We start from the raw sequence: 144,179 nt of genomic DNA on the forward strand, positions 1-144,179 counted from the left end.
CGGCGGCAGGCAGAGGGGGTTCCGGCCGGGCCGGGGCCGCCGAGCGCGTGTGTGCTCGCTCACCTGCTGGTCCCCCGGCCGGGGCCCCGGAATGGGCGGCTGAGGCTCGGCGCGGACTCGGCTCGGCGCGGGGCTCAGGGCACTGGGCGCAGGCTCAGCGGCCCCGGGGGCGCGATCCCCGCATCCCACGGGCGCCGCCGCCGTCGTCACCGCTCCGCGGCTGGACTCGGGCGCCTGGGCTCCGCAGGCGGCGCGGGCTCGTGCTGGGGGCGGGGTCGGGGGCGGGCCCCGCCTGGGCTCGGCCTGGGGCTTGGGGCCCCGGGCTGGCTCCGCCCCAGAGCAACGCGCCCGGGGCTCCGCACGTGGCGCTCCGCCCATTCTGAGGGTGAAGCCCTGGGCACCCGCTGGGGCGCACACCCCCGGCGCTGACCCGGGGGCGCCCCGCCACAGAAAGCGGCCCACGCGGACACGGACAGACGCGCGCAGACCCGGCACACGCAGGGGTACACACACAGCGACCTGGCGACGCTTCGCTACAGTTAGCCGCCTACGGCCGACGAGGACAGGCACACACCCCGGCACACGCGGAGTGCGCACGCACACATCCTCACTGACTTGGTGACCTTACCCAAGCCACCCACCCCTGTGGACACAGACATACACTGACACTCGGAGACACCTGCTGTCACTGACACACACAGACTCCCACACGGGCACAAGCAGACACATCATTGACACACACCGACACTGAGGCAGGCATACTCTGACAAACTCAGGGACACCTGCATGACTCAGAGACACACATCCACTGACACACTGACACAGAGACACACACATAGAACCACAGTCAACTAGAGACACACAGAGCACACAAGTCTGCACAATGGTAGACACTTATACTGATATATAGGCACTGACAGAAACACACACCCCCCAGACCAGAAACAACCAACACCCAGACCAGAAACAACCAACAGACACACCCACACTGAAACACATGCACTCACTTCACCCTGTTGAGCTACAGAAAACCTACACCTTGACACACACGGAGGCACTTACATGCTGACAATGAGATAGACTGTCTCTCATACATGGATGCAGAGACCCGTACACTGACAAGCACAGTCGCTCACACATGCAGGCTGACCCACAGGGAGATATACCCAGGAACACACATCCTTGTTTAAAAGAAACAGGCCACCAGGTTTTGCCCACAGGCCAGTAACATCATTGGAAGGGACCGGCTATTGCCCAGAGTCAACACAGGAGTACACACGTAAATACACATACACACACACACACACACACACACAGCGTTTGTCTTCTTCCCCAGCAGCCTTCTAATCTCTCCTGACACACTTTCAAGGCTCCTAAATCGTTCTCAGAGGGCACCCAGGTGCTGTGTTTGGGAGTTCAAAGGCTATGACCTTCCTCTCCAGTTTTGGGATCTTGGAGAGGTCACCAGGGGGCCATCCTCCTTTTGGGACTTGGGAGAGGGGCTCCTGGGGTCACTGGGTGCCTTATGTATATGCTGAGGAGCTACCGGTTCCTGCAGGAGGGGGCGGGTCAGCCAGCCCAGAGTGCGGGAATCAGTAAGAAAGCCAGTCTACAGAAAAGATCCGGACACAGGACCCTTTCTGGCCCTCGGTCTGGTAGGGTGGCTGGCGACGGACAGATAAACCACGTTCTGGCCACCTGCTTCTAGCCCCATGGTGGGCCTCAGGTTGGCCAGCATCTCCCACTAGCGGCCAGAGAGGGAAGTGCAGACAATGTCAATTTTTCAGTCCAGTGTGGCACCATCTGAACCCACCCCTCCTAGGTGGGCGGAGCGGGCAGCAGACTGAGAGAGAACGGAAACTGCTGGGGGTGGGCTTAGAGAGACCCACTGCTTCATCTACCTCTAGCAGAGGTGGGGTTCTCACATTCCTCCTTGGTGCTGGGCACTTGGATGTTGCCCGCCGGAGAGGCACGCACCCCGGATTTAAGCGAGGGGAGAGAAGCTCATGAGAAGGAGGAAATAGAACTCTGATTCGGTTCTAATTTGGAGATTCAGCCAACGTATCTGGTGGCCTGAGAGTGGCGGCAGAGGGCAGGAGAGGTCAACGGGCCAGAGACAGGGCACCTCCTACAAGGAGCGCTTGCCAAGATCTTGGAGACTCCCTTCTCTTCACCAGACCCCATTTAATTAAAGAAGAAACATGCAGTCGGCAGTCAGAAAACAGTCCAAGGTTTTTAAAACTCCTATTGCTTTCATTCCGCCCTTCCCCTTAGCTCAGGTTCAAAGCTGGGTTAAGCACTTTGTTGTTGTGCATCCACACAGGATTCCTCTCTGGTATCACTTCCTTTTATTTCTGCTCCCTGCTACTACTGTCATCTACTCCCTCCCTGTCCTCTCTCTCCCCACACAGGCACCCATTCTTATAGCTAGATCTTTAAATATGTACACATCTTTGTAAAATATGCAGTATTGTTGTTTGTGTCTATGGATTTTCTTATGCGTTTTTACTGCCCCAGGCTTTTCTTTTTTATTTTTTTGCGGTACGCGGGCCTCTCACCGCTGTGGCCTCTCCCGCTGCGGAGCACAGGCTCCAGACGCGCAGGCCCAGCGGCCACGGCTCACGGGCCCAGCCGCTCCGCGGCACGTGGGTTCCTCCCGGACCGGGCCACGAACCCGTGTCCCCTGCATCGGCAGGTGGACTCTCAACCACTGTGCCACCAGGGAAGCCCCAGGCTTTTCTTCTTATGTTTCACTTCTATTGAACCTGCATATAGAAATGTGCACAAACCCGAAGGCTCAGCGCGAGAGGTGTCGCTAGTTGAACCCATCCCTGTAACCAGCACACAGGTCAAGAAACTAAACAGTACCAGCACCCCAGACATCCCCTTCCTGCCCTCTTCCTGTTACCACCACTTTGTCCCCAGGGTTAATTACTACATTCACATTGAATTCCCTAAGTTAGTTTTGCCCACTTCTTATATTTATTTAAATAGCGTCATACAGTACAGACTCTTGTATCTGATTCTTTTGATTAGCTTTGGGTTTGAGAGCTTCATCCCTGCTGCTGCTTGTAGTCGTATATATAGTTTGTTTGTTCTCATTGAATAGAATTCCACTGTGTGAATATCCCACACTTTATTTATCCACTCTTCGGCTGATGGGCGTTTGGTGGTTCTAGCTGGGGTTACTATGAATAGCACTGCTATGAACATTCTAGGGTGTGAATTTTGGTGACCGTCTGTGTGCATTTCTGCCAGGTGCCTGCCTGGGAGTGGCATTGCTGGGCCATGGGAGGGAGTATGCTTGCTTTTAGGAGACACAGCCAAACAGTTTTCCAAAGTGGTTCTACCAACACACACTCTATCAGCAGTGAATGTTAGAGAATTCTGGTTCATCTGCATCCTCTAGCACTTGGTATTTTTATCTTTTTCATTTTAGCCACTTGAGTGGGTGTGAAGAGGTTTCATATTGTGGCTTTAATTGGCATTTCCCTGATGAGTAATGAAACGGAACACTTTTTCACGGTTTATTGGCCATTCGTGTGTATGTGCTTTCCATTTATATAAATGCGCATTGTTCTAACTTTCATCCTTTTTCTTATGTTTCTCCCTCAACACTTTGCTTTTGAGCTCTATCCATGTTTTGGTGTGGGCAGCTAATTCTTTGCTTCTGATAGCTGCAGAGTGTTCTGCGTTATGCACCCACCGAATTTTATTTATCCATTCCCCTAGAGATGGATGCTAGGTAGGATTGAAGATGGAAGAGTAGTAACTGGCTTGTGTTTCTGTTAGCTTCACTCTGCTGATGCCTGAGGCAGGGGTAGGTGAAGGAGCAAGCTGCTTAGGGGTTCAGAACCCATAAGCACTCAGGACTAGGCATCATAGAAGGTGGAGGTGCAAGTTGGGGGCTAAAATCAGGACGCGTGGTGGAAAGCTCACACCAAAGCCCGTAGACCCAGAGACGCCTCCTCCCTATGCCCTAAGACAGAGGCTGGTCGTCCCCCATCCAGCCGACTAACTCTGGCTCTGGGAGGGGGCATCTGGCAGGAGTGAGGAGCTTTCCTGAGACTAAGGGGATCTAGTGAGATCCCTGGTTCCCTCTGCTAGGTGCCACAACTCTGGCAAAGGATTGGGGAATTCCACATTGAGAAAATGACCAGCCCAAGAGAGAAGACCTCTGATCGTGGGCACCCACCCAATCTCCCCCACTGGAAGCCCTACTGTCCGGGAGCTCTGCTTGCTCCACATTCATTCCCATCTTATTTCTCCTTGCCTGTCTCTCCTATGAAGGCTGGACAAGCTAAGTATTTGCCTGTCCAATTTTTCCTGTACTCGGTGCTGGTCACGTGACTCTACAACGGCCTCGAGCCATAAGCAAAGCTTGGCTGGGGAACGGTGGTTTCTGGGAAAGCATTCCCCCTCCTGATAAAAGAGGACAGGAGCACTGGAATGAGCTGTCTTCCCTCTTCCCCTTCCTCCTGCCTTGAACAAGGGCACAGTGCTCAGAGCTGACGAAGCCATCACACAACCACGGAGGTAAGGCCAGGAGATTTGCAGCTGTTGGCACCAATGACAGTGAACCGCAGAGCCCACACCTTCATATTTTCTTTGAATCTTTGTGTAAACAAATGAGACTGAATTCTCTGCGATTTGCAGCCAGATTGTGTTGGGTGGGGAGGGATCTGGAAGCTCAGGTGCTCTCAATACTGTTCTCCAGCTCTCTTATTTTTGGTTCCAGCCCCCTCCCCACTTCCAGAGGTACCCAGTGTCTGAGTCCCAGAAATGTCGCAGGGTTTCGAGGCGGAGGGGTCCTTTGCTCTCCTTGGCACCCCTCCCTCCGAGGGCTCTTTGAATTCAGCCTTCCCCTCTCTGCTAAGTCAGTTACCATTCAAACTTCCAAAAAGTTGTTGTCGCATCCACTGTTACTTCCGCTTCCGGGCTTTCTGCCTTGTAGCGTTTATGCCTTTTAAAATTATTTCACTATAATTTTAGTGGAATTTTAAGAGATGTCTTCAATCCACTATATTTTGAAGAAAGTCCTCCATTTCAGTGTCTACCCCAGATAAGTTTAAGTAGTAATAAGATGGTACCCTTGTGGGTGGTCAGCATTCTCCTTGGAAGAGACTTTGCTCACGGTCAAGGGCAAGAACATGACTTGTTTCCAAAGGATTGGTGACCTGATGCCCCCTTTATACCTAGATGATGGGCAGGCTAACGCTTTTATTGAGGGACTATTGCCAGGTGGGATCTGCTGTGTCCTACATCTACCTTCTGCCCTAGTCAGACACCCACCCCCTTACTCTGCCAGGTCTCCACCAGCCCAAATGATGCTGGCCTTCGAATGGTCCCCTTCCTCCAGACAGTCGACTGCCATCTGCTGGAGAGCTGAGAGAAAATAGACGTAAATCTCTGATGTCTAGGAATGCGCATTTTGCCCCCAAAATGTGTGAAGCACAACTGTACATGGCAGCCTGCTCCTGCCTCCACCTAGCCCATCTCCTCCTTGTAAAAGGCTGTCCCTCACCCATCAGCTCTGGCCAGTGTAGTGAACTAGAGAGCAGGGCTTGGAGGGTCAGAAGTTCAGATCAGATCAATTACTATTGTCCATGTGACCTTGGATTACACATATAACCTTTCCAGACCTTACTTTACTCATATACAAAATGGAATAATCATATACCCACCTGATTGAGTTATTGAGAGAATCAAATGAAATAACGTGTGAGAAACAGAATAAATATTTTACAGGCTGAACTCGGCATTCATACTTACTAAAGCCTATTCACTCTTTGCCTTCAGTTGGGTTCCCTGGAAACACTCTGAGATGGAGATTTGCGTGCAGGAGGTTTCTAGGGAGCGCACCGGGGAAAACATCTGTAAGGATGTGAGGGAGACAGGGTTAGGCAGAGGGAGACATTGATCTCCAATGCAGCTGCAACAAAGGCTTCAGCCAAAGGCCACGGGAAGCTCTGGAGCTGGGTGACCCCCGTGGAGTTGTCCCCAGTTGAGACCAGAGGAGAGGGAGCAAGCTTTTCTACCTGCACTTCAATCAATCATTGGTGGTGGGCCGGCAAGGCAGCTCCCGCAAGGTAAGGGCAGTGCTCAGAAGGGGGTGCAGCTGCGAGCTGTCAGCAGCCACACTCCTGGCAGCTGGAGGGACAATAATACCTCAGCCTTAAAAGGCGCTCTGGGCAGCTTGCCGCAGCATCCCCCTACCCTGTGTCATATATGTGGGGTGGTGGGTTGGTCTCGGTGGATGCGATATGGCAGGTATCAGAAAAGAGCCAAAGATTGATTCTGTGCACAGAAGAACCTTCCTGGATTTGGTTTTGTGGAGTAAGAAGCACTAGACTTCTGTGGCCAGGGTGGGGTCTCCATTCAGCTGCCCTTTTCCCCGGCGCAAAGCATATTCCACAGAAGCATCCCAAGTCCACATAGGGCAACCTACGTCCTGTTCCATCGCATTCCACAGAGGACACGTGGTCACCCTGAGTCCTGCCACCTTCATAACGGTGATGTCGTTGCCCTGTGTCATAGTTTGCATCAACGCAATGGTGGATTTGAGGAAGAGGTTCAATGTGAGAGATTCAGAGGCTGTGAACCAGAGTCCGGGCACCTGAGTGCAGCCCACAGATGTGTTTTTCAGGGGCGAGGGTGTTGGGGAGGCAGCTACAGTGTACCTAACAGTTTATAGTGTTACAAATATCTTTAGGGAGGACATACACTGTCCTGTTCTCTTTGGTTCCCACCATTTCTTGTTGTATTATGTTTATTAACATTACCTGCATGGCCCTGCAAGCGTTTGAGTTTTTCTTTCCTGGATGAGGGCCCAGCAGCCCCATGAGGACTCCGGAGCACCCCATGTGGTCACGTGAACGAGGATCAGAAGTAGATGGGTGCTGATGGGAGGGCTAGGAACTCCAGGTTCTGGGTAGGCTGTGCGTTTGTGGGAGCCGGCAGTTCAGGGCAGGAATGGAATTGAGGCTGATGGAGGATGACGCTGGTTACAGGGGAGCTGGGGAGCCGTGCTCAGAGCTGGACACCCCCGCCAGAGGGGCACTGTGCTTGGGCACGGAGTTACCACCACAGTTTTATTTTTCTACCTTTACAAAGCATTCTTACTGATACACATAACATGGATGAATCTCAAATGTGTTATGCTGGGTGAAGGAAGCCAGCCTCAAGAGGTTACATGTATCGGAAGACTCCATTTATACCACGTTCCAGAGAAGGCAAAATTAAAGGAACAGGAAACAGATCAGTGATTGCCAGGGGTTGGGGGTGGAGGGAGGTGTGGGATTGGAGGGGCAGCCTGAGGGAGGGAACGTTTTAAGATCTGGATTGTGACCGTGGTGGTGGTTACATGACTCTGCACTTGACAAAACTCACAGAACTGTACACTAAAAACGATGAATTTGCCTGAATGTAAATTAAAATATAAATGGAAAAATAAAAAAGGAGGCACCTTTACCTTTTTGAACAGAAGTAGTACTTCCTTCAGCAATGTGTGAGCATGCGGGTGTGTGTGTGGAAGAGAAAGAACAGGTGTGTGTGGTTCTCGAAGAGACCATGGTCAGAGCCACTATTCTGAGCCCCAGAGAGCTGGAACGGGGTCTCTGGGCTTCAGGTATTTGATCTCACTGCTCTGTACATGAGCTTGAACTGAAGGCTCTGGTTGCCCAGAAACAGGGGTTGTGGACTTTGAAACGAAAGACTGGATTTTTTTTTTCTCTTTTGTCATACATTTCCTCCCCAGTGCTGCCATGGTAGAGAATAGGGGAGCGAGCCAGCCAGTGAGTCCCTGTCCCACACCTAGGGAACGTCTGAGCCTCCCCAGCTCCTGCCCCTGTCCGGCATCCACAACTTCCTAAAAATAAAATCATCACAGATACAGAAAGAGGATGTGGGGTCAGCAGCGCCCATCGACTCAAGCCCCAGCGCTGTGCAAACCAACTACCAGACTCCTCTGGGCCTCAGTTTTCCCATCTCTAAGAGGAAAGCAAGGGGATTATGAAATCCCCTAACATTCCGCAAGAATGGAAGCCCACAAGCCCACAGGTCCACAGGTACCCAAGGAGGGACTCTGTCCAAACGCTGACATGAGTCCAGGGGCGCCGCAGCTGGCAGAGCACCCGGCACCCCAGCCCCACCCCCAGCCCTGCCACCTCCACACTCCCGAGAGAAGAGGGTGAGCCGAGGGGCCCAGGCCTGACGAGAGACTTCGGAAAACTTCGTAGAGAAACGGGTTTTTTCACTGGCAGCCAATGCTTTGGACCAGAAATGCTCCGAACTGGCAGCGGCTGACAAAAGCTGCCTCCAGTCTGTGAGTGTATCAGCTTTTGAACAGATAGGAGGCAGGGATGGAGCGCAGTCTTCTCAAGTGAAGGCTGACAGGAGAACAAAAGAGCTGCCTCCCACTCTCACGGCTCGGCTCAGCGTCCGGGGCCGCCGGGGCGGGGACATCAGCTGCGCCATCCCCTCACTGTTTCACCGTAGGAGACGGGCCCGGGACAAGGAGAGACCTGCCTTGGACCTGGAAGTGGCAGTGGCTGTTGCTGGGGTCCCTGGGGGTGAGTCCGGGGCCCTGGTATCTTGAGCGTGCGCCGTGGGAGAGTGGAGCTGCTCCGGACTCAGGCAGCCTTATAATTTCTGAGAGGTGAGGAGAACAGGAGCCCTGCAGCCCCCATACTGGAAAGGAGTGTTGGGGACCAGATCAGCTGCACTTCCCAGGGAGCTTGGCTTCAGCCTGGGCCAATACCCAGGCCTCAGGACCTTCACAGGGGACAGTGAGACCACTGGCATGCCTTTTGTTCTTTCAGAAGTCCCTACTGAGTAGCTCTCACCATCTCCAGAGTCCAGACCTCAGCTGTAAGTCCTTTATCTATAACTCTAGGGCCCCAGCTGGGATGCCTCTCCCAGGCAAACAAATATCCAATAGGAATGCCTTCTCCTAGGGTTGTATCCAGGCCTCTGGGAGTGGGCAGCACCTCCATCCACCTCTAGCTCACATGCATGGTCCATACCTGTTGGACCACACCAAGGAGCAAAATAGAGCTGTTGATGCTTCTGACTCCATTCAGTCCCTGCTGTGATGGACACAGTGGGTCAGGCACTCAGCTGCCACTTAATATCTTCTAGTGTGCCTTTCTGTACCCAAGCCAGAAGGTTGGTGACTAGATTTCTCAGGCTCCTTTGTAGATAGGGTTCTGAATTTGAATTTAGGTTCCACCAGTTAGATGTGCTGGCATGACATTTGGATAACAGAAACCACCTTCCTAGTGCTTTGGACGTAACTACTGGCAAGCATGGTCAGGGAGATGTTGGGCTTTTCTAGATCAGCATCCCAGTGAACCTGGGACTATATTTATGGATATAAAGAGGCAGTCTGCAGCCATTGCAGTGGCTCCCGCCTATGGTGGATTAAAATGGCTGTAAATTCTTTGTGAAATCCTATCATGAGATTGAGTATGCGTTACTTCCTCCACAGTATGGGTTGTCCTGTGACTTGCTTTAACCTATAGAATGTAGCAAAAGTGATGCTGTGTAACTTCTGAGGTTTCACCTTAAGAGGTCTGCAGCTTCTCCCTTCATTTTTTGGAGCACTCTCTTGGAAGCCAAACACCATGTACAAAGTCTGACCATCATGCGATGAGGAAGTCCAAGGTTGCCAAGTGGTGAGAAATAGTCCATGAAAAGGAGCACTAAGATGCCAACATGTGAGTAAAGGCTTCTTGCATTTTCCAGTTCACCCCAACCACCAGCTGAATGTAGCAGAGTGAATCTCCCCACCAATGGCTCATGGAACAAAAGAACCACTCAGCTGAGCCCTGCCCAGATTCCTCATACACATACTTAAGAGCAAACTAGATGGTAATTGTTTTAAGCCCATAAGTTTTGGAGTAGGTTGTTACATATCAGTAGACAACCAAAACACTGATCCTTGGATCACAGCTTGTGATGAGCTCTGTTTTTTAAAATAAGATATATAAAAAATAATACGATATAATTTATATCGAGTAAAATTTAAAGCGTAAAATTTGATAAGTTTTGACATATGGATACATCCATGAAAATATTACCACAATCAACATAGTGAATATATCCATTACCTTCAAAAATTTCTTTGTGCCCCTTTTCAATCCTTCCTTCTTGTCCTTTCCTACACCCACCCCCCTGTCACAGGCGATCACTGATCTGCTGCTTTCTGCCATGACAGATTAGTTTGCATCTTTCTAGAGTTTTATAAAAATTCCCTACGGGGCCTGTCTATCTCCAGATACTGAGTTAGTTGTTTGCCCTATAACCTCAGTTCTCTCAGGGATTTAACAAAAGTGATTAATTTCCAACTTTTCTCTTGTAAGGAGGAAAGCAGTGCTTTCTTTAGTTTTCTGCATCTCCAAGCTGAAGTTAGAAGTCCCCATCACTTATTTAGATAGAGGGAATTTAATATAAAGAATTGTTAATGAGGTTGTAAGCTGTTAACTAGGTAACGGAAAAGGTAGAAAGAGAACCCTTTCCATTGTGGATGGTGTGCCATTTCCTGAGGGTGCAACAAAAGCTGGTCTCCTGTGCTGAATTGTTACAATGGAGGACCAGAACTAGAAGGGATTGTGTTCTTGTTAGAACTTAGTTATGTGGCAACACCTAGCCATGAGGAGGGATATGAGAAAAGAAATATGGGCAACTTCCAATCATGCCTTTAGAAAGAGAGAAAGTGCCCTCCCCTTTCCCACTTCCCATTGGCTGGAATGTGGGTATAACTGTAGGAGCCAGGGCAGCCCTCTTGGACCAGGAGACAAAAGCTTCATGATGAAGATGTCAGAGCAGCATGATAGAAGGCTGGTTCTGGAGCTGCTTTTCAGTCCTAGACTTCTCATCTGGACTTGTATGTGACAGAGCAATGAACCTCTCACTGTTCATTCATTAAGCCTCTGTTATTTTGGGTCTCTCTGTTATAGCAGCCAAGGCTATATTCTGACTAACACAGACCTATACCTCATATACCAAAGAATAAAATTCCAGGTGAACTAAAGACTGAAACATAGAAACACAGTAAACACAGAGAATTTTAAATCTTTAGAAGAATTATGGAATAATATCTTTATATTCTCTAATACATAAGGAATGATTTCTTAGATAAATTAAAAAAGGGAAAAGATTGAAAAATATGACTATATTTGTATTAAAATCCTCTTTTTATAAAAATCATCAAAAGTAAAGAAATAGTAACTAACATATATGGTGAGGGCTTACTCTTTGCAAGTGATGGCTCTAAATTTCTTTTCAGTAGTTATATATTTATAGTAAAAAAAAATGCTCTGAGGTCTGTGCTCTTACTATCTCCATGTTGCCAACAATTAAATGAAAGGCACAGAGAAGTTATATCATTTACGCAAGGTCACAGGCTTAGTAAGTATCAGAAGTGGGGCTTAAACCTTGGCAGTCATGTGCCAGAGGCCACACACATGCCCACCACATTTTACTGCCATCAACTGATTTCTAAATGGACCAGAAAGAGAGGGGATAGGCTGGAAGAAGACATATTTAATCCATGTAGCAGATAAAGAATTTATATTTGAAATATGTAAAGAACTCTTAGAATTTATAAGAAAAAGACAATGCAATAGACAAGTGGACAAAAAATACGGGCAGACCATAGAAGAGGTAATCCAAATGGGCAAAAAAAATTTCTAAATGAATCGTATTTACACACTCTTCCAGAAAGTGGAAAAAGGGAGAATGCGTCCCGACTCAATTTATGAATCTAGCATTACCTCAATACCAAAATCAGACAAAGACAGCACAAAAAAAGGCTAATATCACTCATGATCTTAGACACAAAAATCCTCAACAAAATATGAATAAATTTAATTCAACAATGTATAAAAATCATTATTCACCACAACCAAGTGGGATTTACTCCAGATATTCAAGGATGGTTTGAAAATAATTTGAGTCTTTGAAAATCAATTAATGTAATCACCCTATTAACAGACTAAAAAAGAAAAATGATATGACCATATTTTCTGAAACCAAAAAAAGCATTTGACAAAACCCAACACCTGTTCATGATAAAAACTCTCACTCAGGAATAGAAGGAAACTTCCTCAACTTGATAAAGAGCATCTACAAAAAACCTACAGCTAACATCATATTTAATGGTGAAAAACTGAATGCTTTTCCTCTAAGAGTGGGAAACAAAGCAAGGATGGCCATTTTCATCAGTCTTATTCACCATAGTAGTGGAAGTTCTGGCCAGTGCAATAAGGCAAGAAAAAGAAGTAAAAGCATACATATTAGAAAGAAAGAAAACCCCCTATTTGCAGGTAACATTATTACTAATTAGAAAATCCCAAGGAATCTACAAAAACAAACTCCTATAACTAACCAATGAGTTAAGCAAGATCACAGGATACAAGATCAACACACAAAATACAATCACATTTCTATATATTAACAATGAGCACATGGAAATCAAAATTAAAACAAAATTATCATTATAATTACTCCAAAGGAAATGAAATACTTATATGTAAATCTAGTAAAACATGTATAGGATCTATATGCTGAAAATTACAAAATGTGAATTTAAAAATATTCAAGAAGACCTAAATAAATGGAGATACATACCATATTAATGAATTGTAAGACTCAATATAGTAAAGATGTCAATTCCCCCCAAATTAACCTATAGATTCACAGCAATTCCTCAAAATCTCAGCAATAGTTTTTGTAGACATTGACAAGTTTATTCTAAATTCTACATGGAAAGACCCAGGATTTACAATAGCTAAAATAATTTTGAAAAATAAATGGGAGGAACCACTCTCCTCAATGTTCAGGCTTACTACATAGCCATATTAATCAAGACAGTGTAGCACTGGTGAAGGGGTAAGCAAAAATATCCCTGGAATGGAATACAGAACTGTCCAACTGATTTTTGACAAAGGTGCAAAAGCAATTCAATGGCCTTTTGAATAAATGGTGTTGGAGCAATTGGACATCTGCAGGCAAAAATATGAACCTAAGCCGAATCTTCAAAATTAACTCAAAATAGATCACACACTTAAATGTAAATGTAAGACTAAAAAACTTTTAGAAAAATATGTAAGTGAAAAATTTCAGGACTTAGACTTGGCATCAAAAATATGATCCATAAAAGGAAAACTTGGTAAATTGCATCTCATCAAAATTAAAAACTTGTGCTCTGCAAAAGACACTGTTAAGAGGATGAAAAGACAAGCTACAGTCAAGGACAAAATACTTGCAGCCCACATACCTGACAAAGGACTCCTATCTAGAATATATACAAAATTCTCTAATCTCAACAGTAACACTAACCCAGACAATCAAATTGAAAAATGGACAAAAGACATGAACAGATGTTTCACTGCAGAAGATTTACACATGGCAAATAAGGACATGAAAAGATGTTCAATACCATCAACCATTAGATAATGGGTAAATGAGAAGTGTTTGTGGAATTATCATTTGTACTTTTCTCTCTATATATTTTTTGACTTTTATTTCATTTATTTTTTATACAGCAGGTTCGTATTAGTTATCTATTTTATATATATTAGTGTATATATGTCAATATTAATTTCCCAATTATTACCACCACCACCACCACCCCCGCCACTTTCCCCCATTGGTGTTCATACATTTGTTCTCTACATCTGTGTCTCTATTTCTGCCCTGCAAACCGGTTCATCTGTACCATTTTTCTAGGTTCCACATATATGCGTTAATATACGATATTTGTTTTTCTCTTTCTTACTTCACTCTGTATGACAGTCTCTAGATCCAACCACGTCTCTACAAATGACCCAGTTTCGTTCCTTTTAATGGCTGAGTGATATTCCATTGTATATATGTACCACACTTTCTTTATGCATTCGTCTGTTGATGGGCATTTAGGTGCTTCCATGACCTGGCTCTTATAAATAGTGCTGCAATGAACATTGGAGTGCATGTGTCTTTTTGAATTACAGTTTTCTCTGTGATTGCTTGGTCATATGGTAATTGTATTTTTAGTTTTTTAAGGAACCTCTATACTGTTCTCCATAGTGGCTCTAACAATTTACATTCCCACCAACAGTGCAAGAGGGTTCCCTTTTCTCCACACCCTCTCCAGCATTTGTTGTTTGTAGATTTTCTGATGATGCCCATTCTGGTGTGAGGTGATACCTCATTGTAGTTTTGATTTGCACTTCTCTAATAATTAGTGATGTTGAGCAGCTTTTCATGTGCTTCTTGGCCATCTGTATGTCTTCTTTGGAGAAATGTCTATTTACGTCTTCTGCCCATTTTGGGATTGGGTTGTTTGTTTTTTTAATATTGAGCTGCTTGGGCTGTTTATATATTTTGGAGATTAATTCTTTGTCTGTTGATTCATTTGCAAATATTTTCTCCCATTCTGAGGGTTGTCTTTTGGTCTTGTTTGTAGTTACCTTTGCTTGCAAACGCTTTTAGATTTCATTAGGTCCCATTTGTTTATTTTTGTTTTTATTTCCATTACTCTAGGAGGTGGATCAAAAAAGATCTTGCTGTGATTTATGTCAAAGAGTGTTCTTCCTATGCTTTCCTCTAAGAGTTTTATAGTGTCCGGTCTTACATTTCAGTCCCTAATCCATTTTGAGTTTATTTTTGTGTATGGCGTTAGGGAGTGTTCTAATTTCATTCTTTCACATGTAGCTGTCCAGTTTTCCCAGCACCACTTATTGAAGAGACTGTCTTTTCTCCATCATATATCCTTCCTTCCTTTGTCATAGATTAGATGACCATTGGTGCATGGGTTTATCTCTGGGCTTTCTATCTTGTTCCATTGATCTATATTTCTGTTTTTGTGCCAGTACCATATTGTCTTGATTACTGTAGCTTTGTAGTATAGTCTGAAGTCAGGGAGTCTGATTCCTCCAGCTCCATTTTTTTCCCTCAAGACTGACTTGGTTATTCGGGGTCTTTTGTGTCTCCATACAAATTTTAAGATTTTTTCTTCTAGTTCTGTAAAAAATGCCACTGGTAATTTGATAGTGATTGCATTGAATCTGTAGATTGCTTTGGGTAGTATAGTCATTTTCACAATATTGATTCTTCCAATCCAAGAACATGGTATATCTCTCCATCGGTTTGTGTCATCTTTGATTTCTTTCATCAGTGTCTTATAGTTTTCTGAGTACAGGTCTTTTATCTCCTTAGGTAGGTTTATTCCTAGGTATTTTATTCTTTTTGTTGCAATGGTGAATGGGACTGTTTCCTTAATTTCTCTTTCTGATCTTTGGTTGTTAGTGTATACGAATGCAAGAGATTTCTGTGCATTAATTTTGTAACCTGCAGCTTTACCAAATTCATTGGTTAGCTCTAGTAGTTTTCTGGTGGCATTTTTAGGATTCTATATGTATAATATCATGTCATCTGCAAACAGTGACAGTTTTACTTCTTTTTCCAATTTGTATACCTTTTATTTCTTTTTCTTCTCTGACTTCCAAAACTCTGTTGAATAACAGTGGTGAGAGTGGACATCCTTGTCTTGTTCCTGATCTTAGAGGAAATGCTTTCAGTTTTTCACCATTGAGAATGATGTTGGCTGTGGGTTTGTCATATATGGCTTTTACTATGTTGAGGTAGTTTCCCTCTATGTCCACTTTCTGGAGAGTTTTTATCATAAATGGGTGTTGAATTTTGTCTAAAGCTTTTTCTGCATCTATTGAGATGATCATATGGTTTTTCTTCTTCAGTTTGTTAATATGGTGTATCACATTGATTGATTTGCATATATTGAAGAATCCTTGCATCCTTGGGATAAATCCCACTTGATCATGGTGTATGATCCTTTTTATGTGTTGCTGGTTTCTGTTTGCTAGTATTTTGTTGAGGATTTTTGCATCATATTCATCAGTGATATTGGTCTGTAATTTTCTTTTTTGTAGTATCTTTGTCTGGTTTTGGTATCAGGGTGATGGTGGCCTCATAGAATGAGTTTGGGAGTGCTCCTCTGCAATTTTTTGGAAGAGTTTGAGAAGGATGGGTGTTAGCACTTCTCTAAATGTCTGATAGAATTCACCTGTGAAGCCATCTGGTCCTGGACTTTTGTTTATTGGAAGCTTTTTAATCACAGTTTCAATTTCATTACCTGTGATTGGTCTGTTCATATTTTCTATTTCTTCCTGGTTCAGTCTTGGAAGGTTATATCTTTCTAAGAATTTGTCCATTTCTTCCAGGTTGTCCATTTTATTGGCATAAGTTGCTTGTAGTAGTCTCTTAGGATGCTTTGTATTTCTGCAGTGTCCATTGTAACTTCTCCTTTTTCATTTCTAACTTTATTGATTTGAGTCCTCTCCCTGTTTTTCTTGATGAGTGGCTAAAGGCTTATCAATTTTGTTTATCTTCTCAAAGAACCAGCTTTTTTTAAATTGACCTTTGCTATTGTTTTCTATGTTTCTATTTCATTTATTTCTGCTCTGATCTTTATGATTTCTTTCGTTCTACTAACTTTGAGTTTTGTTTGTTCTTCTTTCTCTAGTTCCTTTAGGGGTAAGGTTAGATTGTGTATTTGAGATTTTTCTTGTTTCTTGGGGTAGGCTTGTATTGCTATAAACTTCCCTCTTACAACTTTTTTGCTGCATCCCTTAGGTTTTGGATCATCATGTTTTCATTGTAATTTGTCTCTAGGTATTTTTTGATTTCCTCTTTGATTTCTTCAGTGATCTATTTGTTATTTAGTAACGTACTGTTTAGCCTCCATGTGTTTGTGTTTTTTACATTTTTTCCCTGTAATTGATTTCTAATCTCATAGAGTTGTGGTCGGAAAAGATGCTTGATATGATTTCAATTTTCTTAAATTTACTGAGGCTTGACTTGTGACCCAAGATGTGATCTATCCTGGAGAATGTTCTGTGTGCACTTGAAAAGAAAGTGTAATTTGCTGTTCTTGGATGGCATGTCTTATAAATATCAATTAAATCTATATGGTCTATTGTGTCATTTAAAGCTTGTGTTTCCTTATTAATTTTCAGTCTGGATGATCTGTCCATTGGTGTAAGTGAGGTGTTAAATTCCCCACTTTTATTGTGTCACTGTCAATTTCCTCTTTTATAGCTGTTAGCAGTTTCTTTATGTATTGAGGTGCTCCTATGTTGGGTGCATATACATTTATAATTGTTATATCTTCTTCTTGGATTGACCCCTTGATCATTATATAGTGTCCTTCCTTGTCTCTTGTAACATTCTTTATTTTAAAGTCGATTTTATCTGATATGAGTATTGCTACTCCAGCTTTCTTTTGATTGCCATTTTCATGGAATATCTTTTTCCATCCCCTCACTTTCAGTCTGTATGTGTCGCTAGGTCTGAAGTGGGTCTCTTGTAGACAGCATATATATGGGTCTTGTTTTTGTATCCATTCAGCGAGCCTGTGTCTTTTGGTTGGAGCATTTGATCCATTCACATTTAAGGCAATTATCAATATGTATGTTCCTATTACCATTTTCTTAATTGTTATGGGTTTGTTTTTTTTAACATCTTTATTGGAGTATAATTGCTTTACAATGGTGTGTTAGTTTCTGCTTTATAACAAAGTGAATCAGTTATACATATACATATTTTCCCATATCTCTTCCCTCAGCCATAAAAAGAAATGAAATTGAGTTATTTGTAGTGAGGTGGATGGACCTAGAGTCTGTCACACAGAGTGAAGTAAGTCAGAAAGAGAAAAACAAATACCATATGCTAACACATATATATGGAATCTAAGGAAAAAAAAAGTCATGAAGAACCTAGGGGTAAGGTGGGAATAAAGACACAGACCTACTAGAGCATGGACTTGAGGATATGGGGAGGGGGAAGGGTAAGCTATGGGTTTGTTTTTGTAGGTCCTTTTCTTCTCTTGTGTTTCCCACTTAGAGAAGTTCCTTTAGCATTTGTTGTAGAGCTGATTTGGCAGTGCTGAATTCTCTTAGCTTTTGCTTGTCTGTAAAGCTTTTGATTTCTCCATCAAATCTGAATGAGATCCTCGCTGGGTAGAGTAATCTCGGTTGTAGGTACTTCCCTTTCATCACTTTAAATATATCGTGCCACTCCCTTCTGGCATGTAGAGTTTCTGCTGAGAAATCAGCTGTTAACCTTATGGGAGTTCCCTTGTAGGTTATTTGTCATTTTTCCCTTGCTGCTTTCAATAATTTTTCTGTCTTTAATTTTGGTCAGTTTGATTACTATTTGTCTTGGCATTTTTCTCTTTGGGTTTATCCTGCCTGGGACTCTCTGTGCTTCCTGGACTTGGGTAGCTATTTCCTTTCCTATGTTAGGGAAGTTTTCAACTATAATCTCTGCAAATATTTTCTTTGGTCTTTTCTCTCCCTCTTCTCCTTCTGGGACCCCTATAATGTGAAGGTTGTTGTGTTTAATGTTGTCCCAGAGGTCTCTTAGGCTGTCTTCATTTCTTTTCATTCTTTTTTCTTTGTTCTGTTCCACAGCAGCGAATTCCACCACTGTGTCTTCCAGGTCACTTATCCGTTCTTCTGCCTCAGTTATTCTGCTATTGATTCCTTCTAGTGTAGTTTTCATTTCAGTTATTGTATTGTTCATCTCTGTTTGTTTGTTCTTTAATTCCTCCAGGTGTCTGTTCTTTAATTCTTCTAGGTCTTTGTTAAACATTTCTTGCATCTTCTCGATCTTTGCCTCCATTGTTTTTCTGAGGTCCTGGATCATCCTCACTATCATTATTCTGAATTATTTTTCTTGAAGTTTGCCTATCTCCACTTCATATAGTTGTTTTTCTGGGGTTTTATCTTGTTCCTTCATCTGTACAAAGTCCTCTGCCTTTTCATTTTGTCTATCTTTCTGTGAGTGTGGTTTTCCTTCCACAGGCTGCAGAATTGTAGTTCTTCTTGCTTCTGCTGTCTGCCCTCTGGTTGTTGAGGCTATCTACTTTTCTCTATATTTTAAAGTTAGAATAAGAATCAGAAAGAAAGAAATTCTACTCCAACCAAACAAACCAACAAATAAGAGTTAAGTGAGTGGAGAGAGTGAGTCTAAATCACTGTTCAGTCAAGTTTTGCTGTGAAGGAGAGCAGTGAGATGGGACGGGAGTGAGATGTGGGGAGAAGGGGGAAGGGAGTATGTGTGTTTTAAGATGAGGGACACAGAACCTATTTGAAGGATGGTGGGAATGATGACATTGATGATGAAGGAAGAGGGATAACTATAGGGTGGATGAGGATGTTATATGATCCAGGGCACAGACTGACTTTCGATTTGAGCAGAAACTCTTTTTCCATTTTAGGAGGAGGAACACAGAGAAAATGCTTATAGAGGCAGGTGGATTCATCTATTTGCTTGTGGGAAGATGTCTGATCATTTTATTCCTTCAATGAAGTGTAACAGGATGTTAAATTGTAAGTGTTGATTGAGACACCAAAATATAATAAATCTGACGTGCTAAAGTGAGGTGCTAGACCAAGATACAAATTTTTGAAGAAGTAGTTATATGACTCTTAAACTCCACCTGCATTGAGGGATAAATGAGTCAGGCTGTCTGGAGAAAGGTGGAAGAATTTTTCAAGGTCCAGGTGAGGAAGGGCCACCTGAGTCCTGCCTGAGAATCTTCTGGGGTTCTTTGGAACTAGAGGAATCCTAAAACCATGGATCACCTATATACGCTGTGAGACGTGCTTTAGATGTTATATTTTTTTTCTGGAAGTCCTGCAACTACCCTAAAAATTGAATGTATTGTTGAACAGACCTATGCCAACACTTTAGAGATGGCAGAAGACAAGATGGCAGAGTAGAAGGATTTGAGCTTACCTTCTCTCACGAAAATACCCAAATCACAACTAACTGCTGAACAACCATCGACAAAAAAGACTCAGACCTACCAAAAAAGATATTCTACACCGAAAGACAAAGCAGAAGCCATAATGAGATGATAGGAGAGGTGCTTTCGATATATAATCAAATCCCATACCCACCATTTCCCACACACTGGTAAATAATTCTGTCGCAGAGGTTCTCCCACAGGAGTGAGAGTTCTGAGCCCCACTTCAGGCTCCCCAGCTTGGGGGTCTGGCATCGGAAGGAGGAGCCCCTGGGGCATTTGGCTTTGAAGGCCAGTGGGGCTTGAGTGGAGCTGCACATGACTGGGGGAAAAAGAGATTCCACTCTTGGAGGGTGCACATGAGGTATCATGTGCACTGGGACCCAGGGCAAAGCAGTGACTCTGTAGGAGCCTAGGCCAGACCTACCTGTGGGTCTTGGAGGATCTCTTGGGGAGGCAGGGGGTGGCTGTGGCTCTCTGTGGGGGCAAGAACACTGGTGGTGGAAGCCAGTGAATATTCTTCACTGTGGGCTCTCCCAGAGGCTGCCATTTTGGAGGCAAGACTTGGTCCCACCCAACAGCCTGCAGGATCCAGTGCTGGGACCCCTCAGGCCAAACAACCAACAAGGCGGGAACACAGGCCCACCCATCAGCAAACAGGCTGCCAAAAGTCATCCTGACCCCACAGCTGCCTCTAAACAAACACACACCTTGACACAGCCCTGCCCAGCAGAGGGACAAGACACAGCTCCACCCTCCAGTGGACAGGCACCCACCCCTCCCACCAGGAAGGCTGCACCAGCCTCTGGACCAACCCCACCTACCAGGACGCAGACACCAGAAGCAAGAGGAGCTACAATCCTGCAGCTTGTAGAACAGAGACCACAAATATAGAAAGTTAGACAACATGAGATGGCAGAGAAATATATTCCAGATGAAGGAACAAGAGAAAACCCCAGAAAAACAACTAAATGAAATGGAGATAGGCAATCTGCCTGAAGGTGGAAGGATTTTTGAGGATTGTTCTTTGATGGGAGGGGTTAGAGTGGGCTGAGACAGTGTACAGAGACCCATCCCCACCTCCACTGGAGATGTATTGTGGGTTGGGTGCCTGCCTTTTATCTGAACCCTGTGAGGAGGATTTCAAGAGGCCAAATCTGGGACCCCTGCAACTGGGAGATGCACTGGCTGGTGTTTGACTCCTGCCTGGGACATTAAACAGCTAAAAATGGGCTGCTCTAGCTGTTGGTAGGGATGCTGAAGGAGAGGTGACTCTATTGTGACAGAGAGGCCCTCCCAGAATTTGTCAGAGTATTTGTCAGACCCGCAACTGTTCGCATACATCAGATGTGGGTTATGAGAGAGAGAGAAAGAGAGCGAGTTTATGAATCTATCAGGGCCTCTCAGCAGACAGAACCTGGAGGTGGACCACCTCAGGGTTTCTCAGGGCTGTGGAAGGAAGTGAGTAGGCAGATGAGCTGGAGGAGAGCATATTATTCCAGACAAAGGAACTGCAGGTGAGAGATCTCCAGGAACCAGAGCTTTTAGCTGAATTCATAAAAGCTCCCAGGGAGTCATAGTTAAATGTTGGCCAGGCTCAGAAAGCAGGAGAATTTTCCAGTTCCCTTCTCTCTCCAGCCCCCAAACCCTGTTGGAGTCAGAGACAGCATCCAGGAAGCAGGAGCAGGCAAATGAGTGAGAAAGCAATCAACTCCCCTTCCCGGCAGCTGGCAGCCTGCTGCAGCCTGCCTCAGCTGAGGGAGGGGGAGGAGCAAAAATCTGAATGAAGTTGTAAACTGTGGCTGTTACACAGGACTGACATGCTAAATATCACATCAACTGTGTTTTGGAACTTAAAGTGACCAACGGATTTCTTATTACATGAGTAGTCAGAAAAGTTCTGGGACAATCCAAGATTTCATTCAGAAGTGTTACAACTTCTGTCCCAAGGAGGAAATGCAGATGGCTAACAGGCACATGAAAAGATGTTCAACATTGCTAATCATCAAGGAACAGCTGTCATCAAAAAGAACACAAATAAAAAACATTGGCGAGGATGTGGAGAAAAGGGTACCCTCGTCCGTTGTTGGTGGGAATGTAAACTGTTGCAGCCACTGTGGAAAACAATATGGAGGTTTCTCAGAAAACTAAAAACAGAACTACCATATGACCCAGCAATTCTACTCCTAGGTATATATCTGAAATAAACAAAAACACAAGTTCAAAAACATACATGTACTCAATGTTCATAGCAACATTACAAACGGAAGATATGGAAGCAACCTAAGTGTCCATCAACAGATGAATGGATAAAGAAGCTGTGGTATATACATATATGCATATGGTTGGCCAAAAAGTTTGTTCAGGTTTTTCTGTAAGATCTTACACAATGGAATACTACTCAGCCATAAAAAAGGAATGAAATTTTGTCATTTGCAGCAACATGGATGGTCTTGGAGGATATTATGCTATGTGAAATAAGTAAGACAGAGAAAGACAAATACTGTATAATATCACTTATATGTTGAGTCTAAGAATTACAACAAACTAGTGAATATAACAAAAAGGAAGCAGACTCACAGATATAGAGAACAAACTAGTGGTTACCAGTGGGGAGAGGGAAGGGGGGAGGGGCAATATGAGGGTGGGGGATTAAGAGGTACAAACTACTATGTATAAAATAAACTATAGAAGGCGGAAGATGGCGGAAGAGTAAGATGCGGAGATCACCTTCCTCCCCACAGATACACCAGAAATACATCTACACGTGGAACAACTCCTACAGAACACCTACTGAAGGCTGGCAGAAGACCTCAGACCTCCCAAAAGGCAAGAAACTCCCCACGTACATGGGTAGGGCAAAAGAAAAAACAGAGACAAAAGAATAGGGACGGCACCTGCACCAGTGGGAGGGAGCTGTGAAGGAGGAAAAGTTTCTACACACTAGGAAGCCCCTTCGCGGGCGGAGACTGCGGGAGGCGGAGGGGGGAGCTTCGAAGCTGCGGAGGACTGCACAGCAACGGGTGCGGAGGGCAAAGCGGGGAGATTCCCGCACAGAGGATCGGTGCCGACCGGCACTCACCAGCCCGAGAGGCTTGTCTGCTCACCCGCCGGGGCGGGCGGGGCTGCGAGCTGAGGCCGGAGCGCAGGGAGAGGACTGGGGTTGGCGGCTTGAACATAGCCTGAAGGGGTTAGTGCACCACAGCTAGCCGGGAGGGAGTCCGGGGAAAAGCCCGCACTTGCCGAAGAGGCAGGAGACTTTTCCTTCCCTCTTTGTTTCCTGGGGCGTGAGGAGAGGGGTTTAAGAACGCTGCTTAAAGGAACTCCAGAGACGGGCGCGAGCCGCGGCTAAAAGCGCGGACCCCAGAGACGGGCGCGAGCCGCGGCTGAAAGCGCGGAATCCAGAGACGGGCGCGAGCCGCGGCTGAAAGCGCGGAATCCAGAAACGGGCGCAAGCCGCGGCTAAAAGCGCGGACCCCAGAGGCGGGCGGGAGACGTTAAGGCTGCTGCTGCCGCCACCGAGGGGCCTGTGTGCGAGCACAGGTCACTCTCCACACCCCTCTTCCGCGGAGCCTGTGCAGCCCGCCACTGCCAGGTTCCCGGGATCCAGGGACAACTTCCCCGGGACAGCGCACAGCGCGCCTCAGGCTGGTGCAAAGTCACGCCGGCCTTTGCCACCGCAGGCCCGCCCCGCACTCTGTGCCCCTCCGTCCCCGCCGGCCTGAGTGCGCCAGAGCCCCCAATCAGCGGCTCTTTTAACCCCATCCTGTCTGAGCAAAAAACAGACGCCCTCCAGCGATCTACACGCAGTGGCAGGGCCAAATCCAAAGCTGAGCCCTGAGAGCTGTGAGAACAAAGAAGAGAAAGGGAAATCTCTCCCAGCAGCCTCAGAAGCAATGAATTAAAGCTCCACAATCAACTTGATATACCCTGCATCTATGGAATACCTGAATAGACAACCAATCATCCCAAATTAAGGAAGTGGACTTTAGGAGCAAGATCTATGATTTTTTCCCCTTTCCTCTTTTTGTGAATGTGAATGTGTATGCTTCTGTGTGAGATCTTGTCTGTATATTCTTGCTTCCACCATTTGTCCTAGGGTTCTATCCGTCCATGTTTTTTTTAAATTTTTTTTCTTAATAATTAATTTTAATAACAATATTATACTTTACCTTCGTTCTTTCTTTCTTTCTTTCCGTCCTTCCTTCCCTCCTTTAGACAACGAATCATCCCAAATTGAAGAGGTGGTCTCTGACAGCAAGATTTAGGATTTTTCCCCATTTACCTCTTTTAGTGAGGGTGTATGTGTATGCTTCTGTGTAAGATTTTGTCTGTATAGCTTTGCTTCCAACATTTGTCCTAAGGTTCTTTCCGTCCCCCCCCCCCTTTTTTTTTCTAAATAAGAATTTTTTAATTCAATAACTTTATTATACTTTATTTTATTTTTACTGTATCTTCTTTCTTTCTGTCTTTTTTCCTTCTTTCCCTCCTTCCTTCCTTCCTCTCTCCCTCCCTCCCTCCTTTCTTTCCTTCTTTGCTTCTTTCTTTCTTTCTTCCTTCCTTCCTACCCTCCTTTCCTTCTTTCTTTCCTCATACTTCTACTAATTCCCTCTACTTTTTCTCCCTTTTATCCTGAGCCGTGTGGATGAAAAGCTTTTGGTGCTCCAGCCAGGAGGCAGGGCTCTGCCTCTGAGGTAGGAGAGCCAACTTCAGGACACTGATCAACAAGAGACCTCCCAGCTCCACATAATATCAAACGGCGAAAATCTCCCAGAGATCTCCATCTTAACATCAGCACCCAGCTTCACTCAACGACCAGCAAGCCACAGTGCCGGAAAACCTATGCCAAACAACTAGCAAAACAGGAACACAACCCCACCCATTAGCAGAGAGGCTGCCTAAAATCATAATAAGGCCACAGACACCCCCAAACACACCACCAGACGTGAACCTGCCCACTAGAGAGACAAGATCCAGCCTCATCCACCACAACACAGGCACTAGTCCCCTCCACCAGGAAGCCTACACAACCCACTGAACCAACCTTAGCCACTGGAGACAGACATCAAAAACAGGAGGAACTACGAACCTGCAGCCTGCAAAAAGGAGACCCCAAACACAGTAAGATAAGCAAAATGAGAAGACAGAAAAACACACAGCAGATAAAGGAGCAAGATAAAAATGCACCAGACCTAACAAATGAAGAGGAAATAGGCAGTCTACCTGAAAGAGAATTCAGAATAATGATAGTAAGGTTGATCCGAAATCTTGGAGATAGAATGGACAATAGATTGGACAAAATGCAAGAATCAGTTAACAAGGACCTAGAAGAACTAAAGATGAAACAAGCAATGATGAACAACACAATAAATGAAATTAAAAGTACTCTAGATGGGATCAATAGCAGAATAACTGAGGCAGAAGAACGGATAAGTGACCTGGAAGATAAAATAGTGGAAATAACTACTGCAGAGCAGAATAAAGAAAAAAGAATGAAAAGAACTGAGGACAGTCTCAGAGACCTCTGGGACAACATTAAACACACCAACATTCGAATTATAGGGGTTCCAGAAGAAGAAGAGAAAAAGAAAGGGACTGAGAAAATATTTGAAGAGATTATAGTTGAAAACTTCCCTAACATGGGAAAGGAAATAGTTAATCAAGTCCAGGAAGCACAGAGAGTCCCATACAAGATAAATACAAGGAGAAATACGCCAAGACACATATTAATCAAACTGTCAAAAATTAAATACAAAGAAAGCATATTAAAAGCAGCAAGGGAAAAACAACAAATAACACATAAGGGAATCCCCATAAGGTTAACAGCTGATCTCTCAGCAGAAACCCTACAAGCCAGAAGGGAGTGGCAGGACATACTGAAAGTGATGAAGGAGAAAAACATGCAGCCAAGACTACTCTACCCAGCAAGGATCTCATTCAGATTTGATGGAGAAATTAAAACCTTTACAGACAAGCAAAAGCTGAGAGAGTTCAGCACCACCAAACCAGCTTTACAACAAATGCTAAAGGATCTTTTCTAGGCAAGAAACACAAGAGAAGGAAAAGACCTATAATAACGAACCCAAAACAATTTAGAAAATGGGAATAGGAACATACATATCGATAATTACCTTAAATGTAAATGGACTAAATGCTCCCACCAAAAGACACAGATTAGCTGAATGGATACAAAAACAAGACCCTTATATATGCTGTCTACAAGAGACCCACTTCAGACCTAGAGACACATACAGACTGAAAGTAAGGGGATGGAAAAAGATATTCCATGCAAATGGAAGCCAAAAGAAAGCTGGAGTAGCAATTCTCATATCAGACAAAATAGACTTTAAAATAAGGACTATTAAAAGAGACAAAGAAGGACACTACATAATGATCAAGGGATCGATCCAAGAAGAAGATATAACAATTGTAAATATTTATGCACCCAACATAGGAGCACCTCAATACATAAGGCAAATACTAACAGCCATAAAAGGGGAAATCGACAGTAACACATTCATAGTAGGGGACTTAAACACCCCACTTTCACCCATGGACAGATCATCCAAAATGAAAATAAATAAGGAAACACAAGCTTTAAATGATACATTAAACAAGATGGACTTAATTGATATTTATAGGACACTCCATCCAAAAACAACAGAATACACATTTTTCTCAAGTGCTCATGGAACATTCTCCAGAATAGATCATATCTTAGGTCACAAATCAAGCCTTGGTAAATTTAAGAAAATTGAAATTGTATCAAGTATCTTTTCTGACCACAACGCCATGAGACTAGATATCAATTACAGGAAAAGATCTGTAAAAAATACAAACACATGGAGGCTAAACAATACACTACTTAATAATGAAGATATCACTGAAGAAATCAAAGAGGAAATCAAAAAATACCTAGAAACAAATGACAATGGAGACACAACGACCCAAAACCTGTGGGATGCAGCAAAAGCAGTTCTAAGGGGGAAGTTTATAGCAATACAAGCCCACCTTAAGAAGCAGGAAACATCTCAAATAAACAACCTAACCTTGCACCTCAAGCAATTAGAGAAAGAAGAACAAAAAAACCCCAAAGCTAGCAGAAGGAAAGAAATCATAAAAATCAGATCAGAAATAAATGAAAAAGAAATGAAGGAAACAATAGCAAAGATCAATAAAACTAAAAGCTGGTTCTTTGAGAAGATAAACAAAATAGATAAACCACTAGCCAGACTCATCAAGAAAAAAAGGGAGAAGACTCAAATCAATAGAATTAGAAATGAAAAAGGAGAGGTAACAACTGACACTGCAGAGATAAAAGAGATCATGAGAGATTACTACAAGCAACTCTATGCCAATAAAATGGACAATCTGGAAGAAATGGACAAATTCTTAGAAATGCACAACCTGCCAAGACTGAATCAGGAAGAAATAGAAAATATGAACAGACCAATCACAAGCACTGAAATTGAAACTGTGATTAAAAACCTTCCAACAAAGAAAAGCCCAGGACCAGATGGCTTCACAGGCGAATTCTATCAAACATTTAGAGAGGAGCTAACACCTATCCTTCTCAAACTCTTCCAAAATATAGCAGAGGGAGGACCACTCCCAAACTCCTTCTACGAGGCCACCATCACCTTGATACCAAAACCAGACAAGGATGTCACAAAGAAAGAAAACTACAGGCCAATATCACTGATGAACATAGATGCAAAAATCCTCAACAAAATACTAGCAAACAGAATCCAACAGCACATTAAAAGGATCATACACCATGATCAAGTGGGGTTTATTCCAGGAATGCAAGGATTCTTCAATATACGCAAATCTATCAATGTGATAAACCATATTAACAAATTGAAGGAGAAAAACCATATGATCATCTCAATAGATGCAGAGAAAGCTTTTGACAAAATTCAACACCCATTTATGATAAAAACCCTGCAGAAAGTAGGCATAGAGGGAACTTTCCTCAACATAATAAAGGCCATATATGACAAGCCCACAGCAAACATCATCCTCAATGGTGAAAAACTGAAAGCATTTCCACTAAGATCAGGAACAAGACAAGGTTGCCCACTCTCACCACTATTATTCAACATTGTTTTGGAAGTTTTAGCCACAGCAATCAGAGAAGAAAAGGAAATAAAAGGAATCCAAATCGGAAAAGAAGAAGTAAAGCTGTCACTGTTTGCAGATGACATGATCCTATACATAGAGAACCCTAAAGATGCTACCAGAAAACTACTAGAGCTAATCAATGAATTTGGTAAAGTGGCAGGATACAAAATTAATGCACAGAAATCTCTGGCATTCCTATATACTAATGATGAAAAATCTGAAAGTGAAATCAAGAAAACACTCCCATTTACCATTGCAACAAAAAGAATAAAATATCTAGGAATAAACCTACCTAAGGAGACAAAAGACCTGTATGCAGAAAATTATAAGACACTGATGAAAGAAATTAAAGATGATACAAATAGATGGAGAGATATACCATGTTCTTGGATTGGAAGAATCAACATTGTGAAAATGACTCTACTACCCAAAGCAATCTATAGATTCAATGCAATCCCTATCAAACTACCACTGGCATTTTTCACAGAACTAGAACAAAAAATTTCACAATTTGTATGGTAACACAAAAGACCCCGAATAGCCAAAGCAATCTCGAGAACGAAAGAAGGAACTGGAGGAATCAGGCTCCCTGACTTCAGACTATACTACAAAGCTACAGTTATCAAGACGGTATGGTACTGGCACAAAAACAGAAAGATAGATCAATGGAACAGGATAGAAAGCCCAGAGATAAACCCATGCACATATGGACACCTTATCTTTGATAAAGGTGGCAGGAATGTACAGTGGAGAAAGGACAGCTCTTCAATAAGTGGTGCTGGGAAAACTGGACAGGTACATGTAAAAGTATGAGATTAGATCACTCCCTAACACCATACACAAAAATAAGCTCAAAATGGTTTAAAGACCTAAATGTAAGGCCAGAAACTATCAAACTCTTAGAGGAAAACATAAGCAGAACACTCTATGACATAAATCACAGCAAGATCCTTTCTGACCCACCTCCTAGAGTAATGGAAATAAAAACAAAAATAAACAAATGGGACCTAATGAAACTTCAAAGCTTTTGCACAGCAAAGGAAACCATAAACAGGACCAAAAGCCAACCCTCAGAATGGGAGAAAATATTTGCAAATGAAGCAACCGACAAAGGATTAATCTCCAAAATTTATAAGCAGCTCAATAACAAAAAAACAAACAACCCAATCCAAAAATGGGCAGAAGACCTAAATAGACACTTCTCCAAAGAAGATATACAGACTGCCAACAAACACATGAAAGAATGCTCAACGTCATTAATCATTAGAGAAATGCAAATCAAAACTACAATGAGATATCATCTCACACCAGTCAGAATGGCCATCATCAAAAAATCTAGAAACAATAAATGCTGGAGAGGGTGTGGAGAAAAGGGAACACTCTTGCACTGCTGGTGGGAATGTGAATTGGTTCAGCCACTATGGAGAACAGTACGGAGGTTCCTTAAAAAACTACAAATAGAACTACCATATGACCCAGCAATCCCACTACTGGGCATATACCCTGAGAAAACCAAAATTCAAAAAGAGTCATGTACCAAAATGTTCATTGCAGCTCTATTTACAATAGCCCGGAGATGGAAACAACCTAAGTGCCCGTCATCGGATGAATGGATAAAGAAGATGTGGCACATATATACAATGGAATATTACTCAGCCATAAAAAGAAATGAAATTGAGCTATTTGTAATGAGGTGGATAGACCTAGAGTCTGTCATACAGAGTGAAGCAAGTCAGAAAGAAAAAGACAAATACTGTATGGTAACACATAAATATGGAATCTAAGGGGAAAAAAATGTCATGAAGAACCTAGGGGTAAAGCAGGAATAAAGACGCAGACCTCCTAGAGAACGGACTTGAGGTTATGGGGAGGGGGAAGGGTGAGCTGTGACAGGGCGAGAGAGAGTCATGGGCATATACACACTAACAAACGTAGTAAGGTAGATAGCTAGTGGGAAGCAGCCGCATGGCACAGGGATATTGACTCGGTGCTTTGTGACAGCCTGGAGGGGTGGGATAGGGAGGGTGGGAGGGAGGGAGACGCAACAGGGAAGACATATGGGAACATATGTTTATGTATGACTGATTCACTTTGTTATAAAGCAGAAACTAACACACCATTGTAAAACAATTATACCCCAATAAAGATGTTAAAAAAAAAAAACTATAAGGATATATTATACAACACAGGGGATATAGCCAAAATTTTATAATAACTATAAATGGAGTATAACCTTTAAATTTTTTGAATCACTATAGTGTACACCTGTTATTTATAATTAACATATAATTATATATTATATGTTATATATAATATTGTGCATCAACTATACTTCAATAAAAAAATAAAATAATTTAAGGAATGGTGAATGACAAAAATGAAGTTTCATCATTGAATAGAGAAGTAAGAATTGGGAGCATCGACTGAGAATGAAGGAGGGGGAGAAGTCAGGGGTTAGGAGGGTTGGAGGTTTGAGAAGAGAGAAGGAGGCACAAAATATCATTTTGGTGGGTAGGAAAATGAACTTTCTAGGGAAATACAATAGGATCATTGGACAGTATTTAGAGTCCATCTAAGGTTTGTGGTTATGAAACTGAAGTGAGACTAGCAACTCTCTGGAGCAGGATCAGAGGTGGTAGAAATTTGGGTTTAACTGGAGTAGTTAAGGTTTCACTGGACAAGTAGGATGCAGGAGAAAGTGACAAAAGATTTGAAAGTGTTCGGAAGCATGTGATTATCAAGGTAGACCATGACATCAGAGTGGGTAAGGAGAGAATGGGAGTGATGGAAAGGCAAAGGATGGAAGACCTACAGCATTTGAAGAATTATTTTGGTGGAGCTAATAAGGTAAGCGTACTGGAGAGGGGATAGTTGGCAAAATTATATGACTGGTGTTGCTGATAGTGATGACAAGGTTCGGGATATGACCACCGAGTAGGTAGCGAATGTAGGGTGGAGGATATGATCATTGGATCTGAGAAACCTGTGTATTGGACAAACCATTCTGGAACTGAGGACAGGAATAGGGTTGGGGACAGTGAGCCAGTAGCCGTCACATTGATGAATGGTGGAGAATATCCTCAGGCTGTTACTGCTGATGAGACTTCAGAGATCAGTAGGTAGGTTAGAAGCAGCAGTCATGGGGTGAACCAGGATGAGGCAAAAATGTGTCAACGTGCAAAATTTAATTCTCAGGTTTATGCAAGTGCAAGATCAGCACTTGAGAATGAGCACTTTCCCTAAATTTTGTGCCCAGGGCACCTTGCTTGCCTCACTCGAGTTCCCACCCTGGTGAACAGTACTAGAAGAGAAGGCACCGTCCCTGCAAGAGGGGAGCAGGTAAGCCTACTTCTCTGTACTGATCTGGAAAAATATCAGAATTATTGTGTGGGGGCTTCTTGAATGGCGCCTCTGCTTCAGGGCAATCCATGATGACTGTGGGCACTCAGGGAGGAGGTGTTGCTAGATCTAAACAGAAAACATCTTTTCTAGTCCAAGAGGCCTCAGGATTCTCAGAAAATATATTCTGAGTATCTGCTCTGGTGACCTCCAACTGTGGCACCTTCAGGATCTACTGTAACATTTATGCAGAAGCTGTGTTCTCCCTGTGCTGCTCCCATCCATGACTAAAGATGGTGGGGGAACAAGAGCTGAGCCATTCTTGCCTAACAAAGAACACTTCACTGGGCAGTCTTTTTTCTGGGACTGCCCACCAACTTGGCTGTGACTTTCTCAGAGGTGCACTGTAGTCTGAGGTTCTTCCTGTCTCATCTTCCTTCCTTCCCTCTCTCCTTTCACAGTGGCAGACCTGCATCGCAGTCTGAGGCTCTCTCTGCCGACTCTTGCTCCTTTCCTTTTATTCTTTATAAATGTTTCTCCTGGTAAATCTCTTGCACATGTAGTTCTGACCTGACATCAGCTCTTGGAGGACCAGGATGGACACAGCAGTCCTCTCCACACCATGGCAGGGTGTTGTGGGAGAAGTTTGTCTTAGTCTATAGATTCTCTTTGGGAGAGATCCAAGGAGGGATTTTGAGAACTGGTTGCTGCAGGAAATGTTTCAACTGGCAGGATAAGGACATCTAGAAGTGCTCGGTATTGTCCTCAAAGAGATCCCTATCCAGAGAGATTTAGAACAATGTAAAACATGGTGCAGGCTCTGTCCAAAGAAGGGACAGTGGGTGACTTAGGTGGCATCACAGTCCACACATAATGATGCCACTGGAATGAAGCCACCAGTTTGACCCCTTATTTTTCAGTGGTCAGGAGAGAGCTTTGGCTGCTCATTGATTTCTTTTATGGGGTGGACACCAAGGAGGGAGCCGGGGAGTTTCTCCCATAGTCCTCTGCTGCTCTGAGTGGCACAAGCCAAGCTCCTTGTTAACCAATAGTCACGTAGTATTGGGTTGACCAAAAAGTTCGTTCGGTTTTAAGTAAAACTAAAAGACACATTTTGCATTTTCACCAAGAATTTGATTGAATAATGTATTCACTAACCGAACAAACTTTTTGGCCAACCCAATATAATGCTGTGTGCCAGAAAAAGGCACCATGACAACTTCTGGGTAAAGGCCCAGTTTGGAGAGTCTTGTTGCAAGTTGTAGAACGTCAAAGTAGCCCAATACAATAAACTGATGGAAAAGGGGGCCATAAGAGGTTGTGGACTTGTCAAGAATCTTGTCAGTTTACAAGACGTGGTGACAAACTGAAACTCAAGCTTGTAATTAAACTTTTATTCATCGTAGAACAGTTTTGACGGGGAGGCAAGGATCTACTTGTTCCCAAGGCAGTTATCACCAAAATCAAATCTTCAGTAGTGCTTGAAAAGGTGGGGAGAGGAGCCTTAACTGTCTCATCAGTCAGAAGCAGGTGGGTGATGGGTAGGGAGCTAGGAGGAGAGATGACAGTATCACTTCTGGGTGGGACCCTTTGCACACCCCGTGTAATCTAGGGGAAGTGATTCCTTTCCTGCAGACCTTTGTCCAGGAGCCATATACAGCAAGCCTGCGGATGGGATGATGGATGTGTGGATGGCATGAGAAAACAGTTTCCTAATACTGAGCAGGGGACTATCTTGGAGTTTGTCTTAATTTGTCTTCCCTCAAATCAGGAGCTGAGACAAGGATTTGGGGGCAGGTTTATTTCAGAGGTGATTCCAGGAGGCAAAAGTGAAGAAGCAGAGAGAGAATTAGCTAAGGAAGGGAGAAACTTCCCCCAAAAATGGTTAGTGCTGTGAGCAACTGGGCAGGGCAGGGGTAGGGTGAGCCTAGAGAGTTAAAAGTTAAGGGGGCACTTACTCTCAGGATTGTGAAAGACTGGCCCTACAACGAGGGCTCAGACTTTCTATGGATTCTCTGAGAAACTTGACTCAGAATTGTTCCTCCCTGGTATGGGAGGCTAGGATATTAATTTATCTTCCAACTCTTGTCTTGCATTGGTTAAGGACTGTCCTCAAGGTTGTCAACATCTCCCCTTCACCCTGCACTTCTGGGCTGCGATGCCTGTGTGGGGAAAAGCCCAGTGGCTTTGGAGAAAGCCCTGAGACAAAAAGTTGCATAGTTCTGTTCAAAATCAGACGAGGCAAGGAATGTGGTGTGGGGCACCAATAGTACCTGCTACAGAGTCAAAACAGTAGGATCCAAACATGGCTTCCCATAGTGGATTTTGGAGGAGCTACTTTCTATCCTGACCACCAACATGCTGGTTTTGTCCAGGGAGGACCCTGTGTGTGGTTAGATGTTCCTTTGCATGTGAAGCACAGTGTTTCCCACCCAACACCCCTATACATACTCAGTGGGGGAGGGGTGCAGCATTGCCCTATGTGAGGACCACCCTGGGACACAATGTGGCAGGATGGGCTCTCTTATTTCTCCCCCTTTATCTTTCTGCTTCTTTCAGTGGGCAGAGAAGGCATTTTTTATCTCCATTAAACCTCCTTGGTGAGTTCAGCGTGGCAGGAATCTTTATTCCCATCGTATAGATAAAGAAGGTTTTCAGAGAAGTTGTGACATGTGAGCAAGAGAAGGTCTGGAATCAAAGTGGGACTTTCTGCCCTCATCCAGAGCTTGGTCCAGAGCACCAAATTGCTTAGCCGATGAGTTGAGTATTTCTGTATGGGTCATTTGCAGACATCTTCAGCTTCCAAGTGGTTCTGGGCTCACTGTTCTAACTACAAGAAGCATCAATATTCGACAGGCACACACACACACATATCTTTATATTACTTTGTAATATGATTAAATCTGTAAGCAAGAGCAGCCACATTTCTAATAATCAATTAACTCAGTTCTGCTCAGGAAAAAAAAAAAAGAGTCCTCTTCACGCATACCCCTTTAGAATTTGTTATCTTTGTACAATGAACCATGTTGACCAAGTTTTGTTGTGGTTGTTGGTTCTACGGTCAGAACTGGTGTTTTAAAGGGTCAACAGTAGACACAAACTTTCTTGGTATAGATTTGATGCCCACAGGCAAATCTGGGCTTTCTCTGCCTGAACTCACTTGGATGATGATTCATCTGGGGCTTCTCAGGAGAACACACCTCAAACATATTTCCACTTCAGGCAGTATATGAGTGATTTTCCAGAGCCAGAGTACATGACTGATATTTGGGTCCTAGGGAGCATTTATTTGGAGGAAAAGGGCTTGGACCTGTCACCAGAGGTGAAGATGGAAGCTGGCACCCCTGTCCATGCTGTGGGGCTTCTATCTGAGCAGACTTGGTGACTTTTAGTCAATGTGCATGAGAAACTCAAAAATCCATTTGGCATACCCCCTCCTTAATCTCTCTGCTTCCAACTTCAACTTCTCTGTAATTTGTCACTGTTGCCAGAGTGATCTTTACAAAACATGAATTTAACTCGAAGTTTGTAACGCTCATCAGGCATTTTTGTCTGCCTAGCCTCCTTCTTCCATTTGGTAACAGTGCCTTAACGTTTTTTGGGGGAAGGTGGGCATAAGGGGTGGGAAGAGATAATTGACTGCAGTCTTGCTGGAGCTGTCAATCAAAATGCCCCTCCCTTTTCTTGCTGGAGCTGGGCCAATCAGATGTTCTCTCCTTGGAATCTGAATCCTATCTGGACACTGGCGGCAGGGGTGTGGGGTGGGGGGGGGGAAGTAGGAACTGATTGGTCCTGGCTCCATGAAGAGATTGTCTATTGGTGCCTAATACCCAGAAACCTGACCAGCCTTTGCTGCTGTACTTGCTGAGTGTTCAGTGTTTAGTTTCTTTCTGAACTTCCCCATAGCCTTCCAGTACATTTCTTGTTTTTTTTCTAAATAAATTTATTTATTTATTATTCATTTTTGGCTGCGTTGGGTCTTTGTTGCTGCACGAGGGCTTTCTCTAGTTGCAGCGAGAGGGGGCTTCTCTTGCTGCGGAGCACGGGCTCTAGGCGCACGGGCTTCATTAGTTGTGGCACGCAGGCTCAGTATTTGTGGCTCACGGGATCTAGAGCGCAGGCTCAGTAGTTGTGGCACACAGGCTTAGTTGCTCCGCGGCATGTGGGATCTTCCTGGACCAGGGCTCAAACCCATGTCCCTGCACTGGCAGGCAGATTCTTAACCACTTTGCCACCAGGGAATTCCCAGTACATTTCTTTTATGCTAGAATGGGTTGTTGCTTGTAACCAAATAACTCTTACCAACACAGAAATTGATACAGGGAAACTGGTTAATTAATATTAATAGACCTTAAAGTGCGACACTGGCCAAGATGAAATGGGGTGGGACACTGGAAATTTCTATTATGCTTTTTAGCTGTAGCTTGTTATATCTGGAGATTCAGACCACCTACCTCTCACAGGAGGAGTTGAAGGACCTTGATAGAAAAATCTACAGAATTTGGAAAGGTGTGGGCTACTTCTTGCAGGCTTAGTAAAGGCACACAAAAAAAGAGTTGTCAAAACTGGCTCATATGAAAGCGGAAAGAGAGGCCTTTTCTAACTGTGGCCAGCAACCCAAGATCTTATAATCATGCCTTGGACAGTAGAAGAAACAGGTTTCTGTCCCAAGCTAATAATGGTGGAGGAAAAGCAGGGAGGTTGGAAACTGGTGTGCTGGAGCCAGCTTATACTGACCCAGGTCGACATCTCTTCCCAAATCTGCCTTCAGGGATGTCACATCGGTAGCTTGACATGGGCCATGGTGGGAGTATTTACATCAGATAAATCAGAATATGCTACAAATAAGGGATTTCTTTTTTCTTGTGAAGAGCTAAATGTTAAACAATTTACCAGCACACTGATGGTTGGAAGTACAGCGATAGAGGTAAGCATGGGAGCTGGGAGAAGCCTGACACTCTCCCCTCCTCCCACACTCCCTCAAGGGATCCTGTCCCTGTACTCTTACAGGGCAAACGAGATATTACTCCAATTTAAAGAGCTGTCCAGTGGAATACAGACTGGGTAGGGGCAGGTAAGCTGTGCCTCTACACCCAAGCCAATTCTTTTTTTTTTTAAACAATATTTCTGTATGGTGGCTGCCTGAGGCCAGGATGCAGGCAATTCAGCTGAGGGGTGAAGGAGGGCAAATCATCTATTGCTAAAAGGCAGTAATATCCAGTCCCGATTCTAGATTGAAGGACCATAACCTGACAAGCTCTAATGAGTTGGTAAAATGCAAGAGACAGAAATCATACTAGTGTTTCAAGGGAGTTGTATTGCCACAGAAACTTCAGTCCAGGGAAATAACAGCCCAAGATTGCTCAAACCTGAAAACAGTTTCCAGGGCTCACTGGTAACCAACAGAAAGTACAATAAGCTGTTGTAAGAAGAAATAAGAAGAAATTGTTTCCCAGTGCTCCTGTCTCATGAGGGAGTCAGACAGTGGATGAGGAATGCTCCCAGAAGCAGGACCAAGAAATCCTTCCACTGTCAAGGCCAGCAGTACATACTCCCAGGTATACTGTGGACTGGCACTTCTGGATGTGGTTTCTCTTTTTCTAAATGTTTTTGTTGTTTTGGCTGTGCCACGCAGCTTGCGGGATTTTAATTCCCTGACCAGGGATTGAACCCAGGCCCTTGGTAGTGAGAGCTCAGAGTCCTAACCACTAGACTGACAGGAATTCCTCTTTTTCTAAATAGAGATTTTTATTGAACTTAACATGTTTATCCTATGCTATTGTCTATGGTATGGCTGGCCTTTGGGTACTGGGCCATGAGGAGCTAACTTTGGACAGATTAAGAAGAAAAAATTAGCCAAATATCGTGAATTTACTTTGACATTGTTTTGGTGCTGGGGGTACATCCGTGAGCAAGTAGAGTCCATGCTCTCGCAGGGCTTACATTCTAGTGGGGAAGACAGGCAATGAGAAAGTACATATATAACATATCAGAGCGCGGTAAGCGCTGGATGGGGCTGGTAATTAGATAGGTTGGTAAGGGAAGAACTGAAGAAAATGTGGGAGTGACCTATGTGGATATAATGGCTGAAGGAAAAGCAAGTTCCAAGGGCCTTTGCCCTGAGGCAAGAGCATGCCTGGTGTGTGTAAGGAACAGCAAGGAAGACAGTGTGGCTGAAGCACAGAGAGTTGGGGTGAAGATGAGGTCAGAGAGGAGTAAGGGCTAAATTATGTAAAACCACGGTAATAACGTCTACTTGGAGTACATAGAAGCCACGGTGGATTTTGAGCTCTGGCTGCTGTTTGAGAACAGACTGCTGGGGACAAGAGTAGAAATGGGGGCAAGCTGTAAGGCTACTGAAATAATACTTGTGAGAGATGATGGTTATTGAATAAGGTTGATAGTCGAAAGTTCCCTTTCTCTAGAATTTCCTTTTCTGTTATCTACGATAGAACTCCTAATCCTTTTACAACTCAGCTCAGATAATCCAAGTCCAAGACAGAAACACCACAATTCAAAGCAGCAGATAGTGACTACTTCTGTGAAGAGGGAGGAGAATCTAACCTAAGCTATTCAAAAAATTTAACTTGTGAGCTATAACACACACACAGAAAACTGCAATTAGATATATATGCTTAGCTTAACACATGGTTATAAAGACAGCACTTATAAAGAGAACCACCTAGGGGGGAAATTAGAACATTGCCAGACATCTAGTCACAATGCCTCCTTCCACCTATTACTAACCTCTACACTGCCTTTAATGGACAAATCCCTGCTTTTCTTTATGCATCCCTAAACAGTATATTTAATTTTGCCTGATTTTGAACCTCATAAAATCATATAGTATATATAGTTTGGTGACTGGCTTCTTTCACTCAATATTATGTTTTTAAGATTCATCCATAAACTTGTACAAGGCTATATCTCATTCTCATTACCACATAAAATTACATTTTAAAAATGTACCACAATTTATTAATTTATTCTACTGCTGATGGACATTAGGTTGTTTCTAATTTGGGTCTATTATGAACAATGATAATAAGAAATCTTGTTCATGTCTCCTAGAGCATGTGTGCATGGATTTCTCTAGGTTTCATACCTACCGGTGGAAAACCCAAGTCACGAGTATATGTAAAAAGTTTAAGTTAAACTGTTTTGCAAAATGGTTGTACCAATTTACATGCTCCAGCAGTGCATTAAACTTCCTGTTGCTCTACGTCTTTGCCAGCAGTTGATATTTGTTAGATTCTAAAACTTTTATAAATCTGATAGGTGTGTAGTGATATTTCACTATGGTTTTAATTTGAATTTCCCTGATTACTAATTAGGATTGTGTGCTCTTTCATATGCTTATTGATTATTCAGGTTTCCTCCTTTGTGATGTGCCTTTTCAAATCTCTTGCCATTTTTCCTACTGTGTTGTCTATTTTGTATTGATTTATAGATGTTAATAAAAATCTCTGAATATTAGACTTTTGTTGGATGTGTTTTATTTATTTTATCCACTTGACAGCTTGCCTTTTCATTCTTTTTAATGATCTATTTTCATGAATTTATGTTCTAAATTTTAATGTAGTCAAGTTTATCAGCCTTTTTAAAATTTTATGGTCACATAGATAGTTTCCTATATTATCTTCTAAAACGTTTATAGATTTGCCTTTCAAATATAGATACACCTGGAACTGATTTTAAGTACAAATAAGGTCAGATTCCTAGGTACCATACAGTCTTAGGTAGGGGTCCTTATCTTTTGCGGGGGACACAATTCAACTCACAACCTGGGACAAAATATGTAACAAGAATATATTTGAGAATAATATCATCTACTTAATAAAACTAGTCTGATGGTTGGGTACATTTAAGTCTTCCACAAAACATTGTAAAAGTAAGCCACTCCCTAAGCTCTCTGTCCACCCAGCTGTCTTATAAACACTTGGGCAAGCATCCTCTCCGAGGGCATTTTCATTGGCTGCATGAGATTTAGCTGTTGAAGTAGCTGCACAGTGAATATGTGTGCTCTCTGGTCCAGTGCCATTTGGTTGAACTCATCTTTTAGATACAAACCAAGCATCCAGAGAACAGCTGATCTGTACTGGGTCAGCCTGTGCCCTCAGCTATTCCATCATCATCTTATTAACCTGCTTCTGTGGGTGCTTGCAAACCCCAATAAGCATTTCGAAAGCCTCTTTGGCCTCTGCTGGGCCAACTGTGATAGAGAAAGGATAGATTTTTCTGTGCGGCCCCAGAAAAATCTGTGTCCATGAAGCCTGTCAGGGGGACCAGTCTTTAGTCTTTGTAATTGAATAAACGGGAAATCTTATGAAGCGATAAAATACTTATCAATGAATTGACCTGAGCCTTGTCATCATGGCAAGGAATGTCCCAAGAGTTAATAGACGATCATGGCTCTCATTAAGACCCTTTATGTCTTATGCTATCACACGAACTTCTTAATCTCTTTCATCTCAAGACCTGCCATGTGACTTTGGCCTGAATATCATCCCTTGGCAACCCTTCCACCATTCAATGCATAAATCCAGTGAATCTTTTGGGGCTTAACTCTCATTACGTCTTGTGCTTAGAGCAGTGCCTGTCATATAATAGGTACTTAAAAACATTTGTAGGATGAGTTAAAGAAAGTATTGGCCTTACCTTTTGTCTCCCAGATCATCTTTCTCAAAATGTTCCTTTATTTTTGATTATACTAATTATGGAGTCCTGGTCCGAGGGGAATGTGAAAACCTCCATCCTTAAGTCTATGAGATGTGAAACAGCCTCTAGAATATATTCAAAAGCTGTCTTTTGGCCATACAGCAGAAAGGTCTGGCCATTGCTGCTTCAGGGGAGAGTATTTTCGTCGTCTGAATTGGGACAGGGCATCATTGAGTTCTACAACATCAAATGCAAAGGCTGCAAAGACTGTCCATTCTGCCCCCCGCCACCATGGGGAAGTGGTTCAGAGGGGAATGAGTTTGGCTCAGGTCAGCCAGGCAAGCACTGGGAGAGTTAGTTAGGATGAGAACAGGCTCCCAGGACAATGCTCCTTCCTGCCTACCCAGCCTGAACCCAAACTGCAAAATATCAGGAACCCTGAAAGTGAAGGAGACGTGATTTATGACATGTCAGTGTCACATAATTTTTTAAAATGATGCTTAAGATATAACATTGGTTTTGACATACCTTTAAAAATATTAATTTTAATGGGTATCTCAGAGGCCTTTCATGACATAGGCCACAGGTATTACCCTGGGCTGGAGCAGCTGTCTGGCAGCTCTCAGCATGCAGTCATGCAAAATCCTAAATAACACTGCCAGTCTCTAAGTGGTGTTTCACAGAGGATGACCTTGGACCTTTAGCAACATCCTTGCCATGTATCTTTGGAAATTCTGGTCCTGAGGTGTTTGTCTTGGTAAATATAAGCTCTGGTCACCATCAAAATAAAATGTTCCAGGGACATTTTCTGGAAAGTAAGGGAACCCATCATCTGATATTGAAAATTAAAAGGGAAGTCACAGCGGAAATGCCCTTGGCTTCTGACTCTTGTTAGTGTGTGAGGGTTTCTCCAAAGGTGGGTACCAACTGTATTCCCTGCCCCATTCTGACATTGTGACCAGTGGCATGCGTTGGTGAGGCGGTGGTGGTAAGTTGTCACAGAGCAGAAGGATACATCAGAGCTGGACATGCCCATGCTGGAGGGTCCTCACTAGGGCCCAGTGCCTTCCTTAGTGGCAGCCTCCCCTTCGTTTTGTATCGAGCTAGATGTGCTTAAGTTGACTTGATCACTAAGGCCTCTAGTGACACTGTCGTAGGATGGTGGGAAAGATGTGGCAGAGGCAGTTTCAGATTTGTCTGGGAGCACACAGTTTTCATTTGCCACGAATGCAACAAAGCCTTCATCTGGAAGTGGCACAGCCTCCTCCTCAGCCCTGGGCACAGGCGGGGGATTGGCGATCATCATGGAGCGGTGCAGCACGTAGCTGCGATAGGCCTTTTGGATGACAGTGGCTGAAATGTCTTCTTGCTTCCACCGGAGGGTGGTTGCTATTGGTTCATAGGATGCTTTTGAAAGATTAGTTGCCATAAATTTCTCCTCCATATTTGCCTTCAGAGAATCCAACTCCCCAGATTCTCCCAGAACATTCTTGGTGAAGGTAAACAGGATGTCCAAACAGTGGATCTTATCTCCAGGGACCAAGGGCAAGTCCATCTGGATTAATATATTCCCATTGGGTTTTGGGATCCGCAGGGGGCCAGAGAGCGTGTCTGCAAAGTCTGAGAGGGCAGAGAAGGTAATGAACTGGGTGGCCTCCGGGTCGAACTTTTCCCAAGTCTCGTAGAACATGTCAAAGTCATCCTCACTCAGCGGCTCCGTACTCTCCTTCGTGGCCACGTTGAAGTTTTCCAGAATCACCGCAATGTACATGTTGACCACGATGAGGAAGGAGATAATGATGTAGGTGGTGAAGAAGAGGATGCCCACGATGGGGTTCCCACAGTCCCCTCTAGTGCCGTTGCTATTGGGCAGGTTGGGGTCGCAGTAGGGAGGCCCCGTGTTGAGGATGGGGCTGAGGAGCCCGTCCCAGCCTGCCGACGTGGTGATCTGGAAGAGGCACAGCATGCTGTTGGCGAAGGTCTGGAAGTTGAACATGTCATCAATGCCAGCCTCCCACTTGACGTAGGCAAAGTTGGCCATGCCGAAGATGGAGTAGATGAACATGACCAGGAAGAGCAGCAGCCCAATATTGAAGAGGGCGGGCAGGGACATCATGAGCGCGAAGAGCAGCGTGCGGATGCCCTTGGCCCCGCGGATCAGCCTGAGGATGCGGCCGATCCGGGCCAGGCGGATGACTCGGAAGAGCGTTGGGGAGAATAAATTTCCAAGTGATGTAAGAATTGCAGAAAACACCAGGCCTTTAAAAGTGAGGGGAAATGATCTAATTAGTACTTCCAACCACGAGCCCTGACAAAGTTGACTGGATCACACCCCCTCTTCTCTGCCTGGTATGGACCTCCAAGTGAGCACCCATATTCAGGGACTCTGGACCCTCTGAGCCTGGCACAGTGGATGGCATAAAGTAGGGGCTCAGTAAGTGTCCATTGCATAAATCCTGTCTCCCTCGAGTAAGTCTCACCTTTCCCACCATGTTCTTATCTTTCCCTCCATCCAGATACATTCTTAGTCAACCTACATGGTCAAAACCCAATTTCTGCAGCCTAGTTCAGCTGAAAGTGATTGCACCCTGTTCCACATGCTCACAGTCCTTTGTCTGTTTCCGTCTGTAACATAGACCCGGCTCTTTCCTGAGAATTCAGCCTTTGGGTCATGCCTTTACTTCCACCCTGGTCCTGTGCTCTGTGAAGGCTGGGACCCACTGTGATTCATCTCCCTATCTCCTACTGCGAAGATTGACTCAGTTCCTGGCACATGGTCCTGTGGATAATTGTACAGAGCCTAGTATTAATTATAAGGGGCCTGAGGACTTGGGCAACTTGCTGACAGCTAAAACAGAATGGTTTTGAATGGCCAGCTGTCTTCATAATAGATTTTATTTGTTTCTTTCATTTACAGCTGTGTTTGAACTCTGTGTTAGGGCCTAGAGATGGGCTAGTTTAAGGTCATTTATAGCCCCCTAACCCGAACTATGAACAAGAGTGTGTATATCTCCCTATGTGATATCTAACTTGAAGATTTGTGAAACTTGGTCTTGGGGACCTGTGGAGGCCTGTTAAGACCACCAAAGATTAGGCAAGGCCTTTAGGTCAAACAGGATTCAAAACCTCTCAGGAGAAATGGTGAGGGGTATGATAGAAGCTCTCTCTCCTTGCCAGGGTGCCCTTGATCCCATTCTCCTACTCGCCTTTTGTCCTGTGAATATGGGTGGTCACAGTATTGTGTTGGAAGGAGGAAGGAAATGGAGGAGAATTGGGATAATTATAATTTTGTATTATGAAATCTTTATGAAAGCCCCTCTCTTAAAGTCCAGTTTAACTGGGGCATTTTCCCATAGTGTGAGATACATATGTGTTTTTATAATCTACTAAGATTCTGCCAGCCAACTAGCCTACTTTTACAAGGGAGAATGAGTCTTCATACTTGTAACAATTAGACAATCAATACATGTCTTACAGGTGGAAAGGAAGAAGGGGAGAGGGAGGGAGAGTGGAAGAATGGCTAGTGGGTTCTTGCACTTGTTTTCGAGCTGTCGTTATGAGTGATTTCTGTCCAGTGACGGGTGTTGCTGTGTAGGTCATAGGAACTGGTAGTTAAGGTGTCCCCATAATAGAATGGAGTACTCTGAGTATATTTTATTTCTATAGTACTGATATGGGAAGTCACATAAGCAAGCTCCCTTCTCTAATATAAAATAAAAAATGGCCTTTAGAGTCTCTCACTTTGGAAGGCAAACAAAACAAACCTCCACCCCCCCCCCCCCCAGCCCCTGGAAAACCCAGCAGCAATAGGAAAATAAAACAAAACAAAAAACAAAAATAAATTTAAACTCCCCAAACAAACACAACCCAAGGCTGTGTTTCAGCACCAGGATAGAGAGATTAAGTGCCGCCTTTGTTGTATTCAGATGCTATTAGCTCTTGATAGTAAATCAATGGAAAATAAAATCTACAGCTATGCCCTGACATGAAAAGTAAGGAGGTCATGATATAATAGGTCAGGATATATTTACAAAGCAAAGTAAACCTGGTGTGCTGGGATTTGGCCTTTATAGGATCCAACTTTGGCTAAACCACACGAAGGCCAGGGACGGTATCTTGGTCTTTGGCAGGAGGCTGTTAGTTTATTAAAAAGAATATTAGCATGGTCTAAATTCAGCTCCACCCTTTACAAACTATATGACCTTGCATAACTTTCTTAATCTCTGAGGCTCCACATTAAATGTATAAAATGGGTATAGTAACACTCCTTCCCAGGGCTGCTGTGGAGATCCGTGGATCCCAGCCCAGTGCTCAGAACTCAGCAAGCACTCAATTATGGTGGCTCCAATCCCCATTTTAACCTCTGACTCCATTCATTTTCTCTGAACACCGTTGGCCCCCAAATACTGAGCCTGTCATTCAACAACACCCAGACTAGGTCATAATAGCATTGATCTCTTGGCATTGGTCCCTTGACTTTACTGTCACTCATATTCCCTAAGTGGACAGTTATACAGAGATTTAATTCCAGACCCTTGACTTAAGAATCTCCTTTGAACAATCTCCTCCTGGTCTTTCCTCACTCTTCTGGCAACCACCTCCTTTTCCAGAAAGTATTTTATGACTCACCTCACACCACAGCACCCACTCTCTGCTTTGAAGGCCATAAAGATAAGACCCATTGGAAACTCCATCATCTTAGGTTTTCTTGTGCGTGATTGTTCCCTATCGGCTCCCAAATTTCTGGCGATGGCTGCACACACAGTAGGTGCCTGAATACCCTTCACGGCAGCATGGAGAAGGCTAGCGGAACCTCTGCATTTCACTGAGAGGCCTGGGGGCATTTTAAATCTGCTGCTCTTGCAAAGCAGCAAATACTGGGCTCCTCTAACATACAACGTAGGTTTTTAAAAGTTTGTTAGCTGTCCCCTTGGTTTTGAAAGAGCAGCCAAAACAAGACCAAGTAGAGGCTGGGTGTCCCCACCACATGCGATGCCCACTTACTTCCAATGGAGAGGACCACGACAATTAAGTCAAATACATTCCAGCCACTGGTGAAGTAGTAATGCCTCAAGGCAAACATCTTCATGACACACTCGCCCATGAAGACGGCCACAAAGAACTGGTTGATTTTGTTTAGGATTTTTGTCTTTTCTTCACTCTGCTCATCAGTCTCCACCATCATGGTGATCATGTTGAGGCAGATGAGGACCATGATGATGATGTCGAAAGTCTGCCTGGTCACGATGTCAAAGACAAAGCCCTGGTACTTGTTCTGAGAAAACAAGAGATGGTACATCAGGCCTTTTAGCAACATAAACCAGGCATCTGCACAGGCTGTGTTCTTCACAGATGGGTTTTTAAAGTCTGTGTCTTTTGTCTCCCTCACACTCCACATCCCAACAGAAGCAGAATCCTAACCCTCCAAAATCTCACTCTTAGTTGTTTCTACCTCATTGCCTCTCTTGGCCCCACGAAGTCACTAGGCACTTTGTCCTTGCCCATGCTCTTCCCTCCACTTGCAGTGCCCCTCCAGTCCTTTCTCTGGGCCACCTAAATCCCCATAGCCTTGAAGCTGCTGCATATCACAGGAAGATAAGCTCAGTGCTTTGTGATGACCTAGAGGGGTGGTATAGGGAGGATGGGAGGGAGGCTCAAGATGGAGGGGATATGGGGATATATGCATACATATAGCTGATTCACTTTGTGCAGATGTCTAAGCAGGTCTTGGTTGTTTGCATTCTTGGAGAGAGGCAGAGTGGTCTGGACAACCAAGAGATCATTTTTAGGGGGCTATTTTTATGGTGTTTAAAAAATTTTTCCTGGTGTGGCCCTCTAGAATTTCCTGTGCTGTTAACATCTTACTGGTCTGTGAGCTCTTGATTCCAACCTCATCCTCCACCCTCACCTTCTCAGACACTTCTGAGCTCTGTGGAACTCACCTGCCTTGATCTGCAAACTTCTCCTCCTACTCAGTGGCTGCTCACTCTCCTCATGCCATGGACCCTAGGGCTGGGGGCAGAGCTGAGGTCCCTCTTGCTCCCCATTGTCACTCCCAGACCTTTGCTCCTCCGGTGTCTTGTAAAACCCTTCCTCCTCTGATGCCTGTGTCTTCAAGTTAGCCTTCCTTTGCCCCCTCTTCATCGCTACCACTTACTGACCTCCTGGTCCCTCTGCTTCATTACTGATGAGTGAGACTCTTGGCCACACTTGGTCACTCTTGGCTATTAGCTCTCGGTTCCTTACCTAAATCTCTAATGACCTAGTTTTTCCTAACTTAGAGAAAAATCTTCCCGAATCTCAGATCTCTCTCCAGCTACCAGCCTACTTCTCTCTTCACTTCACAGTTAAATTTCTTGAAGGAGTTGTGTGCAATCACTGTTTCCCATTCACGCCTCAGCCTACTCCAACATAGCTTTTGTTCCCATCCTGCCATTGAAATGGTGCTTGTTAAGATCACTCGTAACGTCCAACATACTGGTTTGGCATCGCTTACCTCCCCCTCTGCCTTGAAACTCTCTTTTCTTGGTTCCCAGAGGGCTTACTTCCCTGGTTCTCTTCTTGCCTTTCTGTCTGCTCTTTTTAGAGTCTTCTTTACTCAACCTTTAGATATTAGAGTTCCTCAAGGCTTAGTCCTATGTACCCTTTGCTCTTCACGCCATTCTTTCTCCCTTGGCAATTTCTCCAGCCTGTGAATTAATATGTGTGTGATTTTTACTAATTGGTTTCCTGTGTCACTGGACTGTCATCTCTGTGAGGGCAGGAACATCTCTCACTGCCCTATCCCCAGGGTCTGCATAGTATCTGGAATGCAACAGATGATCAATAGGCAGATGAATGAATGGATGACAGAACGGACAGCTCTGAATTACACACACTTCAAACAGAATTATAAAGCCACTCCACTAGGTTGATTACATTTAATTCTGTACAAAAGGCACTCCTGAATGTGTACTGTGTACAGGGCTCTACGTGAGCGGCTGTGAGGGAGAAAGGAACCTGTCATGAGTCTCACCAGGGAGCTCCCAGGAGCCACAAAGGGGAGAAGGGCTGTGACAGGGCTGGTTCCTGCTTTCTGCTTCATGGTGGGGATGGGTTGCTATCCTGCAGGGTTTGAGCAAAGAATCAGAGTGGGTCTGGCTCCAGGTATAGCTGCTGGCTTATGTCTTTTCTGGGATGCTGAGCCACTAATAGCTTTCATTTCATCACTGAAAATGGCAGAAAAAAAAAAAAAAGAGGCCCATTCATGACTTCTAACTAAACAGAGCAGGCAACATTACTAAGTTCTGGGCATCAAGTTTGCCCTGGATATTCAGCTGCTGGGGAGTGGAGCGGCTCTCTAGCTGCTCTTGGCTTAGCTTGTGGGCAGGGATCACTTCTTTGCAACCCTCGGGGCTCCCAGAGATGATGAAGTGGGTGACTGATGATGTGATATTCTGGAGCCTATTATTTTCCTATAAAGTGGAGTATGTGAAACCTGATTTTAGTGATTTCTATAGTAGGGAACATTATAGAATAAAATTTCCCAGTCTTGTGGAAGCCTTAGGCTCTGCTATGGATGAAGCATAAGATTTAGAACTTGGGATTCACGTGTGGCAAGGAGTAGTATGTACATGCCCGTGTTGGAGGTCCCTATGTCATCCGAGGCTGGCCCTGCCATGAACTGGCACCCATGCACCTGTGGAGCAGAGTCCTGTGCCAATGCTCAGCTTACCTGACCAGCTCAACCTGTTGGGACCCCCTCAGGGAAGAAGATGGCCTTTCCAGTGCCAATAATCTAGTGAGGAGGAAACTGGAGCTGGGAAGGTGAGTCTTAGGTGGGAGTGGGCATTTCTCTTATTGCTTGGGCTTCTTTCTTGGCTCTGGACTTTGTGGAGGGCAGATGATCAGCCTGGTCCCACTGTGGGGTGGGTGCCAAGACGTTGCCTGCCATATGGATGCTGGCCAGGAGCTAGGATGGGCCAAGGCTCGTGGGCCCTGGAGAGCAGCCAGATGCAATTGCTGCCTGGGCCCTGATCTGCTAGTTTCCCTTTTGGTATCCCTAAACCTCAAAGTCTTGTTTAAATGTTCCAGCCTTGCCTCAGCTATGCTAAAGGGAACAAAGGAAATAATGTTTGCCGTGCCTGGACCAGAATATTAAGGAGACAGCCATGTTCCTCCACTAAAGCTATTATAGTGTGGATAGTTAGTTAGTTAGTAATATACACCCCCTCCCATTCAAAGGGATGGCTAATGTCAGGAACACAGCCGGGCTATGAGGTCTCACTTTGCTTATCCGTATGGAAGACCTCCTCCCGTGCCAACCTTGGAGGACCTTGGGGATGGCTTGATTAGGAGACGTGATGATTTTGTTGTAGGTCTTCCTGCCCAACCACTGACTTCCACTCCTACTGCAGTGCCTGGAATTTCAGCATTAGGTTCCTACCTTTATATTAAGATAGTGTCCTTTCCAGGGTCCCTTTTGGAAATGCAGCTCACCCTGTCCCAAGGAAATTGTCTTCCTTGAGAGGAGGAAGCTATGGTGGCCTGTGGGATTGGCTGATGAGAGGGGAGAAGCTGAGATGTTATAGAGAGATGGAGCAAGTATGTAGGGAAGGGTACCCAAAACTGTCATGATTTTGCCAAGGGTTGACCCCAGCACAGAACACCTTGGTGTCTGTTCAAATGTGGATTCAACATCAGTCCAGCCACCAGAAAAGGTCAGCAGGGACCTAACTGCTCGCTTCTCATTAGGTCTTAGGATCCTTCTCCCGTAACCCCTGCTTGACTCTGATTGGCTGGGCTCAGCCTTTCACCTACATCTTCTAATTTTGAGCCTGTTCCTGCCCACTGGACATTGGAGGGATACTCCCTGAGCCTTAGGGACTCTCCCTCAGGCTAACTCAACCCCAGTTATCTTGATCTTATGAGGTATTTGGAAGGACACCTCTGCCCCTACAGAGGTCTGAACGTCTTATCACTCCCCATTGTAACACTTCTTATCAGAATGGAGAATAGTAATACATTTGTGACCGCTGTTTCCAAGTAAAGCATGTGAAAGGTCATAGCATTTTCTTTTCCTCCTGTAAATGTTTTTAAGACTTTGTGCTCATGAAGTTTTTAGTATCTTATGCAAACCCCATGCCTTGATTTAGAAATTATAATGTCTTGGCCAACAGAATGTATGTCTCCCTGGTTCATTTAGGGAAAGGCCTGTACCTTTGCTGAAGGTCCTTAGGTTTTGCCCTTGTGTGGGGAAGGGCTAATGGGACTGTGCCGTGGATCTTTTTGAATAAAGGAATCACAGGGGAGTATGCCTCTAAGTTTTGGTCAGTCTTTAAACACTAGAGTAGGATAATTTTTGGTTCCTATTGTGTCACCTGACCATGACCATGACTGGGCCCAGGATCCCAGGGTGGTTGGGTTTGGCTATTTCCTCTCTGTCTTCCTGTAGGCATGGGGTAGAATGTGGGGTGAGGCTGGCAATCCGTTGCAACCTACATCAAAATGCATAACCACAAATGTTTCATCTCAGGGCTCTAACCATCCTTACTATCATTTAGCCTAATCTGTTCCTGATCTGGTGCTGGAAACTTAAGCCTGTTGGGCAACTCAAGTACTTCCCTAAACAGGTCTATCTGGAACACCTGCAGGAGTATGTTCACTCCAGAAGATCAGAGTTGCTTCTTGCAGACTTTTCTTCCTTGGGCCTGGGAACTCTCATTACCTCATCCTCAAAATCAACCCAGATCGCCTTCTCCACAGAGAGCATTGGCCAGACGCCTACCAGCACAGGCATCGGCTGTCAGGTTGGATTTCCAGACACTTTCTGCTAGAGAGGCGAGCTCTGGGGCTCACCAGGGGCCGTGGGATGGGCTTCTGGGGCTTCTTGGAGCCCAATTTCTTCATGGCATTGTAGTACTTCTTCTGCTCCTCTGTCATAAAGATGTCCTGGCCCCCTAAGTGCAGAGAGATAGGATAACACACACCACTGTTATTGCCCCCAGATGACAGCCTTCAGTCCTTTCTGGGCCCAGACCCCAGACAGGGTGAAGCCTGCAATCAGGGGGCAAAGGTCGGTGTTGGTGCTAAAAGCCAAGATTGGGCTCCTGGTCAGGCATGGGGGCTGTGACTAGTGTTGCTTCAGTCACGAGGCCCGGGGATCGACGGTAAGTCTAAGACTCATCACTACCACAGAAACACCTAAGCCCCACTTATCTTTTTTTTCTGTTGGTTGAAGTTGTCAATGATGACCCCAACGAAGAGATTGAGTGTGAAGAAGCTGCCAAAAATGATGAAGATGATGAAGTACAAGTACATGTACACGTTGTCCTCCCACTTGGGCTGCATGTTCACCTGTGAGCAGACAAGTGGGGGCATGGGGACGAGGGGCATCTTAGCTTGTGTTTACCCCAAAGAACCCTGAGACAAGGACCTGGCTGCAGGTGGCTTATTTGCGAGGTGATCCCAGGAAGCAGAAGTGAGAGAGGGGGAGGCAGGAACAGGATAAAGGCAGCACCACTACCATGGGCAACAGGCACTCCATGCTCTAAGGACTGTAGAACACACTTCAGATTTGTACCTCCAAGGGACAGGGAAGTGAGGGCTTTTATCTACAGACTCCCAGAGCTTATTTGTGAGGGTTGCCCCTGTAGACTTGAAGTCCTCTGCCCTTGGGGGAAGAGCTGCTGAGCCAGCTCTGAGGCACTGAAGAAAATCAAATCTCAGACAGAATAAGAAACAAAGGATGAGAGTGAACTTAGAGGTGGGTTGAGGGGATATGGGGCAGGGCATCAGCGGTGTCTTGTGCCCCAGCAGGGAAGGGTCCTTCCCCAACAGCACCCATCTCCTCCACCTGGCTGCCGTTACAGTACCTGAAATTCCACTGTTCTAGCTAGCCACTGCCCTTGCCCCTGCCTCTGCCCAGGGAGCGCCCTCATGCACAGTCCTTTAGAGGTTATCTGATAATTTCCTCAATGGTGAACAGAGGAAGAACTTGAGAAGCCTAGGAGACTAGGTCAGCTTAAATATCCAACAGAAGGCCAGCTGGACACTGCTCCAGGGGGGGATAGTGCCAGACTGCTGGGTGATTGCCTTTTCCAGTACCAAGGCCACCTTCACCCCATTTCAAATAGACTAATGTGGGCGGGAGGCACAGAGCGGGAGGCGGTAGTCACCACGGGCTGAGACTCACTTCCCGGGAATCGACAGCTGCGTACATGATGTCCATCCAGCCTTTAAAGGTTGCCTGGAAACAAGGAACAGAGGCCACTCAGTGTCTGCCCATCCATCTACATCGGCCTCTGTTTTGATTCACTTATTTGTCTGTTTTTCTCATAGAGCGTTGGCCCCCCTGGAGCCAGTTCTGACACAACTCTGATTTCAGTGCCTAGCACACCATAGCTACTCAGGGACTTGTTGTTGAACGAATGCATGAACAAAGGGTGGAGTGCAGGAAGCTGTGGGTAACTGCATGACAAATGTATAAGCAATTGCATTAACACTGAATGAACAAGTGGATGAAGGCAAAGGATGAATGAATGAATGGAAGCATGAATGTTATTGACTGTCATCATCACAAGCATTATCTATCATTACAATAGACTGGAACATAATTTATTACCCTCTAGGAGACGATCTGCAATAGAAGACTGTTCAGTCTGTGTGGCTATACCAGGTCTATTTTGTACAAGTAGTGAATTCTAAGTCATCACCTGATATAGCCCCATGGCAGGCCTATCCCTTTATTCTATTCTATTAGCCCAAATTGGTCTAATTGCACTACTGGGAGAGCACACTCATTGGTAGGGCCCTCTAGCTTCATGGTGCAGTCTGTAGGAACAGGGAATAATCTCACTTCACACTGAGTGCTACCCCTTGCAAAGTCTCCACATAGCATCTTCTGGGAGACCCCAGGCCCTCCACTTTATAGAGCAGCCAAAGGAAGAGACACGGTTGATCTCAGGACTCACCACCTGCAGAAGTGCGAGGTAGCCCATTGCAACATTATCAAAGTTGACCTTCACATTGACCCAAAAGAAGCTTCCAGTGTGGTTTTGACGTTCACAGTCAGACATGTTATTCACAGTAGTCCAAGGCACAAGAAGAAAGCCTTCACTGGTCTTGTTGATGCATTTCTGAAACTTCCCTGCGAAGAGGTTCACACCCATGATGCTGAAGATGAGCCAGAAGATGAGGCAGACGAGGAGGACGTTCATGATGGAGGGGATGGCGCCCACCAGGGCATCTACCACCACCTGGGGGGAAAGGCAGAAAGATCTGGAACCCCACCGATGCCACACCCTTCTTGCCCGATCCCAGTTCTTTCTACCCTCACTCGGGCTGCTTCATGAGCCAGTGGAAGCAAGAGAAGTGGGTTAATTAGAGCCATAATTCAGACTCAGAAGACAGAGACACTGGGCAGTGAGGATGGGTTTATACATTCTCTCTAAAGTTCATTCAGGGCAGGTTTCAGTGTCTCTCCTTAGGATTGAGGACATGGACACACTTACAAGCACATACATACTCATTTAGGGGTGCCAGTGTGTGTTTTGTACTTGCACATACAGACTTCTAGAACTTTGCTTTATTTTATAAACTATATGTTTATAAAATACAGTTTATAGTGTGCTTTGGTCAAGAATCAGTGAAAACCCAAATCCATATTCACAAACTTGTTTATTTGTAAATTAGCAACCTGGAGATAAAATAAAATAAACATCAAAGTACTTCAATCATAAGCTTCTAGCGTTTGTAAAGATACAAGTTAATTTTAAAAGTCCACTTTTGTTTTGAAGGTACGATGTCTTCTTTGAGGCAGTGGTGGAGGAAGAAAGCAAACCTTGCTTTCTGTATCAGAAGACTTTCATAATTATGTGGAAGGGGAGGGGAGAAAATGAGCAGTCCCTCATCCTCCATAAGACAAGGGCCAGACTTGTGAGCATTCCATCCTGAGGAAGACAGTGAGGGCGAGGTGGCGGCTGAAAGCCTTGGATGAGGAGAGGGATGGATGAAAGGAGAGAATCCATAGGACCCAATGACTGTGCTGGGTTGGAGAGAAGATGCATTCCAGTGGGTGGTGACTGAGCTGCTGAGCCGCTGATGTCACTGCATTTAAATGGAGTGTCAGAGGCAAGGCTCATTTGTCATGGAAAGATGAAGAGCTTGGGGTGTTCTGGAGATTTTGGCAATAAGGACAAAAGGCAGGGTGGGGAGACTGAGGTAAGAGATGCTTGTGACGCTGTGAAGCAGGATTGCCTCACTAAGAGCAGGAGAGAGTGAGGTCTGAGTCCTGGTAGATGTGATGTTTGAGGTGAGAAGGGAAGCGGGCTTACAGAGGGACTTGAAGGAGAACTAGGAGAGTTAGGATACTGCAGCACCACCAACGTAACAGCAGAAAGTGGGGACCCCTGAGCTGACCTGTGGGGGTAGGGCCTGGAGCTCAGGGTCAGTAGTATGGAGGGCGTAAAGGGGGAATGGGTACCAAGTGCTGCAGACCAGAGTAGTTAGGAGATAGGTCTTACCCGCATGCCTTCAAATCGAGACAGGGCCCGCAGTGGCCGCAGGGCACGGAGGGTCCGAAGGGCTTTGATGGATGCCATATCAGAATACTGCAGCACCTTCGCTATAAGGCTTGTCAGTGAGATCTGAGTGCAGGCAGAGAGCAAAAGCATCACCCTAGGGTTCCAGAAAGTTGACCCTGGTGGATGGAGACAGGAAATCCCTCCCACTCCCTACTCTGTCAGAGCCATCATCCTGGCTCCCACCTTATTCTGAACTCCAACGAGAGGTACAGTGAGAGTCCAATCTCTTCTCTTTCATTAAAAATTTCATTCATCATTTATCTGAACTTTTGGCCAAGAAAATCTCAGTCTCCCACATTGCCACCCCCTTGTATGTAGGTGACCAAGCTCCCAGTGTAGTAAATCAGCCTTCCCTTTCCTCTCTAGAGGCACCAGCCAGTTCCCAACAGCCTTTAAAATTTGACTGACTTTCAGAGACTTGGAGAGATGCTGGCCCTTCATCGGGGTTATGCAGAAAGTCTATCTTGAGGAATATAAAGTGAGGCTCGATTGTACGTGCTGAGAAAAGTGGGGAAGAAAGAGTCCTGGGCTGGGTGGGGTCTAGTTCCCTCTCAACCCTGATATTTTTGTGACCTTGGGTCAGTGCCTTGTTAGTGCAGGTTGTACTTTCAACCTTTGTAAAATGAGGAATCAGACTAAGAGAACTCCGAGGCCCTCACAGCTCTGCAGTTTTCCAGGAAGAGTGACTGGCATGGGGCCAGGAGATTCAGCTTTGACAGATAGCTGAGATATAATGACTGAGTTGTGAGTCCCTGTTGGTTGGTCAGTTTTGCATTTTTTAAAGTGTTGGACCAAGGACTGCAAAGGCACAAACTTACATGGAAAAATGGTCACACCTTCCAGGAACTTTGAAGGTGCCAGGGAGATACCCTATGCATTGGCTTGAGCTTGCCAGAGACTGTGACCCAATCCTGGGAGACCCCCAACTGCACCACGACTGGTGGGCTGAATTCAGGCTCAGCTTATCTTGACAGCTAGGAGGGGATGTCAGAAAGGGAAGGGTTTACACTTGGGTGCTAGAGCCCCAAACAATGCCTGTTCTCTGAATGGTGGCTTATTCCACCAGGACAGAAAACTGGAATGGAAACAACCCCCTTCCTCCAACCAGGCAAGGCTCCAGACACCAGCAGGTGGCACCCAGCTGCCTGGCTAAGTGAGAGCAGGAGGTTTGGGGCCAGTTCCATGCTGGACCCTGTTCAGTCTTTTGCTCAGCCCCTGGGAAGGCTGCCTCATGTGCAAAATCTGCAGTTGGGGCAATTAGGAGCTGGGGCCTCTCCAGCAAAGCCCACCCATCCAAGCCCAGCTCCGTTCCCACTGCTCAAGCCACAAGCCTCCCAACTGGTCTCTAGGCTCCCGTATTGCATCCATCCCATCCATTCTCCTCCGCAAATTTGATTATGATCATGTTTCTCTCTTACTCCCAACCTTCACTGATGCTTTATCATCTCAGGATAAGTTCCAGACTCCTTAGCCTGTATTATATGGCCACAGCCTGCTTTTCCAGTCATATTTCACCCACGTATCCTACCCAAATCAAGTTGTTCCCTAAATATACCTGTGTCTGTGCCTTTGCCCAGGGTCCTTCTTTAATTAAGATTGACCACCCCCAGTCCTTTTTGCACCTTGTTGCTCCTGCTCATTTTAAGCCTTATATCTAATGCCACCTCCTATATGAAGCCTGCCCAGCAACCCCACCCCCAGAGTGGAAGCAGGTTCATGTCTCTGTGTCCCTAAGACACTAACTATTTCCAGCAGTGCTCACCACATCCTCCCTCATCATATGTTTATTTCTCTCTGTTGTCCTACCTGCTGGAAGAGTAAAATATAAACTCCTGGAGATAGGGAATTTTTATTTCTTGGCTTCTATCCCCCCCAGAGCACTTCATAAAACAATCCTATATGCAGTAGTTATTGATATAAATAAGCATTTGATAAATTGAAAAAATAGAGAGAGGCATGTTGGGATGGATGGATGGAAGGAAGGAAAGAAAGAAGGAAGAAATCTTGATGGAAAGTTGAATGATGGTTGGATAGAAGAATGGACTAAATGATACAAAGATGGATATGAAAGTTGAAAGGAAGAATGGAAGAAAGAAAGCAAAGAAGAAAGATAAAATATAAAATCATGGATAGTGGATGAATGGGATGGATGAATTGGGGAAGGATGGATGGCTGGATAAATGATGGACGAATGAAAAGATAGAGAGATGGGTAGAGGAATGGAAGAGATTAGAGAATGATGGAAGGTTGACTGGATGGAAGAATGGGTGGGTGGATGGATGAATGGAAGAAAAAGAGGTGAGTGGACAGATGGGTGGAAGAAAGGAAGGATAGATTGATGAAGTAAAGGAAGAATAGAAAGATGGAAAATGTGTGAACAGAAGGAAAATTGGATGGAAGGTGCTTGAATGAGTGAATAGAAGGTTAGATGACTGGATAGTTCAATAGAAAGACAAGTCAAAAGATAGAAAGATAGAAGGGTTAAGGACAAATTGATAGAGGGATGGAAGGAAGGTTAGGATGAATAGATGGGCAGAAGGGAGGAGGGAAAGAAGAGTGAGAATAGTTGGATGGAAGGAGAGGACTGACAGGATAAACAGAAGAAGTAAACATGAATGGATGTTTGGAAGGAAGGAAAAAGGAAGGGTGAATGGCTGGATAGACGGAAGGAGGGATGGATGGTCAGAAGGAAGAATTAGTAGGCAGATGGATGGATGGATGAGTGGGTGACCACATCAGGGGATCAGGACTGAAACTAGTGAGGCCTACTTAGGAGTGACTGCCCCTAACAAGAGTGGGTAGCTGGAATAAAATTTTCCTTTCATTTATGAATAATTATATGATATGCACAAAATTATCACCTGTGACTCAGATTGCAGGCCTCACAGCTAATTCCTGTGGTACAGTGGCCTGATGCTGCTAGCGCACTGGTATCAGGAAAGAAGAGAATTAGGTGCACAGACCTGCTGTGGAGGACCTGCCAACACAGGAGGCTGGACAGAATGTTCTGAACTGGACCCCATCCAGCTTCAGGAGGCAAGCACCAAATACAGACACATTTCCTAACACCTCTGATGTGCAGACCTTGGCACCAGTGGCTGTGGGAGTGTGGGAAGCAGAGGCAAACATAGCACGTGCCTCCCCCACCTGCAGGGACCCTCAGACGTGCAGCAGTGAACAAATAGCTCAGGCAGCCATCCTGAAATGCCAAGACTACAAGGGCCTGGATAGATAGAGGACTGTATGGTTAAGAGGAGGAGGAGCTCACTCCAGGCTTTGGGGGCTAGGAGAGCTCTTAGGAGACTTTATTGAGGATGGTCTCCTCACACCTTTGAGGAATCTCAAGTTTAATGTATGGGAGGCACTTGGTAAATCCCCTAATGCAGGGCTAGTGGCCACAGGTTCATCTGAACACATGAGCTCCAGCCCATCTCCTCTCCAAAGGGACTCTTTGCCCCTTTTAGTGCCACTGGGGAGACACCAGTGGTTTAAGCTCAGTGGTTCTCAATCCTGTCTACACATTGGACATGCCCAGGGGCTTTTACAAAATACTGATGCATGGACTCCACCCAGGACCAGTAAGACCCCAGTCTCTGGGAAGAGTAGTGTTTGTTCACTCTGTTCTTAAGAGCTTCCCAAGTGATTCTAAAGTGCAGCCAGGGCTGGGGATCATTGAGTCAGTGGGAGGGCAGGTTCTCTGTGCCAGGAAGTCCCCAGCATCCCTAGGTCTAGAAGCCCTGACAATGGATGCAAGGTCATGTGCCATCTTGCTTTGGATGTAAAATACAGAGGTAGTAAGTGGTCTTTCTGGATGGAGACCTAGGAACTGAAGACTCACCTGAGTGTCGCTGTTGTGTTGGAATCATGTACTGCCTGGATCTTACCTGGATCACAGGTATGCAGGGTTATTCTCAGACCCCTTGCTAAGACTTCTCTTTGGAGTCACCCTTGAAGGCCAGGCCTCCAAGCTTCCTTTGCGTTAGTTGCAGCCATCAGCCAGGGGAAAGGACCCCAAAGCCCACAAGTGCCCACTGAGACACTCACGTTCACGATGAGGAAGTCCAGCCAGCACCAGGCATTGGTGAAGTAACTTTTAAAGCCATAGGCCACCCATTTGAGCAGCATCTCAAACACAAAGATAAACGTGAACACCCTGTCGGTGTACTCCAGCAAGGCCTTCACCGTGGGCTTCTGGTCAAGGTAAAAATCTTCAAAGGCCTGGAAGGAAAGGAGCAAAATGGTAGGCGGCCTAGACCCACAGCACTGGGGCCCAGGGACAGGGAAGGACCCAGTCAGCCCCTGAGAGAGCTTTGGTACCCAGTTTGCCTGCATCATTTTTTTTCCTCTGCTCTGGGAGGTAGGGTGGGGTAGTGGAGGAGGCCCTGCGAGATACAAATGAGGACTTCCTCGGAGCCAACAAGGACACACAGCCCTGCTTATACTTTGCAGGGGAGCTGAACACAAGTGAGAAAGGAAACCTTCTCTAATTGGATTTTGGAAGTGAACCAAAGGGACTGCTAACAGTGACTTAGTTTAAAAATAAAAGCAACAAAGGATGTTCGCGAAAGTGAAAGTAAGACTCACCAGTGAACTCTGAAAAAGAATGCTGCATTTCATTGGTAATCAAGGAAATTCAAATGAAGAGAAGATGCCATTTTTCTTTTATCAGATTGATGAAGAGGAAAGGGCATGGGTGGGAGTGGATGGTGCGGGGGAACCCCGCAGTCAGTTTGGCTGTGGGGAATCAGCTACTCTCATATACAGCTGGGCGGAGTGAAAACTGGTTCAGTTTTTGGGACCCCAACTTGGTAATATGACTCAAAGCTTTTAGAAATCCAGCAATTCTGCCTTAAAGAATGTATCCTAAGGACACTAGATGTTGTTGGTGTCCCACCTAGATCCTGTTTAAGGAGCCAGTATGACCATCCCCAGCTGCTGTGAATGTTGGTTGCTAAAGGCTGGTGAATGTCCCTGTTGCCTGAGGACACGTCCCTGGGCTGAAGGGAAGTGCCTCCGCCTTAGGAGACTATATCACCCCTCTGGGGGCAGCCGCAGCCAGTGTCTGACCATCCCCTTGCCTCAAGGTGGGACTGTCCCGTGAGGCCCTTTATGCTTCAGAGTTCCTGTGGGATCAGGCTGAGGCTGGGCTTCATGGGAACCCATGTCTTTTCCCAGCTCCATTCCCTGTTCTGTCCTACTTCCTTCACATGCTCCAGCTCAAAGCACACCCTCCACAAACTGCACAAGAATTCCTGCTTCTGGTTCTACTTCTAAAGCTAGACCTAAGATGGGAAACAAGCCAACGTTTCCAAAGGAGTGAGCATAGGATATTCAATGCTTATTAGGAGTGAGCTTGGGGGTTAGTTACACTGCAGCCATTTAATGAGGTAGGAGGACCATATTACTGAGAAAATTTACTGAGAAATTACAGAATGCACAAATGTGGTTTCCGTTTTGTAATATTTATGTGTTACATGCATAAGAAAGATGGGAAGGAAATGCACCAAAATGTTTTCAAAGTGAGATTCTCTTTGAGTGATAGGAAAATGGGTGATATTTTTTCTTTGCATTTCCCCATAATTTCCAAGTATTTTTTTTCCCTTTACTTTGTCAGATAAAAACTCATGTTATTTTTTTTTAAACGTACTCAAAGTAAAAGCATAAGGAAGACTAAATTTGGTGCCAGCCAGTTCAGTCCCTTGGGGAAGGAGATGGAGAGGGGAGGGAGAACACTGGGGTGGGGCCAGCAGCTGGTTAAGGATGTGAGCTCCCTGCCGGGAGGGGAGGGCAGGGGAGCAGCAGGGGTGTGTCGAGGAGGGAAGTAGAGGGCCAAGGGAAGGAGGTGATGAAGAAAGCACTTAGTCCTCATCAAATGATTGAGGTTATCATTTGCAGGACAGAGGGAAGGGCAGGTGTGGAGAATGCACTGCCCAGCCTCCCTCTGCCCCGCAGTGTGGCCTCTGCACTCAGGACTGTGCTGAGACTGCTATTCTAGGGGGGCCGTCACCACCCTGTGCCAGGGCAGTGGGCACCATCAGACGCTGCCACCCCCCCTCCAAGATGGCAGCCCAGCCTGCTCTGTGAGACTCCTCTCTCTCAGCTTTGTGCCCTTGCTGGCCTAGCTTTCCTTCCACCTCTCAGATCAAACCTTCTCACCTACCTTTGCTCCTCCCTAAGGCTGAGACAACACCCTGAGCAGTTTGGGCTCCCTTCCTGGGAAATATGGCATTTAAGTGGGTGCCCAGATGTTCAGCAGATTGTTTTCAGGGAGTAAATGGCACACAGGGAGCAAAAGGCAAGTGGAAACACTGGAAACCGTGAATCAAGAGAGTGGGATGCTAGTCCTCCCTTTAACTAATGAGCTGGGAGCCTGGGCAGGTACCTCCGTGTCTCTAGGCTGTGACGTCCTCATCCATAAAATGTGGACAGCCAAGGATGAGTCCCTTCCTGTGTCTACGTCTACCTTGGTTCATTGGGAAAATTAGTTGAGACTGTGTAGTGAGCCTACGCCATGGTGCAGAGAGAACATCCTTCCTTGTCCTACAAAGCTCAACACCCAGCAAGGGGCTTAGGAAGTGTCTCTTAACTCAGAATCTAGAGGACTGTAAGGCCTTGTTATTCAAAGTGTGGCCTGTGGACCAGTGTCAGCATCACGTGGGAGCTTGTTGGAAATGCAAATTCTCAGGCCCCATCCCAGATCTACTGAATCAGAATGTGCATTTTAACAAGTTCCCCGGGTGATTAAATTTTGAGAAGTGCCGTTGTAATGATTTGCCATGCACTTTGAGTGAGTGATAGCAGTACTTGCAAGCGGCTTGATAGGGCAGGGAAGGATGGTCCTTTTCGTACTGGGCCCTCAGAAAAGGGCAGTGTGTTGGGAGGTCAGAAGGTGGAAAATCAGGGGCTTTGGGATCAAATGAAGGCAAAGTTAGGTTTTCCTACTGACAAGCTGGGTAATCTTGGACAAGTCCCATAAACCCTTTGAGTGTCAGTTTTCCCAACAATAAAGTGGGATGTATACACTCACTGCTTGAAATCCAAGCAGTCAGGTGTAACAGGCCATGACACGGGCCCCTCAAGCACCTACCATGCCCTCCTGCTAAGAGGAGTCCTCGTGCTGGGCTGCAGCTCGCCTTCCAGCCACACATTGGGGACTTTCAGCCCAGGAATCAGGGGAACCCACTGCTGCAGCTCCAGGGCCTTTGGATGGTGGAGACCCCACCTGGAGGGCTTTGTGGCATGGAACCCCTACCTCCGCTTACCAGTGCTCCACTGCTGAGCAGGATCATGAAGATGATAAAGCTCTCGAACCAGCTGTGCTCCACAATGACATAGCAGGTCTTGCGCACCTGCCAGCCCATGGCCCATGGAAACTTGGAGCTGTTCACTTTGCAGCAGGGACAGTGGCGAATGCAGCCTGTGGGGAGAGGGGACTGATGGTAAGCGATGTCCCACTAGTAAAGGAGGCATGTTTTGACTCCAGCCCTGAAGGGAAACCACCCTGCAGGGAAACCCACTTGCCGCTATTTTGGAAAAGAATTCTTTCCTGGAATATGAGAGAAGTGGGGTCACTTTCAGGCGGTCTCTCCATCGTGCCCTTCAGGTGTCCCTCTCCACCACTGGTCTTGCACACTCTCACCTCCTCCCAAGCATCTTCCTCCCTACAGATGATAGCATAGCCCTTATCCTTATCCCTTAGGGATAAGGGATATCCTTATCCCTTTCTGGAGCTTTGACAAGACATGGGGCCTGAGCCTGGGGGTGTCTGAGGGGCTATGCCTTGAGCCTGTGCTGAACTGGGGGGTCTCCACATGGCTGGAATGGGGCCTGGGGGCAGCCCAGCTCAGGGTCACGTGAAAGTGGAAACTCAATTAAGTGGATTCTTTGTTTAATTATTTAGGCCACACTTACTTTCATAGCATGAACTATATGTTTATTCACTTATTGCACAAATATCTATTGAGAATATAACAGGCTTCACTGTTCTAAACATTGAGGAAAAAGAAGAGTAAGATGCAGGTTCTGCCTTTAAGGGTCACAGAGGAGATGCAGGGACACAGGTGCATCATGGCCCTCCTCTGGGTCCTTTTATGTCCCAAGTCAAGAGTTTATGGTGGTGGCTACCTTTTCCCTTTCAACCTCAAGAGGGCTGGTTTATAACTCAGTGAGGTGTTTTCGAGGGTGATGAGGAAGGCAGAGCATCTGTTTGCCATGTCTGATGTGGCATGAGATGCAGATCCCACCAGTCAGCTCCTGCGAGTCTGGTATCTGTGTTTGATGCTGGGCTCTCAAGCTTGGGAGTGAGGAGCAAGGGGGCACTGCTTGCCTGTCTCCCCTGGACCCCAGGCCAGAACCCTGGACACAGAGGTGACCAGATGAGTACTTGTTGCGCTGGATTCTGGCCCTAATGAATGTCAAGTGGAGGAGGTCTGTGGCTGCCACTCTACCTTCTGTGAAGCAGTCATCTGGCTCATCGAGGTCATCCGCCAGCTCAGGGATCTTCCTCAGGATCTCCCCAAGATCCAGGCAGTCCACAGTGCTGCCTTCTGAGGAGCTCGTGTCGTCCACTCCCTGCAGGGCAGAAGCCCCGGCAGTGAACCCAGCTCTCTGAGGGGCCCAGTGAATCTGCACACTGTCACCACAGGTCCGACTGGCTCAGAGCTCCGAGATGCAGAGAGAGCCCCTCAGGGCTGGACCCACCACGGCGTCCCTTCTGTTTCGGTGCCTTGCCAGCTGAGCCCCAGAACAGTCATGCTCTCTGAAGAGCCCCAGAGGTTCAGCTGTGTGAGGCTTTAAACCTCCAGGCCCCTGATGGAGGGCTGGCGATGACCTGAGACGCAGTAATTACACCCATAAAGACTCTCAGCCTTCACTGGGCTTGAATATTTAATCATGGAGCAATGCTGCAGGGGCCCTGTTGCCCTCCTGGCAGCTTCAGCCCTATAATGTCTCCAGATGAATTCAATTAGGAGCTGAAGCTGCTCTCATATTAGTAAACCTGATCGCTTGACTAATGGACCCAAATGGTGGGGTGGGTCCCCATCTGTCACCCTCCCCACCCTCCCTGCCTGGCTAGGGTCATGGACAAAATCAAAACAAAAACAAAAACAACCCACAGCGGTAGTGTACTGAAAACACCGAGTAGAGAAAACCAGCCAGGGGAGTCCTTAGAATGCTCAGTAGAAACATGTTCTCCACGTGTAGAAGATGGCAACCCTCACCCAACTGGAACCAAGAGGCTGGTGTTCACCCAGAGCCCTCAAATCCCTTCTCATCCCACCCTCTTCTCTCACCCCGCTGGGTCAGCCTTGCCCAGAGGCACACAGCCAGTGGCTGGCACTCCTCAAGCTGATGGGCTTGATAAATTTGGGATGAATTATGTCTTCCTTATCTTTGCTTACCCGGTGCCTGTCACCATCGGCACTCAGTGGCTAGGTGTCAAGTTAACTTCTTGCATTTAATACAGTGCTATTACAGATGCTAAATCTTTAGAGATACCTCTTTCAATGTAGCTTGTTTTCTTTAAAGATTTGTAATGAAAACACCAAGTTTATTTTTACCTCTTATAAGATCTTCTTCCTGCTCAGTCTATGTAAGTCTGTCAGTACAGCACTCAGTACAGATAGCCTCTCCCCGGCACCAGTCTGCTTTTGGCCCGAGAAGACAGTGTGGACAACAGAAAGCGGGGGTGGGAGGTGGGAGATGGTCACAGGGAAGACTTCCTCACCCACAGCAACTCCGACTTTTATCTGCTGGCTCTGAAAGATACTTAACTTTCTCTGTGCACTGTCTTTTGTTTCCTTTTTTCTTGGCTGTCATTTTCTGGGCACTTACTCCATTTCAGGCAGGAGCTAAACATTTGACAAGCAGCATCTCATTGAAGCTTCAAAAGAATCCTACCAAGTAGCCATTACCACTTAGCTTCCCAGATGGAGACACGGAGGCTCAGAGAGGTTGAGGAACAGGTCCTCGGTCCCCCAGTCTATGGAACCTCATTCTTCCCGGTGAAATCATGCTGATTAGCCCACAGGTTTGGAAGGACTTTAAAAATTCCCAAGATGAGACATGAGCCTCCACAGTTGAGCGTAGTCTGGAATACCCCACGCCCAGCCCTATCCTCCAGTCCCCTCCATCCCACTGGTCATTGTCCGGCAGGCTGTTTAACCTCTCCAGGAAGCTCACATACCTACCTCTGTAGGGCCCTGAGCAGGAGCCTCGTCTTTCAACTTCTCACCTAGGTGTGGAGCCAGGTCCTCAGAGGACATTCCAGAACCTGAGCTCCTGGGTGGCAGGTGGTCCTCATATCTCCCGACTTGTTGCCGCTGCTCCTGCTAGTGAGAGAAAGCCCCAACTTGGGTACCTGTGCCCACCCTCAGCTAAGCAATTCTAACTTTGAAGAGTCATCTGCCAGAGCCAAGGACCTAATATATGCAACGAACATACATACATACAGCCAGATAGATCTGTGTGTAATATCTGGTGTCATTACTTACAAGTTGTGTGACACTAGGCAAGTTATTTAACCTCTCTTATTTTCATTTTTCCCATCTGAAAACTTGAGAAGGCAAGATCTACTTCATTTGGTTATTTTGATGACTAAATATGTTCATACTTGTGAAGCACTTCGCAAGCAGTGCTTGGCTCCATAGATGTTAGCCATGATCATTATCACTTGTCCAGGGGTCAGAGTGGTACTGAACTTTGCCCTCTGGAGACCCCAAGAACCCCCAAAGTAATTGAAAATGACTCTGAGTGGAGACAGCGTCACAGAGTTTATGTCCTTTACTCTGGGGATGGTGACACCTTGCCCTCGGCTGTCACCCAGACAAAGGCATGTAAAATATGGCAGCTGATAACAGCAGCTGCTGGAACACAAGAGCAGTGACAGCTGCGAGGCACGGAGGCTAGGGAAGAGCTACAGACTCAAAGCACAGCTGTCTGAGGCCACTTAGTGGCCTGGCCAGCAGCGCTCTGTCCCTGGGTCCCAGAGGGACCCCTGCCTTCCTACATTGTGGAGACGTGCATGCCCTGAGTCGTTGAGAAGAGGTTAACGAGGGTTGATTTATCAGCTTAAGGTAGAAAGGAACTATGCAAAGCATTTAAAAATATATATATATTACCCAAAAATATGCTTCAAATTCTTTGGTGCCAAAGGAACAAGTGTCATTTCCCTGTGACAGCCCCTGTCGGGAAAAGCTGGATGAATGAGTCACATAATGATCAGGACTTTTTAGTCTGCTGGCGAAGATGAGACGAGACTTGCTCTTGGACAACATCCTGTTCTTAGAGCAATCTTATTAGCACCTCCTGCACAGAGACTGGGTTGGGTGGAGCAAATGGGGCAGCTATATGAAAGACAATTTCAAGCAACTCCAAGTGGCCTGGGGCTCAAGCAATGCCCCTGCTCCCTGCTTGCCTGGTGAATTCTGACCCTTTCTTCCAGGCTCTGATTAAATGTCACCTCCTCCAGAAAGCTTGGCATGGCCTGTGCTTCCTATGTGAAGGGGTCTCATGCCGGGCTTGCCTGGGGCTCTTCAAGGCTGCGCCAGCCCTGAGGTTGGAAAACCTCTTCATCAAAATTTCCCTACTGCCCCTTGTCACTCCAGCCCTAAGTCCCCACCCTGCTTCCTGTGGCTGTCCCGTGGGAGAACTCTCACCTGCCCTTGGGGGATCACTTCCTGCTGGGTGCTCTGAGCATCCTCCTCACCATCATCCTCCAAGTCATCGAGGTCAGACTCGCCCTCGGCAATGGGCACAGAGACCCATATGTTAGGATTGGTGATGAAGTCACTGTGGTCATCCCTGGGGCCTCCGGGAGCCAGGAGCCCTCGAGGGCTCCCCGCAGCCGTGTCAGCAGTAATGTGGTTCTCAGCTTTGGAGGTGGAGAGTGGGAGTTTCACCACCAGCTGGGGCTCTGCCTTGGGCCGGGGGAGCAAGAAGGGCCAGTTGAGGAAGCTGCAAAGGGCCTTCTTGATGCGCCGGCCTAACACCTGGATCCTCGCTAGGGCCACCTGCAGGTTGTTCACCTCCCCGTCGTCCTCTGGGGCTGTGAGGTTGTCGGTGCTGAAGGAGTTCAGCAGCAGGGCAATGAACAGGTTAAGCACCTGGAGAGAAGGAAAGGAAGATCACTCATTCGATGAGCTGACCCCCTCCGTGGCCCACCAGGTCAGCAGCTGGGTGGCACGACAGGCACCCTGGGGCCTCTCCCTGCCCACCCAAGATGCTTTCCTTCTTGGGGGAACAGATATTCTGACAGCAACTGAGAGGAGCCTCAGGGATGCCCCAAGCAACTTGCTTCACGTGGACAAGGCTTGGAAGTACATTCCCCACCATAGAGGAGGGTCACCCCTGCTGAGCAAAGGGACATTCAGGGACAACAGAGAGGAGCAGGCATGGGCCTGCCCAGGACCACCCTCATCAGCCATACCGTGGTTTCTATTGCTCACTCTGGAATCCTGGGCACATCTCCTCTCTGCTTCCAACTTCGTGTCCTTCGGGACCCCCTACCCGTCAGAGTGGTTGTGAAGAGGAAATGGCACGAGGATATAAAAGTGCTCGGAAAGGCAAACTTCCTGCCTCAGGGTCAGGGGCCTCTGTGACACTGCAGGGATGGGGAACTCAGCCTGGAAGAAAGGAGTTTTGTCCAGCCCCCTACTCGGGAGAGCAGGCAGAAGGCACCTCTGGCTCAGGGACCCTGTTGTGAAAGACTTTGAAGAGTCTGGATTTGTTTTTTCATCCTCTTTCTTGGTTTAGCTTTCTCTTATCTGTAAAACTCTTATGGGAATAGAATTCAAGTTGGTTGACTTCCAAGGCAATAAGAAAGGGGCTCCTGCAAGACATGGAAGCAACCCAAGTGCCCATCAAGAGACGACTGGCTTAAGAAGATGTGGTCTATATATACAATGGAATATTACTCAGCCATAAAAAAGAATGAAATACTGCCATTTGCAACAACATGGATGGACCTAGAGAATATAATGCTTAGTGAAATGAGTCAGACAGAGAAAGAAAATTACTATATGATATCACTTATGTGTGGAATCTAAAAAATAATACAAATGAATTTATATATAAAACAGAAACAGACTCACAGACATAGAAAACAAACTTATGGTTACCAAAGGGGAAAGGTAGGGGAGAGGGATAAATTAGGAGTATGAGATTAACAGATACAAACTACTATACATAAAATAGATAAGCAACAAAGATTTACAGTATAGCACATGGAATTATACTCAACATCTTGTAATCATCTATAATGGAAAAAAACCAAATCGCTATTCTGTACATCTGAAACTAACACAATATGGTAAATCAACTATACTTCAATTAAAAAAAAAAGGGGGTTCCTAAAAATAACACCCTCCCCTCACCCTGGTCAAGGCTGGGAGAGCAAAGGCACCCAGAACTTGAGGGAGTGGAGACAACTGAGGACAAGGAGCCAGACTGGGCCAGAGAAGGGGTGCTGGGGCCAATTGGGAGAAAGGCCTCCAGAGGGGCTCCCCGCAAACCTGAGAGTGGATTTTGTTATTGTCATGGCATTGGATGTTGTCCAGGATCCAGCTCCTCTCCTTCCTCTTGTCCCATTGTGCCTCCCCTCCTGCTCCTAGCTAGAACCTATGTAACTCTACTCCCCCCCACCCCCAACAGAAATACCCTCTGAGAACCCCAGAATGGGGAAGGGAAATTTTCCTTCAACAACTAACAGCTACCATTTATTGACTTCCTGCCTTGGCCCAGAAACTGCACTAGGCGATTTGTGTATGTTGTTCCTGTAATTTAATTCTCCCAGTAAGCCCATAAGTAAGCACTATTTTCTTGATTTTAAGGAAATTAAAGCTTGGGAGATTGTCTCTTGTGCTGGGTCACCCAACCTTACTAGAGGTGGAGCTGGGATTCTACATCAGGTCTTTCCTGCTCTGTCATATGGGCTTATTCCAGCTGCTTCCCAACAGATATTTATGTGTCCCGTACAACTTGGAAAAGTGTGAAGACTTTTCAGTCAGGGAGGTACAATGTGGGCAAGACATGTGCAATGTCAAACTTTCTAGGATAATATGGAAGTCTCCTGCATTGCCCATGCACTCACCACCAGGTTGCCCAGCACCATAACCGTCAAGAAAAGGATGAGGCAGATGGACTTCTGGCCGACTTCCATGCAGGCCCACATGTTCTCAATCCACTCTCCACAGAGGATCCGGAAGACGATGAGGAAGGAGTGGAAGAAGTCGTGCATGTGCCAGCGTGGCCATTCTTCGTTAGGTGCTGAGATTTTGCGCCGGTTGTCACGGTAGTTGTCCCCGAGGAGCTGCTTGCCAACCAGAGCAAAGACGAAGACAATGATAGCCAGGATGATGGTGAGGTTCCCCAGAGCCCCCACCGAGTTGCCGATGATCTTGATGAGCGTGTTTAAGGTCGGCCATGACTTGGCCAGCTTGAAGACCCGCAGCTGCAGAGAAACAGAGACCTGTCAGGTCCTGGTGGCTGCTTCCATCACCTTTCATCTCAAGTCTTGGCCAGAAACAAAAAAAGCACAAGGTAGCTCATTCCATCAATGTGGGTTGATCCCGGGAAGCTGCTTTCAAAGACCTTTCTTCGTATGTCACCAGTTACTCAAAAATATGACCAACTCTATATGGTCCCTATGTACTACTAATGTGCTCCACTGACTGTGGCAAAGTCAGGGGTCTCATATTGGGGTGTTGGTCGTGTGGCGTGTACTCTGTTCTACAGCCACAAGCCTCCTGGATGTAGATCTATTCTATGGGGTGGAGTGGGGTATGATGGAGCTCATAAATGTGTGAGAAGAGCCCACCTTTGACCTGAAGAGAGGCTAGCTTCCTGCAGGTAGGGCACAACCCACTGCATTTGAGAGGTATTGGCTACCCATCATCTTGGGGCATTTCTCATCCTGAGGCCTTGGACAACATCTTTTACCCCCACCATCTCTGAAATGGCAAGTATCTGTGATTTCATGAACCTGGGATTCATATGTTTATTTAATTGACCAACCAATCTACCTACTTTGTTGGACACCAGCCATGCACATACATAGAACTGTACTAGCCTGTGAGGTTATGGAGAGAAGTCTGTGGACTCCTGTCCTCATGGAACTAATGGTTTAGTTGCAGAGATAAGGCAAAGACCCAGAAAGTCTTCACTGTAAACCCAAATGTGCTAAGTCCCACAGGAGAACAAAAGCACCATGCATAAAGATGCCTAAACATTTAAAAAATACATTTGTGTGGTTCTCTAATTTGTTAGAAAGAAATATGTGAGCTCAGCTGTCATGGGGTATTTATGGAGCCCTTACTAAGAGCCAGGCACTGGCCAAAGAGCTGGGATGCTGTGCTGGACACAGTAGCAGCAGTTTTATCACCCAACACAGCAATAAGTCCCAAGGTTTAATCCTCTTATGCAGGAAGCTCCATACGTATTTTTCTTTGTGATGGAGGCGGTCTGTGTTCACCTTAGATCTAATCTGGAACTTACTTTAATGAGGATGCTTTACTTTTGGAATAGAATGCAAGGTAAGTCTAACATCTGCCCTCTACTGAGGAGGTCACCACTTGGTGATGAAATGGGCCTCGAACTTGTGAAGAATATCAGAAGATGGACTAATATGGTAGACTATATTGAGTCCCCCTTGGGTTCCCCTTTCCATCAAAAAGTTACTAAAAATGCTAGATAATAAAATCTTAAGTGCATTAATGATCTGTCAATAAAGTAAGTAATTCTTTAGCCAAAAATTAAATAACTACGGGAATTCAGAGATATAAACAGATTGCTGAAGTCAGCTTTTCTCTGAAGACATTTGCAAAACTGATGAATCTGAGCATAAGTTTTAATGGTCTCATGAGGCACAGCAATCAGGAAACACATCCCAGGGCTGCCTAAGGTAGACAGTATAACAGGAATTTCTCCCACCATTAAGGCGAGATCCCATAAGAAATATCTCTCAAGACAAGGGCATGGGACTTCCCTGGTGGCGCAGTGGTTAAGACTCTGTGCTCCCAATGCAGGGGCCCGGGTTCGATCCCTGGTCAGGGAACCAAATCCCACATGCATGCCACAACTAAGAGTTCTCATGCCACAACCAAGGAGACAGCGAGCTACAAGTAAGGAACCCTCCTGCCACAACTAAGACCTGGCACAACCAAATTAAAAAGAAAAAAAAAGATAAGGGCAAATTGAACGGCAAATTTTAGATAAAACTGAGAGAGGTTACTGCCAGAAGGCACTCACTGAAAGAAATTCTAAATGATGCGCTTCAGGCGGAAAGAAAGTGATCTCAGAAGGAAGGTATTATGTGCAAGAATGGATAAACAGCAAGGAAGCGCTAAGTATGAGAGTGAATCTAAACAAACATTGAATGGACACCACAGTAAAGTTTCACGGGGTAGGGCAGAGACTGGCTATATGGTCACCATTCACTTTTACTCCTCTCAGACAAAAAGGAAGACTGTTTTCCCACTTTACTTGCAAATAGTTGAGGTCATATTATTGGGTTCTGGCTGATGGAATGGAGATGGAGACAGAAGTAATGCACACTACTTTCAGGCAGAGCCATAAAACATCATGCACTTTCTCTTCCCCTCCTATGGCCACCATGGAGGCCACCCATTGAAGATGGTGGTGACATCACACCATCCTGAGTCACTGAGTCACTACTTGGAGCAGACAAACCAGGAGAGTTTCCCAACCAGCACTGAATATGCTGTAAACATAAACCTCTATTATGTTAACTCACAGATTTAGAGATTGTCATTACAACTAGTTGTACTTCTCTTGAGTAATGTAGAAATTGGTACATTGCAGAGAGCCATTTCAACACATTGGATATGTGGCACTGGCTTAGTGATCACGTGGTGTACAACAAGGAAACTGATAGAAGAATCCTTGGAAAGTGTTGATCTGTGTTGCAGGGGCAAAACGATGGTCTGCAATAATTCTGGGGCAGATCATGAACCAGTAGCACTAGGCAAAGGGTCTGTAAAACAGAACCTTAGTATCATGTGTCAGTTGTAGTTGGTTACGTTTGTCAAGACATTACAAGAAAGAGATGAGTTCAGGGAATATTTGGTTGATTGATAAGAAATAAAAGGAAATAGAATCCAGAAGTTTAATGTATAACTGAGTCACTTTTCTGTACAGCAGAAATTAACACAACATTGCAAATCACTATACTTAAATAAAATAAAATAATCCAGAAGTTTAGAGTCTTGAAGGTTTAGGGAAGTACATTGCTTTAGATCTCAAAGAGTGAGCAATGGGATTAAGTCTTTATGAGTTCAAGACCAGTTAAATTTTTCAATGAAATGAAGCACATCTTAGCAAAGATGCTATTAATGGCGTAGCCACCATTTGAGGCAGAGAGAGGCAGGAGGACAAGAGAGCAAAGAAACAAAGCAGAACTGAGAACTTTGTCATAGAAAGCACTCTGGATGTATAACACACACAGAGGTCTGAAACCATCTAAGTTTTGAAGGAATTGTATTGCAAAAGAAACCATGAGCCCTGACTAAAAAAGCCTTTGACTGTGTAAACTTTGCCATCTTTCCACAAGCAGGAGGCAAGCTTTGAAGGTTGTACAGGCCTTCAGATATGGCACAGTCACTTCTAGAAGGAGTCCCACCTAGAGCTGACTGGCTTGCATCAGACTATGACATGAGTGAGGAATAAACCTTTATTGGGCTAAGCTACTGAATTTTCAGAAGTGTTTGTACAAATCTGGAATTATTTATCATCAATTAAGTCATATAGCTTTTAAAAACAAGATAAAATTAAAATAATTAACGTGATAGTAAGTTGGGAAGGGGTAACTGGAATAAAAAGTTGTCCTGAAAAGTAAAGATTTTAGCTAACTTTTGACTTTAAGTTAACAATACATGCTGTCATTTCTAAGGTAACCACTCAAAGAATAGAAACAGAGTATTTAGTTTCCAAACCAATAAAGGAGGAAAATGGAACAAGGAAAAACAAACAGTCCAAAATAAATCAAGAAGAGAGAGAACAGAAATGCTACAACAGAGGAAACAAATAGAAAACCGAGAATATAATGATAGACACACATCCAAATATTATCAGTATTCACAATAAAATAAGTAGACTAAATGCTTTGGTTAGAAGACAAAGAGTGGATTGAATAAGAATCCAAAATCTGACTGCATACTATTTACAGTAGACATATAACAACCTTAAAGATATGCAAAGCCTGGAAGTAAAAGGATAGATAGAGATATATCAGGCAAATTCCAAACTAAAAGAAAACAGAGTTGTTTAATTACTACAGGCAAAAGAGACTTTTAAGGCAAAAAGCATTTCTAGGGATGAACAAGGTCAATTCTCACTGATAAAAGTTTCGCTCCACTGGGAAGATATAATAACTTAAAATATGTATGCATTTAATAACATAGCCTCCAGATAGAACCGTAAAGAGAAACATCACGCCGTAATCATAGTGAAAGATATTTTTATACACTACCATCTCAGTAATTGCTAAAATAAGCAGGGATATAGAATATCTGGACTACACAATGAACTTTCTCTACCCAATGGATATATATGCAGAGTATTGCACCATACAACTGCAGAAGACGCATTCTTTTCAAGTGCATAAGGAACATTTTCACTATACTGAGCCAAAATGAGATTATCAATAAATTTCAAAGCATTAAAATCATACAGTGTATGTTTTCTGAGTATAATACAATTAAGCTAGAACTCAATGGCATAAAGATAACTAGAAATACCACATACATTTCAAAATTAAGAACCATGCTTCTAATTAGCCTTTGAGTCAAAGAATAAATCAAATTTGAAATTAGGAAATATTTAGAACCAAACAATAAGGAAAATTCTGGGGCTTTCCTGGTGGCACAGTGGTTAAGAATCCGCCTGCCAATGCAGGGGACACGGGCTCGAGCCCTGGTCCGGAAGGATCCCACGTGCTGTGGAGCAACTAAGCCTGTGCGCTGCAGCTACTGAGCCTGCGCTCTAGAGCCCACGAGCCACAACTACTGAAGCCCGCACGCCTAGAGCCTGTGCTCCGCAACAAGAGAAGCCACCGCAATAAGAAGCCCGCACACCACGACGAAGAGTAGCCCCCACTCGCCGCAACTAGAGGAAACCTGCGCATAGCAACAAAGACCCAATTCAGCCAAAAATAAATAAATAAATAAATAAGTTTAAAAAATAAATAAATAAAATAAGGAAAAATCTACATATTAAAGCAGTTCTTAGAAGGAAATTGAAGTCTTCAATGAATATATTGGAAAAGGAAATAGGCTGAAAATTCCAACCTAAGAAGTTAGTAAAGAATAAAATATGTGGAATGTAAGCTGCAATTAAGATAAGATGCAGGATTAATTGAAATAGAAAACACCAGTGAAGTAGAGAGGATCGACAAGCTAATAGATGGTTCTTTGAAAAGACATTAAATTGACGATCTTTGGCGAGACTAATAAAAATAGATAAAAGAAAGCACAAATGACTATTTTTAAAGAAAGAAAAGGATGACATAAGTACATGTGATATGGAGCATTAAAATGTAACAGCATAGCATATACAACTTAGTGTCAATAAAATTAAAAATTTAGATAAGAAGCAAATTTTTTTAGAAAAATAATAACTTACCAAAACCAATTCGAGAAATTGAAAATCTGAGTAGTTTCACAGCCATTAAGAAAATTAAATCAGTAAAGAAAAATCTTGACTTGCAGATGGCTTAATTAGTGAATTCTACCAAACTTACAAGAAACAATAATTCCAGTCTTACCCAAAGATTGGGTGTAGAAGAAGAGGAATATTCCTCACTTCTTTTTACGGAGATTAGCATAACCTTGATGCCTAGATACTAAAACCTAGCAAGGACAATGCAAGTAAGGAAAATTACAGGCCAAATATTACTGATCAATATGGAGGCAAAATATTTTTCTAATTATTAGCAAACTGAATCTTCCAATGTATAAAAAGTGTATCACGATCAAGTTGGGTTTATCCCAGGAATGCAAAGTTTATTTAACATTAGAAAATCAATTAGTATAATTCACTGCTTTAACAGATTAGAGAAAATCATGTGATTATCTTAATCATGCAGAACAATTGTCTGATAAAATTAAACATCCGTTCATGATTAATATTCTTAACAAAAGAGAACTTCCGGGTTTCCCTGGTGGCGCAGTGGTTGAGAGTCCGCCTGCCGATGCAGGAGACACGGGTTCGTGCCCCGGTCCGCGAGGATCCCACATGCCGCGGAGCGGCTGGGCCCGTGAGCCATGGCCGCTGAGCCTGCGCGTCCGGAGCCTGTGCTCCGCAACGGGAGAGGTCACAACAGTGAGAGGCCCGCGTACCGCAAAAAAACAAAAACAAACAAACAAAAAAGAGAACTTCCTAAACTGATAAAGGAGTTTTTAAAAAAATCTTCTTAAAAAACCTGCCACAAATATCAGACTTGCTGAAATACTGAAAGCATTTTCTCTGAGATCAGGAAAACAGCAAAAATGTGGCTATTAACACATCTTTTCTACAGTGTACTGGATGTCCTAACCAGCACAGAAATGTAATAAAAAGAACCAAATGGTATAAGGATTAGAAAAGAAGAAACAAAACTCATCATTTGCATATGATATGATTCTGTTAACAAATTTAAAAGATTGCATAGATAAGTCGTGAGAATTAATAACAGAGCTATCTGGATCCAAAAATATTAAATAGCAAAGTGCTAGCAAAAAACCAAAACAAACAAAAAAAAAACAACCCAAACCCCAGAAAAGAACATTTAAAAAGAGGTTTCATTTGAAATAGCATAATGAACTAGGGAATATCTAGGAATAAATCTAGCAAAAGATAGGCAGGAAGTCCCTTATGGAGAAATTATAAAACTATTGAAAGACTGAAATAAATAGATTGTGTGCCATTTTTGTGGATCAGAAGACTACATAACATAAAGGTTATATTTCTTCCCAAACTGATCTATAAATTACTGCAGTCCTAATAGAAAAAAAAACCCCAAACCCAACAATTTTGTGTGTAGGTGGGTATGTAACTTGTCAAATTGATTCTAAAATGAAGTGCAGGGGCCACGATATTCTTGAAGAAATAAAACAAGATGGGTGACTTGCCTTACAGACACAGACATCAGGGGGACATCTCTTTTGTTAAGAATAAGGGAACACATCCTGCAGAAGGCGTCCTGGAGCTGAGTTGGGAGAAGAGCCAGGACGGGAGGCTAGTAGGAGGCAGTTTTTGAGGTGGGTGAGATATTGGGGCTGTGATTTGGGGACCAAGGGAATCAGAGGATGATCAGAGCTGGGACTCTGGAGTCAGGCAGCCTGGCTTTGAAATGAAGGTCTGAGGCTCACTCAGCAGCAGGGAGACTTTGGGCCATCATTTAACCACTCTGTCTCAGTTTCCCTCATCTATCTGTGGTGATAGTAAAAGCAACTCTCTCAGGGTGATGTAGGCATAAAATGAGATGTGTTATGTCAAGGGTTTAGCTCTGTGCTTCATGCATTGTCAGAACTCAAGAAAGAGTAGTTGCTATGATTATCATTTACTGTTATTTGGTAAGAGAACAAGAGGGTGCTAGGAAGTCTCCTCTTAGCGCAGATGAGGGGAGCCAGGGCCAGAGAGGAAAGGGCACACCCCCACTTTGAGTAAGTGCAAAGCACCACGTCTCTGGCTCCCAGGAGCCATGCCCTGCCTCCTCCCACAGGGAACGAAGAGGAAGAGGGAGCTGGCTGGTGGGGTCCCCAAAGGACAGAGTCCATTTCCAGCGGGGAGCCTCCTTGGATGTCCACGTGGAGGTTCCCCAAGTTGCCAAAAGAGTACATTACCAGGCGGAAGGTCCGCAGCACTGTCAGGCTCCCCTTCCTGACTGCACCCAGCTCTATCAGGCTCACTGTGACGATGATGCAATCAAAGATGTTCCACTTCTTCTGGAAGTAATAGTAGGGATCGAACGCTATGATTTTGAAGACCATTTCAGCAGTAAAAAACACGGTAAAGACCTGCGGACAGAAACAGGGATCCATCTCAGCAGGGTCTGTGGGGTCGGGTGACAATGACAAATAGAGCAGGGGGAAAATGTCGTGTTTATAAAGTGGCAAATCCCTTTACCTCGTTTTTATTCTGTTTCTATATTATCTGCAGGCTCCTGACAGATTGGGGATGGGAACGCTCAGTGTGGCAGCAGAGAGAAATCTCTGGATCAGTGCTCAGGGAATACACATTAGTGTTTCCATGCTTCAGTGTTTCCGTTTGAATGGTGTTGGACATGGAGTAAGTGGATAATCATTAGGATAATAATTATTATATAATTATGTAAATGAGAAGTCAATCTGGTTCAGTAGTTTAAAAGCAGGGATCGTGGGGCAACACAGACCCAGAGAAAAATGTCAACTCAGCCATTCCTAGCTTGTATAAGCTTGGACAAGGAGTGCACCCTCTCTACCTCAATTTCCTCATCTGTATAATGGGCTTTAAGTGAGATAATGCATATGCAATTCTTAGCAAAGGTCCTGGCAGACAGTACTTCATTAATCAATAATAGCTATTAGTAAGAACAATAATAATACATTGTCTCTAAGATTCTTTCAGCTCTGAGTATCTTTAATGGTCTTAAACAGGATAGAATTTTGACATTGAGAGAGGTCAGGGCCAGGCTTGGGTCACACAACAACCAGCAGGGAAGGGTGACAGGTAAGGAAGAAACCAAAGATCAGAGTCAGGTGTTTTTCTCTCATTTGTTCTCAACAGAGCTTCTCGCCAGCCTGGGAAACAGAGGTAGTTACATCCCTTTTACAGAGAAGGAAGTGGCTGAGAGTTTAAGGAACTTGACTGATGCCACAAGATGGCAACTGTGAGATGCAAAGAGCATCTACTGAGTGCCCTTTGTAGGCAAGTCAGCGTGGTGTGGGGGTGGGGCGATGAGGTCCTGTGCTCTAGAGAGACCTGGGTCACCTCTGGCTCCACCTTCCCCACCTGTGCTACCTTGGGCAGGATACTGAACCTCTCTGAGTCTTAAGGCTCTCTTTTGTGCTGCGAGGGTGGTGATAACCTCATAGCGCGTTGTGACGCTGAGAAAACACTTATAAAGCACCTGACTCATCATAAGCACCACACAGTGCCTGCCTTTCTTTCTTTTTTAAAAAATGTCACTGGGCTCTGTCACAGTGGTAAAGGCCTTTGGTCTTTCTTGCCTCAGCTTCTCCAACTGTAAAACAAGGTACGGGCTCAGAGGTCTCTTCCATCTGACCCTTTGGGGTCTATGATGACTTCTTGGCAATAAGCTCTCCCTTCTCTTTCCATTTCCCCTTTTCATATCAACTTTACATAGCATGTGTCTTCTTAGCCTAGGTGCTGCTGAAACGTAAGGCATGCTGGCTCCACAGTATCCCAGAACCTACTGGCATCATTTTCACATCCCTGGATTCTGGGAAAGGGGGAGATTTCTAGAGAAGAGCAGTCACATTTCCTCTGGGACCCCTCCTTCCACCTAAGTCTGCAGCCTACAAGGAGTTAGAAGAGCTGTATGGTCCTGGTGGAACTAGTAAGCCACCTGCAGTGGTGTGGACATGGAGGCAGGACCCTGACCTTCACAGCTTCTGCTTTTCTTGTGTGCATGTGCACACACACACACACACACACACACACTAGCACGTCCTGTGATGGGGTTTAGCACCCAGGAGTTGAGAGGTGTGAGCTTCAGAGCCAGTTGGCCTGGGTTCAAATCTTGATGCTGTCACTTACTCACCTCTAGCACCCTGGGCAAATTAGTTAACCTCCTGTGCCTCCGTTTTTCCATCTGTGAAGGGGCATAATAATAGTACCTACCATATTGGGGTTTTGTGACAATAACATGAGATAACCCATGAGAAGCATCTGAGGCCATGTCTGGTCTTGAGTAGGTGATCAAATAAAGTTGGCTATCATTACTGTTCCTGTGGGGCACAGGCTGAGGACAGTTCTCCTCTGAGTCTGACACTTTACTCAGCATGTAGGGAAATCCAGTATGGACTTTGTGTTGTTCAAAGAAAATTATACTACAAAGTTATGGAGGAAAATTTAAAGGAAAGTCCTGTCTGAACCAGATTTTAAAAAAAGTTCTGACACTTTTGTGACAACAGCAAGCATGATCCCAGGTTCCCTCTCTCTCATTATCTTCCCCTCCCTCCCCCACTCTTCCGCACTTAAATGACAGCGTTGAAAAACCACAGACACTGTGTTTTGCAGTCACAAAAGCAATAAAATTGGAAGGAAATTTGCAAGTCCATAGGTTGTCTTTAGATGGGAAAGTGGCATTTATCATCATTTCGAGGTAGTGGCAGCTGCAATGCTGAGAATTCAGGTGGCTGTCCTAAGTTCTGCAAAGGGGAGGCTAGCTGTCTCTAGGTCAGGGCTCTCTCTGTCCACTTCCCTGTGCTCGTTCATCCCAAAGCAATTCCCAGCAGCTCAGCCTGGTCCTCCAGACTTGACTTCCTGCACTAAGTGTCTACACATCTCCCGCACTGCTCTCAGCCAGCAAGATCAACACTCCAGTGAATGAGGGCATGCTGCTACCCCACCCAGAGCCCCACAGATCTGACAGCACAGGCAGTGGCTGCCAGGGCACTCACAATGTTGCCAATCTGAAGCATGGCTTCGAAAGCGGGACTCATGCCGTAGTGCTCCATGGCCATGAAGATGGTGTTCACCACAATGCACAGGGTGATTGTGAGCTCTGCAAAGGGGTCCGTCACAATCACGAAGAGAAGGGTCTTAAGTTTCACCCACGTGGGGCAGCAATCCCAGATCAGATACTTCCGAGCCAAGCTGGTCAAGCAGGGTGGGCACCTCTGTTTAGACTCCTCGAGTTCTGCATCACAGGTGTGGTCAATGACAGCTCTCAGCCGGGCATGGACTCAGACCCCCACCCCATGGCCAGCTTCTAGACCTTGTCATTACTTATAACTCCCATTATAACACCTTATAACACCTCCCATCTCCACTTCAGCACTCACCCTTTTCCTCCTTTTTGAGCCCCTGTAGTCTAGCAAGTGCAACCCAACCTCTGTCCCCATTCAGTCCTCCAAACCATGGACCATACACTTTTTAACCATCCATCGCAAAGGTCATGCGTGTCTTTGCTTCTCAACTTACCCAGCTTACATTTCATGTCCACCCCCTTTATACTCCCTTACAGACACCTCAGTTCCCTTGCCCTCTCCCCCCCTCCATTGTACTTGCCTGGCAAAACCCCAACTCTGAATAAACCCAACATGGAGATGACTCTGTACCTGTGCCCAACCAACTGAACCTGGTTGGGAAAAATCCACAACCACGCTGACTGGTCCCAGCTTGTCACTGCCCTGTGTTTCTCCATTTCATTCCTTCAATCTTCCAGACCAGCATTTCTCTCTACCTTCCCTCTCCTCCAACCTCTCCCTCCTCCTCCACCTCTCTAATCCTCACTCTCTGCTGATGAGTAATTATTAAATAGTTATCCATGAGCAAAACTAACAACAACACTGTTGTTACTAGCATAAGTACACATTTCTCAAAACACAAACTCAGTTATGCAAGAAATGTAGCTTACGGGGTTTTCTCTCCCGTAACTGAATTCAATTTATACTTCAAGTCTCCAACCAGGGGACTTTGTTTTGGTTAACTCAACGTCTGCTACTACTTCGTTATCTGAAGTTGTGTCTGAGTTCTGGGGAGCTGAAGGTTGGTGGAGGGTTGAGCTGGTCCTAAGTCATTGCCAACTGTATTTCACTTGAGTCATCAATGTTCCCATTTGGTCGTCGCTGGTGGGAGAGCCATGGAGATGGCTGTTCCCTCTTTGCCTCTCACTCATCTCCTTCTGCAGCCTTCAATGGGAACAAGGTGATCATCCAGATACTCTGCTGTCATTCTGGGGCCACAGAGCACCCTTTGAGGCTGCCTCAGTTCTTCTCTACCCAGGCATGTGACTGGCCCATGCTACCCTACGGTTTCTGTGTCATACTAGGCATGAGGGTCTCTGTCTAAGATTTGCCGCCTCCAGCTTCACCTAGAAAGTAAGGTACAGGTTGGCTCTGTTTTCAAATCACTCAAACATTTTGTTGTTGTTGTCTGTTGTCCACCATGCCCTCCCCTGCAGTTAGAATTCAGCCCAGGGCTGGGAGGAGAGTACCCAGGGCCCCTTCTCAGGGACACACCAACATCCAAACTCCTTTCTCCATCCTCCAGCTCAGGACATTTTAAATTTGTCCAGAGGAGATGAATAACTAGATATGACTAAGGCCATGTTTTCCATGCCCTGAGGCAAAAGAAAGGCTGGATAAGAAGACAGGTCTTATACTCAGGGTGAGAAGGATATAGCCGTGCTCTTTGGTACTTGAGTGCCAGGTGGCCATTCTCTTCCTCCACCCTGTGGCTTGGTGTAAGTAGTTAGAATTTAGATCCATCCCTGGGGAGGCTGAGTGGATTCCCACCTGATTGATGGAACCCTGAATTGACAAGGATTTAGTTAAACTGAAGGATTAATTTACTTAAACTGCCTTCTAATGTTCAGCATGAGCTTGAGACAGAAATTAAGTTATAACCATAAAAGTCACTGCCATGAAACACATGGGAACAATTTTTCCATGTTTGAAAATTAAAGACTGTTAAATTTCTTGCATACCTGAGTGGTAGCTTGAAATTCTCTGTGCCTGCTGGATCACTTTTTAAAATCCAGTTTTGTGAATACATATGAAGCAGATGTTAATTTGAACAAGAAATGAATTAGAGCATTTCATTCAGTGGATTCTATTGTTTTTGAAAATTTATCCACATTTTAAAAACCACACTGATAAAGGGTAATGGGGACAAGGGCATAAAAATGAGGAGTATCCCAGGACACAGAGATGGGTGCTCTTCGACACAGGTTTGGGGCATCCCATCTTCTGCTCATATGGGGACTCCTCATGGCACAGTGAGTGGAAGTTCCAATGAGCAATACTTACCCTCGAGGACAGAGGTCATGATACTGACAACACTCATTGCCCTTTGGGTTCGGAAATGTTCATTCAAGTATTCTGCTGTCAAGTAAGTCTTCTGTCCTGCATCAGATGCCTGCTGGGACAAAAAAAGAGTCAAGACATTCCCCTAAAGTCTTCAGTGGCAAAAACAGATCACTCAGCCTCTTATTGGCCTCTCTTCGGTGGTTGCGAGCTGCCCAGTGAAGCTACGGTCCTCTGCAGTCATGCTTGGAGTAAAGGGGCTACTCCATGAACTTGGGGTAAGAGCTCAGATGTGAGGAACAGCGTGACACGGAGCTGGGGTGCAACCAGAGCCTGAGTTCGTAGCTAACAGATGACCTGGCCTCACCTGAGGCTTTGCAGAGTCCTTCCCTAAGACAGGTTCCTGGGCACCAGGGTGGGGAGGGGGCTGCCTCAAGGGTCTCTGAGGTTTCTACCAAAGGGTAGTGGGAGTTGCAAGGGCATCAGGCCAGGCAGTCATTATTGGACTTCTGCTGGGCTGCGCATATGACATTTACAGAGAATTCCTACTCCATGATAGGCTTCCTTGACCTCCCTCCTAAGAGGCCCATTTCTCTTCCCAACATACGACCCAGTTCCTATTCCACATGGTCTCTCTCTTTCTGAGGGAATATTTGTTGTGTCTTGATTGTTCAATTCTTAGTTTCTGACACAATCCTTTTGACTCTTCTCTCTCTGGGCCTTTATTGGAAGCTCTGTCTGGATTCTGTGCCAGGGCCCTAACTCTAGTCACACACTTACCCTGGATGTGGGGAGTCCCAGGCCCATTGTAGCTGACTCAGCACTGCACTAACCATTCAGAGTCCAAATTCAACAATTATTTATTGAGCATTTGCTGTAGGTGAAGCTCATAGGTATATAGTACATATAAAGAAAGTTTAGAAATTTCTCAACCATGAGGACTCAACAAAAGGTTCTAGCATCTACTGCTGTTATTGGTCAGATGTGTACATAAATGAAGGCACTTTGTGATTCCATTTAACCCTTCAGCCATTTAGAAACCTTTTTATAAGGTCTTTATAAGGGGAGACATGGAGGCTTGAAGAATTTAAGGGACTTGCTAAAGGTGGCTCACTTGGTAAATGGCACAGCTGTGACTGATGTTCAGGTCCATGTGACATGGAAGGGATTAAAGAGTTAATCTTGCACTAGCCAGATAATTTCACTAAAATGAATCGAGGCTGGAATATCCAGGAAAGTGGTAATCCACAGAGTAATAACACGGTTTCCTGAATGAGGCATTTTCTAGAGAGTTAAAGTACCTCCAAGAGGACCCTGAAGCCTGGCTTTGACTTGAGGACTTTGGGTTGGTGATTCTCTTGGTAGGTCTTGGAGACCTACTCTCTACCATCTCTGCCCTGCTCTGTACCCATGGAGGGTGACCTGAGCAAACTGCATCACCCTCACCCTCTGGTTCTGGTCAGGTTTGGCCAATGGGAGGCACAGACAGGAGATCCGAGGCTGGGAGGAGAGGAGCTGGCTATCTGCCAGCTGGCTTCTTCCCTGCTGGGCTGTGGCTGGGCCACCTTCCATCAGGCTGCCTCTCACATAAAGGGGCAGGTCTTGCTGGGCTCTGGTCCTTCCCCTCACCCCTTAAGCCTAGGCTTATTACAGCTTCCCACTGTGGCTAGTTCCTCGGCGCCTCACTGCCCCTTCTTAGTTCCTGAGCCCAGCGCACATCTCTGTAAATACTTCCATAAACCCTCTCCACTTGCCCACTGCAGTGGTTCATCTGTTTCTTGCTGGGACCCTGAATCCCATGCATCCAGTCAGAGATGGAGCTAAGGTAACACTGTAAGACTTATCCAAGTCACTAGAGCCATATAATGGTCAGCTCACAAGTCGGTTTGTAAACCACTGTGTGTCCTGGGCTGGCCAGAGGGCAAAAAACAACAACAACAAAAAAACAAAATGGGGCTTCCCTGGTGGCACAGTGGTTGAGAGTCCGCCTGCCAATGCAGGGGACACGGGTTCGTGCCCCGGTCCGGGAAGATCCCACATGCCGTGGAGCAGCTGGGCCCATGAGCCATGGTCGCTGAGCCTGCGTGCCCAGAGCCTGTGCCCTGCAGCGGGAGAGGCCACAACAGTGAGAGGCCCGCATACCGAAAAAAAAAAGAAAAGAAAAGAAAAGAAAAAACACTAGAAGCGTCATTACTGAAGATAGAGGGAGAGCTTAAATTAAATCACAGCTCCAATCCAATGAGGAGTCCCTGATTTGCCATTACACTCTGTGATTATTCTATTAAGAGTGCTGGCCAGTTAGTCACTGTTGCCTAATTTGTGCATTTTGGCAAGTTATTGCTTCTCCAACTAAAGTCAGGGATACTTTGCTTCTGCTAAGATCTGTCCGGGGCCCCTCCCAGGATTTCTCTGAGTCTTAATTGTCAAGCCCAAGGTAGTTTTCACAGAGTCACAGGCAAGAAGAGAAGAACCTTTAATTTTTTTTCACACTCGTCCAGGAAGCAAACAGGCCTATTTCCAAAGCCGTGATAGTGAGTAGGGACAGAAACTCTGGGGGAAAAAATGATATCAATTGGAAAATAGTCTGTATCACCGTCCTACAGAGTAAACCAGAATACCTGTTTGATCTCAGTTAAACCCAATCTCTCCCTCTCGGTCTCACCTGCCTTGTCTGTAAAATGGGGGTAGATGGGAGGTGCTGGGCAGAGTGATGTCTAAAGGATCCTTCCACGGGTGACACTCAGGGCTTCTTGGCCTGAGGCCTCTAGCCGGAGAGCAGCCCCAAAGAGTCTGGAGCATTCACAAACTCACCGAGACTTCGATGGCTCCAGCGGCAAGCTCACCAGTGGGCAATGTTGGGGGTCCATCTTCTCCACGCCCTAAGCCAGGGCTGGGAGTTTGAGGCAGTGGACTCCTAGGGAGGGGGCCTTGCTGGCTTGCATCCCTACCCAGCAGCAGAGAGCCCCGATGGCTTTGACAGTCTCCAGGAAAGACTCCATCATCTGTGACCCCATCAGGGAATGAGATGTCTCGGCCAGGGGCCTGGAAATGGAACACACTGCCATGGCTAGCCTGGTGTCTCCCCGAGGTGAGGCCTAGGAAAGACTGGGCATTGCCCCAAAAGAGCAAGAAAGAAGGCAGGCTGGAAGAGCATCCTACAGGCAAATCTGGAACCCAACACTTCCCCCCCACCCCCACCCCCACTCCCACCTCCCTGCCCTCAGCTTCGTGACCTTCCCATAGAAAATTAAAGACACAGACCTACGGGGTATTCTAGGTATACATGGGGAGAAAAGAGAGGAAAAGAATATTCTTGACACAGCCTGGGAAAGGGCCAAGATCAAAAAGAGATTGCAAGGTGTTCAAGATCAGCAAATAGGTCATCATGGCCAAGGATGTGTCAGAGGACAACCTTGTCACCCAGATGGGTCAGTTGGTTGCCAGCCTTTGGCCATGGTGCTGGACAAAGGTATCTTAAGTTCCCTGCTTCAATGCAAAGTTGTGACTTCAGTAGACAGTTATGTACACCAGTACAGGAACAAGCTTAGTAAAGGGTTGTTGAACAAACGAGTGCTCTTATTTTCTGAAAATTAGGCTCGACAATTCATTAGATCCATCCTATATGGGTGTGAGAGTTTGTTTTGCAAAGGAGGAGATAAGAGCTTTGTAATATAATGAGCTTCTAGGATCCCGCGAGGCAAACGTTGAACAGTCAACAATGGGGAGATTGAAGGGAGAGTTGCAGCCTAATTTCCTGGAAGAGTAGTGCCATTCCTCCAAATCAATAAACATTTCCCATCAAAATCTTCCTCCGAGGGAACTGTGTGGTGTACAGTTGCCAGAGGAAAGGAGCTAATTCAGAGGCCCAGAGCCCCTGGAGAGTTAGTGTGCTGGGTTGGCTAGTTCCCACGACCACGATCTTGACCAGACAAGTTATCAATTCTGTCCTCACCTCATAGAAAGTGCTTCTAAAATCTAAATACTGACTTCCTATCAAACTCTGATCATAATGCTGAATTTTTCCCCCTTCCTTAATTCCTTTTATTTACTAAATTACTAAAGTTGGGACACTTTGTCAATTAAAGCTCTCCTGACCTATCCCCCTCTCCCACAGAAGTGAAATTTGCTTTCTTGATCATTTGGAGCCCAGTCCTGTTCAACAACCATCACTGTAATTCAGTATTAAAGTCCCCCACAGCACTAGGGACTTCTCTGGTGGCACAGTGGTTAAGAATCTGCCTGCCAATGCAGGGGACACGGGTTCCATCCCTTGTCCAGAAAGATCCCAGATGCCACGGGACAGCTAAGCCCGTGCGCCACAACTACTGAGCCTGCACTCTGGAGGCTGCAAGCCACAACTACTGAAGCCCGCGTGCCTAGAGCCCGTGCTCCGCAACAAGAGAAGCCCACGTACCGCAACGAAGAGTAGCCCCCACTCACCGCAACTAGAGAAAGCCCATGAGCAGCAACGAAGACCCAACACAGCCAAAAATTAATTAATTAATTTAAAAAACACAGTGCTTTTTCCCTAGAATATATATCCAAGGACATTGAACTCATAAAAATCCACGAATCCTTCCTAGTTTTGAAGCAAAGGAACAGAATTGGCATATCCTTATTAAAGATGGGACAACTGAGTTATATGCACTTGGGCACTAAGCAAACCAAGAAACTAAGAAGAAAATTTTGGTCCTGTATTTGACAAGCAATGCCTCCTTGGCCACCAGCTAATATTTCACAATTAACCTATTTGACAAATGGTGGACAATGAACTCTGAATCTAAGTATCGGACGTGCCTTTAAAATGCATCCTCCAAGCAAACCAACTGGTTTCCTGTGTGTTCCCTGAAACCCCTGCTGTGTCTCTCTGCTAAGTGCTACCCCCAACCTCTCTCTCATTACTGCTGGTCAGAAAATGGCTTTTTATTAAAACCTCCTATGGTCTATTTACTACAATAACACACCTGGGAAAGAAGGAAGAGGATACCTTATTGAATGGACTCCAGTTAATCAGTTAGTATTAAGGAAGTACCCAAACAATGCCTCCCTGTCTTTGCATAAACATGACCTCCTTTCTGCCTGGAAAATATTCCTCCCCAAACACTCCCAGTTCTCAATTACTAGAGGACACCCCTACTCACTATTTACTATTCACTTAAATTATCCCCTCCTCCATGAAGCCTTTCCTGATACACCCTCGCCCTCATAAGAGTAGACGTTTCCTCTTCTATTCCCCAAACACCATCTATGTGTCCCTAATAAAGCACTCAACACACAGCTATTTTTACATCTTCCTCCTCCACCCAAATGGAAGTCCTTGGGAAATGGACTGTGTTTTAGTCAACTCTTTATAATAAGCACCTAGTGTTGTTGAATTAACAAAACATGGTTCCTCTTTTTCCTTTTGAAGGTAAACCTAGCTGGAGACACAAGCACACAGACACACACCAGACAACTATTGGACATCCAAGTGCTAATCTGTGCGAGGCTGACTGAAAAAGCCCAATTCAGAGTGTCACTGACATGTCCACGGAAGCTGTGATTCATCCTGTTCCATGGTTGTCAGAGCCCTAGTCAAATCCCCTTTGAAACAGCTTCTGAACTGTGCCCTGTCCATATCAGGTGCTGCTCAAAAGAGGCAGAGCAAGGAAGGGAAGGGCACAGACTCTGATAAATGCTGAAGTGTCGGTGTCACTGAGGTCAGTGTGCATGGGAGTGTGACTGTGTATGTCCATGCACACGGAAGTCTGGGGGTTGTAGAGATCCTATTCCAAAAAGTAGAACATCCTTCAGAGGAGCACAAGGAAAAGAGGTCGGGAGGGAAGTGAGCGTCAGCAGCCTTGAAAAATAGCCATGTTGATCCCCTTTCCCATACTGTTATTGTGGGATCTACTCTACCACAAAGGGGTTATTATCTCTCAGGCCTGTGGAAAGGGTATATTTGGGGTACATAGGACTTTCAAGGGAGAAGGAGCTGGTGGGAGGAAACTTGGTGAGTACAGGGAATCTTGGAGTAGGAGGTAGCGGGTCACGATGGTGGCGAGAATTGCTACAGGGTCTGAAGTGAGGTACTGAAGTTATTCCCAGGCTGGATTGTTATCACAGAGACAGGTGCCGGGATCTCCTGTGCCAACAGTAGGGGAGAATTTGAGCTGCAGGGGCTGAGGCATGAGGTCAGAAAGAAGCTTGTAAATGATTTCAGCATCACGAACAAGGATCCCACTCCTGCTCCAGAACTGCAGATCAGAGTATCAGAAGGAAGCTGACCCTTGATGTCCACAGGTCCACAGACACCTCAAGGTCAGCATGTTTAAGGTCACAAACAATCCAGGGTTCTTCTCCAGTGTTACTGCCTTAGAATCACCACCTACCTAACTGCCCAATCTGGAAACCTGGGAGGCATTTTGGACTTCTCCCTTCTTTTCCAACATTCCACAGTCCCAATCTTGTTTATTCCCTCGAGTCCCCATAAAAGTCTTTATCATCCACCCTTTTCCCCATCCATAATGCCCCTGTCCTAGTTTAGGCTACCATTGGTTGGGGGGCGTGGCAGGCAGGGTCTGTATTATCAAAACGTCCTCCTAGTCTCTGTGCCTCCAGATATCTCTCTGCTACAGACCTCTTCCCACTTCAGCATATTGTCCATGGCAGCTGGAAAGGTGGGTCACCTTTAAGGCACAAATCTGAGCCCCTTACCATTCTGTGCTCGTTGTAAGACTCAGTCTGGGGTGACTTGTTGTCATCTGTGGAGCCCTCTGACACCCTTGGCTTCATTCTGTGCCTTCTCACACTGGCATTTTTGGAGGCCAAAGGGGATCCATTGTGGGAGTGGAGAGAGGCTGTGTCAACCCCCAGGGCTGCCAGCACCTGAAAGGAGAGAACAGCAGTATCTGGATGAGCTTAGCATAAATGTGTGTCCCCCAGACATGGGGTGTCACAGAGGTGATGGCATCTAAACCAGAGGAGATCAGGATTAGGACCTGGGTGGTGGTTGGATTAAGACATGGCGGGAAGAGTCACCTCCTTCATTCACACCCTGTAGTAAACTCTGTTGATGTCCTGTCCAGATCTCTTTTACCAGGTCAGTACCCTCATCTCAAGCTGCTTGAATGTTAGTTACTAATGGGTTACAGCTGCAGGATTTGCAGAAAACTTTCTTTGACTATATATTTGACTGGAGCAAGTATGGAGGTACAAAGGGCCAGCGTTCTTGCCTCCAGGTAGGGGTAACCCTGTGGAACAAGTCATGCCCTGGAGCTCCCCATGGGATCAGGCCAAAGGTAGTATCTAGCTGAGGCCACTTCCTTGTTTAATTCTTCCCCTGTCCCATCCTGTTTCCTTCAGTCTCCTCCTAAGAGCACCCCTCAGTGAATCACTTGCACAGGCTCTTCATTCATTTTTTATGAGAAAATCTAACCTAAGATGGTCCCTGAGATAAGATGAATCTTCCTATGGTTCCCTAAAATGACAGTCTTACTCTAAGAGGCTAGTCCAGATATCTGCCCAACAATGTATAACCTGCAACAGATTTCACAAAGATCCACCCCTCACTGACCTCCCGCTCCGTCCGGAGCATCTGAAGGGCCTCCTGGAACTTCTTCTCCTTGGCTTCAATTTCATCAGTGGTTGCCTGGTTCTGCTCCTCATATGCCATGGTGACCACAGCCAAAATCAAATTGACCAGGTAGAAAGACCCCAGGAAGATAACAAGCACGAAAAAAAACATATAGATTTTCCCAGAAGCCCTCAGGGTCTGCAGATTCAAAAGAAAGAAGAGAGACTTGTACCTAGAGAACTTGGGCCCCTGACATGGTCAGGGTCCTCCAGGAAGAACGTAGCCATGCAGCCAATGCCCCAGCCTCCAACCGAGTCTGTATGGGGACATGCAGATCAATACCTGCTGGTAGAGGCGTTCCCAGGAATCCTGTGTCATGAGGCGGAACAGTGAGAGGAAAGCCCAAGCAAAGGAGTCAAAGCTGGTATAGTTAAAATCTGGGTTGTCAGATGTTTTAAGGCAGAAATAACCTTCAGGGCAGTGGCTGCAGCAAGAACAGAGAAGGTTGTCAATTGCACAGCCTCCCACTTACTGGGGGCAAGACAGTTCAGAGTTGTGGGAAGACCTGAGGGTTTGAAGTCAAAGACTGGAGTTCAAGGCCTAGCCTACCTCTTATTAGCTGAGTGACCTTGGACATTCAGTCTCTTTAGGTCTCAGTTTCTCTTGCCCATTAAATGGGGATGATAATGTTAGGGAATTACTGACTGAAACCACCCATCCTGGCCAGGTTAGAACCGCTTATGTGAGTTATCTCACAACAAGAGGTCTCAATAAGGAACATGGAACCAACAAGCTGCCACCAAAACTAACCAGAAGAATTTGGGAGGGGAAAAAAGGACGGAGGAGGTGCCAACCCATAATAGTCCTGCAAACCTCCCAGACTCCCTCGTGATAGAAACTGTCTTGACTGAGAGATGTGTGTGCAGCCAGGAAGGGCCCTGAGTCAGACCAAATATGGGCACAAGCAAAATGATTGGCTAGAGACAACCCAGAAAGTTAACCCAACCTCCATAAATCCTGAGACCGCAAGCCATGAGGCAGAGCAGTTCTCCTAGGTTCCCTACCCTGCTGCTGTCTGCTCAAACACTCATTTACAAAAAAGTGTTTTATTTTGTCAATATGCACGTTTCCTCAGACGATTCTTCTTTTTCTTTTTTGGCTGCGTTGGGTCTTCGTCACTGCACACAGGCTTTTCTCTAGTGGCGAACAGGGGCTACTCTTCGTTGAGGTGCGCAGGCTTCTCATTGCGGTGGTTTCTCTTGTTGTAGAGCATGGGCTCTAGGCGTGCGGGCTTCAGTAGTTGTGGTACGTGGGCTCAGCAGTTGTGGCTCGCGGGCTCTAGAGCGCAGGCTCAGTAGTTGTGGCACACGGAATTAGTTGCCCTGTAACATCTGGGATCTTCCCAGACCAGGGGTCGAACTTGTGTCCCCTGCATTGGCAGGTGGATTCTTAACCACTGTGCCACCAGGGAAGTCCCTATGATTCATTTCTGAGTGTTAGACAAGATCTCATCTCGGGCCCTAGAAGAGGTACCCCCCCCTCCCCGCCCCACCCCACCCTGGTAACATAATACCTTCACGTCAGAGTTTCATGCAAAGGGAAATGGCCTGGAGAAGGCTAGCTGGCTGCCCAGACATGACCCCATAAGATGGTGAGCTCTTTGCAAATTGACACCAGGGGAGGCAGAGTCAGTAAAACCTGAGCCAGTTGGCATCATCTGCAGAGTTGTCTTTCAAAGGAGGACTCACAGTTAGCCAAGTTCAGCGACCAATTACATGCAACAATCAAAACACCACTTTCCGGGCTTCCCTGGTGGCGCAGTGGTTGAGAGTCCACTTGCTGATGCAGGGGACGTGGGTTTGTGCCCCGGTCCGGGAAGGTCCCATGTGCCCCGGAGCGGCTGGGCCCGTGAGCCATGGCCAATGAGCCTGCGCGTCTGGAGCCTGTGCTCCGCAACGGGAGAGGCCACAACAGTGAGAGACCCGCGTACCGCAAAAAAAAAAAAAAAAAACCACCACTGTCCAATAACTGAGCACGTACTGTGTGCCTCTCTCACTCCTAAGTGCTTTACAAATGTTATAATTTAATCATCTCAATAATCCTTTTTTTAAAAACAGATGTGTGGTACTGGTACAAAAACAGAAATATAGATCAATGGAGCAGGATAGAAAGCCCAGAGATAAACCCATGCACATATGTCACCTTATCTTTGATAAAGGAGGCAGGAATGTACAGTGGAGAAAGGACAGCCTCTTCGATAAGTGGTGCTGGGAAAACTGGACAGGTACATGTAAAAGTATGAGATTAGAACACTCCCTAACACCATACACAAAAATAAGCTCAAAATGGATTAGAGACCTAAATGTAAGGCCAGAAACTATCAAACTCTTAGAGGAAAACATAGGCAGAACACTCTATGACATAAATCACAGCAAGATTCTTTCTGACCCACCTCCCAGAGAAATGGAAATAAAAACAAAAATAAAAAAATGGGACCTAATGAAACTTCAAAGCTTTTGCACAGCAAAGGAAACCATAAACAAGACCAAAAGCCAACCCTCAGAATGGGAGAACATATTTGCAAATGAAGAAACTGACAAAGGATTAATCTCCAAAATTTATAAGCAGCTCAATAACAAAAAAACAAACAACCCAATCCAAAAATGGGCAGAAGACCTAAATAGACATTTCTCCAAAGAAGATATACAGACTGCCAACAAACACATGAAAGAATACTCAACTTCATTAATCATTAGAGAAATGCAAATCAAAACTACAATGAGATATCATCTCACACCAGTCAGAATGGCCATCATCAAAAAATCTAGAAACAATAAATGCTGGAGAGGGTGTGGAGAAAAGGGAACACTCTTGCACTGCTGGTGGGAATGTGAATTGGTTCAGCCGCTGTGGAGAACAGTATGGAGGTTCCTTAAAAAACTACAAATAGAACCACCTTATGAGCCAGCAATCCCACTACTGGGCATATACCCTGAGAAAACCATAATTCAAAAGGAGTCATGTACCAAAATGTTCATTGCAGCTCTACTTACAATAGCCAGGACATGGAAGCCACCTAAGTGTCCATCATCAGATGAATGGATAAAGATGTGGCACATATATACAATGGAATATTACTCAGCCATAAAAAGAAACGAAATTGAGTTATTTGTAGTGAGTTGGATGGACCTAGAGTCTGTCATACAGAGTGAAGTAAGTCAGAAAGAGAAAGACAAATACTGTATGCTAACACATAAATATGGAATCTAAGGGGAAAAAAATGTCATGAAGAACCTAGGGGTAAGATGGGAATAAAGACACAGACCTACTAGAGAATGGACTTGAGGATATGGGGAGGGGGAAGGGTAAGCTGGGACAAAGTGAGAGAGTGGCATGGACATATATACACTACCAAACGTAAAATAGATAGCTAGTGGGAAGCAGCCGCATAGCACAGGGAGATCAGCTTGGTGCTTTGTGACCACCTAGAGGGGTGGAATAGGGAGGGTGGGAGGGAGGGAGATGCAAGAGGGAAGAGATATGGGAACATACGTATATGTATAAGTGTTGCACTTTGTTATAAAGCAGAAACTAACACACCATTGTAAAGCAATTATACTCCAATAAAGATGTAAAAAAAAAAAAACAGATGTGGAAGCTGGGGTTCAGAGAGAAGAAGTCAGCTGCCTAAAAGGACACAGATGCCGATGGATTTATTTAAAAGGAGAAATATAACTGTCAAGTAGTTTATGAAGGAAGGCCAAATTGAAGATGACTGCCTGGTGAGCACTGGGATGGCGAGGGCTGCACTGCCCTCTCTCTCACAGTAAGAGGGTGAGTTGGTATCACGAAGCATCTCTAAGCATGAGGCATGTGAGTGCTCCCCTGCACCCCAGTGAGATGGCCTACTTGAGGAGACAGTAACGCTTTTTTTGTAGTTCTGGATTCTACTTCAGGATTCCTCCACCAACACCAACCCTGGGGGGTCTTCTTATTCCAGACATCCATACAAACACACATCCAGGAACCCACACAATTGATTAGGGCCTGACAACTTGATTATAACTAAATCCCAATTCTGTCTCCAGCCTTGGTTGAAGATTTGCGAGTTTCCAGACTCTGTAGACCCACATATAAAGACAGTCTCTTGGTTCTGCTCTCCCAAGGAGCTAGTTAACCCATTACCTGTAGGTTTGCTAGTTAACACTAAGGGCAGCCTATTTCTATGTCTGCCATAGAACACTCTATAGCTGCTACACATCAACAGCTAACTGCTCAGAGAATTAAATGAGACCACGTTGTAAAGGCTCCTGCAAGATGCCTTCAGCATAGCAAATATTGTATGTCAAATGCAGAAATAAATATCTTGGTGTTTTTAATCTGAAGCTACCAAAAAGATGGACTAGAATAATGTATGTGAAAGAATGCTGAAAATCATCAAGTATTTCCTGGTACTTGTTCTCCACTTTGAGACCCTGGACTTTCTCCCTGCAGTGTCACTGGTCAGTGTGAGCTTTTGCTCAGGGCTCTGGCTTCTCTGCAGCTCAGCACAGAACCCAGGTTCGGTGTTCACAGCATGCCTGTCAGGGCTCGCTCTGTCCATCATCTAAGCTGGCCTCTACTTAACATCCCAGCCCTATCCACTCCTTCCCCGCCTGGCCAGGACCTATGCCGCAGGATAGCTGGTCTCTCAGAGTTGGAAAGGGGCCCCATGGATGGACCCCACAGCTTTACCACAGTCAGTGCATGGGCTACTGTGGAACCATCCTCATGAGAAATGCCATAATCCAGACAGGAGGAGGACACTGACGGGTCCTCGGTTTCAATTTAAGTCAAATGCAAATAAAAACTGACATCAGAACAACCCTCTTCCTGAACTCAAGAACCAAATGCCAACTGCATTCGTGAAGAAAGAGGCCAAGGGGCCTGTGTTGCTCAAATTCTCCTGTTAGTCCCACCCCTCAGCTCTAGCTGAGATTGTTTTCCTGGGGAGCTGATGAAGGCAGAACTCCATAAAGTTCCCACCCACCTCCATTTGTGCAATATAGGGCTGTTAGCCACTCAGGGAGGGGGTTGTATGGGCTCGGGGTTCCAGACCCCCTCGCCATGGAGATGGGAGGGATGAGTCTTTCTGATCTGTTGCCTGATCTCTTTCTGCTCACACCTGTTCCCCTGGTCAAAGCAGCAGGCAGACAGGAGGGGCCCTCTACCCCTTTGCTTTGTCTCACATTCTGCTTCTGCTATCTAAAGGCTCCATCCGGGCTTCCCTGGTGGCACAGTGGTTAAGAATCTGCCTGCCAACGCAGGGGACACGGGTTTGAGCCCTGGTCTGGGAAGATCCCACATGCCGTGGAGCAACTAAGCCCTTGAGCCACAATTACTGAGCCTGCGCGTCTAGAGCCTGTGCTCCATAACAAGAGAAGCCACAACAATGGGAAGCCCGCGCACCACGATGAAGAGTAGCCCCCGCTCACCGCAGCTAGAGAAAGCCTGCACACAGAAACGAAGACCCAACACAGCCAAAAATAAATAAATAAATTTAAAAAAATTAAAAAAGTAAAGGCTCCATCCAAACCATCTCTTGTTCATCAAGCCTGGAGACATCCTGTTTACCCTTCAATCTCACCTCAGTCACCACCTCTAGGAAACCTTCCCTGACATCCTCCCTGCCTCACACCATCACCTCGCTGTGTTTCCCCAGCCCAGGGAGCCTCTAGGACAGCACTTGTACTTCACAGCATAGCATCTTCATGTATATGCATCAGAGCTCACAAACTGGCAGATTGCTAGCTGAATTTGCAATGCTAAAATATTTTGTTTGGCCCACAATATGTAGACATTTTCTGAAATTGGTAGCTAATGTTTATAGTTAAGAGAGTTTACATAAAAATTGAAATTTCCTGTCTCTCTTTTAAAAACTTGGACCTCTGGAAACAGTGGACCCACATTTCCACATGACAACCAAAAGCTGAACTGAGAAGTGGCTACCCCTTTAGATGGAGCATGAACTCTCATGATCATGGTTCCCACCCAGCCTACTCCTCACATTTGTTGTTATGTGTCAGGCCTCTGCAAGAATTTGAAACTGCAAAGTCTGATGCATGTGTTTCTTCCTCTGCTATGTGAGGATAATGAAACCCATGTGATAGAGTTGTAATTAAATGTAGAGCATTTGACATAAAACATATTTAATAAATATTTGTTCCTTCCTGGGGCAGATTGTTTGTAAAAATGACCACAATTATTCCCATCCTTGTCTCCACACCCCTTTTAATATGATGTCGCAGGTTCTCCCAGCAACAGGTGGAGTCTATTCCCCCATTCCTTGGATTTGGACTGGCCTGTGCCTTGCTTTAGTCAATAGGATGCAACAAAAGTGACATTATGCCAGTTCTAAGCGTAGGCCTCAAGAGACCTGGAACACTTCCACTCTTTCTCTTGGAATCCTGCCTCCACCAGAAGAATAAGCCTGGGCTAGTCTGATGCGGGGGTGAGAGACCACATGGAGCAGAGACAAAACACCCCAGCTGAGGCCATCCTAGATCAGCCAGACCCCTGCTAATCCATCTACTGTCTGCAGATGCATGAATGAGCCCAGTCAATATCAGAAGAACAGTAGACTGATCTCAGCTCAATGTGCAGATCTGCAGAATCCTGAGCTAAGTAAATGGCTGGTGTTTTAGGCCACAAAATCTTGGGGTTGTTTGTTACACAGCAAGAGCTAACTCATACACTCCCTCCTCATGAGCCTGGGATGGCAGAGGCCATGACTTATTAATTTCTACATCTTCCTCAGGACTTGCAACCCAGGCTTCACCCAGAAAAAGCTGATGACAAGAAGGAGAAAGGGCTGCTGGGTATTGGTGCTATGTCATGGCTTGGGTACTCACCCTGAATCAGATCCATTGCCACACAGTAAGGGATCAGAAGTGCCTGGTTTGTTGGTGTAGAAATCTGCAAAATAAAGGAAGAATTGAAAGCCTCACATGGTTCTCAACCCTCAACTCAAGCCTTCAGTGGTGAAATCAACACCTGCTGAGTCTTCTGCCAGAGTGAGGAGAGAGCCCTTGGCCATGTGCCCTCACTGGATATGCTGAGACGCCTGGAAGGGGAAATGTCTCATCTGGGAAGAGAAAAGCTGAGCAGTGGCTTCAGCTTTGAGCTTCCTTCAGCAGAGGCAGAATGACCTGCCTCTGGATTTATAGCTCATTTCCTTGTAAAAGGAAATTTGGCAACAGAGAATAGGGGGGCCCAAAAGTAAAACACAACTCATGAGAAGCATTTCAGCAGAAAAGAGGAATCAAAATATATGTCTATACAGGTATACAGGGGCTTCACACCCCCTGCCAACCAGACCTGGGTCCCTATGACAGAAATTCCACTCCCGTTTTTCATGAGAAGAGTAATTGGCCGTCTCATTGACAACTGTGCAATTCTTGACACATTTGTTCTTGAGGTTGCCCTTGAAGAGCTGCAGGCCCACCAGGGCAAAGACACTCAGGCAGAAGATGGTGAGGATGGTCACGTCAGCCAGCTTCCTCACCGAGTGGATCAGGGCTCCCACGATGACCTTCAGCCCTGTGGGAAGATGACACTGATACTCTCACGTGGATGAGGTGCCACACGCAGAACACACATGTGTGCCTGGCACGCTTGCATCTTAGCCATCCTACCCTCTCACTACACACAGGTGTGAGGTATTTTACAAACTCTAGGGCAGTTCCAACCCCCGTTTCTCATCTGAACCTTGTAATAAGCCTGAGAGGCAGACAGAGATTATTGTCCCATTGTAAAGATGAAGCAACTGATATCCAGGCAATGCATTTCATTTTAAAGCTAATAAATTCTGGAGAGTAGCAATTCAATTTAAAAAGTAATTGATGAGTACCTGCTATGTTCCAGGCACTACACTAGGCGTGAGGCTACTAACTTCATTCCAGTCATTTGGTATCTGTTTTTCTGTCCTTATCTCAGTCCTGGGAGGCAGCTCAAGGCTGGGGACACACGTACCTCAGTGTGTGTGAGTGTGTGAGTGTGTGTGTGTGTGAGTGAGTGAAAGAGAAAGAGAAAGAGAGGAGGAGGAGGAGGAAGAAAGGAGGGAGAGAGGGGGAGAGAGAGACATGCAAGGGAGATGGAATGAGACAGAGATGCAAAGACACAGATGTACATAACAGTGTGAAGCCATGAGGGACACTGAGAGTCACTGAGGAAGAAACAGAGAATCTGAGAAGGAGCACAGCTGGCAGCAAAGATGGGGCCCCTGCTTGTTTAAGGAAAGATGATTTGTTGCTCTGGCAAAGGAAAACACCTTCTTCGGGAAAGCAGCTCCCCAGGTAGCAGAAAGAGCTCTAACCAGGGAAGCAGACTGTGATCTAGCCTTGCATTCTCATTTTGGTCAACAAATAACCCATTGAGCACACCCCCTGCCCCATGTGGTCCCCTCTGGGAGCCGAGCAATGGTTAAGGCACTGGCCTGTGGTGGGGCTGTCTGATGAGTGAGGGGAAACTCCATAGCATTATTGAGCAGGTGGGCACACAGAGGAACAGCCCCTCACAGAAGCCTGGGAGTCGGGGTAAGATGGGGTGGAGGGTGGGGAAGATGGGAAGGACCAGGGAGTCTCCTTGAGGAGGTCAGAGCGTGGCAGAGCCCTGAGGATGCATATGAGTTGAGTGAAGAGAGGAGGAGGGATTTCCTGACAGAGGAGCAGCATGGCCCAGGGCTGGGCAATGAGCAAAAGCTTTGAATGTCTGTGGAACCACAGGCAGATTCTGGAATGTGGTGTGAGGTGGGTACAGGAGAGAGATGAGGCAGGGAGAGGAGGAGGGTCAGGACAGGCCAGGTCTTGTAGACAAGGCTCAGGGTCTTCCTGGCTGGGAGTAGGTGAGAGAGGTACCAAGCAGCAGAACTGACTACTTACTGCTCTGATTTTCTTCATGAAGAAGCTTGTCCAGTGGAAGTTGGCAAAGACTTTTCAGTCGTTCCCTGCAGAACCAGTCACAGAACCGTGGAAAGGGACTTCTACTCTAGCGTGAGTATTTCTATTTCCCAGATGAGGGCATGGGTTCTCAGGGGTGAGGGAGGGTAGATAACCCATCAGGCCACAAGGGAGAAGCATTGAGTCCCATCTCAGGGCTGTTACCTGGTCTCTGGCCTCACTATCCCCTCCATCAACCCAGTGGAAGATGAGGAGTATCACTGGGCTACTTATTGGAGGCCTGGTAAGATGAGCCCTGGTATACTATTTTTGTTTCTGAATTGCCTGTAATCAAGAATTGTCTAATTATTTTCTCTTCTGTGGGTCCAAAGACAGGGCTGAGGCCCAAATTTTCAGATCCATGGAAATGGGGAAGATACTCACCAGAGCCTAGGACTGCCTTTTTCCTTCTTCACTGTTTCCAAGTTTACATTTTGGTTTAAAGTATAAATGAGAATCTGACTGGAGGCTTGCCTGAACCCCACAATGAGAACATAAAACGAAGACTTGACCTTCTTGTTCTTTACGGACACCATGGGGTACTGTGGACAGAGTGTTGGCTGAGAATCAGGACATGAAGTTTCCAGGTCACAAATGCCTCTAGTGATGAGGATTTGGGATTGTGTTTTCTACTCTCTGGGCCTCAGTTTCTTTGTCTCTTAAATGGGGACAGTAGTCCATGTCCCAGAAATTTATAGGGCTCTTGTGAAATCAAAGTGGGACATTAGGCTGTGGAAACCAACATAAGCTCTATGAGTAAATGTACTGGTTAAAGCAGCTCACCTGGGATCACCGACACTGTTTTTAAAGCTCTAAGGACTCTGAACGTCCGCAGGCCTGAGATCCCTCGGAGATCTATGGCTTCACCAACATACCTGTAGGACCAGAAGTCAGTCAGCATCTCTGCAAGAAGAGGTACTTGGGAATTCAGGCAGCATAAATAAGGACAATTTTGGGTAACACCAGCCTAGGAAGGACCCAGAACAGACACTGAGAACCTACTAGCACTTCCACTTATAGACTGACATGAACACTGATTTAATTAAGGCAATATTTTCCAGAATGGCCCCTTTGAGAAGATGTATTGTGATCTAGAAGGCTCCGTGTGCTACATGTGTGGATGGATATTCAAGCATGTGGGTGTGGCCAACCCGTCTTCTCAGGCACTGGTTCTCAGGTAAAGACCTTCATATCTGGTAGGTAAAAGGCTGAGCCTTGTCTGATCCACTTTGACAGGCCAGTTATCAGCTCAGATCTGAGGTCTCCAACTTCTCCCTGAGTGTATGGGACTAACCCTAGAAAATGACTCCCAAAGCAACAGTCTTTGGCAAAGAAACCCTAGGCCACACAGTCCCGAAAGAGGAAGCTGGACAGAGATAAGGAAACATCCCCAGAGTGGCAGCCTGGACACACCTACAAGCCCTACACAGATGCACATACAAGTCAGTGTGGAGAAATACTCACGCCAGGGTGATGACACTAAAATCCAGCCAGTTCCAAGGATCTCGCAGGTAAGTGAACTCATTTAGACAAAATCCTCTTGCCAGTATCTTTATCAAGGCTTCAAAGGTATAAATGACAGTGAAGACATATCTGGGAGGGAAGGTGGAAAGGGAGTATTAACTGTGCCTTGGAGAGAGCTCAGAGGGACAGCGGCTGTGATTGTTCCAAAGGAGAACGTGCAAAGATCATCGCCAAGGTGGGGAAGGGGAAGAAGGGAAGGTAGGGAGATGAGACGCAGACGGAGGAACTCAGAGGAGTCACACATATGGGTGGGGTGGGATGATCAGCAGCCTCTGCTGCTCTGAAGGTAGGCAGAGGGCGATGGCAGCTGAGAACCTCTGGCACCATGAGGTTCAGAACAAAGTTCCTCCTGTTCCATGAGGCTCCCCGAGGATTTCTGCCCTGAGGGAAGCTGGCAACTCCTCTCTCAACTTGTTGATGGCTGAAAATATGGAAGAGGGAGGAGGCCCAACTACATCCCTCCTCTCCAAACTTCTCTACTTCTGACTCTTTTCTTCTCATACCGTGCCTGGTCTGCCAGCATTTCTGGCCTCAGGGATCCCGGTCTGTTTACTGTCTAAGGCAGTAAACAACTAGGTGTCATGGAAGAAAAAAGCATCTGAGTTCACACACATTTTCTCAGGAGGATGGATCCTGTTAGAGGAAGTCATCTCAAAACAGCCACTCTGCTGGGCACTTTGTGGGTTTGGATTTGAAGAGATGGATCTGAAGCTTAGGTTGAGAGTAGGGTAGTGTTTCTCAAGTGTTCAAAATCCCTCCATCACCAACAGCAGTGGTTCTCAGACTCTAGCACGCATCTGACCCCCTGGAGAGCTTATTCAAGCATCTGATTTCTAGGCTGCACGTCCAGAGTTTCTGACTCGGTAAGTCTGGGGTAGGGCCCAAGAATTTGCATTTCTCACAAGTTCCCAGCAGAGCCTAATGCTGATGGCCTGAGGAACTACACTTTTAGAACCACCGACCAAAGGGATTCAGATGCATGCATAAATCACACCTAATTTTGGATACATTACATTTTAAAAGTTATAAAATTCTAAATGTAAGCCCTGGTATGAAAAATGAAAAGACTTTTGATTAAATATGGCAGATTGAAGACATGTATTTACCTCCAACCTTTTGGAAATCCTTCTTAAATGATAGTAAAAAGAATTTTTTAAAAAGCATAAATTCACTAGGGCAATGATAATGGAGAACATAACAGCACTCTGGAAATTAGAGTGAAGACGGATGAGTGGTAACTGACAGAGCAGACCCTAGAAAGCTGAAACCTTAGCTGGAAGTAGGGAGTTCCCAGAAGCAAGCCAACCCACATGGCAGAGCTCCTTAGGACTTAGGGATGCTAAATACCTCTGAAAGTGGGGCCTGGGGAGACAGTGGCAAGAGGGGCTGAAAGGGCAGTTTGAAAATCTTTACAAGAAGCAGTTGGGCTTTCTAAATCCCCCTCCTCACCAACCATTCAGGGAGGAACTGCCTCCTCTGATCTGGAAATAGACTGGATTGAACAAGAGGGAGAGAGTTGCATCCTGAAACAGGGGTATAAAGGAAAAATTTACATATGTACTAAAAGGCAGACAACCTTCCCACCCACCCACTTCTTCTCCTCAGTAAGTTCCTAGAAGCCTGTCAGTCAGGTTAACAGCTCAAGAAGTTGCTGCACTTTTAATATGGACAGCCAGCCAATGATCATCAGGAATCTGAAGCCTACTTCTAACACCAAAGACTAAAAGAACTAAACAGGAAAGAAAGAAAAAGAAAAAAAGACAATGCAGATAGAAGAAGAGTCAGGAAAAAACCCTTATCATTAATATTTTTAGAGAGTTAAGAGATGAGAAGATACTGGATACACATAGAAGGCTATAACAAGAATATTCAAAGAACAAAAGAGAACTTTTGAAAACAAAAATATGATAGCAAAAGTAAAACATTAATAGAAGGGCTAGAAATAAAGTTGAGGAAATCTCACAGAAAGTGGAACAAAAAGAAATAAATAAGAGGTGATTAAAAATATGAAAATTCGAGAATTAGACTAATAGGTACAATGTCTGATTAATAGGAGACCTAGGGATTTCCCTGGTGGCCCAGTGGTTAAGACTCCACTCTCTCAATGCATGGGGCGCAGGTTCGATCCCTGGTCAGGGGACTAAGATATCACATGCTGTGCAGTGGCAAAAAAAAAATAGGAGATCTAGAAAGAAACAGAGAAGGAAATAGACAGGAGAAAATTACCAAAGAAATAATATAAGAAAATTTCCCTAAACTGAAGGATCAAAATATTCAGCTAAAATACCCATGAGTGTTCAGGAAAATGAATGAAAAAGGTTCATATCAAGGCACAACATCACAAAATTTGAGAACACTGTGCACAAAGAGAAGAGCCTAACTTTTTCTGAAGGAGTGAAAATCACAGGTCACATACAAAAGATTGAGAATCAAAATACCATCAGATTTCTTAATAGCAAAATTGGAGGTTATAAGACAGTGGAACAACGTCTTCAAAATTGTGAGGAAAATAATTTCTAATTTATAGCTGCTTCCCCAGCTAAACTGTTTAGATGAGGCTAGTATAAAGATATGCCAAGTCTCAGAAAATTTATTTCCCACCTACCCATCTAAGAAAGTTACCAGAGGATATGCTCCACCAAAACAAGGAAGTAAACAATAACGAGGAAGATATGGGATGCAGGGGAGTGACAAATGGAATCCAAAAGAGGATGGAGAAGGAAAAATCTCTGGAAAAGAGCTGTACATGAGGCCTAGGGAACATCTAGACCAGATTGAGGCAGGAGTTGAGGGACTCTAAGAAGGATTTCCCCAAGGAAAATGGAAACTGATGGATAATCTGATACGTTCAAGTAAATTTAAGCAATAATTAAACCTCTGGAGAAGAGTTTAGTGATAAAATACAGAAATTAGTGATAAATATACAGAAAACTGAGCAAATGAAGAAATTAAATCCTTATTAACTCTAGAGAAAGCAAAAACATTGTGCAAATAGGAAATGTAACCAAAGTATACTGCATGATACAGCTGTGAACAGTATTTGCTTAGCAATACTATTATATAATCATATATGTAGTCAGACAATGTACATATTGTCTGATTATCTAACCAAAAATTATGATATAACTATATTGGGAAGAGGAGTGTGACAGAATATGAGTGTTTGTATGTGGACCTAATCCCCTTTTCTTTCCATAACAGAAAGCTAATAGATAATATCTAATGTGGAAAAATTTTTTTAAATAGTAGTCTGAGGGCTTCCCTGGTGGCGCAGTGGTTGAAAGTCCGCCTGCCGATGCAGGGGACGCGGGTTCGTGCCCCGGTCCGGGAAGATCCCACATGCCGCAGAGCGGCTGGGCCCGTGAGCCATGGCCGCTGAGCCTGCGCGTCTGGAGCCTGTGCTCCGCAGCGGGAGAGGCCACAACAGTGAGAGGCCCGCGTACCGGAAAAAAAAAAAAAAAAAAAAAAAATAGTAGTCTGAGTATATCTTTAGAGCTAGAGAGGTATCAGAAGAAAGCAGTAACCAAATGGTGAGAGTGGTTGCTTCTGGAAATATGGGATTGGGGTGAGGAGATGAGAAACATGAAATTGCTGTTTTTGTTATAATCTTTATGGAGCTATGTGACCTTTTAAACCATGGATCTGTATATCTTAAATAAAAGTAAAAATTAAATTTAAAAGTACATAGCAGTAATGTTTCTTTCCTATCTGTGAGAGGAGAAATAGTGTTTGAAATCATTCACAAAGAAATCTATATCTGCCTGGGTAGCAACCTGAGCTGTCAGCTGCCATAGCTTGTTGGGTTTCCCCCCACTCTTTATGTTTTCTAAATTAGAAAATCTTAACTCAGAAATATAGGTTGTTGGGAAGCTTTGACAGATATTTTGGCCTTTCAGGTCAAATGCAGATCCAGAAATTATGGAGAGAGTTCTCTCCAAAGGCTATTTTCAGTGTTTCACCAGAGGACAAGTGTCCCAGCTTAGTGCCACTGAAAGCTAGAAGGTTAAAGTTCTCGGCTTGGGAGACAGCAGCTGATGGAGTCACATCCTCTCTCTGGTGACATTTGGCTCACAAGGTATTTCTGCATGTTCAGTTGTAGCATTTGGATGTGATTTTTAATATGCAAAGACATATCTTAAGTGTTTTTCCTGATGAATGAAGAAAAGCATTGGTACTGGGGAAAAGTCAAACTCTCAGCCACTGAGCCATTTGCACCACTGTTAAGTTTTAAGAAGTCATGATGTCTAATCATTTAAAAATTCTGATATTTAGACCCTGAAGTCAAAGATCCAGACTATTCAAAATCCTAAATGTACTCCTGAGACATGCCATGTGTATTCACAGAAATAGTCATTTTAAAAGATTTAATATCTTGCTGGAAAACACTGCAAACCTTTCCTTGTTTGCCAGCCAGAGCAATTCAGTGTAGAAAAGCATCCTGTACTCACTTGTTTCAGCCCTGTAGGCTGAAGAAACATATACTAAGTGGTTACAATCAGTTTGTAGTCACAACTTCCATGATGTCCCTCAACAGCGAATCAGGGTCTGGAAGTATGCTATGGACCCTCGCTATTTTCACAAATAATGTACATACCACATTGGAAGCAACATCTTCCATTGGTATAGCGATGCCCTTCCTTGCTGACCATCTAGCTGGAGCTTCTTCAATATCAATTCAGCTATCTTTTCTTTTCTTTTTTTGCGGTACGCGGGCCTCTCACTGTTGTGGCCTCTCCCGCTGTGGAGCACAGGCTCCGGACGCGCAGGCTCAGCAGCCATGGCTCACGGGCCTAGCCGCTCCGCGGCATGCGGTATCTTCCCGGACCAGCGCACGAACCCGTGTCCCCTGCATCGGCAGGCAGACTCTCAACCACTGCGCCACCAGGGAAGCCCGATCTTTTCTTTTTAATTGTAGTAAAATACATATAAAATTTACTACTTTACCCACTTTTAAGTATACAATTCAGTGGCAATAAGTGCATTCACAAAATTGTGCAACCATTAACCACTATCCATCTCCAGAACTTTTTCATCATCCCAAACAGAAACTCTGTACGCATCAAACAACTGCTCCCCATCCCTCCCTCCCCTGCTCCCTGGCAAGCTCTGTTCTACTTTCTGTCTCCATAAATTTGCCTATTCTAGGTACCTCACATAAGTGGAATCATACAATATTAGTCCTTTTTGTGTCTGACTAACTTTACTTAGCATAATATTTTAAAGGTTCATACATGTTGTGGCATATATCAGAATCTCATTCATTTTTCAAGCTGAATATTCTGTTGTATGCACCTACCACATTTTGTTTATCCATTTATCTGTTGATGGACATTTATCCATTTATCTGTTGATGGGACATTTGGAAACAACCTTTTGACTACAGTGAATAATACTGCTATGAACATTGGTGTAGAAGCTAACATCCCTTTTTAACTCTGTTTCATAGTTTACAAACTAATCTTTAATTAAACCAGAAATCTCATCTTTTAAAATCAGCTTCATGATAAATAGGACAAAAAGTCATTGATCACTTCTCTCTCACATATATGGTGAAACTGTACTGACAACTGATTTATTCACAATTTTATTCAACTATAAAGTACAATGTCTGCTTGTTTACATACATAAGAGTCATTGATTTTTAAATGTCAGTCACATTATAAGAAATCCAATATTTCTGATGAAGGAATTCTATCGATTATTTCTCGCTTTTTTTCCAACTACAATATTTGCCATTGATTTTGAAGCTGGTTTCATATCTTACTGGCAAGGGTATAATTTTGCTTGTTTTTGCTATGAGGGCAAATGATGACTCTATAGTTTTCATGTCTTTCAACGTTTAACATCAAATTTTGACAATTTTGTACTGGAAATCCTTATTTTATATTTGTACTAGAGACAGTCAGTTGGTTTAAAAGTGAGGTTGATAATCTTTATTAGAAAATAATATGGAAGTTTTGGTAGCTTTCTATTATTACTTGATAAAATGTTGAGATAATAACTTAGGTACTAGAACAAAAGGCTCATTGATCCAATAAAATTTAATTATCATTATTCATTGTCATGCTCCCTGGTTTTTTATTTATTTTTTATCAGCTTTTGTGAGATTATCCACATCCATTGTCCACTTGTCTATGACATACAGATTCAAGCTTTATGTCTGTGACAGAGTCCATTCATTACTTATAGGATTTATTTTTCTATTTTCATCACTATTGTTATATTTCTGCAAACCACTTTTGAAATGATGGTTCATTTTCTGAATTGTAATATTATATAGTGGTAAAGATGAGAAATGCAAGTTTAACAAATGTAAATGTAATGTCATAGGACAATAAAATACATTAGTTAAGATAAAGTACCCATGATTAATTCCATGTTAACCAGTATGAACTGTCAGTCCTTGAAGTTCATACACTGCTCTAAAGAACACAAAAAGTCAGAAATTCTACGTAAATTACAAATAATCTTACATTTCAGATTTTTAAATTATCTGTGCATAAAATGATTGCATTGCTTTTTCTTCTGAATCTGTCACATTTTTTAGAGGCTACTGAGAGACTTCTAGTGACCAGTAGAGATCCTTCTATTACTTATTGAGAAACGCTGCAGGGGATAGAGAGCTGAACTGCTCTGCAGAACAGAGTGAGAATTTGGAGTTCTCAGGGACAAGAGAGAAAGAAGACAGTGAGGCAGAGAGATGGAAAAGCAACCCAAAGGGACAGCTTATGAGAGAAGATTATAAGTCAGCCTCATTCACCAAGATAGGTCAAATGAAGTGCTGGCAAACTGAATCTAGCATTGATTAAGCTAGAACCATTAAAAGAGATTAGCAAATTTATTAATGTAAACTACTATATTAACAGATAAAAGACTATTTGATAATCTTAATAAATATAGAAATATTGATAGAAACCAACACTCATTCAAAATGAAACTCTTAAACCAGAAGTGAAAAGAAATTCCCATAACTTGATAAGGAGTAATTATGAGAATCCCATAGTTATCATGATAATAGTGAACTACTACATGCATATTATTTAGAATCAAGAACAAAAGAAATATGCTCACTATTATAGCTTCAATTCAGCATTGTGATGAAAGTCCTGGCCAGTTCAATAAAACAGGAAAAATAAACAAGTGGTATAAGAATCATAAAGGAAGAAACAAGTTCATCATTATTTGCAGATGATATACTTGTTCAAATAGGAATTGTTAAAAGAGTTCTGCAAGGTTGCTGAATGCAAACCCAATGTACAGAAATTTAATAACATTAATTTATTTTATCAATAAAAATAAATATTCAAAAGGGCAAGCAAAATGATATATAATGTACCTAGAGATAGGATATGTAAGAACTTTATAGAAGATGTCAAATGTTATGGAGGAATATAAAAGAAGGCATATATATATTAGGAGATACAATTATATATGTCATTGTGGCAGTTCTTCCTGTGGTAATAGATAAATTCAGTGCATTTGCAATCAAAGTTTCAACAGAGTTGTAAGACAAGAACTTGAAAATCTGACCCTTAAATTGATATGGAAAAGTAAAGAAACAGGAAGAACCAAGATAATTTTAAAGAAGACAAATAAGGAGGGGTGCTATGATCAACCAGGTCAAATCTTATTATAAAGCTTTTAGATTGTATGGTGTTGACTCAGGAGTGACAAATAGCTTACTAGGAAAACAGACTTGAGTATGCATGGGAATCTGGTGCATGACAGAGGTAGTAGAAGGAATCACTAGAGAAATGATAGTCTATTAAAATTGGTGTTGGAATCTTTATGGAAAAATATGAGAAGCCTATCACATATCATACACATATACTCAAAAGTCTGGGAGGATGAATTATCTAAATGTAGAAAGAAATATGACTTTTAGAAGGAAATACAGGAGAATATATTATGGAATGTTAGATAGCAGTAAAATATATATGAAATGGATACATACATACATAGTGTTTTTAAAAATTTTTTTCTTCCCTAGAAATTTTATAATTTTAGTTTGTTTGTTTTTTTTTCCCATCTAAGAGTTCTCTAAAAGAGGTTTTAAAAATTATCAAGTGGAAAGGTCTCTTTTTTTTCTAATTTTGTTATTATTTTCTCATTTTATTGTAGTGTGATCAGAGAATATTTTCTTTATTATTTTACTTTTTGGATCTTGTTAAGGTTTTGTTGTTTAATATCGGTCAATTTGTATAGTTATTTTTCAGAGAATATAGTTTGAAAGATATTAATTAGATCTATCTTACTATGTTACTCCAGTTATCTGTATCTTTACATACTGTTTTATACATTCGATCTGTCATAGGGCTGAAAGAAATTAATTACACTTCCCTATCCCTACAATATTCTTGTCTATTTTTGTCTATTTTATTCCTGTCTTGTATATAATTTTTGGTTTATAAACATTGTTGCCACATTATTTGTTGCAAATATATACATTACTGTTTATGGATTATTTAGCATTACAAAGTGTCATTTTTGTCCTGTTTAATAATTCTTGGCCTAAATTTTACCTTCTCTGATGTTAAGATCATGCTTCCTGCTCTGTTTGCCTTTGCCTATATCTTTGCCCATTCTTTAATTTTGACCTTTCTGTATCACTTTGAGTGGTATATTTTTTAGTCAACGTAGAGTTCAATACTGCTTTGTTATATAACATGACTTTTTTTTTAAACAGATGAGTAAACTCCATTTATATTTATTGACATGATAGATTTATTTGATCTTTGTTTATATTACTTTGTGTTATGTTTTTTATTTATTTATTTTTGGCTTCATTGGGTCTTCATTGCTGCGCGCAGGCTTTCTCTAGTTGTGGCGAGTGGGAGCTACTCTTTGTTGCGGTGCGAGGGCTTCTCATTGTGGTGGCTTCTCTTGTTGCGAAGCATGGGCTCTAGGCGAGTGGGCTTCAGTAATTGTGGCTCACGGGTTTTAGAGCACAGGCTCAGTAGTTGTGGCGCACAAGCTTATAGTTGCTCCGTGTCATGTGGGATCTTCCCAGATGAGGGTTCGAACCTGTGTCTCCTGCATTGGCAGGCATATTCTTAACCACTGTGCCACCAGGGAAGTCCTTGTGTTATGTTTTTAATAGTTTTTAAAATATTTCATTGTCTGATATTTTTTATTTGCTTTATTTTTTTCTGTATGATTCTGAATTTAGAGGAGTTTTTATTTTATTTCTGGTAGTTGCCTTAAAATATACATTTATAATCAAAACTATGTAATACATTGCCTTTACTATGCTATCTCTTTAAATAATATCTCTGATTTCCATTAATTCTTTTTCCTTTTCCCTCTGTTTTATCCATCATCTGACTGTATTAATAATATCTTTTTCCTGCTTACCTTTGTACTGTTAAATGTAATTATTTTTCATTCCTTGATGTATCAACTTTAAAGAGTGCTCTTTCATTTCTTGCTACTATAGAAGTGACAATAAGTGAACATCCTCTGCTCCCATGTTCTTCCCTCTTTCTAGTCCCAGTTTTTGCTATTTGTACCATGTCAACATTTTCAGGGCCTCTGGAGTTTTAGGGGGTAAAATGACTTGATCCCCATTTTTATCCCCCTTTGCAGGCACTGTCATTTAACAAGCCCTCGTCTGCTGAGTCATTTACCGTCCTCCACCCACTTTCGGTCTTCTGAGATTATTTTGACATCTTTTGTCCTCTGTGCTTTCCTTTCTACTTCTCTTTGTTCTTGTATATTTATACTGTTCTTATTCCCATGCTGTCATTTCATTGGCATTTTGAGAGGGTTGGGGTAAAACATATTCATGCTATTTTCCATATTTAACCAGAATCCCCAAATAACTCTTACTTTTGATAGAAAATGCTTTGCATTAGAAGTTTAAAAGGATAGAAATTTTACATGCTATATCATCTTAGTATATATATGTGTGTGTGTGTATATATATATATAAAGAGAGAGAGAGAGATAATAAACTACAATTCTAACAGCAATTTATCTACATAGTTACTGTCTTCTGACATATTTTTCAGTATTCTGTATTTAATGCAATGGCCATTTATTTTAAATTTATTTTGTTTTGAAGCTTTTCATTATGATATGTAACATACATAATGAAAATGCACATGAAACAAAAATTAGTTGTAAAATGAATGCTTGTGTATTAGTCAGCTTAGGCTGCCATAACAAAATACCACAGATTGAGTAGTTAAACAACAAATATTTATTTTCTCACAGTTGTAGGGGCTGGTGCCAGTGTGGTCAGGTTCTGGTGAGAGCCCTCTTCCTGGCTTGCTAATGGCTATTTCTGGCTGTGTCCTCACATGGTAGAGAGAGAGTTCTGGTGTCCACTCCTCTCTTATAAAGGTATCAGGTCTACTGGGTCACAGCTCTGCCCTTATGACCTTATTTAACCTTTATCACTTCCTTAAAGGCCCCTTCTCCTGTACAGTCACATGGGGGGCAATTAGGGCTTCAACACATGAACTTGGGGGGACACTATTTAGTCCAGAGCAGCTGTGTGACAACTAGTCATGTCACAAAATGGAACATTTTGAACACCCATAACCTCCTGCCCTAGAGGTTACTACTATCCTAAGTTTTGATATTTTTTTCTTGCCTTTTTAATTTATATTTTTACCTCCTGAGTATGCATTCCTAAACAAAATAGTTAAGTTTTGCTTGTTTTTGAATTTTCATATAAATGGAATTATATTTTTGTAATCTTTTGTGTCTGGCTTTTTTTGTTCAATATTATGTTCCTAAGACTCATTCTTGGTGTTGTGTGGAGGTATAGTTTATTCATATTCATTGCTATACATTATCCCCCTTTAAGAATATAACAGATATTTAATATACTCAAAAATGTATGGATATTTTGGTTGTTTCCAATTTTTGACTTTTATGTGAAATGTTCATGAACTTTTTGCAGCTGTATCCTGGTGCCCATAAGTACATATTTCTGTTGAGTGTATGTACCTAACAGTATAATTAAAAGATCACAGTGTATGTGTGTTTTCACCTTTATTTGATAATATTCACTGCTTTCCAAAGAGGTTGTACAAATTTACATCCCCACCAGCAAGATATGAGTTTCTGTTGCTCAATATCTTTCTCAATATTTGGTACTGTCACAATTTAGAATTTTCCTCATCTGATGAGGGTATAGTAATGTCTCAGTATGATTTTATTCACATCTCCTTGATTAAGAAAAAAGTTAAGAATATTTTCATATGTTTATTGACTATTTGGATTTCTACTTTTATGAAATATCTATTTAATTTTTTGCTCATTTTCCAGTTGGTTGCTCTGACACATTTCTAATCGATTTGTAGGGGCTCATTATTCTGGATGTAAACACTTTTGAGGTATATGTGTTGCAAATGTCTTCTACTCAGTAGGCTTACTTTTTCACTCTCATAAAGTTATCTTCTGATGAACAGAAATTCTTAATTTTAACATCCTAAAATGTATCAGTGTTTTCCTCTGTGGTTAGTGCTTCTTATACCATATGTAATAAATCTTTCCCTAACCTGAGGTCATGAGACTTCTCTGTGGTTTTTGTTGTTTGTTTTTTTAGTTTTTTTTGTTTTTATTTTCGGTATGTGGGCCTCTCACTGTTGTGGCCTCTCCCGTTGTGCTCCGGACGCGCAGGCTCAGCGGCCATGGCTCACGGGTCCAGCCGCTCTGCGATATATGGGATCTTCCCAGACCGGGGCACGAACCCGTGTCCCCTGCATCAGCAGGCGTACTCTCAACCACTGCACCACCAGGGAAGCCCAGTTTGTTTTTTTTTTTAAAACCTTCAAATAGCTTGATGTCTTTGTCTTTCACAAAGAAATTTAGATCTTAATCCACCTAGAAGTGATTTTTGTGTTTGGTGTAAAATTAGATGTTCAATGTAATTTTTCTGTTGGGATTCCTAATTCTTCAGCATCATTTACTGAAGACTGCCCTTTCCCTGCTGTTTTGCAGTGCCACTTTTGTCAGCAATTCAAGGTTTGTATGTGCATTGGCCTGTTTATGGGCCAACTATTCTGTTCCACTGGTCTGACTAATCTTACACCAATGGCATACTGTTTCAATCATTAGAGCTTATGGTAAATCTTGATATCCAGTAGAGCACATTATTTTCTCCTACCTTGTTTTTCTGTCTCAAAAGTGTCTTGGCTATAATTGGCTCTTTGCATTTTCATATAAATCTTAGAGTCAGTTTGTCAAGTTATATTAAAAAAAGCCTGTTGGGAGCTTCGCTGGTGGCGCAGTGGTTGAGAGTCTGCCTGCCGATGCAGGGGACACGGGTTCGTGCCCCGGTCCGGGAAGATCCCACATGCCGCGGAGCGGCTGGGCCCGTGAGCCATGGCCGCTGAGCCTGCGCGTCCGGAGACTGTGCTCCGCAACGGGAGAGGCCACAGCAGTGAGAGGCCCGCGTACCACACACACACAAAAAAAAGCCTGTTGGGATTTTGATTGGAATCACGTCAAATTTATTAGTCATTTTGGGGAGCCTTACAATATTGTGACTTTGAATCTAAGAATACAATATATCTCTCCATTTGGGGGGTTTCTGTAATATTACTAAATATTTTTATAATTTTCTTTTTAGGGATTTTACTCATACTTTGATAGTCTTATCTCTAGAAACTTGATATTTTTAACTGCCAGTGTAAATGGTATTCTTAAAAACTATTTTATTTTCTGTTTGTTGCTAGTATATATATACAATTGATTTATGTATATTAATTTGTACCTAGCTGCTTTTCTATACTCTCTTATTAATTCTAATAGTTTACCTCTAGATTACATTGGCTATTTTATGTACATAATTATATTATCCATAAATCATGGCATCTTTGGTACTTCTTATTTTTTCTTTGAATTTTATTTTTTTATACAGCAGGTTCTTATTGGTTGTCTATTTTATACATATTTCTTTTCTTATTCTTATACCTTTTATTTCTCTTCCTTGCTTTACTACACTGGCTAGGATCTCCTTTACAAAGCTGAATACAACTGATGTAACAGAGATCTTTGCTTTTTTTCCTTCTGATGTCAAAGAGAAAGCTTGCTGTGTTTCACAATTAAGTATGATGTTTACTCCTTTCTTTAAAGTGGTTACCCTTTATCAGAGTACAGCAGTTCCCTTCTACTTCTACTTTTCTAAGAGTTTTTAATCATAAACAGATATCAAACTTTATCAAATGACTTTTCAGCATCAATTAATATGACCACCTTATTTTTCTTCTTTATTAATAGAAATAGAACATATTTTCTATTGTGGCATGTATTAATTTACAGTCAGCAAAAGACAAAAATTACAAAGTTGGAAAAAGAGAAAGCTCTACAAAGCTCCTGTTATTATACCAAAAATATGCCCTGCTTGAGCTGGGCAGGGGGCAACCGTCCCAGATGGTTTGGTGAAGAATGTTTTTGGAAAGGCCTCACAGTCTGAAACTACAGAGATTCTATCATTAACCCAGGGAGATAGAATAATCTCAGGAATTTTATGGTCACTTTGAGGTATACAGCCAACAGCTTCATTCATAGGTTATTTTCTGAATATGTTCAAGAACCATTTGTTCTTTGTTCTGCATCTCTTTCTCTTTCTGAGTAGGACTTCCCTCAACTGCATTCAGGTGTGCACCTAACAGGTGGAGGGGGGAGGCAGGGGGTTCATCTGCCCTGGCCACCCCAGACCAATGAAATCAGACCCTCTGGGGCTGGGGTCCAGGCATTAATATTTTTTAAATCTCCCCAGGGGATTCCAATGGGCAGCGAAGGTTGAGAACCACTCATCTATAGCTCTTTGAAGCTGAATATCATATGTGTGTTTATGAAACAAAGTCCACAGAGAAGATATCTAAGCATTGCAAAGTCAGATAGGCAATAGGATTCCACATTACCCAAATGAGACCAAGCAGGATGAATAAGAGAAAAAAGTTGCCCAGTGAAGGAACAGAAGGAGAGGACAGAAAGGAAAGGCACAAGAATGACAGCAAATCTACTCACTCCATTCTCTCTGGAAGTTCGGTTTGGGTCATGCCCACACAATTGACCAAAATAGTGATGGTTATAAATAAACTGAACCACCTGAGAGGCCTGTGTTAAGGAAAAGCTGAGAGTCACCACGTTTTCCTGAGGTCACTTCTGATCACCTTGACGCTGAATTGATTAAATCCATAACTCTTTAGCTAGGATCAACTTTATGTTCTTGTCACATAATAACAGCTGACACTGAGTGCCTACCCTCGGCTGAATACTTCGTCCACATTATTTCTAATACAACTAACCTACAGGTGGATATTATTACCTACACTTTGGAGCTAAGCAAACAGGCTGACAAAGCTTAAATATTTTTCCAAGGTCATATAGCTAGTCAACCATGGTGCTGAGATGTGGACTCAGATTGTCTGAAAATAGAACCCTGAGCAAGATGAAAAGAAACAGAATCCCTTTTCCAAAATGTCCTTCTGCCCTGACACCTGTATTTCACTATACCATATGGCCTGAAATTTCATCCTGCAAATGTCTCTTTTTTCCTAAAAGACAAGGAGAATGCAGTAGCGCCTCCCTTATCCATGGTTTCATTTTCTGCAGTTTCAGTTACCTGTGGTCAATGGTGGTCTGAAAATAAGCTTTAAATTATCCACCATTCTGAGTTAATGTGATGACATTTCAGCCTTCCCACTCCCTCCCACCAGGGATCCCCAACCATCAACATTGTTTGCTTCTGACACCCAACCATCGACATCATCATGGCTCCATGATCTGGGGTCACCCAAAGCACATGCTCCTCCCTCTGACTTATCATCAGGAGGTCAATAGTAGCCTAATGTCCTGTCACAATGGCTACATCATTCGCCTCACTTCATCGCATCACGTGGGCATTTTACCATGTCACATCATCACAAGAAGAAGAAGAGTGAATACAGTACAATAAAGAGAGACCAGGGCTTCCCTGGTGGCGCAGTGGTTGAGAGTCTGCCTGTCGATGCAGGGCACACGGGTTCGTGCCCCGCTCCGGGAAGATTCCACATGCCGCGGAGCCGCTAGGCTCGTGAGCCATGGCCACTGAGCCTGCGCATCCGGAGCCTGTGCTCCGCAACGGGAGAGGCCACACAGTGAGAGGCCCGTGTACCACAAAAAAAAAAAAAAAAAAAAAAAAAAAAGAGAGAGACCACATTCACCTAACTTTCATTACAGTATTTTGTTATAATTGTTCTATTTTATTATTGTTGTTGTTAATCTCATACCTAATTTAATCTCTTGCTTAATTTATAAATCAAATTTTTTCATAGGTAGGTAAGTATAGGGAAAAACATATAGGGTTCAGTACTGTCTGTGGTTTCAGGCATCCACTGGGGGTTTTGGAACGTATCTCCCATGGATAAGGGGGAACTACTATACTCCTAGGAAGTTAGAGATAAGAGGAGGGCTACACGCTTTCATGGCAATCAGGTTCGTCAGATTGTTTTTCCAATTTAGCTGAGCTCAGGCACACTGAGGAAATGGACATCTGGTTAGGAATGGAGGCAGGCACAGGGGAGTAAAATGCCGGCTCAAGGAGAAGATCCCAAACAGGATTAGGCTGTTGAGGAGAACTCTGAATAGCAAGAGGGGAGAATCTTAAAGGAGAGGTTGGGGGCAAATGCATTACAAGAAGGGGACAGAGACACTGAAAAGTAAGATGAGTGGAAGAGGGTAAATAGATGGGGCAGAAATGTTGGTGGCGAAGTCCAAAGATAGATTTCCCCCATTGGACATTTTTCTGAATTCCTAAAGAAAACGCCTGAAGATGTAAGCTTGACCTACAGAGTGAACCACTCATCTTTCATAATTTCAATCTGAGCAGAAGTATCTAAATCTATTTTAGTTTTCTGTAAATGCCTTTAATGTGCCCTGTTTTACAGTTATTTAGGAACCCATCTATTTTGAAAAGGGAAATTCTACTAATTAAACCACATTTTCCTGTTGACTTGCAATTAAATTAAGAAATGTGTTCAGGTTGGGGGGAAATGTTAACCCAAGGATTAAATTAAAATCATATCTCCAATTCCACAAACCTTTAAAGAATTATGATATATTCTGATAATATTACTTGTGAAAACATTCAGAGCAAATTTGATTAGAATTATAATTTTGGTGAAATATTAATAATAGGAGATTGAGAATTCCATACCTTGAATAATATGTGGGGGGCTGGAGCTACAAAGTTCATGAGATTTAAATATATAAATTCAGACTTTTGTGAGAAGGAGACCCTTAACAGCTTTTCTGTCCAGCTGTGACTCCACCCAGCAATTATTTATTCATCAAATCTCAAGATAAAAGGAATATTTACTGGTTACTTGGTTCTTTAAAGGGGTTTTTATTTCTAATTAGTTGTTTCTTACTTAACTAGATGTAATTCAACCAGGATGGATGAAAAGGAGTTTGTATATTTGCTGTTTTTCTTTATTTGTAACTTTTATGCAATTGTATATTTAAAAAAAAAACTATGTAGAGATGACATACTTAGAGAAAAAATTACCCTAATTCATTTCCATTAACTGCCTACTTCCTTATTGCTGATACTGCCCTAAGCAGGACGCAGGCTGGACCTTTTAACTAGCTGTGTGACCTTGGGCAATTAATTTCATGCCTCTGAGTAACAGTAACATGTAGGATGGAGGTGCTAATCCCTTCTTCAAGGGTTTCTGTACCTATGACAGTGTTGATGCTTAGGAGGTATTTAGCAAATAGGAGCCTTTTTTTTTTTTTTTGTAGTACGCGGGCCTCTCACTGTTGTGGCCTCTCCCATTGTGGAGCACAGGCTCCGGACGCGCAGGCTCAGCGGCCATGGCCCACGGGGCCAGCTGCTCCGCGGCATGTGGGATCTTCCTGGACCGGGGCACGAACCCGTGTTCCCTGCATCGGCAGGCGGACTCTCAACCACTGCGCCACCAGGGAAGCCCCTATTATTATTATTAAATACTCTTCTACAGCATTAGGAAAGCCGATATTGAATTAAGAAAATATGATTCCCACTGGTTGGCCATAAAGGTAAAACATGTAAAGGGAAAATGTAATGTAGTGAGCTACCAGGTCACTGAGTGCTGTCCAGCAATCCAACAATCTACCCCAGAGTACGAGGCGAGAGCCCTTTTACTAGACACCCGCTAAGAGGCTGGCTACCATCTGACAGGCAGCCGAGGCAAGGCTGGTCTTGCAAATCAACCTCCGAGAAACCAAGGCTGAATTTGTTATTAGGAACTTCCAATTTGGACAGTCGCTAGGGAAGATCCTTGGAAACCAAGCCAAAGTCTCTTGTTTGTCCTAGTTTGGCTTGTCTTGAAAAAAAAAAAAAAAAGAAGAAGAGAAAAGGTTGAGGCAGCTTCTGAAGCTACATAAAGCAATTAATTTAATACAGACATTTGACCAACGTATTTCTAACCATTACTACGTTCCTCAATGGCATGAACCTCAGACTACTGACATTTTTAACCGGCCAGTAGTTTGGGGGTAATGTGCTGTAGGCAGTACCCCATGACCAGTGGGGTCCCATTTAGACAATCTTCGCTCTGCCCGTTGCAGTCTGTTCTCTTTGCCTTCTCAAGAATTGATTTTTTGCCAAATAAGCAATCACTCTCCAGCATGGCTAGGACACAGAATATCAACCCACACCTATCATATCTGCCCAAAGAAGCCTAGGGACCCTCTTACTGGTTATTATGTTGTGGGAAGAACAGGCCACATATGATGAGAATGTACCTGGGTGTATCAGCAATCTCCCCTTTTCAACTTGTGCATCCACACATGTGTCCAGACTGGTCTAGTTGAATCCCAGACCAGGTGTGGGTTGCATGAACACCTCCTCTGTCTTGAGACTGCTTTTGGGTGTTGAACACACTAAAAACACAAACTTTTTTTTTCAATTTGATGATCTCATTGTTTTAGGATTCAGTTGGAGGAAGGCTCTATTGTTAACCCCCAAAGAAGGTACGTGACACAGTGGGCACCGCTTGATTCTCACATGTGGAAGGAGCAACTGTGCAAAGGATATGAGTGGACAGACACTTTGATGGCTGTTCTTCTGATCAGGTTGAAAGGACTGAATAACCACAGGGCCCGAGTGGCACTAAACCGGGAAATGGTCCTCCCTTTGTTCAGCACCATAAATGTCTAAAACAAAACACAACATAAAGCTGATTCACTTTGTGTACAGCAGAAACTAACACAACATTGTAAAGCAATTATAATCCAATAAAGATGTTAAAAAAAAAAAAAAAACACAACAGAGGGTGGATCTCCAGTGAGAAACATGCATCCTCCTCCAGCCATGGGTTTGAGCATAAGTGAGATCATCTCAGGCTCAGGAGCAAGTAGGGCTCTGGGAACCACGGGTCAATGAGAGGCAAATGGAGGGGCAGAGAGTAAGGGAGGATCAGGGGCTAAAAGCCATACCCTTCTAGCAAGACCCCAGGCCCTGCGGCTGACTGCATCAAGATGGGCCTCTGAGATTGCCCAGTGAACAGGCAGCTGACCCAGGGTTGGTGAGATGCATCATGCCCAGGGAGAGGATTCTGGCAGCAGCGGGGTGAAGTTCTGGTTGCATTTAATTCCTCTTCTGATTAGTGGATCATCCCTGGTCTGTGATGGTCCTTCTGTTCTCCACCTCCTAGGTCTCCCCTTTTAAACCCTCTACTGGTTCCCTCCTCTGAGCATTTTGGGGGATAACAGCTCTTGGCAGGTGAGAGGAGAAAGTCATTTCAGTGCCTTTTTTATTTTCTCTACAAACCATATTTGAGATGGCTGATTCCTGCCCCTCCCAACCCCCAAACATGCACACACCACTTTTTCAGCTGTATAGAACATCCAAGATAAAATACAAACAGGGTAATTGTCATGAAACTGTTTAAACTGGTGGTTCTCAAACTTTGATTTTAGGACCCTTTTGTACTCTTGAAAATTACTGAGGACCTTAATGATCTCTTGTTAATGTTTATACCTTTTTGCTTATACCATGTGTGTGTGTATGTATATATATGTGTGTATATATGCGTGTATATATATGTTTGTACATATGTGTGTGTGTATATCTATCTATCTATATATATAATATTAGAAATTTTAAAAGATAGGATCTTTTAAAACACAGGAGTATACAAGCATACATTCCAGTAGCTGTTAGACAGATGTGATCCTCCATCAATAGCCTCTATGTTAACTATTGTATGTTCACAAAAGAATGTGAGTAAAAAAGACAAATGACATCTAAGTATTACTAAGAAATAGTTTTGAACTCCTGAACCCACTAAAAGGGTTTTGGGAACCCCAGGGGTTTTGAGATCATACTTTGAGGACCACTGGTTTAAATCATCCTGATTTCGGTTCCCCTTCTCTATGCTACCCTCCCCCCAGCCTCAAGATCTCTGCTCACCACTTGCATAGAAAGCCAACACCTCTGGAGATCTGAGGCCAGAACTCATCCAAGGGAATAGCCAACTTCCTCTGAAAACTCCACAGCAGTTGTCACTGCTTTTGAGGATTTGGATTTAATTAACCTCCACCGTAAACACCATAGAGATTCAAAGAGAGTATTGAGGAGGTGAATTAGATATATTTTTCACTAACTGAGTCCAGCTGACAGCCACATCACCCACAGTGCAGGAGGAATCCTGGGCTGGGTGGGACAGAGGTTTCCTCTCCCAGAGCTGAGAATGGCCATTCCGGCCAGTAGCCCTTACCCGGTGTGTGCTGTAGAAGGGGTCCAGATCCTCCAGTGGCTCCCCGACCAGCTCTGCTGGGAGCTCGCCATAGAACTTGGGCAGCTGGTTACACGCTTTCAAGTCAAGCTGGGGCCGAGTCTTCTCTTCCTGGTCCTTCTGTTTCTTGGACTTCTCTTTGGTTTTCTTTGCCTCCTGCTTAGCAGCAATTCGTTTTTCAATCTCCACCAGAGACTCTGGGGTGAATCGATGGAAGTTGGTAGTTTCCAGAGACCCAGAGGGGAATTCCATCTTCTCATTCTTCTTCAGGAAGAATTTATACTCTTATGAGAGTGGACATAACCACAGAGAGATAACAGCCTGCTCACTGGCTCTCTCTCTCCCACCTTGCTTGCTAGAACTCTTCCCCGCGACCCCCCACCTCTTCAGTTCCTTTCTTAACTCACACTGAGCTCCCCCAGGACCCCACTGCCCTGCAGCATTCTCGATGGAGGCTGGTCAGTTCATCTTACTCCACGTACCTCAGGGTGGTATCTATGCTGTCCATGAGCTTCTAGTCTTTGTTCCTTCATCATTTTTGTACCCCCTGCCCCCCACCAGATCCAGCCATACTGCCCTCTCTCCTCATTTCCATGACCACGGAGTAGCAGGCACTCTCCTGCATTCATCAAAGACGTTGGTACATGATCTACTTTATCTTGGGTCTCCTCCTACTTTCTGATCACAACCTTTTTTTATTGACATTTTCAATGCTTCTCCCCCTCTCTGAACTCCATTTGGACTCCCCAGGCTGCTTTCTCTTTGTCCGTGGCTGAATACTTCTTTCCATATCCAGATCAGATCCTGTGGTCCACCATTTTGACCACTCCCTTGTCCTTATCCTAAATACCCAGCCTAGGTCAGTCTAAATGAGTCTAACTCAGGTTTCTCTGAATCTGTACTGTTGAGGGGTGATGAGGAACAACAATGCCACTTAGGAATCATATGGTTTCGCTAGGCAGCAGTTTCTTCTAGTCTGATATTTCAAATACTGTTTGTCTTTCCTGACTGCTATTCCCCATTTCCCCTTCCAGTAAGACAATGACCACATTGCCTACCTCACGAAGAAAACACAGTTCCTTCAACTTCATGCCCCCAAACCTCCAACTTACCTGCAATCTACACCCTTCTATCTTCCCTCCTCCTGTCACAACAGGGAGAACATCACTCCTCATTCTGGCTAAGGCCAATCTTTTCCTTCTGTTTTGGATCTTATCCCCTCACTACCTCATTTCTCTTTCCTGACTTGTCTGCTGGTTCCCTCCTATCAGCCTTTAGAGATGCTCAAGTCTCCTTCAACTTAAAAATTTTTTACTTAGTACATAGCCCATTCAGTTCTTCCCTCTTCTCTCCTCCCATTCCCTGCTGAGTTTCATAAAGGACTCATTTCCACTCACTGTCTCTGGTCATTCTTCAGTTTTAGCAGCTTAACATCTGTGTCCACTACCTCACTAAAATGCCTCCTTGCAAGGACAGCAGAGACCTTCTTCTGCCTAAATTCAGGGAGAACTCAGTTCTTATCTTGATGGGGTTATTGGTTATTATGACTACTTCCTCCTTCTTGAAACACAGTCTCTCCTCAACTGCTCTGACACACTCAATCTTCTTTTCCTCACTTTCTCCCATATGTGACTATGACTCTAGGGGCTCTAAATTATGCTTTTTAAAATTCTGCATAATGATAATAATAATAATAACATCAATAGCACTGATAATAACATTTACAGAGATTCACTATATTCCAGATTCTGGATTAAGCAATTTGCATGCATTAATATATTAACCATCACTGTACCCTATGAGGTATTATCTCTAATATATAAATGAGAAACTAGAGTGGCAAAATTAACTTCCCCAAGATCACATAGCTAATAAGTGGCAGGACAGGTACTCTCAATCCCAGGTCTGTCTGACACCACCTCCTGAGAGCATCTCATCCATACTCATGGCTTCAGTTCTCATGTATATGCAGATGACTCCTGAGTCTTTATCTCCAGCTCTTATTATGCCCATGGGGATCAGACCCAAATTTGGCATCTCCACTTGAATGTCTACTGGGTACCTCAAACTCAACATGTCCCGAACTGTACTTATTACCATCTCTCCACCCCTTTCTAGTACCTGTCTTTCCTCTAAGACTCTCTCCCTCTGTGAATGGCCCCCAATAGCCTATTTCTGTGCTTGTCCATAACCTAGCTATCATCATGATGTCCTTTCTATTTCATTCCCACATCCAATAAGACATCCAGTGCTGTTGATTCCATCTCCTTAGTATCTTTTCTCCATGTCTCTTTAGCTTCTCCATCATACTGGTCGTTAAATCACTGTCATCCAATGACCCCCTATGTATATTTGCTTCCCCTTTAGTCCTTTTTCATCTATTCTCCAACTGTAACCAAATGATCTTCCTAAAATGCAAATCTGGTTATATTATATTCTTTTTTTTTTTTTTTTTTTTTTTTTTTTTTTGCGGTACACGGGCCTCTCACTGTTGTGGCCTCTCCCGTTGCGGAGCACAGGCTCCGGACGCGCAGGCTCAGCGGCCATGGCTCACGGGCCCAGCCGCTCCGCGGCATGTGGGATCCTCCCAGACCGGGGCACGAACCCGTGTCCCCTGCATCGGCAGGCGGACTCTCAACCACTGCGCCACCAGGGAAGCCCGTATATTCTTATTTAAAATCCTTCTAAAGCTCCCCACAGCCCTCAGGATAACCCAAACTGTGTGCTTACCTCTCCAGCACTGTTTACCAGGCATACCATTTTTATTAGTTTCTCGTTGAGTCTGACCCATTCTTTTTCATTTTAAGACCTTTCCATGCTCTATTTCCTTTGCCTGAAATTACTCCCCCACCTTGCTTTGCCTGATTAATCCCCTCTCATTCTTTTACTGTTGGTTTTCAGATAACTCCTCCATTTCTGACCCCATATGAAGTCTCTGTTAGGCTTCCCATTTTGTGCTGCTGTAACTCACTGTGTTTTCTCTATAAACCTCTGATTTGTAATTGCTATTTGCTTTACTACTTCTCTCACTAAATTGTAAGCTCAGTGAGGGAACATATTTATCCTGTTCAGCACTGATTCTCCAGGCCATAGCATAGTGTCTGGCATTTAGTAAATACTCGGCAGATATTTATTAAATGAATAGTGGTTTTGAGTTTTAGAAACAAGGGAAGAGAAAGCACTGGTACTTGGATTGTGAGACCAGGGTGGGCAGAAACTGACCATATTCCAAGTTACTGGGGGAAAAATGTTGTTTCTGTTCACTAACAACTTAAGGCCTGTGTTCCTAAAGTCCACCCTGATTTGGATAAAATTTGTTCTTCAAGGTGGAAGAAGAACAGTGAGGGCTGAAACCTGGAGGTCTATGGGGGTGAAGAGGTGTTGAACATTACAGAGATGCTATAGGCAGAAAGAAGAAGAACAAAATCTGTCTGTGTCATAGAAGAGCAGGAAGAGAAGTTTTAAGAACTTCTAAGCCTTATTCTAGGGGTGGGAATGGTTTTAGTCATGGGGATTCAGGGGGAGCATGAGTAAGTACCATGGGGTGGAAAGGATGTGACTAGATTGCTTGATTTGCTGAAAGAGAGTGGTTGGGTATGGGTGTAACTACAAACATGATTAAACTAGTTATGTGGGCTACCCAAAAAGTAGAACCATGATAATAAGCTCCTTCAGGTTCTGTTTCCATGACTTGGATGCCTGCTGGAACAGCAAGCATATTATCAGGATGTCACTAGGACTGAGAATGTGGTTGGACATTTCATGGGTGGGCTGTGAATGTGACTAAGCTGGTGCTGAGAAATAGTAACCAAGCGATTGGCACATCTGAATGAAACTGTATTGTGCATGGTGCTGAGAGTGTGGTTAGGCTCTTTAGTTAGTGTAATGAGCAACCTAGCTAGCTTTAGCACTAGCTAGGGATATTGCTGGGGTCTCTATGCTAATGGGAATATGGAATTAATTGTCCCTGTTTTGAGGGATGTGGCCATATTAGTGAAGACTTAGAGCAGTCCCTAAAGTGTCAGCATTTTAGATAGTTGGTGGTACTGATATGTGTCTATCTGAGCTGTCCATTGCCCTGAAATTTTTAATTGTTAGGCATCTGATTGGAGCAACAGGGAAACTGGACATGTGAGTAAGCTATCCAGAGAAGAGATAGAATTTGAAGTAGCGATGCCACTGGGAAAGTGCAATAAGCTGTTTCTGGTGATGAAGGTGAGACCACATTATCCATGCTCCTGCCCAGTAGTCAGAGATTGAGCCTCAGCTATCTGGGACAACAGAAGAATATCACTGAGTTGTCTTTGAAGTTGAATAGTCCTGAGTTGTCCCTGGTGCTAAAGGAATGGGGCTATGGGAATCTTTGCTGAGCATAATTTACCTCCGAATGATTCAGAGATAATAGCTAGCTGATCTGTTGTCCAGGGATGGAGTACAACAAAAAGTATTTACAGTGTGGTGAAAACGACATACACCATCAGTCGTTGGTGAAAGAGCAAGGCAATGCCTAGTATGCCCTTGAGCTGTCCATGGTGCTGAAAAAGAACTGTGGGGATGGGTGAGAGAATTGAGTGGGAATGGCTTTCTACCAGGCTTGGTGAGTAACTGCTGTAGGGTTCAATGAGTGTGTCAGGCTATAGTGCTGAGAATAATCAAATTTCTGTGAGGGATAAAGTGGAAGAAAGGAGTAATTCAAGGAAGAAAGAAATGTGAAAGTTTGGGAGAAAGTGCCTAACAAGCATTTAATCAAAACATCTCTGCCCAACAGAACAGAGATCCAAATGAAGCTGAAGAGGAGAAAAATATTCTTTTCTTCAGGGTCTTTGTCTCACAACCCCAACCCACTGAAAACAGAATCAGAATGAAGGAAAATATTTTTGTCAGTAAGGAAGAAATCAAGTTCCTCATCACTTGATCTGGAGTGTTATGGACCCAGAAACTCAGGATGGTGGATTGAGTCAGTTCTAGAGACTTCAAGTTATAATTAGTCAAACAAAAACAAAACAGAGAAGTAGTGTGGTTTTGTTAAAATAGCACTGGAATTGGAGGGAGGAAGCTTGGGTTCTGACACTAACTAGGTTTTTTTGAATTGTCTTACCCTCATTTCTATGATTTGTGAACTGGAGATGCTAACATCTGCCCTGCTAATCTGACACTGTTATTGGGAGAATCGAGTAATGTATGTGAAAGCATTTTGTAAGCTAAATGCTGTGCAAAGGCACAATGTAACTTTAAAATTTCCCATTACATGTGTGATAAAATAGCCAATAGCCATTTAGCCTATTTCAATTCCATACCACTAGTTCTCAGCATACAAACTAAATAAACATTTGAGATCATTTACAGTTAAACACAATATTAAAAACTCATAATGTTTCCACTTTATTTCTCCATCCCCCACCTTTAGTGTATGAATACTTTTTAATATGGCTCAGCTCCCCAAAATAAAAGTGTTTATTTAATGAGATAATACAAATTACAGTATACTCAAAATTTGAAGGGAATTCATGCTGTGGATAAGAGTTTTTATTAAAAACATATAGAATCTTTCTTCTTTCTCCTACTTCTATTACCCTCCCCAACAGAATTCCTATCCTCTTCAACAGGTTCCTATCAGAGTATATCATTAACAGACCTTCAGAATTCTTCGGTGAGGGAGTCTGAGAAGTGCTGTGAGTTCTTATAGTTTTTAAAACATGACCAGGTATATTTAAGTAAGCTAGAGATTTCATGAGTGCTGGTGTCTTATGAATCTGGAAGTAATGCGATGGCTTTGACTCATTTTGAGGGTGATCTTGTGAGGAAACTAAGGTTTTGTCTAGTTAAGGACAGGTTGACTTTGCAGTAGGAAACATCAGGATTGGGCTTGATCATGCACCTGGTAGAAGTATTTCTCCCTGACATGATTGATGTGTTCAGTTTCCTTCTGGATGCAACTCCTGGAGGAATAAGAGGATTGCCTGTCACATTTATTTTGCTTCTTGACTCTCTAGGGAAAGAGGCAACAGATCTGTGTTCTCTTGGCTACAGTCAAATATGAACATGGCCTTGTGCCTTTTAAGGTTCAGAGGTTCTCTTCAAACTGCCATAGCCTGGAAGTGTTCAGCTGAGCTGTTGGAGGTTGCAGGGTGAGTCAGGAAGACTTAGCTCTTTCTCATTTTGTCAAATATTCAGAAATTCTTCCATTCTTAGTAATTGCTAAAGGCTTAATATGCATTTAGCTCTTTGAGGTGTTGTGGAAGATGAGGTGGTGCAGAGGAAAGAGCACTGGGCCAAAAGTTAGAAGACTGGAACCGCAGCCACAGGTCTATAATAAACCTTGCTCAGTCATTGCGTATTATCTTTCTCTGGATTTCAGTTTTCTCATCTGTACAATGAGGGAATTGGTCTAGGTATACACTGAGGCCCTTCCATCTTGACAAAAAGCCATGTTTCTTGCTCTGGGGGCCTTTCAGACTTCTCAGGGAGAAAATAATCCTAACAATTAGGAAATAATTGGGAAAAAAAAAGGGCTAAATTATGTGGTTCTGACCATGGAGTTTTTAAGCCATAAAGACAAGTGCCTGAAGGTTTTGAAGAAGAGCAGGACCAACCTAGATGAGAGAAACTGGTGAAGGCTTACTGTTTTTAGAGTGTTTTTATGACTGTATGTATCGTAATATGAATGTCACATACTCTAGCTGGGAGAGGCACAAGTGCACTGTGGGCTAAGAGACCCTAAAGAATATGCAAATTCACACCCAGGCTGATGGCTCCCACTGGAGTATTTTCTCTCTCTGTCTGGCCTTGGTTGAACACCTCCTGAAAGCAGTGGCACCTATATGAGGCCTCTTTCCATGAGGCAATTCTATGGCTGTTAATCTTCTTCTTAAACATTAATTATTTTAGAGTCAAACATGCTTCTCATGAATAATAATCCCCCTTTTTCTTTGCTAGGTTTCTAAAGAAAATATATACAAATTCTGACAGGTAGAAATGGGTTTTGGAAAAGTTTCTAAGGCAAGAGCACTGTGAATATTATGTAAATGCCAACCAATATAATGTAGCCCATCAGTTTATTCCAGGGAAGCAAAAGGTACTCAGAAAGTCTGGTGCTGCTGTGTGGCTCTTGGCATTGAAGGAATCTTTTTTCCACGAATCACATTCTGACTTGGTCCTCAAATCCTGCTTTCAATTGGCAAATTCTGACAAAAATAGTGTGTCTCCTTTTAGGCCACTGAGTAAATGTCACTTCCTCAGGGAGGCCTTCCTTGATCTTGCCTTTCTAAATTAGGTACCTTCAAGATGATGTCCCAAAGAATCCTTTCCTTTCCTGACACTTATCACAGTTTATAATTAAATTTATTTGTGTGTTTGTTTAATACCTGTCTGCCTCAGTCAATTGTAAGTCCTGTGAGGGCAGAAACAAATTTATTCTGTCCACAGCTCTGTGGCCCCCAGTGCCTGGCACAGTGTAAAGCATGAAGGACTGTCACTGGGTAAAAATGGGGTCTCAGTGAAATTGTCACATTTTAAAACCTATATGGTGCATGCTTAGTGTTTCAGATCTTTAAAATGCACTATGTGATTTCATCTAATATTTAATTTCTCTAAAATTTTTTAACACATTTTTACCTCTCCCTCAGTATAATGAAATATTTTCCATTGGTTAAGAAACCGGTATGTAGAGAGGCAACGTGTAATGGCTAAGTTCTTGGATTCTGGAGCCAGACTATCTGGGTTTAAATCCCTATTCTACAAAATTGCTAACTGTGGGACCTTGGGAAGTTTACTTAACTCCTCTGTCCTCAGTTTTCTCATCTATAAAGCAGGCATAATAAGAGCACTAGGAGATTATCATGAGGATTAAATAAGTGCTTAGAACAACGCTTATCTATAGTGCTTAGAGCAATGACTAGAACATATATTAAGGAAACATATATTAAGTTTGCTGTTAACAGTAGTATTCCCCAAGGGAACATAATTATTAAGTAGTTGACCCAGAAGTGCTACATAATCCATCTGATTTCACATCAAAACATATAATCTCCCTGAAGGACAACTGTCTCTAGATGACAGGTAAAGACTCTGAGACCCAGGTGGATAATGGATCTTGCCCAAGTCCTCCAACTAGAAAGAGGCAGAGCTGGGACAACAACCCAGATATCCATCAATCATGCTGTCAGTTTCCCCAGGATTCCCTTTATCCTGACCTCATACTGATGTTCCACAGAGCCAGAACTGGAATAGATGGGAGCAGGAGATATAGTGCAGTGTCTGGATGAGCACTGAACCAGTGGGCCAACTAGGACATTCCAAGCTGACCCCATGATTAACCCATTTCTACAGATAAGGCACTAAAGCCTTGAGGCTGACATAGCCAAGGTCAGAGCCTATTGGTGACTTAAGTCATTATTCTTATCTGTTCTGTCCAGAAGGTGAAGAATAAAAATATTAACACTGATTCTTTGGGGGGATTATTTTTGGTGATTTCTTTAAAATGGAGGGGTAATATATACATACACAAAGTAAATAAGAGGCACTCATTTTAACTTTACAGTTTGATGCTTTTTTTTAACATATGCAAACACCTGTGTAACTAGTACCAATACCAAGATATAGCACATTTCCTGCACCCCAGAAGACTCCCCCGTGTAACCACTACTCTGACTTTTGTCAACAGAGTTGGCACTTTCTAGGTTTCTCTGATTCTTTGCCTATGTCTCCTCGCTGTACCCCTCCCTCCTCTGTGCACAGTAAACCCCCCTTCTCCATCTATCTAAAGCCCACCCACTATACAAGGCCTTCCTCTGCCTGAAGCATCCCTAATTTGTCCTGCCTGTCAGCTCTGTGAGCCCCTCAAACAATAATAATAGTAATAATAATAATAATAATAATGCCGCGACTCACTCCGTCTCCTTTTCCTTAGGACTGTGTCTAATGCAAGGTCAAGCTCACATCTGCTGTTGCATACATGCTGGGCTTTGAGTGCCTTGGCCCTTCCCTACAGAATGTGAACAAAGCATCTCCAAGAGGGCTCCCCTCTTGTCACCTCGAAGCCAGTCAGTGCCACGTGGCAGGGGGAATACCTCACAACATGGGTCCCTGCTTCTCGTGCCAGTAACCACCTATGTGACCTTAAATAATGGGTGGGCTTTAAGAATAAGTCACTAAAACTGAAATTCCAGGTCTCAGTTTCATTATAAAATGAGGGCATAGGACTAAATAATACTAGGAATAGTAGCTAATAGGCTGGGCTAAGTCCTTTATACATACCACTGTTTAAAATTCGCAATCATCTTGTGAAATGGGTATTATTATGGCCATTTCACAGTTGAGGAAACAAAAGGAAGGGGGAGAGTTTCCTGATGTGCTAAAAAAACAGCAAAGCTGGGACACTACCCAAGGTCCAGCTCCGTCGGTAGGCCTGTGCTCTTAGTCACTGTTCTCTCTACCTGCCTGTGGTCACTGTGACCTCTTCCTGCTCTTCTGATCCAGTTCATGAAACATGACTCTAGTCCTCTCTGGAGCACCAGGGGAAAGCACGATAATGAATAGCAAGGAAAGAAGAGTGACCATGGGGGTCTAATGAGCAAGATGGACCACAGTGACATCTTACCCAAGGACAAAGAGTTCTAAGCTCCCAGAATTAATACCAGCAGGCAAGGGAGAGGACACATTTGCTTGAAGCAGGAAGGTGAGAAAAGGTGCTATTGTACTTGAATCTTCTTCCCATATGATCCAGAACCCCAAGCCATGATTTTTATTCAGGAAGCACTTACTGAGCTGTTAGTGTGTACAAAGTTGTGACGGGGGTATACAAATAAAGGATGCTGAGATCCTGCCATTCAGAAACTCACACTCTGGTAGGAGCTGTAATAGGGGACATACACCATACAAAGAAACATAAATGAAACAGTGAGGCAGAAGCAGAGAAGGGGAAAGAGGGTCTTAGGGGAGAAAGAGGTCTATCCAGGACTTTGAAGGACAGGTAAGATCTGGGCAGGAAGTGATTATGCAGAAAGGGCAAGCCCTCTAATGAGCAATGTACCAGAAAGGGCACAGCAATTGCAGAGGAGGAAGGGATATTGTTTCTTTCACGGGCCCAGGAGGCATGGACTCCAAGCTCACGGTATTGGTTTGTATGTGGGACCCAGGACAGGTCTGTTCTGGGGTGGAGCGGGTGCTAATGGGAACCATGGGGCTGCTGCTCATAAGAAAGCTGATGTTTCAGGAGTCTTTTTGCGTGATTGGGCTCTGACACAAGGGAATGCACACCCAGAGTCAGTGATCAGTGTTTTTTCTCCTCCTAGAACAGCATTTCTTTGGCAATATTTGTTTGTGAAAGACTCCTTATCCACCATTTACCATTACAGACCCTTCCCTTTTTCCATTTCCTTCTGATGATGATTTTCTTAAAACCATCCTTGCAAAGATCCACTTTTATGCCTGGGGCAAAAAAAACTGCTGATGTTTCACATTAAATGCTTGTTCGTTACTATTATTATTATCAATATTATTATTATCACCATTATTTGATTGCTAAGTGAGTGGACAGGGAACCCGTAAATTACTTTTTAAGACCACTCTAAAATTCTCCTAACATTTGAAACCAACTTTCTGCTATTTCAAAACAAATTCTTCCATCAAACTGAAAGCAATTCATTTCGTACCATCATCTTCTCCTTCCTCCCATGTCATGCGGCTGGAAAGCTCAACCTTTAGGCTGCTGTTACTCAGAATACACACGTGGGATTGCTTCTGCCTGCTGCATTTTGCAAGTCCAGGAAAGCCAACTCAAACTACATTTTAAAATCATAGCAGACTTTTCTCTCTTTTTCTGGTACTGATCCAATCAGGTAATCTCGAAGAGCAAATCATGATCAAGAATCAAATGTACACTAAGTGCCCTTGAACTATGGGAGGAAAAAAAGCCAAAGAAAGCCAGAACCATAGAAACTTCTGAATGGGTCATTCTTCTGGACTGCAGATTCGGGGCTAAAAACGAAGTAGAGGTGGCTTTGGTTCGACCTGTTGTCAGCTTTCTGAACATGTATGAATTCTCCCTGAAGCTTGGAAAACACTCTTGGTCACCTGGGTTTGTCTTTTTTCACCACAATCTTAAAACAAGCATTCCTCAACCTTGTTGCCCATCAGAATGTTCTGGAGAGCATTGAAAAAATTATAGATTCTTAGCAGTCACTCCTAGACCTTCAGATTCAGTAGGTCTCGAGTGGGTCCCAGGAGTCTGCTTCTAAAAAGTTCTCCCGGTTATTCTGATTTGTGACCAAGAGCGGAAACCATTGCTTTTAACCTTACTCGTATTTCTCTAACAAGAGGACTTGTTGCCTAAAGTTTGAGGCAAAGCTTATCTCTGAAGGAGTGTATCACCTCCTATCCAAAGACCATGCATTCTCTGCTTTCTATGTCCATTCTTATTTAAAGTTTCATCAATACTACTAGGATATTTGTCCTCTGTTACCACAGCTTTAGTAAAATTTCTGAAATTACACTGGCTAATAAAACATCTCTTTATATCAATGTGACTCTTTGAAGAGCATAAGCTTGACATTAATGTGGCATATATATTTGATAGTTTTTGGATTTAGCCATATTTCTTCCCTGATTCTTCAGAGGAAGGGAAGCAGCAGAGTCTTCTACACAAACAGATTAATTGTAACTATTTTCTAAGAACTATGGGTGTTTGGGGAAGGTCATGTATTCAAACAGCCTACAAAACATGCTTCATTTTTGGATCATGGACAAAGCCTATAATTCTTCCCATATCACCCCAAACAAATCTTTACACCATTAGCCATAGACAGGCCCCCGAGTCCCACAGTCATACCTTTGCTGCTCAATCTTGATTGTCTTCTAGATGAGAGGTCACCTCTTCTACCCCAGATCGCCTCCACTGGAAACCATGAGCTCCTGGAACATACGTTCAGCTTAACATCAAGCATGGTACGACACTGACCGACGTCTGCTCTGCCAGGAGGCTATGAGCGACTCTGGGAGGGGAGGCAAGTCCAGGACCCCCAGTTTTGCGAAGACTTACACTTGTTTGTCCTCAGGGAGGTGGTTCAGCCTGTCTGCTGGGAACCTCACTGTCGTTCAACTGGAAGTGCAAGGAATCCTGCTTTCTTGGGTGTCATTCCCTTTTCCCGTCACGAGATCCACCCTGGCTGCTGGTGCTCCAGAAAGTGTTCTCCTTGGAGGGAAGAAGGGCGTGGGGAGGGGGTGGGGAAGCTTATGTGTGATTAGATGGTAAAGTAACAAATGTGATTTTAAATGATCTCATGGGAAATGCTGAAACCTGAGGAAGCAAAGAAGCTGCACTTTAGATCACAGTGCCTCTGGCGTCCACAACAGCCGCCCAGGCTGGAGCAAGGCTGCCTCGAATAGCCGGACAGGCAACTCCCCACCGTTGACCCCAGAGAGCAGGGCTGCACGGATTCACAGGGTGTCTTCCTTGTCTCTACATTCTGCCTCCAGAACAAAGACTCACATTTATTAAAATATTTTTGTTCCCCTTCCCCAACTAAAACTTTAAAATTTTATTTTTTGTATTTTGAAAATATTTAATTGAAAAATGTATTTGAGTAATTTTCCTATTCTTCATGTATACTTAGAAATAGATCAGGTCTTATGAAAGAACAGTTTGAAATGAAATTACCAAAAAGGCCTAAGACCTCAGATTTGGTAAAAGAAAAGAGCAGGAGAAAGTAACCTGTCCACATGGCCATGGACCAAGAGGGAGAGGGGAGTGAAGCCGAGGGGTCCCAGCCCATCTTGACTACTCTGAGGCTGCCTGGTTCACCCTGGGCTGGCGTGGGAGTCATTCCTCAAGGCCAGTTTATACTGCAAGAAACTGGCTGGATGTTTTATTGCATTATAACTTCATTTACACAAAATTTCCCAAATCAAACAAAAAACAGCTTTTTCAGGTCAGGATTCAGATCTTATGAAATGCTGGTCTCCCCCTGCAGGAACCAAAACTTTCAAAGGGACAGGCCAAGAAGGGCCAACACCCCTGCTCTAAAGCATAGTTCGTAGGAAGGCTGGAGGCTAGAGGGTTTGGGCATCACAACAGCTCCGTGGGTGTAGGGAAGGAGGATGGCACTTCTTCTGCCCCTGGCAACCTCTTAAAGATGCTTTGCCTGTGGTCCACCCAGGCAATGGCATCTGAACTGCCTGAACTGCCTCAAAAGATGAAACTTCCAAAGTATTTATGGGTCGAATGACATGATGTCATTCGACCCATGAATGTCTGGGATTTACTGCAAAATAACTCAAGAGGGGAAGGGTGAAGATGAAACAAGATTGACCATGCGTAGATAATTGTGGAATTGGGGTAGGTAAGGATTTATTATACTATTCTCTCCAGTTTGGTGTATGCTTGAATCTCTGTGACAAAAAGTTTTTAAGAAGCAGGCTCAAAGATATAGAGTAGCTACCAGTGGGAAGAGGGAAGGAGAGAGGGGCAATATAGGGGTAAGGGATTAGAAGTACAAACTATTTGTATAAAATAAGTTACAAGGATATAATGTACAACACAGGGAATATAGCCAACATTTTATAATAACTATAAATGGAGTATAACTTTAAAAATTGTGAATCACTATATTGTACATCAACTATACCTCAATAAAAAATTTTTTTACATTTTAAAACATGTTCATACAAAGGCATTAACAACAGGCTGCTATATTTTATGAAAATATAAAACTATTCTAGCTATCTGCAGAGAATATTGTTTGGGAGGTAAGACACCAAAAGTTTATGTGTTTGTATGTATATTGTAGAATTATGAGTAATTTTTCTTTTTTCCTTTTTTTTTTTAAACTCTCTTCATATTAAAAATTTTTTTCTACAACAAACACGGTACTTTAAGACAATATTTGAGGACCATGGTTAGGGCTCCATCTCCCAGGATCTCTGTTTTGCAAGTCCTGGTCTGGTGAGTAAGAGGGAGTAGCTGGGAGTGCTGGCTGGGAGCAGGGAGTGCTGGCTGGGAGCAGGGAGTCCTTTCATTCAGGACTGAGTGCCATTATCACCACGTGGCAGAATCTGCACAGCAAGAAAAGGGCTGCTCTCTGCTTTTAGAAGTCACCCTTTTTCCACTTTCTTTCCTCCTCCCAGCTGATAGCCCAGGCTTCAGAATTCTCAGAAGCGGCATCGTCTGGGGAAACAGCTCTGGGTTGATATCAGGGAAGGTGGGCTCTGCTGCTGGTACGTTTGTGTCCTTGGACAAGTCATCCAATTTCTCTGAACCTCGTTTTTCCCACTGCCACTCCACACTCTCCACACAACACCTGGGATGTTCTTTATAATAGAATCTGATCAGAAAACACCTCTGCCGAAAACCCCTTGTCTGCCCATCGCTGTTACAAGGAGGTCCCAGATCCTAGAAGTAGCTCGTGAGCTCTCATGATCTCTTAGCCTCAGGGTGACAATCCCCCACCTCACCCCCATTTCCATGCCCCAGTGATACTGGGCCACTTAACAGATGCTTGAACACACCACACTGTCTTCCAACTTGGAGACTCTACAGATGTTCTTTCTTATTTTCTTATACATTTCTTCCCCTTCCCTTCACTTACTCATTTCTAGTAACCCTTCTTCCTCAGACTGAATATTACTCCCTTGAGAATAGATTCCCTGACTCTCCAAACCAAACTCATGTTATACCCTCATATGAAGTTTTTCATTCACTCAACACATATTTATTGAGTACCAACTAAGTGCCAAGGGCGCACAGTCTAATCGGGAGACAGACATCGAACAAATAATTCTGAAAATGACCACGATAATGTGCCTTGTGAGGAGGTATCCCATGAAAATACAAATTCATACAGACAGCGATCAGTGATTGGCTCCCCTCCTTGGCAGCTGGCTTATCCTGGTCACTTGGTGAGACGTGATAATGCAACACACATTCTACATGACTGAACATTTTGGGACTCACTTAAGGCCTGATGACAGGATTTTACTCTGTGACCAATTCACATCACTGAGAATATAAAGCATTTCTTCAAGTCATTTGTTCAATACCTATCTGCCCTCATCCTGTATTTACTTATTTTACTAGTGCTTCAAAAGAACCTATGATGTGTCTTTGTTGAGTGCTAAGCTTATAGAAATGAAAAGATGAAGTTCTGTTCCCATGGAGCTTACATTCTAAATTGGGGGGAGGGGAGCGCAGAAAATAAGAAGCTAAGAAATTAGTGAATGCATTATGTGATGTGATTTTAAGATTTTTAAAATTGAAGTATAGTTAATTTACAATGTTGTGTTAGTTTCAAGTGCACAGCAAAGTGATTCCATTATACATATATATTCTTTTTCAGATTCTTTTCCATTTTAGGTTATTACAAGATATTGAGTACAGTCCCCTGTGCTACACAGTAGGTCCTTGTTGTTTACCTATTTCATATATGGTAGTGTGTATATGTTAATCCCAAATTCCTAGTTTCTCCCCCCCCCCACCTTTCCCCTTTGGTAACCATAAGTTTGTTTTCTATGCCTGTGAGTCTGTTTCTGTTTTGCAAATAAGTTCATTTATGTCATTTTTTTAGATTCCACATATAAGTGATATCATATGGTATTTGTTTTTCTCTGTCTGACTTACTTCACTTAATAGTTGCATCCATGTTGCTGCAAATAGAATTATTTCCTTCTTTTTTATGGCTAATATTCCATAGTATATATACACCATGTCTTTATCCATTCATCTGCCGATGGACATTTAGGTGGTTTCCATGTCTTGGCTATTGTAAACAGTGCTGCTTTGAACATTGTGGTGCATGTATGTGATGTGATTTATAATAGAAATATATATTTGATCTTCATCTCCCTGTTTCTGGCACAGAGCTCCTGAAACCCTTGAAATTTCCTATGTGATGAGAGCCATAAAGGTGTCTCTTGCTATGTTAATGAGGTGACTTTTGGAGTGTACCTAAGGATGCGGCTGGTTGCAGGGAGAACCATCTATGTATGAGAGGATTGGAACTTTTGATCTCACCCCTTAACCTCTGGGGAGGGAAGCAGGCTGGAGATTGAATCAGTTCCCAGTGGCCAATGACTTAATCAATAGTGCCTCTGTAATGAAGCCTCCATAAAAATCCAAAAGGATGGGGTGAGTTTGGGGAGCTTCTTTGCTGGTGAACACATGGAGATTTGGGAGAGCGGGTCTGGGAGAGTGCATGGAATCTCTGTGCCCCGTCCCCATACCCTGCCTTGGATATCTCTTCCATCTGGCTGTTCCTGAGTTACATTCTTTCATAATAAACCTGTGATCTCATGAGCAAATGGCTTCCCTGAGTTCTGTGAGCCATTCTAGCAAATTAGTCCAACCCAAGGAGAGGGTGGTGGGAACCCCTGCTCTATAGCCAGTTGGTCAGAAGGGCAAGTGACAGCCTGGGCTTGCAATCGGCATCTAAAGGGGAGGGCAGTCTTGCAGGTCTGAGCCCTTAGCATGTGGAATCTGATGCTATCTCTGCATAGATGGTGTCAGAATTGAGTTGAACTGCAAGACACCCAGCTTGTTGGGAGGGCCTGGGAGGCCCTCCAGGGCAGGGTCCAGGACTTATCCTAGGTCTCCAGCCCCTGGCACCATGCCTATCTGGATAGAGAGGTACTAAGCTCAGGCTAATCGAAGGAATAAAGGAATTGTTCCTTTTAATCCATTAGCGAGTTGTCATGCTTTCATTTATCTAATTGTTTTGAATACAGATGACGTTTTTAGCCTGCTATTGCACCAATTCCTTACATGGTCGAGGGCTTTGTAGCTTATACTTTACTTTCAATAATGATACTTGATGGACATCGGGTGGATCAAATGGCCCTTGTTTTACATGTGGGGAGACTGGGCATGGAGAGGTTGACCCCCAGCTCTGAAGTATGAGGACAAGGATGAGAACACAAGGTCTCCCACTCTAAGGCTCTTGACACCACAGGTTCCCCAGATGTGATTCTTGCCTCCTTTTGTTACTGCTCCTTGGACAAGCCAACTCTTTCAGGCAGTAACCATCCCCAGGAATCATGGCAGTGGGAGAGAGTCATTGCCACTTTCTTGGTCCCTCTGCTCTCCATGCTCCTCTGAGCCCCAGCCTGTGATGTGCCCTGGACACAGACTGAGAGGGTGAGGAGGAGCCCAGGGGTGAGGGCGCTCTGTGGAGTCTGGCCTTCCTGTCAGAACTCCAAGTACCAGGGAAAGAAGAGCAGCTTGGTTTCCATGGCGACCTGCCCACCTGCAGCCCCTCTCTGGCCCCCTGAGGTGAGGGCTGCGGGTGACCCGAGCCAGTCCTGTGCCCACGTCGGCTCCTGCCAGGTTCAGGCCCGAGGCACGCTGTTCATTCTGAGCTGGAGCTTTGCCTGACACGGTTCCCATGGGGACAGCGGTGGGCACACGCTGCCTGCAGTCAGATCCCCAGATCAGAACTGCCCTGCAATTCAGGCAGCTCCTCTCAAGCTCAGAGACTTTGGAAGAAAGATTGAGTTTCAGATGCCTTAGTCCTTTAACCCACCCCTCAGCCGAAGGTGGATTTAAGAACTTGGCCCGGTGGGGCTGTGTCATGTACAGGGCATTCCCTCTGTGCCAGGGCCTGGGGACACCAAGATGACTTGAGGCACAGTCCCCACCCTTAAGGGGAGCGAGCAAGACAGTCCATCAAGCTAGCAATGACAGTGCATCGGGGCCAGCAATGTGGGACTAAGAACAAGAAGCCGGAGGGATGCTCAATTCTGGGAAACATTTCAGAAGGGGAGCAGGAGGCATTCCAAACAGAGGGAGGGGCTCCTGCAATAATGTAAGAGGAAAGAATATGCTGTATGAAATACCAAAGTTCCAGGTGTTGGGGAAAGAGCTGAGAGGAGGCTGCATGGCTGGGGTATGGGCAGGAGCCCGGCACTGAGCCCAGCTCGGGCTGTATCTTATAGGGAAAGAGGAGTCACTTTACACAGGAAAGCAACATGGCTGGGCTTAGAAAGGTCACCAAGGATGCTGTGAAGGGACCCATTTAAGGAGGAGGAGATTAGCAGTGGGGAGGACAGTGAGGTGGCTGCAGAAATTCTGGTGAGGTCGCAGAGGCTGTGACTAATCTTTCAGAGTCAGGGGCCACTTACCCACCAGGTGTGGCCAAAGGCGTCAATTCTGTACCTTTGCGTGGAGATGGCAGGAACCAGGAGCCGGGAGACATGGCCGTCCGCTGACAGATGCCTTGCCCACCTCCTGCCACAGGTCAGGAAGACTCTCAGGGAGGGAGGTCAGCCTACAGAGGAGAGCCCTGGGTCAGCACCTGTGAGGAAGGGGCGGTGGCAGGATTAGGCAGGAGGAAAGGTCAGCTGTGATCAACCCATGGGCAGCTCTGGAACTCAGATGCACGTCAGAGGCGTCCTACATCAGGCAGGTGGCCAGGTTTTTACACCCCCCCTTAGTGGGTCGCTAGAGGTGGGCCATCCCCAGAAGAGCAGGACCTGGAGGCAGCTGCCTGCCGCTGAGGTTGTCCCAAGAGGTGGGAGCTGCCTCTGCCTCCAGCACTGCCAGAGCTGGGCGGTGGGTCCTCAGTGCAGGGGACTTGTGCACAGTTCATACCTCGCCCACATCTACAACTTCGTCCTGGGCAGCTCTCGCAGTTGGAAAATTAATGGGTCTGGAGTAAGAGGTCTGGAAAGTCCTCTCAGGCTTGGTGCCTCCCGAGTCAGGGAGATGATAATAACAGCAAAAATAACTATCATTACTGAGTGCCTATGACATGTGTGCAGACTCCAGGCCTTCACACTCTACTTATATCATCTCGTTTCATCCTATGAGATAGGCACACCTATTATCCCACTTTGAAGAGGAGGTTGCAAACGTCAGAGAGGTGAAGTAAATGACCAGGTCCCCAGCACCTAAGTGGCAGAGTCTGGTCCCTGTGCAGAATGTCTCACCTCCAGGTGGAATGGCCTCCTTCTTCACTGCAGCTCCCACAACTGCGCTGGAAGATTGAGGGACGACAATGTGACCGTCATGCAAGGGCAGGCCAGTCCACGAGGTGTCGCTACCTGCCAGGAGCCCCAGGTACCAGGGTGAGGCTTACAGCACGCCTTCCCCAGCCACCTACTGCCTACTCAAGCATCCATGGCTAGGGCCTGGGACTGTCCTTGGGGTCTAGGGAGTGGAGCAGTGACACATAAAAGAAAAGATACCCTCACTGAGAAATGCACTTGTCGGGTTTATAAGCAGAATTCCATTCAGTCAAAGTGGAGGAGGAGTGGGGAGCCAAGCACTGAGGACCTGAAATGTAACTCACTTGGTAATCTTCCTCCAGTGCCTGCATCCCCTTCTCTTCCCTTGTAAGCACCGTCCGTGAGGTGGACTCCTGACAGCTAATTCTTTAGCAAGATGCTCACCCCCATTTACTGAGCGGCCAGTACAGGCAAGGGCTTATGCCCGGACATCATCTCACTCTCACAACAGCCCTGGGAGACAGAGGCTGTCGCCTCCATTTCATAGAGCGGTAAATAGAGCCCCAAATGCGTTAAGTCACTCGCCTGAGTCACACAGCCATTGTGGGACAGGACTTGAATCTAACTAGTCTGTCTGCTCAACCGTGGTGTTGAGGGGATTGAGAGAGGGTTCAGGTAAAGGGGCCAGGATTAGAGAAGGATGTAGTCTTGTGGGCTTCAGCAGGAAGGAGAGGAAAGTCATGCAGAGCTACTGGGATGTGGGGCCTGGTTGTTCCGGAAGCCACGGCAAGACGAGCTTCGGAAGCAGAATCTTGAGAGGGGGAGTTTGAGTTGCGGGCAAAGGGCAGTTTAGATGAGCTGGCTTGGTGACCATTACAGGGGGTCTAAGAGCAGGTTTAGAAGGCAGTGCTGAGTGGCACCCCACTGGGGACTACTCAGGACACCTGGTCTCCTGCGGCTGAGTCTCGGGGTTCCTTGGTGTAAAATGGCCAGGGAGGTGGCAGTAGGGGAAAGATGAGATGGGATGGTTTAGAGCGTGTTTCTCAAATCTCAGTGTACATTAGAATCACTTGGAGGGCATGTTCAACTAGATTCCTGGGCTCCACCCCAGCGGTTCTGACTCTGGTGGGGAGGTTGGGGGTGGGTCATGTTCTCCGTTCCTAACAAGCAGCAGGTCCTGGCCCTGCTGTGAGGAGCACTGGTTTGGTGGTTTCCACGGGCCCCTCCTCCCCAGCAACCGGCTTTCTGAGACTCTGAGATCGGCTTCCCAAGCAGGGCCCCTCTCCCAAGGCTGGCCACTGTTGACTGAGGCAGGAGAGAAATGACCCTCTTGCTCCAGGAGCTATGACTGGGAGTGGCTGCCATTTTCAATATGCTTTCTGTGCAGACTTTACAGATAATAAGCCTGGTATCAGAGAGGTAGTCCCAGAGTTTACACAGCTAAAAAGTGCTAAGGCCAAGATTAAATCCTGGAGCTTAGCTGAGACCCAAGGGGATAAGGCATAGGCACTAAGGACGCCCTTCAGGACCTGGAGTGCCCATTGCTCTATGGGAAGGTATAACAGGATATTTGTTTGGGAGGTTTGGGGTTCTGCAGGCCTGAGATTCATCGAACCACGTCCCACCAAAACTCCTGATATAGGAAGGTGCCTGGGATGAAAGAGGGACAATTTGCATAGGGTCTAGGAGTCATCTGGGAGGAAATGGATTGATACCATGACTTTTCCCCTGGGGTTCCAAGTTGGCTGGATGAACTAAGTACAGTGAACTCACCATTGAGATTCTTGAAGTTTGCATGAACCAGTGGCACTGGGGAAGAAAGACCCCCTCAAAGGGAACAGAACAGAGCTTGGAGTTACATGAATTTGAATACTAAAGGAGGTGTGATTTTATTTTGTACCCTGAGTTCCTTGCTACAATAGGATTGGATGGGGGCGGTGCTGGCAGGAGAAGTGCACTGTTGCTCACATTATCTCTGAAATAGATGCACACTCATTAAAATGACAATTGTTTTAGAGTCATAATTGATAACTACTTTCATAATTTCAAAGTAAGAGAAAAAAAATAGGTAGAAGAATAGATGCCTAAATCAGCGATGGCAGTGAAATCAGAAAGCACCAGCCTGAGACAATGGCATTTCACTTTACAAAACACTGTTCAGAGGAGAATGCGTTGCCTGATATGGATTCAGTAGAAGTTGGCCGAAGAAATTCTTATAAGAAGAGAAAACATTTGGGATCTCAAACCTCTTAGTCCTTGGCTGGAGGAAAAACTCAGAGCTGGGCTGGAAGAAGCAGGGTGTGCTCTAAGAGCTATGCCAGGCCCTGGAGAATCGGGAGCTCTGAATATAACTTAATCTAAATGGACAAAGGAAATACAGAATGGATGTTAATGGATATTTCAATCCAAGATGAAATACGAGTCCAAGGAGCATTTCAGTATAATATATATTTAATTGAAATAAACTACATATCTTAAATCAAAAATGATGTTAGTGATTCCGTGCAGAAAGAGAATTGCTCTGTGACCTTCATTTTCTCCCTCTCTAATGCTTATTTGGGGAAAGAACTGTTAGCTCAAGTATTTGCTGAATGAATGATTGAACAAATGAAGTTGCATTGGTAGAGGAGGTTTCTGAAAATGTACTTTTAACAATGCAGTTAATTTCCTGTGCTTTCCAGGTTTTCTACGGTGAAAAGAAATTACTTCAATAGTCAGAATAAGATTTGAATTGGGTCGGGGACAGTTTCCTGTGAGGGGCAGTGAGATACCTACTCTCCCAGGCCAGAGATGGTGCCCTTCTGACCTGTGACCCAACCACTGGGAGAAAGATGAAGACAGGTGCTGGTCAGCAAGGCTGGGGTGGTGAACCAGCTGGGACCGAGTCTCTCTGTATCAGGAGTTGTGCGTGGAGCTGGCGTTCCAGGGGAGGCACTCAGATGACCTCTCCCTCAACAAACTCACAGTTTTGGCTGTGAAGGTTCATGCACTTGTCACATGTAATTCTAGAACAACCTGTCTGCATCTGTGGCCAATAAAACAGCAGAGCTGGAGCTGAGCTGAAGAAGGGCAGCTGGCAGATGGGTGGGAACTGTGTCTGTTGAGAAACAGCTGTTAATGCAAAGGGAAAAGGTGTACCCTGGCCCACAACCCCTCTCACTGGTCAGAAATGACTGGAACATGACAAACCATCTCAGATCTCCCTAGGGTATGCTTCCTGGCACTCAGAGCAGAAAATTCATTGAAGGATTTCACTGGAGTGGGGGTCACGGCAGGCTGGACAGGCTGGAGCTTTCCTGGAAGGGGCAGGGCTGTATCTGGGTTCCTCTGGATGGGGAGGGTAGAGAGCGAGGATGGATGGAGACCCAGCAATGGACCAGCAGAGGGGCAGCCAAATGTCATTCACAGGAGTATCCTGTCCAGCAGCCCCTGTCAAAATTGCCAGGGGTGATCCTAAAATGTATAGTCCAGAGCCCTATTTCTAGGGATCTCTTCTTCTTCTTCTTCTTTTTTTTTTAGGTTTGCAGTTGATTCCAAGAAACTGCATTTTTCACAAGTGCATTTCACTCTGGATGATTCCGATGCAGCGTGTCAAGCATTAGACTTTGGATACTGTATTAGCGTGGGCTGTCATGACAAAATACCACAGGCTGGGTGGCTTAAACAACAGAAGTTTATTTTCTCACAGTTCTGGAGATTGGGAAGCTGCAGATCAAGCCTGGCAGGGTTGCGTTTCTGGTGAGAGCTCGCCTGCTGGCTGTCGACAGCCACCTTCCCACAGTGTTCTCACCCGGCCTTTCTTCTGTGCACTTGTGATCTCTGGTGTTTCTTCTTCTTCTTATAAGAAGTCCAGCACTCTCAGGTTAGGGCCTCATCCTTATGACCTCCTGTAACTTTGGTTATCTTCTTAATTATCTTCTATCTCCAAATACAGCCACATCAGGAGTTAGGGTTTCAAACTATGAATTTCAGGGGACACAAACCAGTCCACAGTGGGTGCCACTCCTGTGGAAGGGAACTGGGGCCTGGATACCTGGCTGAGGATGGTGGAGGATGTTCAGTGAGATGGACCAAGCCTGGCAAAGGATCTTCTGCAGGGAGATGACTGATGTCAGTTCTGCCTCCTGTTTCAGACCATTTGAGGATCAGCATGTAGCAAGCAGGGGTTTTACTGCACTATAACTCAAGTAATGCTATATGACTTTATTTTTCTGACATTAAATGACATATGTCCATCCCTCCGAGGAATGAGAACTTCATCTCAGTCATCCCTGGGGTGCTTCCTCTCTCTACCTCCTCCCAGGAGCGAGTGATCTCTCCAGGCCTTCCTTACAAGGTCTGGAGCATCTGGGAAGGTGCCCTGGCCTTGCACCTGCACCAGTCACCATGGTCATGCTCATTGTTTAAACCTGCATGGTCTCTTGAAGGTGGCAACTGACTGCTTGGTGCCCTGCTTGGTAAGACATCTTTTGCCAGGGCTGGGACACCTAGGGCCTGGAACGCAACTTCCCTTGAACATCACAAGGGTATTTTGCTCTGGTTCTGCCCTGACCCCTGAACACCCTCATTACCCCTAGCTCAAAATTTCTCCCCAGCCAAACTGAAGAGAGTACACAAAGTACTGAGGTCTCTATCGTTCAAGAAAATCCCCTTCCTAGTTCCAGGGAATGTTCACTTCATTCTTAGACCCAGGCCATTGATCCTGCCCCACTCCATGCCTTCTGCTCTGGGAGGGGAGGTCTTCTGTGATCTGTGCCCAGCAGGCCTGTGATGGGACGCTGCTGTACCTCCTCCTTGGGTAGGAGCTTGGGAGGAACAGGTGAAAGCTGGTGATTTGGTGGAAGCTGAGAGTTTGTACTGCAGAGTTTAATGGTCTATCCCTACCAGCTCCCTTGGAGTATTTAGGTCTCTGGAACCTGAGGCACAATATGCAGGGTCACCCAGCCCTGGAAGGCAAGAAAGAGCAAGGGAGCATATTTCCTAACTGTCTGAAAAGTAACGGGACCAAAAGAGATCCAGAGTGTCTCCACCAGAATGAGAGGATCATAGAATGTCAACGCTAGAGAGAACCAAGAGCTTATCTAATCAGTTTCCTTGTTTCACAGATGAGGAAACAGAGGCCCAGAGAGGGGAAGGTACTTGCCCAAGGTCACACAGCAGGCAGGTTCCAGGGCAGGAACAGATCCCCCACACCCATGACTCCCACACTGGCCCTGCTCTTTTCATTCTCATCTGATGTGGGCCTGGTTCCTCTGCTCCAACTATATCTTATAATTTACTTGGTTCTACTAACCATAAAATTACCATGTACTTCATCAGAAAATGTGTGGTAGATCTGGAAGCCCTAGGGAAACATACGTACACACACATACATATGTGCACACATTCTCAGACACCAAGGTAACCCCTGTCAGCATTGGGAGGCCTGTTCTCCCTCGACATCGGATAAAAAGCCCAGCCCAGAGCTCTGGTGCCCGGCCAGTGGGCAGCTTCACACGTCCTCCCCCCTCTAATGATAAGCGTGGACCACAGCATCCAGCTCTCACCATCAAGCTCAGAATGGGAATGGGTGGCCACCAGATGCAGTGTCGGGGGAGAAGATCCAGAGACCGCTCCCTCAGCAGCATTAAAACTACAGTGCTTGACTGAGATTTATCCATGAGCCATTAGGAAAGTGGGGAGTGCTTTCATGCATTTCTTTGAGACCTGGCAGCTGTGCACCCTGCCCTGGGCAGGGACATGGTCAGCACTGACTTCTCCAGTAAGCTGTTCTGACCCAAGGAGGAAGGCTGAGGCCATGACAGACGGTGAAAGCAGGGAGAATAGCACCAACACTAACAGTGATCCAGCCGACACTGCTTATTATATGCCAAGAGGCTTACATGGTTATTGCACTTAATTCCCAGAACGAAATGAGGACAAAGGTGGTGGAGCTGCGAGTGAGAAGGGAGCTGCCGAGTGACATCCGAGGGGCTGGGATGGCCAGGAGGACCAAGAGTGGCTCCCAGGTTCCTCTGATGAAATGTTCTAAGCAAGTTCTGGGTCGTCCCCTGAACTCACTCCCAAAACCCTTCAGCCATCACCTGGGAGCCTCCCTGGTTGGAAAAAGCAAGTGTGCGTATGTGTCCTTCTGGCCATGGCTAAACAACCAGGGTGGAGAGAGAGCACGGGAAGGAAGCTGGTCCTGGCCCCCAAACCATGCTCTCCCTCCTTCCCGTACCTGGGGGGCTCTTCCTGACCTGGCTGGTGCCGGGACAGCCCCAACCAGGCATTGGAGCAGAACGAGGCAGCTCTTGGAAAAGAGGGAAGGAAAGGTTCCCTTATGCAGGTATTTCTCTGGGGAGCAGTGCTGGGGTGGGCACAGATGGGCCTCAGACAGTCAGACATCAGAGGCAGCGCTGCCCTGACTGCCTTGCCAGGGAGTGACCCATTTACTTCGGTAAGTGTCAGTTTGCTGCAATTATTCATGTGACTCCCCCTTCTTCCTGTTCCTCTAGGCCCAGCACCATGGGGGCTACTGCATTTCTCCACGACCAACCTTCTGGGCAGCTGCAGGGGGGCCTGGCAGGTGGACCCTCAGCCAGAGAGATGCAGAGGAGGGCTGCATGGGGCCAGGACCCACAGGCAGACTCACCAGAAGGAGGACGGACACTGACTGTCCCCGGGTGATGGGCAGCACACCCAGTCTCTCACCTACAAGCCTCCTTGAGCTCTCACAGCAGCCCTGAGTCACTAGTGGTTTTATCTTTCTCATTCTAATGCCAAGGAAACTGACTTAGGGACAAACTTTTCTAAGACAAAATGGAAAGGCCAGGCAAGACACTGAGGTGACCAGTTTCTTAAAGACCTCTGCACTGTCCAGAACACTAGAGAAACCCGTTCAGAACTCACCTTGCAGAGTCCCTAGGGACCCTGGGAAATGGACTCTCAGGAGAATGTCCATCCAGATGCTTGTGGGGCTGGGTCCCAGGATGCAGAGCTGTTTCTCTGGCAGCATCCAAATGATTTCCTA

General features: G+C 44.5%; 1 protein-coding gene across 1 annotated transcript; it reads right to left on the bottom strand.

Annotated features, from left to right (window-relative positions):
* Window positions 1-40,985: 40,985 nt before the first annotated feature.
* Window positions 40,986-118,489, bottom strand: SCN10A (sodium voltage-gated channel alpha subunit 10; the record flags this gene model as incomplete). The annotated part of the gene is made up of 27 exons (XM_082848389.1): window positions 40,986-42,193; window positions 44,939-45,209; window positions 49,772-49,872; window positions 50,128-50,269; window positions 51,108-51,161; window positions 51,886-52,170; window positions 53,437-53,559; window positions 57,541-57,714; window positions 60,759-60,913; window positions 61,944-62,067; window positions 63,687-63,827; window positions 65,154-65,600; window positions 67,586-67,945; window positions 75,333-75,506; window positions 78,114-78,352; window positions 80,466-80,574; window positions 83,274-83,567; window positions 87,159-87,329; window positions 88,018-88,215; window positions 88,360-88,501; window positions 94,908-94,971; window positions 95,374-95,595; window positions 97,776-97,867; window positions 98,457-98,585; window positions 112,503-112,583; window positions 116,506-116,654; window positions 118,220-118,489. The coding sequence occupies 27 exons, from the start codon at window positions 118,487-118,489 to the stop codon at window positions 40,986-40,988; spliced, it is 5,919 nt and encodes a 1,972-aa protein (XP_082704515.1).
* Window positions 118,490-144,179: the final 25,690 nt, after the last annotated feature.

This window comes from Leucopleurus acutus (assembly GCF_964270905.1).
Source record: "Leucopleurus acutus genome assembly, chromosome: 10".
Classification (NCBI taxonomy): domain Eukaryota; kingdom Metazoa; phylum Chordata; class Mammalia; order Artiodactyla; family Delphinidae; genus Leucopleurus; species Leucopleurus acutus.